At 31.6% G+C, this 138,435-nt stretch overlaps 6 protein-coding genes across 8 annotated transcripts; 2 read left to right on the plus strand and 4 right to left on the minus strand.

Moving 5' to 3' along the window:
* Positions 1-20,865: 20,865 nt before the first annotated feature.
* LOC139492656 (dual specificity tyrosine-phosphorylation-regulated kinase 2-like) lies at positions 20,866-27,214 on the minus strand. The gene has a single exon (XM_071280812.1). The coding sequence runs from the start codon at positions 26,960-26,962 to the stop codon at positions 25,253-25,255; it is 1,710 nt and encodes a 569-aa protein (XP_071136913.1). The 5' UTR covers positions 26,963-27,214; the 3' UTR covers positions 20,866-25,252.
* Positions 27,215-39,071: 11,857 nt separating this feature from the next.
* On the minus strand, positions 39,072-55,490 carry LOC139492678 (nicolin-1-like). 3 transcript variants are annotated; one of them, XM_071280831.1, is made up of 9 exons: positions 55,287-55,490; positions 53,835-53,870; positions 49,847-49,937; positions 48,799-48,899; positions 47,568-47,678; positions 46,813-46,878; positions 46,342-46,404; positions 41,417-41,521; positions 39,072-39,274 (listed from the first exon to the last, which is right to left on the minus strand). In XM_071280831.1, the coding sequence occupies exons 1-9, from the start codon at positions 55,413-55,415 to the stop codon at positions 39,233-39,235; spliced, it is 744 nt and encodes a 247-aa protein (XP_071136932.1). In that variant the 5' UTR covers positions 55,416-55,490; the 3' UTR covers positions 39,072-39,232. The 3 variants fall into 3 exon arrangements, with proteins under 3 accessions (XP_071136932.1, XP_071136939.1, XP_071136946.1); XM_071280838.1 differs by lacking the exon at positions 53,835-53,870 and having other exon boundaries at positions 55,287-55,489; XM_071280845.1 differs by lacking the exon at positions 46,342-46,404 and having other exon boundaries at positions 55,287-55,488.
* Positions 55,491-61,801: 6,311 nt separating this feature from the next.
* Positions 61,802-65,193, minus strand: LOC139487467 (uncharacterized). The gene is made up of 5 exons (XM_071272324.1): positions 65,075-65,193; positions 64,330-64,461; positions 63,216-63,355; positions 62,291-62,417; positions 61,802-61,810 (listed from the first exon to the last, which is right to left on the minus strand). Exons 1-5 carry the CDS (start codon positions 65,159-65,161, stop codon positions 61,802-61,804), a joined length of 495 nt encoding a protein of 164 aa, XP_071128425.1. The 5' UTR covers positions 65,162-65,193.
* A 4,649-nt stretch (positions 65,194-69,842) lies between these two features.
* LOC139492700 (uncharacterized) lies at positions 69,843-80,257 on the plus strand. Its single transcript, XM_071280853.1, has 5 exons — positions 69,843-70,118; positions 72,242-72,355; positions 74,325-74,585; positions 75,354-75,546; positions 78,461-80,257. The coding sequence occupies exons 1-5, from the start codon at positions 69,953-69,955 to the stop codon at positions 79,206-79,208; spliced, it is 1,482 nt and encodes a 493-aa protein (XP_071136954.1). The 5' UTR covers positions 69,843-69,952; the 3' UTR covers positions 79,209-80,257.
* A 2,564-nt stretch (positions 80,258-82,821) lies between these two features.
* On the minus strand, positions 82,822-118,522 carry LOC139492708 (uncharacterized). The gene is made up of 12 exons (XM_071280863.1): positions 118,433-118,522; positions 102,304-102,558; positions 101,312-101,541; positions 100,342-100,434; positions 98,837-98,944; positions 97,879-97,980; positions 96,776-96,856; positions 94,835-94,927; positions 93,995-94,129; positions 92,880-93,029; positions 85,997-86,063; positions 82,822-84,992 (listed from the first exon to the last, which is right to left on the minus strand). Exons 2-12 carry the CDS (start codon positions 102,392-102,394, stop codon positions 83,926-83,928), a joined length of 2,217 nt encoding a protein of 738 aa, XP_071136964.1. The 5' UTR covers positions 102,395-102,558; positions 118,433-118,522; the 3' UTR covers positions 82,822-83,925.
* Positions 118,523-119,339: 817 nt separating this feature from the next.
* Positions 119,340-134,890, plus strand: LOC139492666 (F-actin-capping protein subunit alpha-like). Its single transcript, XM_071280821.1, has 10 exons — positions 119,340-119,598; positions 125,996-126,059; positions 126,490-126,541; positions 128,048-128,111; positions 128,605-128,675; positions 129,323-129,538; positions 130,355-130,439; positions 130,783-130,854; positions 132,496-132,558; positions 133,435-134,890. Exons 1-10 carry the CDS (start codon positions 119,560-119,562, stop codon positions 133,579-133,581), a joined length of 873 nt encoding a protein of 290 aa, XP_071136922.1. The 5' UTR covers positions 119,340-119,559; the 3' UTR covers positions 133,582-134,890.
* The last annotated feature ends 3,545 nt before the right edge of the window (positions 134,891-138,435 follow it).

Genomic DNA, 138,435 nt, shown 5'->3' on the forward strand with positions numbered 1-138,435 from the left:
ATCCTTGAGGTTCTTTGATATGCTGAATTTAAAAATGTACTTAGATTTTTAATTATTGGCCTAGTTTTCAAGTTGGTCCAAATGGGGGTCCAAAATTAAACTTTGTTTGATTTCATCAAAAATTGAATAAATGGGTTCTTTGATATGCCAAATCTAACTGTGTATGTAGATTCTTAATTTTTGGTCCAGTTTTCAAATTGGTCTACATTAAGGTCCAAAGGGTCCAAAATGAAACTAAGTTTGATTTTAACAAAAATTAAATTCTTGGGCTTATTTGATATGCTTTATCTAAATATGTACTTTGATTTTTTATTATGGGCCCAGTTTTCAAGTTGGTCCAAATCAGGATTCCATATCAAGTATTGTGCAATAGCAAGAAATTTTCAATTGCACATTATTGCACAATAGCAAGAAATATCTAATTGCACAATATTGTGCAATAGCAATTAATTTTCGATTGGAGTTATCTTTCTTTGTATAGAAATTAGTTGATAATATATGTTGGAAATTTGCCAGACATGACTATGATGTCATTTTCTATTTTTATTTGCCAATAACTTTATGTAAATAACTTCATTGGAAATTTGCCAATATAAAATGTTGCTGATGAAGCTTTTTTTCCTTATCTTATCTAAAATGTTTTTAGATAATGTATGTTGGACATTTGCCAGACATGACTATGATGTCATTTTCTAGTTTTATTTGCCAATAACTTTATGTAAATAACTTCATTGGAAATTTGCCAATATAAAATGTTGCTGATGAAGTTTTTTTTATTGTTTTATACAATAAACAATGTATATTCACTTTTACTACCAACCAATCTTTACCATTCAGTGATAACAAGCACTTTATTTTACATTTTAATATTTTATGATGTATTTAAAAGAGTAGTTATTGTTGCAAACTCCATTAGAAATTTGAATTGATATCAGTTTTGGAAAAAGGGAAACGGGGATGTGAAAAAAAAGGGGGGGGTAAATTTTTCTCATTTCAGATTTCATAAATAAAAAGAAAATTTCTTCAAACATTTTTTTGAGAGGATTAATATTCAACAGCATAGTGAATTGCTCAAAGGCAAAAAAAAACTTTTAAGTTCATTAGACCACATTCATTCTGTGTCAGAAACCTATGCTGTGTCAACTATTTAATTTTAGATTTAAAAAGTTTGAAGAAATCTTTAATTGATTTGTAAAATCTTGACATTTGTTTTGTGTAAAAAAAATCCATGTAATGTCAATAATTTGATCACAATCCAAATTCAGAGCTGTATCATGCTTGAATGTTTTGTCCATACTTGCCCCAACTGTTCAGGGTTCGACCTCTGCGGTCGTATAAAGCTGCGCCCTGCGGAGCACCTGGTTACATTTTGTTATGGGGGCTTTGACAGCTGACTATACAGTATAGGTTTTGTTCATTATTAAAGGAAGTACTTGGCCTATAGTTGAAATAATCCATATCATATGGACTCAAGTGGACAGTTGTCTCATTGGCAATCATACCACATCTCCTTATTATCAATAAATGTTAGCTGGTCCAATATGTCAGACCAGACATTTTGCTTGTTTTATTAAGAATTATTAAGAAATCAGTACCCTAAGACTTATCACAAATCTATATACATTCTTTTATCTTTTGTTTTTGTTTTTATTTAAAAGGTTTAGATTATATTATATGATCAAACTACCTTAAAGAAGGTTGCATTGTAAATAATTCAGATCATTAGGTTAAGGAATCCTATATGCAAATCATGCATACTTATGTTGCTTCTTGATATATTGTTACTAATGTACACAGCAACTGTTATGTATAGATATATGTATACTATATTGATCAGAGACTGTAGACAGATTGATTTTTGTTTAATTACCTTTTTATAATCATGTTTAAACAACTAAAAGTATATATTAAATATTATTTAAGGGATTTAAATGATTTAGCTTTGTTCATTTTAATAAGAATGTGCTGTATTTATTGAGCTGAATCTCTATAAAGCATTGCACAGTTAAGATATTTTATCTGTGGAAAAAATGTTTTGATTAGACATAAGCAATGCTTTTCTTTGCTTCCTTTTTCCCCAATAAGTTTAAAGCATTTCCATGTTTCTTAAGGTATTACTTTAGTCACAACACAAAACTAGTTCTCATGTCTTTCAATTTTCACTGTTTTATGTATGTCATTTTTATCCCCAGCCCCCAAATTTTCCAAGGAAATGAGGATAGAGCATGCAGTGTTCTGTCAAATTTGGTTTAGTTTTGCATTCTGCGGATGATTAGACTCGGGTTTAATTTTGGAACTCTAACATTTTGGTCTACTTTCTAGATTACCACTTTATTCCTACAACATTGTAAAAAAATATTCTAATTTTAATACAAAAGTTTGTTTTGTTAGTTATTGCATGTAAGTCCTAGTCATAGCTTTTTTACGAATATATCTATCAAGATAGGGCATCTACCCTAAATCTTTTAATGTTGCTGAAAATAATCTTGATGTTGTACGCATTTATAATGAAAAATCATTTGGTTAACCAACAATAGTGCCAATACTTGTTCAGTATTAACTTACTTCCATTTAAAACAATCCAGCATTTTAAACATTATTACAATGATTCTAGATTTTATTTTGTTTTTGAATTTATTTTCAACATATTTTGATTCCAATGGATAAACAATAGTTTTGTTAGGGACACTGAGAATTATAGTTTTTACTCTGTTGCTGGCATTATAGGCAGTGTATATTGCTTATATTTTTTCGTTATCTAAATGAGTAGAATTGAAGGATAGTCCTTATATGTACTTTTCGTAACACTAACTTAGGTGGATGGAATCCATTGTGGAAGTTGTACCCTTAGTAAAGTATACCCACATTCTTGTTTCAAATGGGAATTAATTTTTTGCCCAACTGAAGAAGTACTATATATACTTCATTTAAATTGGCAAATGAAATATTGCATCATGTACAACTATAATTACCATTTTAACCATGCTACCGAAATTCAAAGTAATTACTTTATAAGAATAAGTTAAGTAATGTCCACTCCAATAAAGATACAGTTATATGGGCTAAAGCAGTCTTTCAAATTATTTGCTTTTTTGAAATTTTTTGGAGTCGAGACATTTATTGCTATATAGATTTTGGAAATTTAACTTTTTCACAGTTTTTAGTCTTTACTTTATTAACACACTTCACCCCTTTTCACTTATCATTTCAGCTATTTTCCTGAGTATGTGATAATAATAATTGCAGGACACTGAAGGATAACTTTTTTATCATACCCGGTAACTGTTTTAATATATTTATTGCATAAACCATAGGCGGATCAAGGAGGGGGAGGCTGGGCCCCTCCTTTCGTGGGGACAATTTGGTTGGTCATATAGGGAAGCATGACTGTAGCTGGCCCCCACTTAGGTCATTCAGTGGGCACTCTTTATGAAAAGTTCTGGATCCACGAATGTAAACTTTGGGATGATTTTAACCTCCAACATTAAATGGTCTAAGCATAGTGATAATTCCACAGATTAGTAATTAGGTAATAGTACATTTGTACATGAATTTCCGAATAACTGTACAATTTTGTACATATTTAGCTGTACTGATGTACTGGTTTTATGTTTGCTTTATTTACTGTCTTTCTGAAAGATAAAATGTATTATAAGAAACAAATGTTTATATGCATCTCCAACTAAGTCTTCATCATGACTCAAAGTGCTAAAGTCAATTGTTTTCTATTATTTATACTGGTTTGTTTTAAAATAGAATTGTTATTAGATAAATAAACCATTTGTTCATCGCTGCAGTGTATATTGACTTGTTTTTATTACCCAGAACTGAAGATCAATGTTCTTCAATATAATATAAAAGAGTCTTGATATTAATAGTTGGGGGTTAGTATCAGTAATTATTATTAGAAAGGAGACTTTTAGACTGGTAAATAATGGCCATTCTGATGTACTGATTTGGTATGATAAGCAACAACGGACATGCTGTAATGGATGAAATATCCTATTTTATAGTATTAAGGATGCAAGTTCTATTTATGTTTCGATAATTTTTTTTGTGATCAAATTAACTTTACCTTCTATATGTGTATAGTAAATTTTACATGATAATTTTAATCTCTAATCTCTTGTTTTGATTTGAGGGTAGGCAAGATCGGAACAAATTTAACATTGACTACCAAATATCTAACAACAACACTAAATTATATATTGTATTGAACACTTTAAAAGGGGAAAGGAGGTGTGTTATTACAATTTTTGGAAATAAAATCACTGAATTCCACAATCCAAAAAACTAAAAAGTTTTTCTGTTGATCAATATTCTGAAGTCTTTTAAGTTAAAATCCAGAATTTTGGCCAAAATGAAGGCCTAATTCTATCGTCCATTAAAATATTTTTCTGCCCTTCACTTGAGACAGAATTTGATTGAAATGCCAACTTGTGTCTTCACGTCACTTACTAAGTTCTAACAATGCTTTCTATTTTTCGCTTTGATGAACATTTTGGGGATCTTACGGTTTTCTTTTAAAGTTTGGAGTTTTAAATTTCAATGCTGGACAAAATTGTCTAAACAGAAAGTAAAATAGAGCAATTTCAGGTTTGAGGAAGTGAAGCATGGCTGTAGAATCTGAACTTATAAGTCATTACAATTATGGACGAGGTTCTTGACTAGGACCTGCAATTGTGACAAAGGGCCAAAATTGTGCAGTACATGCCTAGATCATGAAAGTTGGCAGGTATGGGGATAAGGACATTAGTATTTGGCATTGCTGCACTGAATTTAAATCAAATCTGCTCATGTCCTTTGAGTGCTTACATATAGATATGCATAATCCAATTGTGTATATAATTGGAGAATTAATATATGGAGGTGACAGCTTTTCCTGTGCATAATTTAAGTCACGGCTTGGTTGAGTTAAATATATTTTGCTTACAAATACTAAATATTATAAGTGCAGACTTGATTACATGTGATGAAGTAACACACAACAGATAAATCTTGCATGACACATTTATATGATGTAGGTCTTCATCTTTGACACGTTCTGCTACTTTTTAGCTCATATGACCCAAGAAAACGTCAATATTTTCTACACCTGAATGGCAATTTGACTTTGAGTAACTTAGTTGCATAACTGACACAAATAGCAAGGATGATCTATTACATTACTTTGGATCATGATTAGCAGAATTCTACTACCCTGAAATTACAGAGCAGACAGAGCGTAAACAACTGCAATTATGCCATGGTTGTCTTGTTTTATAATTATATTTCTTATTAAGTAATGACCTTCAATTATAGAATGTGTTATATGGATGCATCAAAGGCCTTTAGTAGTATTTCATGAAAATTTAATCATTACCTATATTTTTGTTTCTTTTCTGTATATCAAGCTTAACAGCCAAGGTCAAATTTTGGATACGAAGTGACCTACAATCATGTAAATCGGTGTATGGATACATTTATGGGATTACAGTAGCATCTTAGAAGGGTGTGGAACTCTGATATTTTATTGAAGGCTCAGTCCAGTCTTAAGATATTTTTGAATATACACGTATATAATTTGATGTATAGATGAATCCAGGGAAGAACTACAGCAATAACTATGAAGTGGTTTGCTTTTGACCTACACTTTATGGTTAATTTACTTGTTTCAAGTTAAATAATGGGGTTTAATTTTCATATTCTTTGTGATATACACTTATAACTTAATCTAATGACTTATTAAGAGAAGTAAAGCAGCAATCCACGAAAATGTAGGTCACTGTGACCTTCAGTTTGTACTTTTACTTGGTTGGGTTATATCATGTTTTATGTCCAAGTGATCTTCATTTCATATAATCGTTGTTATACACCCCCAAATGCACATAAAATTATATGGCCGTATCTTCCTCATTAAATAAGGGAGTATAGCAGTCACTATACAATAAAGAGTAAAAAGACACTCTGACCTTTATCTTATGCTTTACTGTCTTGAAATGAGCTGTATAGTTTGAGTTGATTTCTCACTTAATGAGGAACCTACGGTCATATAATTTTATGTGAATGATGACCTAAATATACATTATAATGTGCAACTTCAAGTTTTATTCTTTATAGATCTTTATAGACACAAAGCCTAAGTGATGCATGTTTAATTAAATTCATCATTTTTACATCGGCTGACCGTGTGGGCATTCCGGTGTTTTGTTGTCACAGAGATTTCTTCCCACGTCACTTTCGTTCTTGACTGATAACCGAACGCAAAATAATATTCCTTACGCTTGTTATATTCAATTTCACCAATAAATATTAATGAAAATAATTGTTAAGAACATATATGATATGAGAATGTTTTGTCTTGAGAAATATTTTCATCTATGACAAATCAAGAATACCGAAAATTTGTGTGAAAGCATGAGGAGGAATATCTCAAGAACGTTTTGCGGGAAAAATAAATGCCTACTCATATCAAATCTATTAGAAAAATCGAATTATTTCAGAAGAGTGTCCACCATGCACTTGCACTACACTGTTATTAGAATAGGAGAATAGAATGATATACAAAGGGATGAAAATTTTGTACTTGTACTGTTATATACAAATATTAATATGCACTGTGTTATATGTAATTGGATTTGCACAAATCCTTGGCCTAACATTAAACCAGAGTATACTGATTTGTATCACTACAATATAAAAGTGATTACGGTGAGGTTGAATTCCTTTATTTATTCGTCATCCACGCACGAACTTGTCTCGGAATAAAAAAAATATATTTATGTACCCTAACCTCACTTTCAGTTATAGAGATGTGATTTTTTTCTGAGACAAGTGACCATCCACAAGAACTTGCGGTCATCCGATATTCAGTACTTCAGTACTTTGGTTAAAATTTCAATATAAATTAAAAAACGATTTTAGGTCAAGGAAATGTTTGTAATGATAGATAATCCATATTTAATATAACTGTGTAATAAGTGGTGACATACCTATCATAAGTATAAATATGGCTGACCGGCTTATCACAGGTTTTTGGCATAGGACAAAGGACCCCTTTAATCTCTTTATTTTAATTATATATCAATTTTTTTCAATGCATTTCTAATTATGTATTTAGATATGCAACTAACCCTCATTACACATTAGTTTATCTGACAGAATTATTGGTAGAATACGACCAAACCAAATGTGATGGGTATCTTTGCACAAACATCCTCAACTCAAAAAGCTTTGGTGATTTAGGGTGCTCTGGTTGTTTCAGATAACGTAGTAGTTTCATGCATCATATTTGTTTTTCAATAGTATATTTGAATGAAACTCCCAGTATATTTTTATCAGGCTGACTAAACCTGGATGGCACTTATCGAATGTTTCTTCATAGTACAGTTTTGGGAGTTGCTGTATTGGGGTCCCAAATTGTGAATAGGTTACATCATTTGTTTCTTAATAGTAGTCAGTGGCATAGCTCAAGTTTTTTTGGTTTTTTTTTGTCTCACTTGCGACGAAAGTAGCAGATTGACAGACATGCATGTATATAGAGGACTAATATAAGGGGGGGGGGGTAAATTGTTTGTATACAGCTTTATATTTCAGGGATAGAAGACAAAAAGGATTCATATTTTGTATATACTAGTATACGAAGTTTCCATCTGTTGTTATATGCCTATTGTCCATGATCTCTTTGGGTGTCGTTCACCATCTTGGATTGTAAATAACAGACAACCTATGGTCCAGATTGCCAATCAAGTTAGCAAAATTTTATACAGGAATGCAGATAACTATTGTGAATTTTATTTTAAAAGAACAAATTCATAAGATTTCAAATTATATACATTAAGATGTTTAAAAGCGTAAATAGTTTTTGCTTGATTTTTAATGGTTTTAAATTGGCATTTTAAGGGGAGGTAACTCTGAAATAGTGCATTTCTGAAGTATGAATTTTTGCTATTCTATATTTCAGCCAGAAAAAAACGTACGGTGACCCTATCTTTTCTTTTGTTATTCTCAAAGTTATCTTCTCGTTTTTATTTTATTTAGATGTTTTTTCCTGTATAATCCATATTAAATTTGTCATTTTGTCACAACCTGTAGCTTGAGAAAAATGCTCGGTGACCTATCAATTTTATTATATTTTTGAACATATCACAATATATACTACGTTTTGGCAAAGTATGAACAAATTCATTCATTTTTAATTTATTCATGTTAACTTTATTTTGTAAATGTCTTGGACTACATTTTCATCATACAGGGTTCACCTGACCTCGATCTCTTTCATTGATCAATGGTCAAGGTTAAACAAATATTTTTGGTCTGTTTTTCAAATACTATAAACAATAGGTCAAAAACATATTTGGTGTATGGAATGAATATAAGGTGTACATGGTTGTCTGGCAAGTTTCAACTGTTTTTGACGTCATTTTCATGGTTTATTGGTTACTGTAAGGGTTAAGTTGTTTTTACCTCTTCTTAGATACTATTTAAGCAAAAGATGAACCATATTAGGTGCATGGAATTATTATAAGGTGTAAATGTCTGCCTCACAAAGTTATCCGTCCATGACCTCCGTGTCATGGTTCACTGGTCAATCTTCAGTGTTCATGTTTGGTCTCTGTCTCCTATACTACAAATAAGCAACATGTCAACTATGTTGTGTATGGAATGATTGTAAGATGTATACGTGTATGTGGCTTGGATTATTTGACCTTTAACTCATTGTCAATGATCATTGATATTTGCTGTCAACATAAAAAATCAATAAAACAGCCAGGCGAGACATTTAAGACTGTGCACTCTTTTAAGAGTATATGTTTCTTCAGAGTATTCAGTGGCATAACTTCAAGTTGCTGCTGGTTTTTTTTTATTACTAATCTTGAGTTGAAAGCATGAGCATTTACTTATGTGTGTATCTATTAATTGGCTTCTTCACTGACACTTATTGTTAAAGCCTAAATGATTGTATATATACAATTCGTAGTTCATTACACTGTCAGGTTGGAGAGTACGGATTTGAGTTTCTTCAAAAAACTGTGGACTTTCTTCTTTTTCAGTGGTATAACGGACAAGCTAACAAAACAATACTAGTATAGGCCTACTTTTATGTAGGCAACACGATATTTATCATATGTGACCTTCAACAAGCCACCGAAGTCTATCAATAAATAAAATAAAACTTTAAAGCACTATCCTAACGGTCAGGGCAAGGCTTTCGGTACCTATTATAAACAAATGTTCTGTAAAGATGTGATGTCCCGTTTTTTCTACAGTTACAACCAAACTGCAAAACCTATATGTATGACATTATTTAGTAAGGAATGAAGTAATTTATGGGGACGAAGTCCCTAATTAATAATTTAACAGTAATGCATCGATAACTCTCATTGAAATCTAAATATACAGACACGAGCATAGCAAACGAGTTGGAATTATACTAGAATGGTATCCATTCCTTCTATAACAAGTTAATAATTGTTAATTCCGAAGGCATACCGAAGATTTTACAGAAGGTACAAACCTAAGAAATCACGACACGCACCATTAAAATGACATCATGTCACAATGGTATCATCGTCCAAAAAGGGAAAATAACAATAGAGAACGAAAATTCTTCTCTTTTATCGAGAATTTACCCGTTTGAAAGTGAAATGTCAATTTCTAGCCGGAAAAGGAAATATTACATTAATTAAATTTCCCCTGGGTAAATTTTGCGCAGTATGATTAGAAAATTCTTGATTATCTAGAGCAAAATTATCACCAAGTTAACGATAAGTGTTATTAAATTGATCAATTGAATGGAATTAAGACGAATCTTAACTCAGCTAGGCCAATGAGCGCATTTAGAATATCATAAGCGCACTTAGGGTAGGGCATGCAAGACACATTAATCATACATAGCAAATACATATGGAACACAGAAACGTCAAGCTAAAAGCATTATTTACGATTATTTGTAAGAAGTTATACTGTTGATAATGTTTTCAGAAACTTCTGAAAATAAAGTTACGAACATTTTAAAATATGCAATACAAGTGCAATTTTACCATTCCAAAAAAAAAACAACATTGAACTGATACAGTAGTTTTGATTCCTTCCTAAAGGGAATTCCAGAAAACTTGGACAGTATATTCCAGAGACTGTCTCTGTTCCTTATTGCCTTTAAATTTGAAGTAAATTAGAATATCTACAAATCAAAACAAAAAATATGATAAAACAGATGGTGCTAAAGTCATTCGTTATATATATGTAGTTTCCATATCCATGATTCTGATATCTGATCCGTCAATATCCAATATGTAAGCTTGATAGTTAAGATTATTATATGGTATGTTACATGGAAATTATACTGTACAAATCTTAATGTTATTTCCGGTATTTTTCTATGTTCTTTTTATGGCAATAATTAAGTTAGACGTTGTTAAAGTATGAACAATAGGCGGCGTAGTAGCCTATTTGCCTAAAGCTTTATATTTCAAAAGGTAGAAGACCTAGATACTTCATACTTCATGTGGTTTTTTGTTCAAATGTACTTTAATCATTCTAATCATTTTCTGTGCTTTATTTTGTAATTCATTTGATTGTATAGCTCAAATTTTGGGCACCATGATAGGTTAATAAAATTATCTATCTATCTACTTGTTTGCAGACACATTACATTACGAACTTGTTTTCTTTTGTCATTTGTCCATTATCCTTGACCTCATTTCCATTGTGCAGTAACTGTATGTGTACATGTCCGTCAGACATGGTTCACCTGACCTCGACCTCATTTGATCAGTGATCAAGGTTAAAGTTACGTGAATAGGTATGTTTCTCAAATACTATAAGCAGTAGGTCAACTACGTTGTAAGGGGCACACACTAGTACATGGCAAATTTCATCTGACCTTGAACTTACTTTCATGGCTCACACTGACAGGTATGAACTAACCTTGACATCATTATAGAGGTGCATTGGTAAATGTTATTTTTTTGTGTTTTGCCTCGTTTTTTTCAAATACTATAAGCAGTAGGTCAGCTATATTTCGTGTGTAAAATGTTTATAAGATATATGTCTGTCTGGCAAATATGATCTGACCTTCTACTTATTTTCATGGTTAATTGGTCAATGTTAAGTTTTTTTTTATTGGTTTGTATTTTAAATATATGTACTTTGATATTAGATCAACAATATTCCAGTTGTGTATGGAATGATTGTAAGGTGTGTATGTCTGTCATCCGGTTAAATCTGACCTTGACCTCATGTCAATGGTTCATTGGTCAATTGTAAGCTTTTTGAGTTTTGGTCTATTTTTCGAATACCATAATCTATAGGCCAACTGTAGTGGAATAAATATAAGATACAGGATGTATCTGACCTTGACCTCATTGTCATGATCTGTCATGTATCTTAAAACTTGTTGGATAACATTTACTTTTAAGACTTTCAACATCAACTCAATGATCAGTAAAGCTGTCGAGACATTTCAGCGTGCATGTGCATTTTTAGTACTATGTCTTATCCACCTGATAAATACCGGATTATAGGAGACGGGAAAGAAGCCGCAGAGAATATATATATATATATATATATATGTATACGTAGGTTTCAATTTAGACTCGTTTATATTTTTTCGTTTGGGCTTGTATCATATTTTCCCTCCGGTTTATATGATCCGTTCATCCTATATTGACTCAAGGATTTGTATATTTACTATACAAATCCTTGATTGACTCAAATAAAATTCAAGAGTCTTATCTAAAAATGAGGGTACTTTTTATATGGCCTTCCAAATACCGTTTCGATCCCTAACACAGGCTCGGATCCAGAGGGAGGGTTCCGGTGGTTGGAACCCCCCTTTTTTTGGACGATCAATGCATTTGAATGGGGACATGTAATTGGACCCCCCCCCCTTTTGTCCTGGGTTAGGAACCCCCCTTTTTAAAATGGCTGGATCCGCCCCTGTAACATCACTGAAGAGACATTTATTGTCGAAATCCGGATCTGGTGTACTAAAAAAATATTGACACCGTATGTTTGTGGCATAACATCGTGGCCACAAGTTAAATTTCTTTTCTGTTTAGTATTAAATTTATATTAAGATCCATTTTGTTACATCTTGTGATCAATTTTATTTGGCAATCGCCAATGGCAGTCATCAGGATTAAAGAACATCAGCTGTCAAATGCGTTTTGTTTAAATATACTTTTTCACTTTTTTGGTCTTTTGGAAAATGTTGTTTGTGCTGTTTTTAGACCCTTCTACAACGGAATTTGTTTTACATGCACACGTATAAAATGGCGGTTTTTATGAATATCCAACGCAATCATAGGTTTGAACGTAGTTTTCAATTTAGACTCGTATATATATAGAATAATACATGGCAAAATCCATATCGCATGCTGTATCACCACGAGAAACCAATATCAGTCCCGAGGGCCGAAGGTCCCGAGGGCTGATATTGATGTCTCGGGATGATACGACATATTATTCTATATATAGATATATATTTGGATCTAACATTGTTGGGCTGATATTTAGACGAATTATATATACAGGAAGTATTGTCATCCTTGTATCACCATCACTGCTGGTGATCCGATGGATAATTCTGTTGTAGAGTTGTCACTGGTTTAGACGTACTTATAAATATAATTATTTCTGTGACTGTATCTTGCATTAATTTGTAGAATCCCTTTAGGGTTACAATAGATAATTCAGCTGATCTGTAACAATTTCATCTTTATGCCTTATATATCATGTTCTGTATTACGACGCTAGATTAAAACTGACGAGGAATGATAACACCCGGCCACCGAACGCTTTACTATATGAGAAGCCTACGTGGCCGAGTGGTCTAGCGTATCGGATACAGTGCAAGGCGATTTGGTGTCACGATATATCAGTAGCATGAGTTCGAACCCCGGCAAGGGAAGAACAAAAAATTTGCGAAAGCAAATTTACAGATATTACATTGTTGGGCTGATGTTTCCCAACAATATTAGATCTGTAAATTTTTCTTTGTTGGCGCAACAGGATAACATTATGACATTCCGGCAATTTTACCAGTAGGAAAATTTAACTTGAGTCTTCATAAAGGTGGTTTTAAATTTCTTCCACATGATGTTTTTTTATTTTTTTTTTCATAAAATATTGTAGGTCAACTGATAAGATTTGACAATTCTAATAAAGTCAATAATATCTAGTAATGTTTCCCATTTAGTCGGGCATGACAGATCATAATGTGTACTGATCTCAAATCAACATATAATTGATCCGTTTAAGATATTTCTGATTTGAATTATGAATTTATATCAATCTTAAAGGGGCACTAGCTACGATATATATAAAAAAATAAAGTATGATTTTTTTTAGATCAATCATTAATCAAATTGGAATAATGAAATAATAATTTGCTTTTAGCAATCAATTTCCTTTAATTTTGTTGAAATAAGCGATTACACATAATTTTTGACTGATTCACTTGCAAGTGAAAACGTCATCATCATTCTAACCGGTATTCATGTGAACTTCAAGTTAACCCCTAGCTAGAGATTGACAACGCATGCATTGTACGTGTACTGGTTATTTAAAGAAAAAGAATGTCAACAATGAAAGTGAAACTACGGTAAATCATTTGATTACTAATTCGATGCACATAAATTCATTCTTATATGGTTAAAAACAATGAGAAACATCTATTTTTAATCTATAAAATAAAATCAAACAGACCTATAAAAATGCAATTGCACGTGTTGGTTTAATCTATTCGTATCTTTATTTTTGTTTACATCGCTTATATGGTCATCTGAGGTCAAATCGATAGTTAATTAGATGGCGTCTGGACTAAAATACACACGAAACGAACCTATATATTATCTACCCCATGCTCTGTAAACTGTTTATTTTAGACTTTTGATAGTTTGGATAAATGTTTTACATTGTTATAAACCAAATATGAGAATTTGAGTCAAATCGGTTACAATGAATTTGACAGCTAGTGCCCCTTTAAACATATAGAAATTGACTAAAACGAGATTAATTTACACAACCAAAACGATTCTCCGAACAAAAATAGTAAATAGTTGTATAATTTTTATATTAACCAAGAGCGCCATATCCTGAAAGGGTGCGTAATTCCAGAATACGGTAGATATACAAAAGCAAGGCGATAAATATGTTAGACGAATTTGTGTTTTAACAATCATGCCGTCAACCGCCACTCTCAATCCCCAGGGTCCGTCACTGGTAATTTCAAACCAAATATTATACTCATCATGTTAATGTGACATCATTTTACCACTACTTTAACAAGAGTGCACACCCTGAAATGTCTCGCCTTCTTTATTTATCATTGATATTATGTTGATAGTCCTAAATATAAAGCTTTATTAATTCGTTGTGGGGCCATAGAAAACAGACCAAAACACAAAAACTTAACACTGTGCCATGAACCGTGAAAGTGAGGTCAAGGTCAAATAAAACCTACGCGACTGACATATAGATCATAATATATTTCCATACACCTAATATAGTTGACCTATTGCAAATAGTTTTACATATAGTATTAGAAAAACAGACCAAAACTCAAAAACTTAACTTTGACCACTGAACCATGAAAATGAGGTCAAGGTCAGATGACACCTACTAGCTAGACATGAACACCTTACAATCATTCCATACACCCACCAAATATAATAGACCTATTGCATACTGTATAAGAAAACCAGACCAAAACACACAAACTGAACAATATCCACTGAACCATGAAAATGAGGTCAAGGTCAGATGACACCTGCCAGTTGGATATGTACACATTACAGTCCTTCAATACACCAAATATAATAGACCTATTTGACTACTGAACTCAGAAAATGAGGTCAAGGTCAGATGACACCTTCCAGTTGGACATGTTCACCTTACAATCAATCCATATACCAAATATAATAGACCTATTGCTTATAGTATCTGAGATATGGACTGGACCACCAAAACTTAACCTTGTTCACTGATCCATGAAATGAGGTCGAGGTCATGTGAAAACTGTCTGACGAGCACGACGACCTTGCAAGGTACGCACATACCAAATATAGTCATCCTATTACTTATAATAAGAGAGAATTTAACATTACAAAAAATCAACTTTTTTTCAAGTAGTCACTAAACCATAAAAATGAGGTCAAGGACATTGGACATGTGACTGACGGAAACTTCGCAACATGAGGCATCTATATACAAAGTATGAAGCATCCAGGTCTTCCACCTTCTAAAATATAAAGCTTTTAATTAAATTTAAGAAGTTAGCTAACGCCGCCGCCGCCGGATCACTATCCCTATGTCAAGCATTCTGCAACTAAAGTCGCAGGCTCGACAAAAATGGAAATTCATTTTCAGATACAATTTTGTACACGAAAAATATTTTGTAACCATATGAAAAATCTATAAGGTGAGTCTATAAGTACTATTAGGTCGAAGGAACGAATACCAGGCGTCTCCTCCACTCACCACTACCATTAATTGATCGAGGACAACCCCCACCGAGAGTCTTATTTTGCCCATGTCGACAAGTACATTATCCAATCAAAGTGTTCGTGTTTGTATGTATTTAAATCTTAAATTCGAATTTAAAAAGTAGAATTGTTTTGACAAGAACAATCGGCGTTATTGGTAACAAAGTAAATATAGTTATATATACACAAAAAGTTTAAAAGTCTTTAAAGTACCTGACAATACTTAAAGTATGACGATGACAGTTTGAATATTACTGTATAGACTTTCAATTAATTATTTCTTACCTTTAGATTATTTCATTTACAAATCAATATTGAAATTGAGCAATATAATTACGAAATATATCAAAATTTAAAAGATCATGGTTTTCAGATATGGAAAATGTTAAGGAGCTATGTTTTTTTCACCAATAATTGAACATTTAAACTGGTGTAAAATGTCAAAGATCGAAAATGATTTACCCCAAAAGTTTACCCAATACTAAAGTAAAATGAATAAAGCATGCAATAGCTATGTGTCCAACTTTACTAAAACTGACACACCCTCTATGATTTATGTTTGTTGTTTTGTTGTATAGTGTTGAAACCAAGACAAACATGATAGATGAATTGGTGGATTCAAAAACGGCGGAGCGCCGAAAAAGCAGGGACGGGAGTTCATTTATTGGTGACGAATCATTAATTCTTTATGAATGTTGTTCAACTGTTTTTCCTACAATGGAACATCTAAGAGTGTATCCTCATTTTGTTGTTGTCAGAGTTTGTCAGTTTGCAACGAGCATGAATCTTAACTCAAGAAAACGTAATGAATACTGTCGAGCGAAGCGAGTAGAAACTGTTTTGAGAAAAATGTTTTGCTAAAAAATCATATAAATCATTAGAAACGTGCAAAAAATAGTGATCAAAGGGACCAATGCGTACGTTCTTTGTCTCCTCTCCTTGATCCGCCACAGACAGTGTAAAATATATGATATAGGCACCTACTTCAGTCAAAATTGGTTACACAGCAACACAATGACGTGTTTAGCGTTTTTCTCCAATAGTTCAACAGGGATTGTATAAGGATAGTTGGTAATTACTAAGAAAAAAGCCTTTTAGAAGTTTGAAACGATAGCGTCCGGAATACTAATTGAGTATTACTTAACTCCGGATGAAAATAACCAAGCCGAATGTTTCCCTATACAACGATAGAACTGCAAACATCGGATATTACGCAATAGGTCTTCTTAAAAATAAGAGAATGTTTAACTCCGATGATTTATATTATAGCAGAAATAGAAAAAATATGTTTACAAATAAATGGGGTTGGTCTCTTTTAAAAATAGCCATTGGATTAATCTAATTGCGGACATGAGGGAAATGAATTTTCTGCAACACTAAATGCTTGTACAAAAGTTACACAAAGAAGTTAAAACAGCAAAAAAAAACAGCATTTGTAGCAACATATATAATAGTGTAAGTCCGTAAACAAATATCTGGAATCCTCAAATGATGGTCCCTTAAATAAAATTTCAAAAGATGCTCCAGTTATACCACTTTCAAATATTTCTCATTTAGTACGGCAGGTTTGATCCAAAAGACATAATAATTACTAGCTTAAAAAATACGACGAGCAAAACGTTATACATTAAATGTGTCCGAAGTGCTTTTCTGAATGTGCCTTCATCGAGAACGGCTAAAACCTATATCTAGACAACGATCGACGGCAGCAAACTTTTTAACTGCTGGATTAATGGGAAAATTTGAAAATGAAAAAAAAACTACTTCAAAAGATTATTCTCAATCGCACAGTATAAACCCATGTGCATTGTTTATATAAAATATTTAGTATCGTAGAATTAAATGTTTAAATTCTAATCTTAATTCTACACAATATGCTTGGATAGTGTTTCTAAAACCAAACATTACAAATAAATACTTTCTGAAGGCCACTTCAATTTAAACTATTGTCTTTTGAAAATACTGGCTAGTTGTCAAATCTTTGCCATTGGATTTATTTATGTTTAATTTTTGGACAAATGAAGAAAATAAAATCCATTTACATTTTTTTTTTAAATGTACAAGTTCCGTAGTTCCTTTGAAACCTGTAGAAGAACACGAACATGACCAGAGTAATGAAATTTACATCTTTTTGTGCTGGTTAGTTCGTTCTATGCATACGTGTGATATATACCATGTATACTATAGTATTTGTCAAAAGGTCATTTTTCTAAATTGAATATAAATAACCTGCGCATTGTAAAGTTCAGTGCAGAAACATGCTGTCAATGTTGAGTACTTTCTTCATCAAAGAATGATTTTTTGGGGGTTATAAGACACTAACTGGAGTAAGTATCAATCTCCGCTTCTGACTATACTGAAGGAAATAATATATATATACAGTGGCGGATCCAGAAATTTTCATAAGTGGGGGTCCACTGACTGCACACGAGCACCCGCTTCAGTCATGCTTGAGTGATTTCCTACATAATCAACCAAAGTTATCCCAGAAAAGGAGGGCTCAGGCCTGTGATATACTATATATGCGTGAGTGGTGCTTGTACAATGAAAAGCTCAAATAAAATCACATACTTAATTGTTAGAATTTCTTTTTAGATATTGCCAAATATTAATGTTGACTGCACCTGACGCTAAACCCTTTTAAGTCGCTCATCTTGATCTATGTAAACTGATTAAAGAGGAGGCCACCGAACGATGTTTATTAACTAGAAAACCTCTCATCATATACTACAGTCATAACTTCATAAGCATGATTTATCCTACAACGATAATAATTTTGCGGAAAGCAAACAACCACTGGATCACGGACTCCTGGATTAAACATACAAAGCGAAAAATGCAAAAAGCGAAAAAGCGCTAAGAAACAGCAAACATTTTCATTTAAGGTCAATAACTTGGCCATGAACATTAATCATTTGTTGTAGTTTTCAAGATAAACTATTGTAATTTTTTTTTTACAGCCGATTGCATTGAGTATGTAGGCAAAGGTAATATCTTTGGTTAGTTTGCTTGCTAGGTGAACCGTGAACTTAGGATAACTACCCTCCTTCAAGAATAGACTAGTCCGACAGAAAACCAATCTTTCTGTTTGTAGAACTAGGCTACTTCGAAAGGAGGGTAGTATACGTTAACTAGTAATACATTACTTCACATTTCAGCTAGCAAGTAAGCTAACCAAAGAAAATGACTTTATCTACACACTGAATGCAATCGTCTGTAAAAGGATAACAAGTCAACTCTTTAATGTTCGTTTTTCAGTTTTGATTTTTAAGAACAATAGGTAGATACCAACATTCCGAACATTATTGCTGCTGTTAAATTTTTCTCTAACAGCTTTTTTCACGATGATTGACATGACTTGCATCTTATCACGATGTTCCAATTTACCTATCAGTATGTTGGCATGCAAGCAGGATTATCCAACACATTTTGTAAAATATTCACTCCATGATCATTTCGGTCAAGTTTGATTCCAGTAGTTTCTGATAATGTTTTTTTAAAAGGTCACACAACAGAAACGACAAAGCGCAAAGTGATACTGAAGACGTTTTGGATCAGAGAAGCTCAAAATACGTTTGAAAGGACCCAAATTATCTACATAATAATCATGTACATTCTAATAGGTTCTATAGAGCCTATTTTGCACACTTGGGTTCATGTGATTCTTAAAAATGTCTGCCAAATAATTTCGAAGATACAAGATATCCCAATACTAATAGTAATACAATTGCTTACTATAAAATATCATAAGACTTATCATAGAGGTTTATACTTAAATTGACCTTATAACAATCATGTGTACTTTGCAAAAGTTCCCAAGTAAAATGATCATGATTATATCCATAGAAATGAAATGTGCATACATATGGTTAGAAAACGGCATACGAAATATCACTAGTTTACCATTCCGACATTTCCTCTTAAGATGACCTGATCACAAACTAATAAATTGTTGGCGCCACAGCCGAAAACAACATACCTATAAACACTTGCAAAGTGAGATAAAACAAGATTGTGTCCAAAGTACACGGATGTCCCACTCCCATTATCATTTTCCATGTTCAATGGACCGTGAAATTGGGTAAAAAATCTAATTTGGCCTTAAAAGTAAAAAGATCAACTAATAAGGAACATGTGTACTAAGTTTCAAGTTAATTGGAGTTAAACTTCATCAAAAACTACCTTGACCTAAAACTTTAACCTGAAACTCACACTTTTAATTTCTATGTTCAGTGGACCATGAAAATGGGGTCAAAAGTCTAATTTAGTTTAAAAATATGAAAGTTCATATCATAAGAAACATGTGTACTAAGTTTCAAGTTGATTGGACTTCAGCTTCATCAAAAACTACCTTGACCAAAAACTTTAACCTGAAACTCACACTTTTAATTTCTATGTTCAGTGGACCATGAAAATGGTGTTGAAAGTCTAATTTTATTTTAAAATAAGAAAGATCATATCATAAGGATCATGTGTACTAAGTTTCAAGTTGATTGGACTTCAGCTTCATCAAAAACTACCTTGACCAAAAACTTTTAACCTGAAGTGGGACGAACGGACGGACGCACAGACGAACGGGGGCACAGACCAGAAAACATAATGCCCCTCTACTATCGTAGGTGGGGCATAAAAAAGATTGTCACAAAAAGTATAATCACAAAAATACTGAACTGAATCGAAAATTCAAAACGGAAAGTCCCTAATCAAATGATAAAACACATCAAATGAAGAATGGAGAAATGTCATATTCCTGACTTCACTTGGTACACTTTTACGGCAATAATTCTGCAAGGAGTTACTGGCAATTTATGCATTCATTGTCATTGATTTATGAAGATTCTGTCTCGTTTGTCATTTTGGCTGTTTGTAGTTTTTCTCAATCTTCTGTTTTTTGCCAAGGAAAAACAAGGTAAAAATCACCATTTAATAGCAAAAACTCCCATGGGGAGAGATTGACTGACAATATTTGGGACATGTTGACATTTTTATAGATCTTGTCCTGCTGATCATTTATGCTATTCTAAGTTTCTCTGAAGGGGAGGGCTGAGATCTCACAAAACATGTTTTACCTTACCACATTTTTGTCTGGCCTTTGTTAAACTTGTGTCTTTTAATTTTAGTTCATTCAACATGTTTTGGAGTAAGTGTGTCCGACATCCATTTTCAGGATTTTCTTGCTGTGTTGAAGACCCATTGATGGCCATAACCTTTTTTCTGCTTTGTTTGGGTAGTTGTTTCTTTGACACATTCCCCATTTCCATTAATCTCAATTTAATCTAATAATCATTAGCTCAGTTGTAAACCAATGATTAAGAGTAATTGCTAATATGGTTTCAAAAACTGGATATATTTTTTAAGGCAATGCCATTATTAGTTCGGCTCCTATAAAAAGAAGAAATTAATATGTTGTGTCATTTTAATATACATATTTTTGACTTCATTACACTTCTGTTAATATAAAGATACAGAGTCACTGTTACAAAAATGAGTTTCATCAAGTTAAAAATCTGCAGGATTTTTGTCGTTTTTTAAAAACAAAGATGTGTAAGGATTTGACAGTCTAGTTTCAAACAAGTAAACATCACACTTCAATTGAACAATATAAGAAAGATTGCAACAGAGCTATTTACAATATTTATAAATCCTGATTTTTCTTTTAAACAAAATTTGTATATATACAAATAAAAAATATGTTTAAAAATATTGGTAAAATATAAAATAACGACTTAAAAAAACACAAATAACATATAAAACAATTCACATTCATACATGTATGCACTCACAACCAATACTCTTACACCATGTGCCATTCTCTGCATTACATGTAAGTCACATAATAATAGGAATAGTGTGTTAACCAGCCTTACCAATAAACATGATAAAAGCTCATAAGTTTAACTTTTAATAGAACTACCACAGAACTGAAACTTCTCAGCATTGACTAGATATAAAGTCTCATTGAAGCTTTCATCCAAAACTGAACAGGATAAAATTATACATAGTTAAAAGGTTCTGTGATGAAAAAAAGTTTATCCAGAAACAAAAGAAATGTGAATTGAAAAAAATACATTCTAACAGTTCTAATAAAAATGCAGAGAATGACACTAAAAGAACGAGACAGAAATATTTAAAATTAAAATAACAAGACAATGGCTTAATACACTGTCATTTCTAACCAGATTAAAACTGTTTTGGTTAAAAAGAATTTTGAAATAATTTTAATGTACTGTTTATATATATTTAAAAAAAATATGATAAAAATAAAAATTGTGATATTTCTCTTTTTCTAATACATACATGTAGAGTAATATAACCACCCTTTTCCCCAATCATCATAATTATTTTACAATACATTTTTTTAACAGGTTTTACAGTACAAATCAAAGAAGCCTTACACTACACACATCATCCCTCATGCACATGTATGACAAGAATTTATAGCAATGAATATTATTTATAATACTGATGGACTAGTATATTTTAAGTCTGCTGTTATACTTCCAGGAACCGTTTCACCAAACACATTTATACTTTATGTGTAAAACATCTGGACCCAGTTGTTGAATGTATTGAACCACTAAAGAAATTCCAATGATTTTTATATAAAATAGCAACAGTGTTGAAAAGCAAAGCACAACCCAATGCCATTGCAACAAAATGTCAATTGACTTTGACAGTAATCTTGTGGGGGACAGTTTACCCAGTTAATAAAATTGAGAATGGAAGAATTAAGAATGATATGTTTTAAGGCAGCCCTTTTTTTTATTCATCTTTATTGAAAAAAAGTTTGTTGTAAGAAACGGTGGACGATTATTCTGACAAACTTGCCTGATCTTAATAAAATAACATTATGAATGCTTTTATATCAATACTGATTTATCAAGGACAGTTATTATCACAGACCAAAGACTAAGTATAATTCCACTGTACTTCAATAAAGCAAGTGATTGTTATAAATAATAATTAACCTCCACAAATTAAACTTACCTAACAGTTGCAATATGTTTTTTATTGACCCAGAGTATATTACTTTGCCATTAAGCATTATTTATTGATATAACAGACATGCCCACCCACTAGACATGTAATCAACTATTTGACTGTGAAATATCATAAGGAATTAATTACATCCAAAACTACTTCTCTCATGATAAAGACAGAACCCAGAGAATCTATGTTCAATTAATCTGATACAGGTCAGAAAAATCAATGTCCACAGTTCTACTTCCTCACCATATCAATGGCAAAAAGTTTTAAATCATGTAGCCAGTGTAGCATAATAAAGTAATAGAAATATATTTTGAAATCATGTCCTTTTAACTCTTCTATAGAAATGTCAAGTTTAAATACGGTTGACTCAATACAATTTGTATGACTGTATTCATTGCATCTATATGCTTATTAATAAAAGTAATTAGGATATAATATTATAGATATACTGAATGCTTTGTGATTGTATAATAAAGTATGCAAATGTACACCAGTTACATTTTTTATGTAAAATTATTTGACGTTTTCTCAACTTATTTCATGAAAGAGTTACCAAAACATGAACAAAATTTTTATGAAATTCTAGAGATGTATTATTTACCTCAAATTTGTCATATATTGAAACAGAAAAAAAGCTTCTTTCAAGGACATCTAAAAGTCATTGCTAAAATTCTGAACTGGTATAGTATATATGTAAATGCAATAGCAACTTAAAACACGCGATAGTAACACACTTCTATTTATATCTCAAGATAAAAACATGGCAGTGAGAAGTAGAACAACACAACAACACACAACCTATAAATATATATTATGTCGATAGTAACCAAATTTCAAAAATGATTAAAATTGTACTCAATTGTTTATTTCTTCTAAAGGTCATGTCTTTAAACTATGAGATTAAATCTCAGTTTCAGTGTGTTTATTTAGGAGAAAAAAAAGGGATGTGCATTTATGTAACACTTTACCTGAGTATATTTACACCTCAAAATGTATGTATGAAATGTATCCAAGAAAAAGTACCCTATATTAAAAGCATATCCCTGCTTTCAAAAAGAATAATACATAATATTTGTCAATTTAAAAAAATCTCTTTCTAAAAACAAAACAATTTCTGTGAAAGATAAGACAAATTAATAAATATAAAAGGATCATCATCAATAAAACAGCTGTATTAAGCACAACCCAATCCTAAAATTTACAAGTGAATGTTTCATTTTTAAAATTTAGATATAATTTTTTTTTTTTCCCCTGGCAGCAACCAATCTTTACTGTTTATATGGAATGACTTTGCTCTAAACACTAAGTCACAAATTCATATTGAATAGGAATGAAGGTTACAGTTACTTGCTGGTCAAATGAAAATGTATGGTTAATTAATACTTCCCTGCTTAGTTCAAATATGCACAGATATTGATTTCCAACCTCAGTACCCAGATCAATATGTCTGAATTCTGGTCTTGTTACTCATGACCTGTATTTCTTTGACAGGCAGTTTGTGGATATGATATAGAAAGTAATACCTTTGGGTGATATTGTTAACCTTACTGATGAAAAACAGTTGTGTATTTACAGGCACATATAAACAAGCAGTGGTAGTTTGGCAACAGTGAATCATCATTGGAATTAAAAAATGATATGATTTTAATCTATTCACGATTACCCTTACAGGCTGGCCTCTCATTTCTTTAATTTTCTTATTTTTTTAAGGAATAACCAAAATTAAACATTTCACTTTAGTAAAGTTTTTTTAATTACTGCATACATGTACAGGTATTATAGAAAGGGCAAAAAGATATAATTGAATCAAATGTATACATATCGGGATAACCCATTCAAAAGCTAACAATATAAAAGGTGTTTAACAATGCCAAATATTTCACTGCATTTTATTATTTTGCCTGTCGTCATTTGAGGAAATACCTAGAATAGTATATCTGGGGGAAAATTTAAGCTCATTCTTTTCAAAAAATCACATTTCAAAGTTTCCTGGGTCAGGTTGACAATACTTAGTTATTATGGTTATGATTACACCAACATATTATAAAATAAAAATACAAAATAGGTTCAATTAAGACAGTGGTGTTTAGTTACACAATGACAATACTTGTTTTGTTTGTAATTTAAATTTTCTCTATGCATGTAGTGACAACAACATTTCTTTTATTCAGGAAGTTGAAGAATTATTTGGGTGTTTCTTTTTCACCAAATACATGTTGATCACCTCAATACATTTCATCATAATCCAAAATATTTTTATAAAATGAGATATTAAAAGAAAAATAAGAGCCTTATAACACTCTGAGACAAGACATTCAAAAATAAATTATTAATTATCAAAGTAGCACTCACAGTACACATCACATGGTTTCAAATAAATACAGCCTCCAGTCAAAATGTTAAAATAACAATGCTGATCACAGAAAGGCTTATATTGAATAAAAACTCCTGGATTTTTCTGATGAAGCACATCTCTCGACACTATCCAAAGACTCAACAAGTAAAAGAAACTGTTTCAGTTACTATATATCATTTTCATGCACACACACGATTATATCTACGGACATAAATACTCCAGACTTGTTCAGTTATACTAGTGCATATAATATACTTGAAGACTTTCAACCTTGAACAGAATTTGGCTTTCCAGAATATAAAGTGAATCACACAATCATTTATTACTGAACATCAGGCAATAAATTTAGGGTGCATGATGATCTGTTAAAACACTAGATCAAGAAATTTTGGACGGCAATTCACAAAATTTGCATCACAATACTTGTAAACGATAATCTCTACGTTGTTGATCCTATTTGTGGCAGTTTTGTTCGTGGGGGCATCGGAGCCGACATTTCATCATAAGTTACTGGGTTTCGCCCTTTGCTACTTGAATTTCCACTTTGTGGCCCTTTTGAAATTATTACACTTGCAGTATTAGCTGTTGATGTCTTCCTTCGTGAAGCAGAGTCGGTTCTTACTTCATTTGGTGGTGGTTTTGGCAACCTTCGTCTCAACCACGGATGTCGCAATGCCTGACCTGGGGTCATTCGGGTTGATGGATCCCAATCTAAACATCTCTTCATAAAATCCGAAAACAACGGATCTTCACATCCTTTCAATGCAGTTACCAGATCTTTACTATTTGGTGGACCTCTAGGTTTTCCCCTTCTTGACCGTCCACCATTCAGTACAGTGCTGCCATCAGGTAATGTTGTAACTGTACAGTATCTTGGATAACCTTTTGAACTGATAAAATTACGTGCTCTCTTTGACTGATCCAATAACTTTTGGGGTGGCATGCCATTCAATTCAACAATGCAAGCTAATTGATCACCTTCATCTTCTCCTGGAAACATTGGATATCCAGTTAACAATTCTGCTAAGATACATCCTAAACTCCACATATCTATAGGCATTCCATACTTTGCACCAAGAATCACTTCAGGTGCTCTATAAAACCTAGACTGAATGTATGTGTATATACGTTGATGTTCATAACAACTTGAACCAAAGTCTATTACTTTAATTCCACTACGACCCTGTTGTTTCAAAAGAATGTTCTCTGGTTTAAGGTCACAATGAATGATTCTATTTTTGTACAATGCATCTAAACACTGCAAAATTGAGTGAGCAAACTTTCTAACGAGTTGTAAACTGAATCCCTGGAATTTATTTTTCTTAATGAGTTCATACAAGTTCATACTAAGTAATTCAAATGTAATACAAATGTGATTACGGAATGAAAAATGTTCTAACATATGAACTATGTTCATAGTATTGTCCTTGTCTTGCTTTTTAAGGTGCTCTAAAATTCTAATTTCTTCTTGTGCTTGTCGGTGAAAGCGTTTTTCATTACGAACCATTTTCAATGCAATGTGCTGAGCTACTTTATGATCATAAGCTTTTACTACTTGACCGAAGCTACCTTTTCCTATTACTTTTAATACTTCATACCGATATGCTATATGATCATGTGGCACATGAATATAGGAGCCTTGATCATCATCATAACCATTATTGTTTGCACCTCCTACAACACCTTGCCTTTTCTTTGCATTTTGTCCCACGAAAAAGACAGACGGAAAATTAAAGATTTCATGATGCTCAAAAGATGTCAATTTATGCATAAACTGTTTCATTGCCGATTCTGGACTCCATGCGGTGTTACGTCGCGCTGCGGAACCACCTTTGCTCCCAATACTTCCTGCACTTGAACTAGGACGTGCTACAACGTTGGAATCTTTAGATGAATCTCCTGTATGCTGTCCATGATGTTTTGAATGCGAGTGATGTTTGTGGTCTTCGTATAACTGCTGTACCTTCACGCCACTCGCTATGTGGGCACTATGGGCACCACCCCCTACAGTTTGACTTGTAAGGGGTGGTAAATGTTGGGCTGGATCTATTGTTGTTTGATGAGAATACATGTCGCCAGTGGTCAGCATAGACCTTGTTCTTTGAACCGAGAGTGGTTGAATTGGCAGGGGTTTGACTCGTGTCGACATTTTCCCCCCTCCTGATTGTTTATGACCCTGAGATTTTGCCTGGAGACCAATTTTGTCTTCATTTGTTAATCATTCAATGATCTCACCTCAAATTTGTTGTTTACATGGTCAATGAAATGTAGAATTACTGTCTGGCATCAAATTATATCCCAAAAACACATCTGTTGCTATTTTTTAAGACAGTATGGAGGATCGGTTGCCAAGCACGACCCAGTTGTGCAGTGTCTATGACGTCATGGAAACTGTGGTCACATGTGCACAGAAAAGAAATCAATACATTTTACTTGTAATTTTTACAAAACGAAACACACGAGTATATTGGATAAAACATTTTATATTAAAGGGGCACTAGCTGTCAAATTCATTGTAACCGATTTGACTCAAATTCTCATATTTGGTTTATAACAATGTAAAACATTTATCCAAACTATCAAAAGTCTAAAATAAACAGTTTACAGAGCATGGGGTAGATAATATATAGGTTCGTTTCGTGTGTATTTTAGTCCAGACGCCATCTAATTAACTATCGATTTGACCTCAGATGACCATATAAGCGATGTAAACAAAAATAAAGATACGAATAGATTAAACCAACACGTGCAATTGCATTTTTATAGGTCTGTTTGATTTTATTTTATAGATTAAAAATAGATGTTTCTCATTGTTTTTAACCATATAAGAATGAATTTATGTGCATCGAATTAGTAATCAAATGATTTACCGTAGTTTCACTTTCATTGTTGACATTCTTTTTCTTTAAATAACCAGTACACGTACAATGCATGCGTTGTCAATCTCTAGCTAGGGGTTAACTTGAAGTTCACATGAATACCGGTTAGAATGATGATGACGTTTTCACTTGCAAGTGAATCAGTCAAAAATTATGTGTAATCGCTTATTTCAACAAAATTAAAGGAAATTGATTGCTAAAAGCAAATTATTATTTCATTATTCCAATTTGATTAATGATTGATCTAAAAAAAATCATACTTTATTTTTTTATATATATCGTAGCTAGTGCCCCTTTAATATCAAATGAAATATTAATGAACATATTAGGAACATATATATTAAAAAAACTGTTCACAGAATATATATAAAAAAATATATCATTGGTAGCCACTTCTAAGGCTACTTGAATAATTGTAAAAATCATATATAAATTCTGTACTGTAAAAAAAGTAAAACCCTGACGGATTAAAATGCAAACATAATATACAAAAGAGTCAACAAATATACAATTTAACAAATAAATAAAACTGGCACCGTGATACTATATTGTACATTTGCGAAATATTTTGTATAATCAAATCAATCAAATCAAATATTTGTCGTATAAACTTTACAGTTTGTGACCAACATATAATAACACAATAAACATACATATCAAACATATAATGATATAAGTATTTGTGAAAATCAAAGTGACTATTCCCAGACTGAAATAACTGCATTTGTGATAAAAGCACGTGGATAAAAGTTTCATATCATATTATGCCAAAAAATCGAAATATATAAATTCGCTGAACTAGTAGTCCCAGCTTAATCATTGCATTTTTTTGTAATATTATATAGGCCTAGACATGATGGATATCAAGGGCGGATCAAGCCATTTTAAAAGGGGGTCCTAACAAAGGACAAAAAGGGGGGGGGGGTTTCAACTACATGTCCCCATTCAAATGCATTGATCGTCAAAAAAAGGGCGGTATATTTAAATATACAATTCCTTGGTATAAGGGTAGACCATCCAATGAATGCTTCAGATCAGGAATACGCAACAGACATGATTAATTAAAACAAGACCGTTATAGCTTGTTGTCCAGGGTGAGCCAAGGCTCCGTGTTGAAGGTCGTACATTGACCTATAATGGTTTACTTTTTTAAATCGTTATTTGGATGGAGAGTTGTCTCATTGGCACTCACACCACATCTTCCTAAGTATATCTATATAATTCATCCAAATAACACAAACAAAACGTGGAATTACTAGTATTCAATAGTTGTTCCTACTATCTTTTACTCGAACAGTCAACAACAAAAATCAGCTAATCAAATACCAACACAATTGGTACAATAAAATATAAACATCTGCCACAGTTGCAACACAGAGCAAATCTAGAAGCCACAATTAAGCAACATTAGAAATAAACCAAGCATTAAATTCTACTACAATCACCTAATAGATTAATCAGATTAAATGACAAACGACCTTCTCTAATATATCTTCAGTCGTCAGGAAAGAACACCATAGAAAGCTATATATGTAGTACACAACAACGTGGGACGAGAAATCAACCACAACCATGCAAATTAGGCTTCTACAAAGTGGTAAGACCAAAAACTCAAACCAGGCAATGGAAAACAACTGTCATATTCCTTGGTACAGGCATTTCCTTATATATAGTAAATGTTGGATTCAACCTTGTTTTATGGCTAGCTAAACCTCTCACTTTGTAAAAAAAATCATCAACTCTGATTTGGTTACAATACAAAACATCGGCAGACATCCAATTCTTTATTAGATATAAAGGAGCGAATAACTTCTATTTGAGGTTAATTGACGATTTCATTCGGAGCCGGCAAAATAGCCACTGCCTACATTTAATCGTTTGAATATCATATTTTTTAGGAAGATTTTGTTCTAATTAAGTATTGATGTCCTCGATATTTGCGTCTGCAATCATGACATGTATTTATAAAACAGGTAAATATGGTCTTCAGGGGCAATAACGTCTAGACGGAATCTGTTGACAATTTCGATAATCTTGGCTTATTTGTAGATCTTTATATCGTGCTTAAGATCTTGCTCTATCTGTAATGTTTTTTTTGTAAAAAATGAAAAATGAACAACTTTCAAGGTCAACAACTCCTATAAGCAATCAATTGACGATTCTTCCATGTTGACTAATTTGAAGATCCTATTTTGTTAAAATTCTCTCTCTTAACTATAGTTACCAAAATAATGCAAAATGTTAAAAATCATCATGTATAGGTAATTATTCTTTTAAAGGGTAATTTGAAGATATCTGCTAACTTAAAGTCAAATAACTTGTAGATCTAATTATTCTGGTCACATAGTCATTCGTCCTTTAAAAGTTCTCTATATATACATGTTGTCAATATAAAAACCAATTAAATAGTTGACACAGCATAGGTTTCTGACACAGAATGAATGTGGTCTAATGAACTTAAAATATTTTTTTTGCCTTTGAGCAATTCACTATGCTGTTGAATATTAATCCTCTCAAAAAAATGTTTGAAGAAATTTTCTTTTTATTTATGAAATCTGAAATGAGAAAAATTTAACCCCCCCCTTTTTTTTTCACATCCCCGTTTCCCTTTTTCCAAAACTGATATCAATTCCAATTTCTAATGGAGTTTGCAACAATAACTACTCTTTTAAATACATCATAAAATATTAAAATGTAAAATAAAGTGCTTGTTATCACTGAATGGTAAAGATTGGTTGGTAGTAAAAGTGAATATACATTGTTTATTGTATAAAACAATAAAAAAAACTTCATCAGCAACATTTTATATTGGCAAATTTCCAATGAAGTTATTTACATAAAGTTATTGGCAAATAAAAATAGAAAATGACATCATAGTCATGTCTGGCAAATGTCCAACATACATTATCTAAAAACATTTTAGATAAGATAAGGAAAAAAAGCTTCATCAGCAACATTTTATATTGGCAAATTTCCAATGAAGTTATTTACATAAAGTTATTGGCAAATAAAAATAGAAAATGACATCATAGTCATGTCTGGCAAATTTCCAACATATATTATCAACTTCTATTCTATACAAAGAAAGATAACTCCAATTGAAAATTAATTGCTATTGCACAATATTGTGCAATTAGATATTTCTTGCTATTGTGCAATACTTGATATGGAATCCTGATTTGGACCAACTTGAAAACTGGGCCCATAATCAAAAATCAAAGTACATATTTAGATAAAGCATATCAAATAAGTCCAAGAATTTAATTTTTGTTAAAATCAAACTTAGTTTAATTTGGACCCTTTGGACCTTAATGTAGACCATTTGAAAACTGGACCAAAAATTAAGAATCTACATACACAGTTAGATTTGGCATATCAAAGAACCCATTTATTCAATTTTTGATGAACAAAGTTTAATTTTGGACCCCCATTTGGACCAACTTGAAAACTAGGCCAATAATTAAAAATCTAAGTACATTTCTAAATTCAGCATATCAAACAACCCCCAGGATTCAATTTTTGTTAAAATCAAACTAAGTTTAATTTTGGACCCTTTGGACCTTAATGTAGACCAATTTGAAAACGGGACCAAAAATTAAGAATCTGCATACACAGTTAGATTCGGCATACCAAAGAACCCCAATTATTCAATTTTTGATGAAATCAAACAAAGTTTAATTTGGAACCTTTGGGCCCTTTATTCCTAAACTGTAGGGACCAAAACTCCCAAAATCAATACCAACCTTCCTTTTATGGTCATAAACCTTGTGTTTAAATTTCATAGATTTCTATTTACTTAAACTAAAGTTATTGTGCGAAAACCAAGAATAATGCTTATTTGGGCCCTTTTTTTGCCCCTAATTCCTAAACTGTTGGAACCAAAACTCCCAAAATCAATCCCAACCTATCTTTTGTGGTCATAAACCTTGTGTCAAAATTTCATAGATTTCTATTAACTTAAACTAAAGTTATAGTGCGAAAACCAAGAAAATGCTTATTTGGGTCCTTTTTGGCCCCTTATTCCTAAAATGTTGGGACCAAAACTCCCAAAATCAATCCCAACCTTCCTTTTGTGGTCATAAACCTTATGTTAAAATTTCATAGATTTCTATTCACTTTTACTAAAGTTAGAGTGCGAAAACTAAAAGTATTCGGACGACGACGACGACGACGACGACGCCGACGCCAACGTGATAGCAATATACGACGAAAAAATTTTCAAATTTTGCGGTCGTATAAAAAATACATTGTTTTTGGGACAATAACTCCAAATAGGAAACATTGGTAAGAGATTGACCTTGTCTTGCTGATAATTTTAACCCTATTCCAGATTTTCTCTTACTGCTTTAATTTTAAGTATAACCAACAACCATTGAAATTTACTAAAAATTGACATTTCAAGGGCAATAACTTAAAAATTGTTGTCAAACTGTTCAAAATTCCGTAGGAAATTGTCCTTGTAAAACAGAAGAAATAACCATCAACTACAACAACCAAATACCTTTTATCACCAACAGTACACCAATTTAGTATTGTGAATATGTTATCTACCTTGGAGTCAGACTTGCAAAAGCATGAGACCCTTTAGCATGACTTCAACCAATAAGTTCAGCAGATACAGTCTTTAGACCAAACTCAAAATATATACCAGCAATACTAAGTCTGTTTATTTACAATTCCGATTGCTAGAGGATAGCTGTTACCGATCTACAAAAAGTAGGTAATTTCCACAACTGCTGTCTGGGAAATAAGATATTTTGGCCAAAAAAAAGACTGTAAGAGCTACTCAAAATCACCAAAACAACAAATTCAAGGCCGTAGCTAGGCATCTTATTTTAGTGAGGCAAAATAATTGAGCCGAGCGAAGCGAGGCGAAGCGAGGCGAAAATTTTTTTTGGAGGGTATGAAATGAATGGTGCAAAATCCTGCATTCTAGGCATTTTTAGAGAGTTTGATAATGTTTTGAATTTGGACGCTTTTTATATAAATTTTTCATATTTTAAGACTTTTACTAACACTAAATTTTTAAAAACTTTATTTAAATTTATATGTACGATAATCATCAAAATATCACTGATTTGAGTCTGCTGCCAGAACATAGAACAAACATCGATTCAGTAGAGTTTGCTAAATTTTTCTATGGCCGGTTCAGTCAAATCGTTTCAGAATATTAATTTGGTCTGCTGATATCTTTATCGAGATGAACATGGAGCATGTCAAGACCGCACAATCTTTCGCCACTCATGCATGCCCTTTTCCAAGTTTTCAGTTCATTTCAGGGCAGTCAATGTTTCTAAAGGTAGCACATTATCATCAACACAATGATCAATGTCTTCTTCCAATTCCTTCTCCATCAGCAATTCGGTAGCAGCATCGTAAGTAACAGTTTTGTTTGCAAAGGGAATTAAGCTTTCCTGTAAGAACCATCATACATACAGTCGCAGTTACAAAATATTAAACTCGCTTTTATGCTTACAAAGAGTAGACAAACTAGGGATAGAATGAGATTAGATACATGTATATGATTCTATCTATAGAGTAAGTATATATGATATGGGTACAGGGGAATTGGAATGGAGTTTTTGACGTTTATATGTAGTTTCAAAATTATTTCTGGAAATAGTTGGTGTTATTTTAGTTCCAGAATCTATAAATTTAGGGATTAGGGGTTGGGGTGTCCGATTCCGGAACCCCGAAAGAAACGAAATTCCGTAGTCCCGAATAAGTAAAGACAAAATCCCGTGTTAAAGGTAGATACCATTCCTCAATAATATCAAATTGGAATATGGGATATTCTTTCAATTTTTAGGTTAAAGAAACATGGATAAAACTAATCCATGCATTCATGTTTCATATTATTTATATTTTATTTATCTGTAAAGAGAAAGATTAAAGTTCGTGAAATGAATACACGGACAGGACTCCCCCTTGCGATGCCCAGTACTTGATTTGTCGAAAGTTGGTGAAACGGAGAAATGAAAACGCAGACATGACTGTCCCCTTCGGAAGACCAGTACTTGATTTGTCAGTCTACTTATCGTTTTTGGATTGTTCTAATGAAGTTATATGCAATACTCAGACTATGTTCACAAAAAAAAAACTAGGTTACTAGAGTTATTCCTTCTTTACCTTCAGTGTCGCTTTTTCTTTTTCTACAAGAGCCTGTTTTAACTATAAAGATCCATGGTGATTATCGTTACTAGGTTAATGTAATCGAGAAACATCACTCGTTGAGATGCTGAGTTATATCCAGGAAAAATAGTTTAAAAGGAATGATGACAAGTTATAAAAATTAAGGTTGAGAGAGAACAACAAATGACTATTATATTGAAATATATGTATTAAAAAAAAATAATCAGTGTCGAAGTTTTAGTGAGGCAATTGCCTCACTTGCCTCAAGGGTAGCTACGGCCTTGAAATTTCCAACAGAGATCAAATAAAGATGATACAAATGGCTAGGACATGTATTGTAAATGCCACATTCCACATTATAAGACAGCTTTGCATTGGACTCCTAACTGCAAAGAGAAATCCAGAGTGACCATGTAAAACCTTGCAAAGAACAGTTGCATCAGAGCTCCAAGAGATGGTTTGGTTTTGGTTTATGCCAAAGGACAGACAGAAATACAAGCAGTTTGTTATGGACCTATGTTCCATTGGGAATGAAGAGGATAAGAGAGGTAGGGTTATCAAATATTTCTGAAAATTCAACAGGAGATAGACCTGCTTACAATGTAACTTTTTGTTAGCCCTATGCTCACTGCTTTAGTTTTTTGAGATTTAGGTCAAATATTGCAATTAACCCCTTTGTTCTATTTTTAGCAACAGCTGCCATGTTTATTGATAAATTCATCTTCAAACCAGATAACCCAAGGATCATTCAGATAATTAAAAGATAAGTAGCATTTGGCCCAATAGTTTTAGAGGAGATGATTTTTTTACAACAGATAATGACTTCCAGTGGTCTCACAATCTTACCTGCAAACCTGCAGATGTAATGATACAGGGGTCACCACTCACCAGGATCATTCTTTTTTTTTATACCTCAAATGGTGTGATGTGTGTGATTGCAAAGAACTTTGTAGTGAGAAACTTTTTTATGTAAAATTGGGTAAAAAGTTAAAAAAAAAAAAGAGCAGAAAATGAATCAGATGCAAAACTTAGAGAATGCAGCTAAACCCCTGGTTCCCTTTTAATATTATACAATATTGATTTTCCTCATCATGACATGGCTGAAGCCTGATTTTTGTTTTACACAAGGTCAACTTGATGTGCAATTTTGAAAAATAATCATGGCATGCTTTCTGAGATTTTTTTTTGCAATATGCAATATGCATGTTTCATTAGCTCACCTGGCCCAAAGGGCCAAGTGAGCTTTTCTCATCACTTTGCGTCCGGCGTCCGTCGTCCGTCGTCGTCCGGCGTTAGCTTTTACAAAAATCTTCTCCTCTGAAACTACTGGGCCAAATCAAACCAAACTTGGCCACAATCATCATTGGGGTATCTAGTTTATAAAAAAGGGTGGCGTGACCCGGTCAACCAACCAAGATGGCCGCCACGGCTAAAAATAGAACATAGGGGTAAAATGCAGTTTTTGGCCTGTAACTCAAAAACCAAAGCATTTAGAGCAAATCTGACATGGGATAAAAATGTTTATCAGGTCAAGATCTATCTGCCCTGAAATTTTCAGATGAATCGGTCAATCGGTTGTTGGGTTGCTGCCCCTGAATTGGTAATTTTGAGGAAATTTTGCTGTTTTTGGTTATTATCTTGAATATTATTATAGATAGAGATAAACTGTAAACAGCAATAATGTTCAGCAAAGTAAGATCTACAAATAAGTCAACATGACCAAAATGGTCAGTTGACCCGTTTAGGAGTTATTGCCCTTTATAGTCAATTTTTAACCATTTTTCGTAAATTAAAGTAATCTTTTACAAAAATCTTCTCCTCTGAAACTACTGGGCCAAATTAATCCAAACTTGGCCACAATCATCTTTGGGATATCTAGTTTAAAAAATGTGTGGCGTGACCTGGTCAACCAACCAAGATGGCCGCCACGGTACCGCTAAAAATAGAACATAGGGGTAAAATGCAGTTTTTGGCTTATAACTCAAAAACCAAAGCATTTTGAGGAAATCTGACATGGGATAAAAATGTTTATCAGGTCAAGATCTATCTGCCCTGAAATTTTCAGATGAATCGGTCAATCGGTTGTTGGGTTGCTGCCCCTGAATTGGTAATTTTGAGGAAATTTTGCTGTTTTTGGTTATTATCTTGAATATTATTATAGGTAGAAATAAATTGTAAAGAGCAATAATGTTCAGCAAAGTAAGATCTACAAATAAGTCAAATGACCTAAATGGTCAATTGACCCCTTAAGGAGTTATTGCCCTTTATAGTCAATTTTTAACAATTTTCATTAATTTGGTAAATTTATGTAAATTTTTACCAAATATAGTTCTCTGTTACTAATGGGCAAAGTTCATTATAGATATAATTGTAAGAAGCAAAATCGTTCAGTAAAGTAAGAACTTCAAACACATCACCATCACCAAAATACAATTTTGTCATAAATCCATTTGTGTCCTTTGTTTAATATGCACATAGACCAAGGTGAGCGACACAGGCTCTTTAGAGCCTCTAGTTTTTATTTTCTCATCACTTTGCGTCCGTCGTCCGGCGTCGTCTGTTAACTTTTACAAAAATCTTCTCCTCTGAAACTACTGGGCCAAATTAAACCAAACTTGGCCACAATCATTATTGGGGTTTCTAGTTTAAAAAATGTGTCCGGTGACCCAGCCAACCAACCAAGATGGCCACCATGGCTTAAAATAGAACATAGGGGTAAAGTGCAGTTTTTGGCTTATAACTCAAAAACCAAAGCATTTAGAGCAAATCTGACAGGAGGGGATATTGTTTATCAGGTCAAGATCTGTCTGCCCTAGAATTTTCAGATAAATCGGACAACCTGTTGTTGGGTTGCTGCCCCTGAATTGGTAATTTTAAGGAAATTTTGCTGTTTTTGGTTATTATCTTGAATATTATTATAGATAGAGATAAACTGTAGACTTCAATAATGTTCAGCAAAGTAAGATTTACAAACAAGTCAACATGACCGAAATGGTCAGTTGACCCCTTTAGGAGTTATTGCCCTTTATAGTCAATTTTTAACCATTTTTTGTAAATCTTAGTAATCTTTTACAAAAATCTTCTCCTCTGAAACTACTGGGCCAAATTAATCTAAACTTGGCGACAATCATCTTTGGGGTATGTAGTTTAAAAAATGTGTCCGGTGACCCAGCCAACCAACCAAGATGGGCGCCATGGCTAAAATTAGAAAATAGGGGTAAAATGTAGTTTTTGGCTTATAACTCAAAAACCAAAGCATTTAGAGCAAATTTGACAGGAGGGAAAATTGTTTATCAGGTGAAGATCTGTCTGCCCTAGAATTTTCAGATGAATCGGATAACCGATTGTTAGGTTGCTGCCCCTGAATTGGTAATTTTAAGAAAATTTTTCAGTTTTTATGTTACTATTTTGAATAGTATTATAGTTAGAGATAAACTGTAACCAGCAATAATGTACAGCAAAGTAGGACCTAAAAATAAGTTAACGTGACCAAAATGGTCAATTGACCCCCTAAGGAGTTATTGCCCTTTAAAGTCAATTTTTAACAATTTTCATAAAATTTGTAAATTTTCACTAACATTTTCCACTAAAACTACTGGCCCATGTTCATTATTTATAGAGATAATTGTAAGCAGCAAAAATGTTTAGTAAAGTAAGATGTACAAACACATCACCATCACCAAAACACAATTTTGTCATGAATCCATCTGCTTCCTTTGTTTAATATTCACATAGACCAAGGTGAGCGACACAGGCTCTTTAGAGCCTGTAGTTTGTTTTTACAATTTTTCCATGTTTCATTAAATCATTTGTTCAATATTTATCTCTGATAAAATAACTCAATGTTCAAACGGAAATAAAAAGGGTCAATTCTACATGACAATCTCATTAAACAAGAAAGCTTTTAGTCATATGGTCTTTAATGAGTAACTCCAGCAAATTTAAGTTTAGTAATCATTTTACAAATGATAATCCATTGCCAGATAAATAGAAAAAATTTAGAAAAATAACACATTTCCAAATATTGGTATAGAATGTAAATTACCTGTACCAAAAAAAAATAACCATTTAACAAAAATAACTTTTGCTTTTGTTTGAGTTCTATAATATAAGACATTGAAGGTTTATAACATTAACATTCAACCTTTTTTACTATCAATGTTGAACCTCGTCAAGGTTCAATATTGATAGTAAAATAAAATATCAGATAAAAAAAGTTGAATGCAAATGATATGAACCTTCAAAATCTTTTATTATATGGAGAAAAAATGTGACAAAAATTTGTAAAGGATGGATGCAAGGACGGGCTCTTTTAAAGTAGTTATAAATAACTTGTCATTCTGATAAGAGTATGAAAAACTTTAACCACAACTCAACATCAAAGTTGAAAACAATGATGACACAAAGATGTCATGTTGGATCAATGATGACACAAAGATGTCATGTTGGATCAATGTCTCACTGTAGGTTTTTCCCCCTCTTTATATGAACATGAATTTTTTTTCCAAAGTGTAATTGATTTTCAAATTTGTTTGAAATACCTTCTATTTGAGATATTTTGGCCTTTTTACAAAAGAGGTGGTGATTTAATTTCATTGTGTCAAATATTTACACTTTTTGCCAATACTAGTATATACATCTTGATTTTAAGAGGGATGCACCGTTCTTTATTGACTGTCTGTAACAAGTTAAGACAAAACACATGCGTGATAAAAAGAGAAAAATACTAATCTAATGACATCAAATCACATTATAATTTGAATTTTATATTTTATTAATTACCACTGCAAGTTTTGATTATATTGACCTTGTAATCAAGAAAGAGTGGACATTAATTACATTGTTTTACCATTTTTAAGTTCATTTAACTAATTAGATAATTAGTCTGATTGTTGCTTTTGAGACTCATCAAATTAAATTAAATTTTACATATAATCTTTAGTTCATATTTTAGACTTATGTTTTTTCCATGTATTTAACTTTTCTACTTTCATTTTGGCACCAATTAAATCAATTATGACTACAGCAAAAATATCTGAATTTCAGATGCAAAGTGAAAATTTGACTCCAAAATGATATCCATATTACTGTTTATTAAATTGATAATAATTTAGTTAAAAACTTCTATTGGAAAACATTTTTGACATTCCACGACTTTATTTCTGTGATGTCTTGTTATAGTTGGCCCTTTTGGTTTACAGATATAATGAAAAAGAGAAAAGATATGAACAATTGACACATAATAATAAAACACTAATTTATTATGAGATGCACAAAATCATTGTACAATGTTTGCAAAACATGTATGAAAATGTATAAGAAACATGCAAAAGTGTTATTGTGTTATCTGTGTTGTTTCCTTATAATTGACTTTTGAATAGGCTTCAAGGTTTATCCATGGTACTATATCATGTGTAGGACAGTAAATTAATCTCATAACATCCATCAACCTGAAAAAAAAAGAAACATCAATTTATTTTAATATTTCAAAGGGTTAAAAACATCATCAAAAGCATAATAATCCATTTCAGAGAGAATAATACCAAATTTGACACAAATTTTAATATACTTAAAGCCCCAGTCCCACTAGAGCACGTTCGCACAACGCTCACCGCGATCTAAATTAAATTCAGATCGTGGTGAGGACACGGTATGAGCAGCATGAAAATGTAAATTTTCGTTGCTTTCACGATGCTACTACGTCCTCATTACGCTTCTACAACGATCCCGCTACGATTATAACACGTTCTCACCGCGCTTATTCTGCGACCTGACTACGCTTATGAAGATCTTTCTACGCTCGTCATGTTCTCACTACGACCATACCACGAGTTATCCGATTGCAACACGATCTTACCACGCTTCTACTGCGATTATAGCACGTTCTTACCACGATTACATTACGTTCAAACCGCGATCTTACTACGCTCTCAGCAATAACGTCAACATCGTGTTCCATATCAATACAGTATCATTCCTTCAGTTCTATTTCTTATTAATACGTTACAAAAATACAACCAAGCCACCAAAATCTACTAGAACATGTAGTCGTGGTGTTAGGGTTGATGTAGAGGCAGATGGAGCTCTGAAAGTAACGAATCTTGATCAAGTAGAGATGTCGGACCGACCAATCATACCTAAATTACAACCTATTGCTGGTCCATAAAGCTGAAATGACGATATTTTAGTGAACGATAGCAGATATGAAACAAATGTGATATAGGAAGATGTGGTATGAGTGCCAATGAGACAACTCTCAATCCAAGTAACCATTTTTAAAAGTAATAATTATAGGCCAAGATACGGCCTTCAACACAGAGCCTTGGCTAACACCGAACAGCAAGATATAAAAGGCCCCAAAAATTACTAGTGTAAATCCATTCAAACGGGAAAACCAACGTCCTAATCTGTATGAAAATAAGAAGCATGGTTGAGCCGTTAGATAAAATGGACAAGAAGTCATAATTACATACAGACAAACAAAACCTGGAGAGAATTAATATATTTTATGGGAAAATGACAATGAGAATAATGGTCGTAGTATGAACGTAGTCAGGTCGTAAGAAGAGCGCGCTAGAATCGTACTATGGTCGTAAACAGCGTGATATAGTCGTAGTGGAAGCGTAGTTTGGTCGCAGTGAGAACGTGATGATCGTAGTGAGGTCGTAATAACGTCGCAATGAGATCGTAGGGCAGTTTCTCCGAATAGAATCACGCTTTCGCTACGCTCTCACTACGATGGTACAGCGATCTTAGTGCGCTCTCACTACGCTTCTACTACGACCTGATTTGGCCACGACCGCACCACGATTGTTTTGAACATGTTCAAAGTTGGCCACGCTCATCACGATCTTGAAGACCTCACCACAACTGTGATACGACCTTACTGCGATCTACACGATCGTACTACGATCATCAAAATTTTCATTTTTTTCACAGATTGTAGTGCGATCGTGGCCTAGTGGGACTGGGGTATAATGGAATATCTGTTGAGGAATAATCTTTTTAAAACAGACAAAAGCTTACCAGATATATTTAGCACCACAAATAAGAAAAATTAACAAATAAAGGATAAAGCATGTAAAAAAAAATACTATAATCTAACTGACAGCAGAACAGTTTATTTTGACTGGCTTAGATTTAACATTTTAAAATCAGAAAATTGGAAAAATTAAGACCTTTTATCTATTAATTTTGTGGAATTTTTTTGGGACATTTTATCTAATTTATGACATTTTATCTAATTTTGTGGAAAAAAAATATGTCATTTTATCTAATTTTGGGGAAATTTTTTTTTTACATTTTATCTAATTTTGTGGAAACAAAATTATGACATTTTATCTAATTTTGTAGAAAAGTTTGACATTAATTTAACCTTCTCTTATTCTTGACATTTAAGCATTCTATAAAGGTCATATGGACTTTTAAAGGTTAACATCTCATTCAGAAACATTTTAATACTTCTGCAACAGACTTAAATAACAAACTTTAAAGAATAAATGTAGCCAGGAGCTGGTACACCAGCCTCATTGATATAGATGAATAACATATTGTTTCTGCTTGTGATTATAAAGAAAATACATTAATGATACCTCATATCTTCCTAGGGCTCTTTCTGTCTGCTTGGCACCTACTTCTTCTGCCAATGCCCAGAGATGCTGTAGGCTTGATGATATTGCTTCTAAGTTAGGTACACTCTATAAACATAAAACAATGTGTGAGAAGAAAAGTAACTTTACAGGGAATCTATGTCTATAAATAGGAATCAACTGTTATATATGTTTTGCTTTTAGTATACTGTAAATTCAGAAATTATTGTGAGGTTTTTATTGATGCGAAAAAATGCGACAGAGATTTAAACTCGCATCTTGAAATATTTCATATGAATTAAACAGGATTTTTCTCAAAATCATAAAAATCAAAATCGCATTTAAGTCTAAAATGACAAAATCGCAATAATAAATGCATGCAATAATTCACAGTACATGTTACCTGTCAGCAGGTGACATATTTTATTTGTTGTTTATAAAAGTATATTGGTTCCATAATTTTTTACTTCAAATTTTGAAATTCAAAAAGATAAAGAGGACAATATTCACTGGATTTAAATTGATGTGGTTGAATTTAAAATGAAACTGCTTCATAATTGTAATACTTAATTTGGTTTTGCAGCTGTTTTGATTCAAACAACACTGGTGAGTATTATTCAGAGATAGTGAACCATGAACTATGGGTCATATAACTTTGTTCTTGTACAAAGATGTTAAGAGTCTGCTTAGTTTTATATGCATACTTCAACCATTAGAGCTGCAGCTCAATTATTTGCACAGAACTATTTGTATGTGGATGCTAATGGTACTTAAAAAGTTCACATTTATTGCTCAATAGAAGACTGAAAATGTAAGAATTTTAAAATAACCTTTACACATTATGTTTGAAAAAGCAGGTGTTTGAATGTGAAACATAAATGATGTTTCTAAAAGTAAAAATTTCCTTTTTAGCATGATAAATAAAAAACTGTTCTGGTAAAGTTACAGAGTTTTTAACAAAATAATTTCAATTTATACAATATTTGCAGCTTAACTCACTAAAGTTAATGAAGGAATATTCATAACACCAAAACAAAATAAAATAGGAATGTGACCCTAACGAAAGTTTATATGACCTTAGTATATTCTCTCTATTCTTGAAATAGATGCAGAACATGATATAATTAAAGAACCTTTGTGAACACCCTCACATACCCAGTGCCCTAAAACAAAATCTCACCAGATATGTAAGTTGAAAGACTCATAAATTCTTAAAAAGTAAACAAAGTTTTATTATAATATTTGTTGTTTGATAGGAGTTGAATGACAAACTGTTCCAGTAGTATATTTAGGCCAAAATTCTAGGTCCAAAAGGGGCATAACTTCAAGAAACAGGAATGTGTCCTAAGTATACGAATGCCCCATCCGCACTATCATTTTCTATTTTCAGTGGACCGTGCAAATGGGGTAAAATCTCTAATTTGGCATTAAAATTAGAAAGATCATATCATAAGGATTATGTATACATACTAAGTTTCAAGTTGATTGGACTTCAACTTTAACGAAAACTACCTTGACCAAAAACTTTAACCTGAAGCGGGACAGACGGACGGACGAACGAAAGAACAAATGAACGAATGAACGAACGGAAAGACCAATGAACAGACGCACAGACCAGAAAACATAATGCCCATAAAAGGGGCATAATAAAAATAATGAATCATAATTTCCTGTTGATGTGTATATCTACATTGAATGTCTTTATTATCTACAAAGTTTCATGCTTAATGTTGTGTGTTTTCAGGAAAGTTGAGATGACAAACTTTTGCAGTAGAATATTTAGGTCAACATTCGAAGTCCAAAAGGCGTATAACTCCTAGAAAAATAACTGAATCAAAATTTCCTGTTGATGTGCATATTTGCATAGTATATATATGTTCTTACTATAGAACTATAAAGTTTCATGAAATTCTATTGTGAGGATTCAGAGGAGTTTAGATTACAAAAACAAGACTGACAATGTTTGGATGAACAGACATACAAACAGGTCATTTGGATTGACAGACAGATGGACGGGTCAAAAACATTATACCCTACAGAACTTCGTTGCCTGGGGTATGACAGCATATGGTTTTGGTATGATATCAGTTTGTTAAATGTGTATAAAACCTAGCAATTTAAAATTTAATTTTATAAAAGGAGTGAGTGTACTCATAATGTGTGAAGGTTATTTTGAATTTTGGCACAAAAAAATAATAATTTGAAATTACCATATATCTGATTATCACATTATTATATGTGGATTATTCAAGCTGGGAAACATTGACCTAATTGAAGTTAACAATTATTTTTGAGCAGATTGTAAATGTTTAGTATATTTCTGAGTAATGGGGCAATTTTGAATTATTAATCAGCACACAATGTACATGAAACAAGAATTAACAGAGATACAATCAGTGAAATGTTTACAAATTTTACAATAAAGTTTATATGTAAAACAGTTTTTATTTCACAGAGATAATCATCTTCATTTCTTATTATCACCAAAACTGCAATTTTGCAGATCTCATCCTTATCACAAAACCATGTCATGTGGACAAGCACTTTTGTAAAATATAGTCCAAATAATTATGACGTCTTGAAAGGCTATTTATTTTTTTTGCTTTGACACTTAACTGCAACATTGCAGAAAGACGTCAATGCAAAAAAAAAGTCCCAGATCAGAATCAGGGTCAAAATCATTGGTGGAATCCAACATTGAATATTCATTGTGATTCCTATCATATTAGATCTAATTTGATCTTTTGATTCTTGGAACTATCAATAACAGAAACAACCTATATATACATATTATACAAAAAAGGGTGCAAAAAGACAACAATGCACCATTAAAAGTACTCATAAAACAACAGTAAACAACTTTAAAACTATAAAAACTTGAGAAATTGCATAAATGTGAATATCATCAAGCAATATATATGTGACTTCAAACAAATTAAGAGTGATTGTACTAAAAGTAACAAATAATTTGGTGCACAAAAAGCATGCAAAACAGAAAATGATAACAAGTTATTGCACAAACTGTAAATGTAAATTTCAGACAATTTAAAAAGTTTTATACACAAATTATACAAAATATATCCACACAAATGCGAAAAGCAGAGCTCACAAATTCCTAATGCCTTCTCTCTATTTTTAAGTCCATGTTTTTGGTATATGAAACCCAGCAATCATTGAGATAAAAAAAAATAAGTTGGAAATGCACAATACCATTTGTGATTGAGATTATAAGATAATTTCACTGACAAAGAATACATTGTTAATACAAAATGCAATGGATAAACAAACACATCAATCAATTTTTGTACCTCTGTTTCATTCAAGCCATGATATATTATAATGGAAAAACTACTGACCTGTTCTTAAAAGTTAATAAATGCATGCATTTGATGCGATATATACTTGAGTCTCTTCTTAAAAAAATTAGCGGTTCTTTTTGATTTAAAACATATTGAATGGTCTTATACCATAGATTTATTAAACCAAGTAAACCAAAATTACTTGTAAATAAAAAACCACATTCAAAATATATAAGATATGAAAGCTAAAAAGCTTGGAATATGCAGGAAAAGGGATCATACTAGTCCTATAAATGATTAATCATGATGCAAGGTGAAACAAATTCTCATATTCACATACTGAGATTCCAGTTGTAACTTCAAAAATTCAAAGTGTCAAATGTTAGGCAAGATAACCTCAACAAGTGGTCTGTGAAAGTAAATTAATTGTATTCATGATGTCAGCATCTTTATCATATGCAAACTGAAATGGCTTTTCTATTTGTATAAACAATACTTATATTACATAAAAGTAAAATATATATAACAAATGCATAATAAAAAAATTCTAAAACAATTTAGGCTTATATTATAATTACTACAAGAGTGCACACACTGAAATGTCTCGCCTTCTTTACTAATCATTGATATTATGTTGATAGTCCTAAGTATAAAGCGTTATTACAACTGTCACATAAACTTAACATTAAACAAGATAGTTAAACAAAGACCAATGAACCATGAAAATGAGGTCAAGGTCAGATGAACCATGCCAGGCAGACATGTACAGCTAACAATGCTTCCATACAACAAATATAGTTGACCTATTACTTATAGTTTAAGAAAAATAGACCAAAACACAAAAACTTAACACTGTCCAATGAACCGTGCAATTGAGGTCATGGTCAAATAAAACCTGCGGGACTGACATATAGATCATAATATATTTCCATACACCAAATATAGTTGACCTTTGGCATATAATATTAGATAAAAAGATCAAAACTTAAAAACTTAACTTTGACCACTGAACCATGAAAATGAGGTCAAGGTCAGATGACATCTGCCCGCTAGACATGTACACCTTCCAGTCCTTCCATACACCAAATATACTAGCCCTATTGTTTATAGTATCTGAGATATGGACTTGACCACCAAAACTTAACCTTGTTCACTGATCCATGAAATGAGGTCGAGGTCAAGTGAAAACTGTCTGACGGGCATGAGGACCTTGCAAGGTACGCACATACCAAATATAGTTATCCTATTACTTATAATAAGAGAGAATTCAACGTTACAAAAATTCTGAACTTTTTTTTCAAGTGGTCACTGAACCATGAAAATGAGGTCAAGGACATTAGACATGTGACTGACGGAAACTTCGTAACATGAGGCATCTATATATAAAATATGAAGCATCCAGGTCTTCCACCTTCTAAAATATATAGCTTTAAAGAAGTGAGCTAATACCGCCGCCGCCGTAGCCGCCGGATCACTATCCCTATGTCGAGCTTTCTGCAACAAAAGTTGCAGGCTCGACAAAAATGAACACTTCTATAAGGATACAGGGAAGCAATCAAAATGATAATAAAGCCTTGTTTTGATTGGTCAATTAGTGCAGCCTCTACCTTTACATACTATACATCTTACCGCCAAACAAGGAGAGCGCTCAGATCTTAATTTTTCACAAAAAGAGTCATTATCTAGGTCATGCTGTAAATTTAAAATTGTAATTTGAAAATTACTCAATTTCAAGCTGTTGATTAAACTTCTTATATATCATATGAAAACAAATAATTTTCATAATTGATTATGATAACATATATTCATGACAAAAAATGTTCTGTGTGTTGAAATTTATACTCAAGATATTCCATTTTTTTTTTTAAAGAAAGGCAATGATCTGTTTATATAGACAGAAGTTATCATTATACATTACAATGCTTTCTAAAATCTCAGACTTCATGCAGCATTATAATAATTTTGTTTCCAAAGAACCAGCAGTCATGCCAGACTGCATATGAAAACACATTGAAAAAGTGTAATGCACAGACAGAGAGGAGTTCCAGATTGAAATTTGAACATGCAAAGAAACATTGAGGCGTCAAACTGAAAACTTACATCAGATTTTTTGGATTTCCCTGAATCTTCTATCAGCCAGGATGGTAGTGCTGGTGTTTTATTCATCTAAAACAGAGGAAAATATATTTCTCAAACCTGATAGTACAGAGAATTTCCTAAGATATTGACATAGCATTGTAATGTAATTTGTACTTGATTGATTGGGTGATTAATGTCTCTTTCAGCACAACAGGTAATTATGCGGCAGTCAGTTTTTATCGGTGGAGGAAGCTGAAGTTCCAAAGTAGAACCATGACCACCAGTAGGAAAACTGACAATACTAGTCAATTAAGATTGGAATCAAGTCTTTCTCTTTGCAGAAGATTTATGGTAGACTACTAGAGTAATATTTATAATAGAATAAAATTAATATTTGTTAATCTATGTCATAAATAATTTTTGAACAAAGGTAGAAAAATAATTTCCATGTGTCAATAAACCAAAGATATAAAAAACAAAATTTTCAGACAAATTATTTTTGTTAATTCAAAGGGAGATAACTCAAATTGAGTATGAAAATTTAACAATTTCACATAAGTTCAGTGTATAACCTTTTGATAATTCTTAACTCAAATAAAAGTCTCAGTCATAAAACTTTGATGGTACTTGAAGTACAAAATTTGTGCTTGAACAACCAAATCTATTGTTTTGATTGGTTGAATTCCAAGTCTGAATACCATTATTGTACTCAAAAGTTTTATGAACACAAGGCCAGTACATTATCCAACAAGCTTGTTTTAAGTATAAAACATTACCTCTGCTGATCTGTATAACTTCAATTCTTCAATTCTAAAATCTTTCCAAACAGGTGATGGCTGCTGTAATATTACACGTATTTGTGTTATATTGCTCAGTTCATTCATAAACTGCAGATGAAAATCAAAGTATGATTAACCAGAGAAACAAACATATTACAAGCATTCTCAAATAGCAAACACATATTTAAAGTATTTCTATATAATGTGCATGGCTCTCTCTTTTAAGTGTCCTGACCATTTTTTTGAAGTATTTTTTTTTAAATTTTGTAACAAAAGTTATAAAACCTATTTTTTTTCCTAAATTATAGATCATTTTTCCTAAAAATATGCACATCTACATGTTATGCATCACTGTGCAAAATTTAAAAAAGTATTCTACCTATGTATGTACAAAAGAAATGGATTTCTCAAAATTTGTGATTCACAAACTATTATTGACCAATTTTCATAAAAAATTAATATATACAACTAACAATGAACATCAACTGTACAAAATTTAAGTTGTGTCCTACTTATACTTTTGAAATTTTGGCATTTATAATATTTGTTCACAGACAAAGAGAAAAACAAGAGGCTCATGAATCTTTGATAAACGGCCTTATTATTAATACATTTTTCTTTTTATCTAAACTTCTATACTGCATATTTCAGGAAGAAATAGCTCAACAAAGATCCCATCTAATTCCAGTTTAACTGGATTGTTGCAGTCTGGATTGATGGTTTTAGTTATCAAATAAACTCATTATTTTATTGATTTTGTATTTACATTGTGTAATAGATCAAATTTATTGTTTAGTGTATGCTCATCTGTGTTAATGTGTCTTTTAATTGAGTTAAGCCATTTCAACTGATAGTTTATAGTGTGTCCTTTTTTATGTTGTGATGTTACACTATTATTCCAAATTAGTTTTAATAGGTACCAACCTTTGACTTAATTTGGAATAATAACATAACATCACAACACAACACAATCTGATGTTTAGAAGTTGTTGTTTGTTGATGTGGTTCAAAAGAGCTTGCTGTTCAGTGAAAGCCAAGGCTCCATATTGAAGACTGTACTTTGACCTATAATGGTTTACTTTTACAAATTGTAACTTAGATAGAAAGTTGTCTCATTGGCACTCATACCACATCATCTTATATCTAATCAATTAGCAAAATTAAGGAAGATAAATGTGGCAGGCAGACTAATATTTATGTTTCTTGCCATTAGGACAGAAGTAATTACATGTTTTTTGCCAAGACAGAAGTAATCTTGAGAACCTTCTTCCATATGTGGATTTGGCATCAGCCTAAATCTTCTGACACAAGTTTTCCATTTAGCATCACCTAAAACATAAAATAAAAAATATATGATATCATTAAACTTTCTGTTTGAATATTTTTTGATGATTAGAATACTTTTTAAAGTTAAAAGAAATTATTTCGTTGCCTGATAGTCAATGAAGCTGTTGTTTATATAAAGCACTCATCTATCAATCAATATTATGTTAATGTGAGAAGTACCAGTAGATAGAGTTTAGTGTAAATGTTGTGTGCATTCTCAAAGCTCTTAATGAAAGTAGTAATTGCTATGTATTCTGAAATGAAAACTTAACCATTGATTTCTGCTTTGGAAAATAATCTGTGAGATATGTACATACCACACACTTAAAAATACCCCTTATAAGAATAATGTAAAAATAAAGTTTAATAGTGATATTTGTAAAATTGCATCATAGGACATAGCATGATCACAAGTTAAGCTTGAATTTGTGTAGCAATTATCCCAGCCTTTTCTAATCAAGAAATTCCTGAAAATTTGGTACCAGTTGCTTGATTCCTAATTTTAGGAATCTCTTCATAAGTTAATCCTGGGATAATTGCAACAAAAATGTCTTCCATGGCTAATAAATAAAAGTATTCAGAAACAGGCAGTTGATTAGCGATGTATCCCAAATTTCAGAAGCTGTCATTTGTAGAAAATGCAACAAGAGTTTCATGGGAGAGATGAACACATAGAAACTCAGAAAAACAAACTGATATTCCCTCCCTTCTATCAAAGGGTATAAAAATACCATTTTAAATTCTTTAATTAAAACTTTTTCTTAGGTCTATAAAAAAAGTTCAGATAATATTTTGAGATTATTTCTATGTTGGTCAAGTTACAATTTGACAGGGCAGTTTAATGAGAAGACTGAGGATGTTTTATAAAATTTCAGAAATGTCTTTTGACTTTTTGCAGTTAGCTAAATTTCTGAATAAAGGTTGGGGGATTATAGAAAAGTGACTCTTACCTCCAGCATCACCATTTTCTGCCTGAGCTTTAAACTTGGCTTTTACAGTTATAAAAGCTGTATAACTGTTCTTAAAGTGAATTTCTCCAACCTTAAAAGAGAGTAAAGCATATTGTTTCATATTGGAGTAAAGTTTTTGTAACTCTTGTAAGAGTTTCTTTTGGTAAACAATATTTTTAATATAAAGCAACATTTAGACCTAATATTTCTGTGTCCCACAATTTTTTTTTGCAAACATTCTACATAAAATATGAGAACACATGATACTGACCTTTTATGTTGACATTGTGAGTTTTTAAGTAATGAGGTAAGATGAAAAAAGGAGTATATGGTATATCAATACACAAAACATGATCATTAATCTCACAGAAAAAAAGTAAAAGATCAGCTCTCTCTTTCTTAGTGCTGTTTTATATCTCAAAGTCATCATTACCATTGGATATGTTGCATTAAAAATTTTATACCAAAAAATAAGTAAAGCTTTGTAATATAAATCTACTTTTCATTACAATTATCACATGTAATTAATTTATAAGACACATAGTAATACATACAAAGCATTGGAACCTCTTTAGAAGTATTAATCAATAATAATAATAATAATAAATTCTTTATTTAAAGAGATAGTTACAAAACACTAATCTTCCCTGAGGCCCTCAAATGAAATATTATAAAGTAGACTTTCTGAAACTTATCTGAAATATCAGAAGAAAAGAAAAATATGAATATATCTAGTTTTTTTTCTCCTTTTTTTTATATTATTGGATTGTTTAAGGCTAATGCCTAGAATCTCTTAACTCTATAAACAGATAACAGCTCTGAAATGGGAGGAGCCTGTTTGGAATGTATTCTCTTATACAAACAGGAAATGAATAGTAGGAACATAGGGAAAACCTGAAATTTGGTAACCTGTTAACCCAACTCCACTAAATAACAAATTCATCATGCAATAAACATATCGATTAGTAATATGGAACATAAAACTTTAATAGCGGTTCTAAACTCTTAGATTAGATATGTTTTTCCCAATATTAGTCAATGCATTATGAATACCCTCTACCAATAATAACACTTCAAACATCAAGTATAACACCTCTTTCAACATTTATAGGAAATTGCAATATCATGCTAAATAATGTCTTTAACTGCTCACATGTCATAAAAAATATGAAAGATAATAGTCTACCAGCTAAGTTTTTCTTCAAAAATGTTTTATTCTTAAGCCAATATGAAAGTGGAATCACACAAATATAGATACTGGATTATTTATGTCTCTATCATAAACCATGCATGTCATTGAAAGCTGAGTTTAAGTTGTATTTTAGAATTTCTTCAACAATAAATAATATTTCTGTAAATGAAATTTGAAGGTAATAGTAACAATGGTATGCCTAATGGTAGAAATCAAAATAATATAAAATATAGTTCTAAAATAAGATTTTTTTTTTATTGAAAAATGAATCCAAAAGAATAAATTAATTATTTACCAATTAAAAGTTTCACTCTCAAGTGGGTCACAGTGGCCAATCCAGAAATTTTGATAAGGAGGGGTTGCTCTGACTTGCATAAGAGGGGGCAGCTGCAGTCACGCTTTAGTGATTCCCTAAATAATCAATCGCCAAAAGAAGTCCCCCCACTAAATATGCCTCGCTTCCAAATTATTTTCAAATTATAATTGATCTGTGCTTTGTAGTAATAAGCATTGGTACATAAGTTTCATAACATTTGGTTGTCACAAACTTAAGTTAGAGAATGGAAAGTATAACTGGGATGTACCAACAATTGGACATGCTTTGATACTATATATGCCCTTGAATTTTTACTAGATAACATTTTTGTTCGCTTTGGGGATTCCGTATATCAGCAGATTATCAGAATTCCAATGGGGACTAACTGTGCACCACTTATTGCGGACCTGTTTTTGTATTGCTATGAGTTACAATTTATGACAAAAATAAGCAAAGACCCATCGAAACAATATCTGATAAACAAATTTAATAATACTTTTAGATATTTGGATGATATTTTGGCTCTCAATAATGACGACTTCAGTATGTTTATTAAAGAAATTTATCCTGTTGAACTTACTTTAAATAAAGCTAATACTAACAATAACCACTGCCCTTTCCTCGATTTTGATATCTATATCACTAACGGAAAGCTGAATACTAAAATTTATGATAAAAGAGATGATTTTTCATTTCCTATCGTTAATTACCCATTTTTAGATGGTGACGTTCCTTTGTCACCATCTTACGGTGTTTATATATCTCAACTTGTACGATTCGCTCGTGTATGTAACAATGTTTTAGATTTTAACGAGAGAAATTTATGTATTACTGAAAAATTATTACACCAGGGTTTTCGATATCACAAACTAGTCAAAATAATTTTAGTTTCTTGTGTACAATTTGGAAATTAGTATGGCCTTCATTATCACTGAACTAGTATATATTTGTTTAGGGGCCAGCTGAAGGACGCCTACGGGTGCAGGAATTTCTCGCTACATTGAAGACCTGTTGGTGACCTTCTGCTGTTGTTTTTTTTCTATGGTCGGGTGGTTGTCTCTTTGGCACATTCCCCATTTCCATTCTCAATTTTACATATGTATGCACTACACACCATTGCAAGGGTGACACAAAAGGCAATTTTACCATGGCAGGGGCATGAAAAATAACAATTTTCTCATTCAAAAAAGACATAGCATTAGCTAGAGTATATGTTGAAATTAATGAATATAAATTAAAGCTCAATTGAGTCATGCAAAAAGTAAGGAAAATAATAAGCTTGCGATGAAATTACACTTAAAATCCTGTTCTCTCAGTGGTTATTATCGAAATTATATTTAAATCAAAGCACATATTATGTATGTTATATAAATAAGAAGCATTTGTATAAACCTTTCAATGCAAATTGCATGCATAAAAAAGTACATATGTATATAAAATGTTAGAATAAAAATATATAGAAAAATCCCTGTTTACTCTTACTATTGGAACTTATATTCACACAATGTTCCTTGAAGTTTTTCTTTATGGCTTAATTGACTTACTGTTAAAAGTTACAAGTTTACTGTTTGTAATATTGAGCCTGAATTGCTCAACTGATAAAAATATATGTTTTATTGGTAATCATTTTGGTTGTTGACAATTTCTATCTACCTCTCAATTATATTTTTTTGAGAAAATAGGTAACAACTACTAAAATCAGTAAAAATTGTCATTTAAGGGTAATAACTCTCAAAAGGAGTCATCAAATATTTTTGGTAATACTGACATTTAAAGCTCTTGTATTACTGATCAGTTGTGCAGTTTGTAATGTCTACATGTACATGTACATGTATAATTTATATTTTATAATTTTTCAGATAATCAGCAAAGGTATGAAATTGTCAATTAAGGCCAATAAGGAAAGGAACATCAAATGGTTTGGCTTATATATTATCATTTTTGTCAATCTTGTGTTTTTGATAAGTTTTGCAAAAACTATATACTGTTATTATTTATAGTTTTCAAAATTGTAGGACAAAATTTGAAAATTAGTCAAAAATCATGTTAAGTCGATTTCACTCACATAAAGAGTCATCTAAAGGTTTTGGTTACATCAACATTTATTTTTATCTTCTATTGTTGATCACGTATGCTGTTAAGAGTATCAACACATAAAAACTTGATAAGTCATCCTCACACATTGTTCCAAGCCTCAGGTTTAATATACCAGAAGACAGTATAAAATAAAACTCCAATTGTTTTGTTTAGTCAACAAAAAGACATATTTCAAACTTCCAAATCTCCAATACATTAAACTGGCAAATTAAATAACAATTGAGCCACACATATTAATGATATTATGCTTAACCACCAATAGCAATCATTGAAAGAGGTGACATAAGGCTTGGTTGCAAATTTGTGAGAAAAATTACATCAATATACAAAATAATGGTTATCTGTAAAAAAAATCCACATATAACGTGAGTTGCTCAATTTACCCTTTCACATATTGAAACAGAAATTGGATTGCTACTCTGAAATACAAAACAACATATAAATCATTTAACAATCATATTTAAAATATTAAAATTATTTGTAAAAAGATTCTTATATTCAATTATTTTTCTTCACAAGTAACAATTTCTAAGTGTTACTTATTGCAGCCAGGTAATTGTAGCTTGCTTACTTTATAGGCACTGGCTACGGTTACATGGAAATGTAACAATAATAAAAATATTATTGTTACATTGGAGACTAAATGCCGGAATGCATGGTTGGGTAAGGACCTGTTTAATTACGAATGTAACAATAATTATTGAGGCTACGGTTACATTGCGTTATTGTTACATAAAAAAAAGCAATGTACGATGGGACAAGTAATATGTACTAAATAATAAAAGTTGAGGACATTTATTACATACATTTATAACATACAATTTATTTACTGTTACACAGTATTTTTTTTTATTTACAATGACAATTTCTACAAATCCAGTAAGTTGTTTTTAAAGTCCGACACATTTTTGATGAACGAAATTACGTCCTTCACGGATACGTGTACATACAGAATTTCTTAGTATTTAAGTTACAGTTAGCAAACTTTGCTTTTGATTATCAATTTGCGTCAAGTTATAAAGCTGTATGAAATGTATGTCTTGATATTGTTTCAGTTTCGTTTAAAACGCATCCCAAGTTTTACTTTTTTCACCATGAACAAAATTGGTCCAAAGTATAATGACAGTAATAAGAGTAGGTGTGCAGTTAAAAACTTTAAAAAAGTGAAACCATTGAACTATATTTTTCGAATTTGAAAGTCACACTCCTAATCTTGAGTAGTATCTTTAAGAACATCAAAACCATTAATACGTAGTAAAACTATTCAAAGTGACACCATTTGTTGAATAATAATATTTTATTATTTATCAGTATTAAATTACAAGTATTGTTTAGTACATATGAAAGAATGAAGCAATACAACTATAGAAGATTTAAGTTTAATCAATCTAGCGTACATTGCTGTTTTTCATGTAACAATAACGTAATGTAATCGTAGCCTCAGTAATTATTGTTACATTTGTAATTAATCGGTTCCTCACCCAACTTTGCATTCTGGCAATTAGTCTCCAATGTAACAATAATATTTTTATTATTGTTACATTTCCATGTAACCGTAGCCAGTGCCTACTTTATATTCTTATTTATAACATCATAAATGTACATGTATGGTCTATCTGTATGTGTAATTTTAACCTAGGGTTCAGACAAAAAAGGGAAATTAATGTCTTTTCCGTGCAAGATTGATTGAATAATCTTAATCCGATCCTTCTAAAAATCAATTATGGATTGAATAATTTTATACTACTATAGTATAAGGGGAGATATAATTGCAGTCATCTGTACACAAATTCACTATGAGTATTTGACATGTCATTTGATCAATGATCCCATACCTCTGGATTTGAAATATTTGGAAAGTTTATATCGATAACTCGGCATCCTGAATGAAACTCAGTCTTTCCATCACTTATTGTTAAGATAACTGGATTCTTTATATGCGAGTGGAGAGGCCTATCTGTCATTTTTCCCCAAACTATAACATTGTCGTTCTGTAGTGTTGTTAATGAAGCTTTTAGAGAAAATATCCAATGACCGTAAAACCAAAATGCCACGTCCAATTGAATAAAACTCAAATCAGCATGATTTATTTTCAACAATCTCGATTTTGTTATACTTTGAAAAAATATATAACGTATTACATACACTGATTCAATATCCCCGCATATACACTAAACAGGTGGTAAACTAAAATTGTACTTATATAGAACATTATAATTTGATAACGATATCTTTTTGGTTTTAAGTTGCTAGGGTGCTTACAACCGCTGCTGGATAACTCGGACTAAAACAAAATCGGACTATAACAAAATCGGACTATAACAAACTCGGACTATAACAAACTCGGCCTACCATTATTTATATGAAGAAATATATTGAACAAACTCGGACTACGATTAGTAGATGGGTTATTTTTTTTACTTTAATAAAAAAAACCACTGTACATATTAAAATTATATACGAATTTATGAGATTATAATGAATATTTTTGAAAAAAGACCATATATAGAATGTATTAAATATTTGTTATATGAGTTGAATTTGATATGTTTAAATGAGGATAATTAACTTTTATTTGAAATATCATTGTGATTTATTGTGTGTATTGACAAAAGATATTTTAATGATTGGCGTGTGTTCGTGTTTTTATTGTGTTTAATCCTTGGTGTTTATGATTAGTATAAACACGTTCTCATCTAAAATTAGAAATTCTCATATGCCACTTTACTCATTTTTGTGTGTAAAAGCTACATCGTTTGACATGATTGATATATTTTGCGTTAAAAAGTCAATGTATAGCATTATTTATATTTGTCTGTCATTTTTTTGCAAGACTGTTGTTCTTTTTGTGTAACTGCAAAATGCAAACTGCATTATTTTAGCATTACCTGTTTTTATAGGATGCTAGAATGATCTATTTTAAAACTCGGGAAATAGTTGAGGCGATCAAACCTTCATAAACCTTCATAAATTACCCAATCTGCATTTTTGTTATACTTTTATGCCATTTCCCTAACATATATATTACATAGCATTTACCAATCTTTAGTTGAAATGCGTCAGTGAATAGAATGCTAACATCAGTCTTTTTTCTCATACTTCTATTTGTCAGGTCTCTTTTTCTGCATACCGACATAGAGTATTTTGAATTGTCATTTTATCGATTAATTTCCATACGTCAGGTCTGCTAACTTCTGGTGTATGCTGAACTGTCACTCTATCTATGTAATGATATATCTCAGGTCAGTATGCTAGCATACCAACCTGGTATATGCAGAACCTCCAATTTTTTTGGATTATTTTTTTTTCAGGTCTGTATGCTAGCATACCAACCTGATGTATGCTGAACATCCATTTTTTATAAAATAAAAATTTCAGGTCTGTATGCTAGCATACCAACCTGGCGTATGCTGAACCCCACATTTTTTTCAGGTATGTATGCTAGCATACCAACCTGGTGTATGCTGAACCTCCATTTTTAAAAAAAAAATTCAGGTCTGTATCATCCTGTATGGTAGCATACCAACCTGGTGTTGCTGAACCTCACATGTCATTCCTTTTTTTTTCAGGTCTGTATGCTAACATACCAAGCTTGTTTTTATTACTGTTTCTTTTAATTGCAGCACTCTTCGGCACAACGACTTTGTTTGAGACCAACTTCCATAATTTTATATACGATGACATTTTGCCCATCTTTGATGCATACGTACACATTTTCTCACAGTAAGTATGCTTGTGATGCGTGTGTTCTTATAACCTTTATGTAAGTTAAACTGAAAATACTATTTATTGTAATTTATTGCCATGCCAATCTTGGTTGAATTAAATTAAATTAATCATAATAATAATTTGAAATTGAATGCAACACGTGTTATATGATTGCGTGTAATTTGATATTATATCACATTAAACACATCATTTTGTCATCTGACCTTGGCAGCATTTCCGTTTTTAATGAATTCCTCCTTGATTACTGAATTTAGGTATAAATTATAAGAAATGACTGTATGATTTCTTATGTCTATTGTAATAACACCAAAAATGTGGTGCACACTTGAAATTTATGTGGACTCGAGTTATTTAGTGAACATATGGCATGTTTTTATATCTTTATCATTTTCCTTTTTTTCAGTTTTAATGCTTTGAATTAAAACCAGGATGAAGATGCAGTTTTCACATGAATTACATATATACCTGAAATATGACAACATTAAACTCTAAATTTTGCACCTGGACTTCACTTTATGACGTATCTCAATTGTAGTTAAATGTATATTTAGGATTCAGTATTTGCATTCAGAAAATTATAACTCATTGCATTGAAATTAATCATTTTTTTAATCAACATGACATATATGCAGTACAAAATCAGCCATCCTATGTAAAATTCATATACCCAGTATATTAAATCAAAAAATAAATTGTTTATCACAGTGGACAAATTTCAATCACAGATACATTGTATGTAGATCTAAGACAAATCAAGATACATGAAACTTTACATTTTCATGAACATTTAAAACTATTACCAGATAATGAAAAAAATAAATAAGTAATGAAAAAATGTTGCTGCTATAGTTACCAAAACCTGCAACAATATTTATTAAGAAAAAAAGGAATTAAATCACTTGATCTTAAAAAGAAACAAATGTATTACTCTCACTTAGTATAAATGTATATTGTGAATTTTAAATAAAAATGTGTAAAAATATGTTTATATGTATATAATAAATCTTATTAGTATCTCATAAATCTTTTTATATTTGTTTCATGCAATTCAAATTTTTTAATGGTCTAAATATATGTCTGTGGATTTCTTTTCATGTGGTTAATCTGAATCTATACATTACTATTAGTAAAGTTTGAAAATTAATTATAAACATCACATCTGGCAGCCTTTGGTTAATTCATGTAACTAAACCTGTAATATCAAGTGTTAAAACCCTTTTATATACTAAGTATAACAGCAGATTCCAACGAGTATGAAGCTACAGGTAGATTCTTTGGTTGGCTTCCTTGTTAGCTCAACCATGAAGTGATTATTACTTTAAAATTGGGAGGAGCACAGTACCAATTCATCATCCAATGAAAACACTCATATAAATGGCCTGTTTATAATATGTATGTTTCATACAAACAGGTTGACCTAAACGACTGTTCAAATTTAATTTCATTTCTTATAGTTTTTGATTGAATAAAAAAATTCTGTGTATTACAATAAAGTAAAAAGCGGAGTTACGGTTTATGTTTTGTTCAAGATGATTTATCCTTGTGCTGATTCAATGCTATTAAAACAAAATTGAAATGTTATAGAAAATCCACAGCATTTCCCCTTGTGCTGTTATAGTTGGCAATTTGGTGCTTGCTAAATGGTGGATTATTGCAAGCAGTGCTAGCAATGATTTCCTAAAATCAAGTTTATAAATTTAGATATTGGTTTAAACAAATATGAATATTGATCAATTTAATTACACCTCCCAATGCTCGACTTTTGAGACTAAGCACGATTTAAAAAAAAATAAAGATAAGATTGTTTAGGACTTTTTGTAAACAATAAACGCTAGCACATCATATAGAAAAGTGAGTAATCTATGCTTAAAATTTTATAACAAAAATATCTTTGGATTTTCTACAAAAATCTTGGTTTATTTGCCACAAAATCCCGTCTAACTTTGAAATGCAATGACACAATAAGTAATAATTCTTTCTCAAAGTTTCCCCTTTGTATATGTACAAAATGGCCCATCTCTATTATTCATTATCTTTGTTGTTTTTATTCTATTGCAGTTTGAGAAATTTGTAATTCAAAGGCTACAGAAGGGGGTCATAAACCTTATATTTACGCCGTGATTGTGCCATAGTAAAGTACATACACATACTTGGATTTATAACTGAGTAATTGATTGAAATAAAATTGGCAAATCAAACACACCTACAGCATGCTTGTGAATAAAATTATAAATTATCAATAAATTATAAATTAAGATGGAAAACTTAGTTTTAAACTGACTAGTAAAAGTAGTTTTACAATGTTTATATTCTGACACTAGTTCTGATTAGTTCTCTATTAAACTATTGACTCCACCCATAGGCTTGTTTACCTTACCTAATAATGATTTCATGGTTGAGCTAGCAAGGAAGCTCACCAAAGAATCTACATGTAGCTTCATACTCGTTGGAATTTGCTGTAGTACTAATCTGAACATATACTTATTAATAACTTATTCTTCTATAAAATGAAATTTTCTTTTCAGTGATTTTTTTTCTGATTCAGATTTGACATACACAAAACATTCAGTATTCATTAAATTAAAGTTAGATAACAGGTTCTTTTTTTCTGAAGCCATCACAAACATTACTCCTCCATCACTGATAAACATTTTAAAAAGAGAGTCCATTGAGGAACAATCCTTCAACTGAAACAATTCACATGGCTTATTTCCGGCTGTTACTCGGACCTTCTTGGTACCGAATTGGGCCACATACATAATATTAACATCTCTAAGTTCTTGATCTGAAAAGAGAATTTAAAAAAAAATAATATTATATTCTGCTTTAATTATGGCTTAACTCGGCTTTTACATTGACTTTGTCTTTACTACTTTTGGGACAAATTATAGACAACTTCATTGGCTCTAACTGAAAATATGGAAAACCCTATGTTAAGGGGGAAAGCTTCCGAAGTTCAATTTCTTAACCTTTTTCCAGCAGGACAAAATTACTACTCTTCTTTAAAATTCATGACCCGTTTTTTAATAAGTGTAATTTCACACAATTTTTTGCTATTTAAGACATAAAACATGAAGAAAAACATTTAAAAATTGGCAAGCAACACACTGTCCACATTACAGACTATATTCGCAATCAAAGGACGATAACTGGTTACTTTGACCATAAATGTTCTTGTGCACATCGCCTCAGAAATCCTTAAATGATATTGACATTTTTGGGGTTTTTTTTTCAAAACTTGTTCGTAATATGAACTGGTATCCTAATGAAGTTTCAATTGATTGTAAGAATACAGAAACAAATAAATGTTATCTATACTTATATCAATTAAATTTGCTAGTATGTTTTTGTTACTCGTCAGCTGGCATCTGCATAGAGATACTAAGATGTTTTTATAGTATGTTCTTTATCCTCAACAAGCAAAATGCGCTCAAGGTTAAATGTGATGTTCATGTAAACTGTTCTCAAGTTGTTTTTTTGTTTTTTTTTTAAACTTTGTTTTGTTATATATTTGAAAAAAATGTTGGAAAATGTTGGATTCATTGCAGATTCCATTTCGTCTTGTTGTACGTTTAGACCCAAATGATGAATAATAAAAATATACCTGCTGATTGTTTTCCTAAGGTGTAGGCTATTTTGCCATATGCAAAATAGCCAACCTTTTCTGCCTGTTCTTTTACTTCTGATGTTGACAGAATGGTGTACATTTTTACATTCTTTTCAATATTTTTCGAATGTATCTTTCTAATTACATCTTCTGATACCTGAAAAGTTGTAATGATTGGTTACAAAAAAAATTAAATGTTTATTTAATTTTATCATAATAACGTAACGTATAACTTTTACTTACAAAAATATAATTTCTTGCAATTGCTTCAATATAAGACAAGTCATTGTGTGATGATTTATAAACATACATATAGTAAATCTTTAGGAATATACATAGTTTACTGCTATAAACAATTAATTAGTGTAATGTTATCAGAATTTGTAATTTGTAATGTTTTGTTTATATTTTGAGCAATGAGATTTTTTATGGGTGTGGGTAAATACACCCCTAACTTAGCCTTATATGGAGATATGGGTTGGATGCCCAGTATTATATCTCAGTGGACATGTATTTTTAGATTATGGTCGAGACTTACTAAAATGTCTCATTGTAGAATTAATAAAAAGGTTTTCTTATGGGGCAATAAATGCTGTAAATAAAGGCAACAGTAGTATACCGCTGTTCAAAACTCATAAATCCATGGACAAAAAACAAAATCGGGGTAACAAACTAAAACCGAGGGAAACGCATTAAATATAAGAGGAGAACAACGACATAACACCGAAACGTAACACACACAGAAACGGACCAAGCATCAGACAAAACACCACGAGAATAGTATATTTAAAAATTGGATTTATAGAGTCAATGTGAAATTTAAAGAAATGGATATGGAGTTTTTATGAAATACTGATTTTTCTATTGATAAAAATACAATTAAACAAATTGAACATGAAAATTTTTGTAGATATAAAGAGAAGTGGTACTCTGACTTAATGTACAATGAAAGAAGTAAATTGCGAACGTATAGAATGTTTAAGCAATGTTTTAATAGAGAAAAATATTTATGTATTAATATGCCTGGAAAATATAAGAGTGCATATGCTAAATTCAGATGTGGTGTTGCACCTCTGAGAATAGAAACTGGTCGATATGAAGGCATTATGGTTGACAATAGATTATGTTTTAATGAGCAATGTAAGGAAAATAACATTATTGAAGATGAGAAACATGTGTTAATTAAATGCCCAGTATATGCAGATTTACGAGCTATTTTATTTAGACATGCTAGCTCTTATAATTGTGATTTTGTTAATTTGTCTGATGATGATAAATTCAAATTTTTATTCGTGATACATGGACTTCCCGTAGGACAGTGGTATTCGGCTCAGTCATTATCACTATCTTAGTCAATACCACTGTCCCGTGGGCAGTACGTATATCACGATAACGACCAGTTTTCAAGAACTATTATATAAGTATATGACCAAAAAATAGTCATTATCATTACAGATAAAAGGTCAAATATGAGGAGTACCATTTCAATCTATTAATTATTACCTCATTTTCTGCTAAAAAAACCAAGTCGGCTTTGTTGAAACCTGTAGTGGTTTTCATTTTCTTCAGATTGTTTGATTCTGATTTTAACTTCTTTATATAATTGTCAAATTCAGAAGAATCTGTTAACCTGAAATGAAGGTGGGGAATAAAACCAATAAATAAACATTTTTAACCAGTAGAAGTAATTCAATTGTTGATGCAACACGACCAAGTTTTTGTAAATTAATTTCTTCATATACAGCCAAAAAAATTACTGTACAGTAGTATCTTTAATACACAAACTACATTTAACATTGAAACATAGAGAAGCCATGGCTCCGAATTAAAAACCAGACTTTGACCTATAAAGGTCAAGTTACTGCTACATATTGTGATTTTGATGAGAGAATGGTTTTAATGGCACTCATACCACACCTTTTTATATGAATTTACGTGGTAGCAAGTTACTAAATGAGTGGCTATTACTTGTTTGGAATTTATTGAACCATAAAATATATTTTTGGCTCTTTACCTTGATTAATCAGCAAAGCCTATTATATAAAATGTCAAGTCAAAAAATAATTTTATTGGTCAATAAATTCAAAATAAATAATAGCCACTCATTCATTATAGATAAATTTCTATGAAAAATAAGGCTCAAAGAAGTGTTTATATTATTTATATTACCAATAACAACGTACACACATTTTGGCGTATGAATACACAACGTCAGAGTGGGCGTGTCGCCATAAAAGATGACAACATTGAAAATAAAACTAATACTTTTAACCAATCAGAAGACAGTAAATACACCAAATTAATTTATATACAAATATTGGCATACACAGGGATTAGATTGAAAACTTAAACTGGAAACGATTGACGCTTATACCAGTATACGCATTCAGTTATGCAATTAAAAGAATGAATAACATGCATTAAATACCTTAAATAGGGATGTAGGGCTGCCTCAGCTTCTGTATCATCACCTCCATAGTATTGTGATTTGATGGATGTCCACTCTTGATCAAGATGGTCGATCATCTTCTTCTGCAATTTCTTGTAATCTTTAATCTCCTCACATTTCTGAAATATGACACACACACACACACACATATGTATATATATTAAGATCCATTTTGTTACATCTTGTAATCAACTTTATTTGGCAATCGCCAATGGCAGTCAGCAGGGTTAAAGAACAGTATGTGTTATTCAGGTCGCAGACAGAGTATATACTGTGACATTCCCAGTTTAGAGTTTACATCCCCTGAGCCTAAGTTATAATGATTACCAATTAGCAGATAACTGTATTGTATTTTAAGCTCCGACGGCATCAATTGGGGATTTGATGGTCGCAAATTAAGTTTACTGGCGACGCGTTAGCGGAGACAGTAAACGGGTATTTGCGACCATCAAATCCCAAATTGATGCCGTCGGAGCTTAAAATACAATATTGTTATCTCCATTCTAATGAAACTGACAGAAAACAACGTTAAAACATGTATTTAGAATCTGTCATATGGCGTCTGCGCTTGCGCGTACCTCCCATAGCATCAATTGTCAATTGATGCCATGTAAGAAAGTGACGTTATCCAATCAAAATGAACGTTACAAACGTTGTTGCATTAGAATCTTGAATATAACTTTATAAGGCACTTACACTAATCTGTCAATACATTTTTTTATCTTTAGAAATTAACACAATTTCTTAGTAAAATTTAATACTGATTATACAATTTCAAGGAAAATAAATTACAGATTAAAATGACAACATTTTAAAATGTTTCAATACACTAACTAATAAAAAAAGGATTCTTCTTTTTTAATTTTACAACTCTGAAGTTCTCGCAGAAGGATGGAGAATTGATTACCCATACTAGCAACACCTTTGATTACGAACAAAACGTCCATACAACAATGCTTGACATGGCAAACAGAAACCAACCATTTTACTAACACTGCAGTATTTTGTTATTGTTAATCTAATTGAGACAGGGAATGAAGTGTGCGCGTTAACAAATGTGATTTTATTCAATAGCTGTAATACTTTTATTTACCCTTTGAAATTGATCAATAGACCATTCTTTTTCTATTATGCGGTCCAGAAATTGGATTATATCACATTCAGCTAGTGTCATCACTGCCCTCCAAGGCCTTATTGCTGTCAGGGTGATTTTTCCTTGTCCTTTCTAAAACATATATTGCATCATAACAACCATGTTATGTCGTCCATAACTATAGATATTTAGATAATGGTTTATATAAATAAGGTGAGCATTATTAAAGCAGGTAGATTTTCGCTTAAATGGGCTATCGAAAATACAGGTGAGCGGATTAATCCGGCGCTTAAATGGGCTCTAATGTTGGCGCTCAAAAGTCCCCTATTAGTTTTAATTTTTTCGCTCAAATGTCCTGCGCCCATTTTGATCAATTATTGAATCTACATAATATATATAAGAAATTTATAAAGTTGGAAACCGACCGTGTATGGGCTGTATAGCCAGTAAAATTGTTCATTTGTTGTAAATTTGGATGGGTTAAACGGCCATTACATACATTTGATAAAATTAATTATATTTATTTATATGGCTATCGTATAAAAACTTTGAATTAATGTATTATAAATGCCTCATAAATTTATTTATGGACAGTATATACCGGCCGGTCATCGGTGTGATCTTACACTGACACAACCGCTACCTCGTGGGATAACTATTAAATATCAGCCACTAAAAAGGAGAATAAATGGGCCGACCAGTTAAGATCGTTATAAATTTTCCATCGTCGTATCAATTTATTTACCTTAATTGGTTTCTGATCTTTTAATTTACCATGTTCGTACATGTGGAACACCTGAACTACTTTACTATAAGCCCTGCTTCCCATCATAGCCAGATTAATTAATGGCTGATAACTTCTTAAATCCTACAGAAATCACAATGATACAAATAAAAATATGCTACATATTTCCTCATATAGAATTTGATTCTGCTTCTCCAACTCCATTGATAGATTTTTCATTTTAATAAACGTTGGCTATAACAGTTTCAAATAATTGAATTGCATCGTTATTCGTAATTCTTTGAAAAATGCTAATGCTAAATAAAAATTAAGAAATAAAATTGAAGAGTATGCATACACCAGGTTGGTACGCAGACACATAGACCTGAGAAATGTAAGTTAATTGAGTTTCACATACACCAGATTTGCAATATGCCTGATTCACATTTTTCAAGTGTTGTATAAAAAGAAAAGAATGTTTTCCTCTTGTTTTCTCCTTTTTTTGCATACGTTTGTCTTATGAGTAATAGTTAGGCCTATTTAAGTAGGATTTATGACAAATGACCGTTAATGAGAATTTCTAATTTTAGATGAGAACGTGTTTATATAAACAAAGAGAAATGTGATTGACAGTGAATGGCTTCTTAACAATTTCACTTATCTGTAGTTCTTTATTAATGGCTTCAGCAATTGAAAAGTAATTATATTCAAATGGTCACATCAAACGGATACAATGTTTTTAGAAAGGCAAGCCGAGGCAAACATTTATTATACATGTATCTAAAAATAGATTTGGAGTAAAATTGAAAAAACAACAGAGATTTCTTTGATCTTACCAAATACTTCTATAAAATAACATGAAAAAAAAATCCCTCATCATTTTCAACATGGGTACCGACCACTGCGTCGAGTATTCTAGAAAAGTTACAACAAAGCAACATGCCTTACAGTGTGATTCGTGTAGTTTATGGCAGCACAGAGTTTGTAATACTGGTAAGTGCTTCTATATATTATTCTTGTTCATAACTGTTACTCGTAAACATTTTACTTTCTATGGATAAAAAAGTCTTGCTTGATTGTTCTTTTACTTTAGGGAAATTAAAGTTGTATTCAGTAAGATACTTCTTCTTTGTATTAGCTTCCTATAAACTGAATTTTAATTATTTTTTATAATGCAAAACTTATCGTATTTGTACATGTGTGTATTATATATTACAATGACTATACTTGAAGTATTATAAAAATAATAGATGCTTATAAGATGCTTTCTCAATTTTATTATAAGGGTTTAATAAATATATGATTTTTTTTATTATTTTTTTTATGTATGTATTTTTTAAAAATTTTAAAAAAGAGGCTTTGGTTGACATTATATATAATTTTTAGTTGTATAAGTGACTTCTGTTATTAAAATTATGTATAACTTTTCAGGTATTACAATGAAGGAGTATCGTTCGATGATGCAAAGTGAAGAGACTGTAAATTTCATCTGTACCAAGTGCAATGATAAAGAACAAGAAACAACCAGGTAGGCACTCTTTATGTATGATAAATCTTATTGTAATAGTGTGTTTATGTTGAAATTTTAAAGTTGATACATTTGTTTTATAACAAACTTGGCGTTACATTTATATATGTATATATAAAATTTCGAAACATGAAGATGTTATATGATTGCCAATGACCCCATATTCAACCAGAGTGGATACCTAAAAATTTCATTAGTATATATTAGATATTATTGAAAGACGAAATCATTGTTATGTTAATTGGTTTGTTGACATCTACTGAAATAAAATTTGTAAACCCTCTGTTTTCTTTATTAAATAGTATTGCAATGTACAGATAAATCACACCAAGACTCCACCATACATAGTATGATCAGAAACCAGAAAAACTACAACTCACTAAATTGTCTTATAATAACACAAGATTTGTAATAAAAAAAAAACAAAAAAACAAAAAAAAACTGAAGTTCAGTTACAGCCAATACAAGACAAGACACATTTAATTGGATATTTAGTTCCCAATTTCGTGTAATAACAGGTAGTTGTGTCCTGACTTGGGTGATTAGATAGGTGTCAACAGTACATGTGCCAGTTGTTTGTTTAACTTATGGTAATTAAAAAGGTGTCAACGATACACATGGCATGATGTCATAATCAATTAAGATATGCATATAATAAAAATTTATTCTGAGAGGGACATCATTACAAATAATAATACTGGAATGACAAATCAGCGGTAAATTTTCAATGTATCAACTTCAAATAGAAGTTTTTTTGTACTTTTCTTTATATATATATACCGTATATATATAAACTAGTGTTGTCAAATCGGACACTTTTGCCTAACCGGTTACTCGGATAATCGTTCGATCGATTAACCGGTTAACTGGTAGTTTTTTAAGTTGGTGTTTTAAAGCCTAGTTATCTATTACAGTACCCTACTAATAGATATAAGATGAGGCATGAGTTTCAATATGACAATCTTCCATCCAAGTCATAAATTTACACTTTTAGAACTGAAGTTTGTCCTTTGTTGGCATTATAAAGCTTGTCTGTGAGGATTCCTGGCGAAGGTTGACTTTTAATAATCAAATACACCGTATCAACTATTTCGTTTTTACCAACTTCAGATTGAAAAATTAAAAAAAACTTCTTGATGATGATCTCGTAGAATTAAATATGTCTGAAACCGTTTGTTTTAAACATCGCAGACTCTAATGTAACTACACTACAGTTGTCAAATCTGAAATATTTAGAAATTTAGACCGTTCAGTGCTGTTTATTTGGAATTCTTATTGACGCAATCTTTCTTATAACATCATAATATCGACACCGTTAAAGCTTTAAAGTTGTGCTAGTTCACATCGCACATTATTATTTTTATTTAAAGCATATATGTGAACTCTCTGATGTAATTAGTCATATAACCTATGTCATATTCAACAAATTTTTAGAATGGTGCAAGCGTCTTAACTGATGTTCGGTTTGCCTTTTTTATTGTATAAATTTCAAGATTTAGTAAAAGTTTAATCTAAGAAGACTTAAAGATGATTCATTTAACATCAGAATCTGATTTCAGACGTTTGATATATATATATATATATATGGCACGCGGGAACCACATTAATGAGATAATCACAGATTATCGGCGACAATGATAGATTATCGGTCGACCATTATAGATGTACGGCGTAAAGTATACTTAACGGTTGTAAATGCATTTACGAAATTATCGTCGACAATCTATCATTATCTTATTATCATGGATTTTGCTAAAGCTTTCGACAAGGTACCACACAAAAGATTACTATACAAAATGAAATACTTTGGCATATCAGATCAAATCATTAACTGGGTAGACTCCTTTCTTTCAAACAGAACACAAACAGTACTTTTAGAAAACATGTCATCTTCAAAAATACCAGTCTCATCAGGAGTCCCACAGGGTACAGTGCTAGGACCGATACTATTCTTAATTTACATAAATGACCTCCCAGATTACATCCAACATAGCAAAATCAGACTCTTTGCAGATGACAGTATAATCTACCGACAAATTAAAACTCAAAACGACTGCCTCAAGCTTCAAGAAGACCTAGAAGCTGCCATACAATGGGAAAAAGATTGGCTTATGTCTTTCCATCCAGACAAGTGTAACATCATGAATATAACAACAAAAAGAAATCCCATCCACTTTTATTATAACATGTATGGACACATTTTAGAATCTATAAAACATGCAAAATACTTAGGCATCACCATCTCAGCAGACCTAAAATGGAACACCCACATCCAACAAACTGCTGCAAAAGCAAATAAATCCTTAGGTTTCATCAGAAGAAACCTTAAAGTCCAATCGCAAACAATTAAAGAAAGAGCGTACCAAACACTCATAAGACCAAAGTTGGAATACTGTTGTACTGTATGGGACCCATTTACAAACGAAAATATAAAATCACTGGAAAAAGTACAAAGACGGGCAGCAAGGTATGTGTGCAATAGACATCACAACACCAGCAGTGTGTCTGAGATGCTAGATACCATGAAATGGCAAACATTACAAGAACGCCGACTACGAACAAGGCTTATAATGTTCCACAAAATTGTAAATGAAAAGATAGCCATTCCATCGCAAAATGTATTACAACAGAGTCAGTCTACTACAAGATCCACCAATAAAGAATCCTACAGACAAATTCATTGCAATAAAGACAGCTATAAATTTTCTTTCTTCTGTCAAACCATCAAAGACTGGAACAAACTAACCCCTGAAATTACCAAAAACAGTACTACAGAAAACTTCAAGGATGCACTCACACACGACGTGCTCCTTGATACTTACCCTCATCTGAAATAAACAGATACTCTTGTTTTTATCTTATACCAAAAAACTAAAAATAAAAAATGTAATATTTAAAAACTAAATAAAAAATTGTATAAATTAAAAACAAAGAAAAATTGTAAAAATTGAAAATACGAAAATATATGACCAAAAACAACTTTGAATAAGAAATATTTTGTTAATTTATATTTTGACAAAAATTATCAACATAAATTTATCAAAAAACATTTACCAGGCATGCGCCGGAAAGTAAACATCAGTACGTTGATGGTTTTCTGTAACAAAAGAAGAAAGATCTATCATAAATGCATTAACGATCGACAATCTATGATAGATGAAAGCGAGAACCACATTATTGGATAAGAACAGTTTAACGGCGATTCGTAAATACAAAATACGCCTTGTTTTCAGTAGCAATTCATATGTACCCAATCACAATGCGTTATCGTCCATGCTAATTAATTCCGACCAATCATATCCATCGATACAAATGACAACACAATTCGGCCGCCATTTACAAACAAACTGCGGGTACCCACAAACTGCAAAATGGATCGTCTAGCTCGTTCTCATCAACCATCAATTGACAGTGTGTTAGAGCGCGTCTCAACAGTCCTTCTTCAAACACAAAGAAAAGCTCAATGTGGGACACTAGATGCTGCCAGCACAGATAAAGAGCTTTCAGAATTAATAACAAATCTATCACGAATAGAAGGTAGGCCACGTACATTTGCTTATCTGTACAGTCTTTATTAACAATGTAATACAGTTTTTTGAAAATTAATAGATCTACAAAATAAAACTACAAAATACAGCATCCAGGTTTAAATGTACAGTATCTGGCCAAAAGTATTGAATAAAGTATTCATCACCTACATTTTTTGGCTATATAATTCATATAAAAACACAATTTCCTCAAAAAATATTTTGGGAGCATTTATGGTTGGATTCTTATCAACAAGGTCTCAAAAGACGTAGAATTGTTTACAGTATATTTATAGGTAATAGTTTTGTGTTCAGGTGTTTGTGTTTTTCTCTTGATATGAATACATACAATACATTTTTATGAGTTAATTTGGTTGAATATATATAACGGATTTCTGAACAGCAATGAACAGAAAATAATAAATTTAATTATGTCATTATGTTTAAATTGAGAAAAAAGAAAATGATCCACAAAAATAATATATAAACAAAATAAACCTGTGACAATTCTGCTTCTAATGGTACCAAGGAATTCCGTACGAATATTTTTTTGAAAAAAATGTAAATTTATATACAATCAAGGATTTGTATAGTACAAATACAAATCCTTGATACAATTTATATCGAAAAATCTCAAGTGACGAATACTTATGACCACACTCTATACATTTTTGAGTTTTACATCTACATCGTTGAAATGAAAAGGGTCTAAGACCCATCTGACACACAAGTTCTTATTTGGTCATTCAATATGGTGCAAATTAAAAAACATATATATTTAAATGTGAAAATAAAATCAAATGTTTGTTGCATGTCTACTCTGAGTTGGATCATATACATTTGTAATGATTTCACATTCTGGTGACATTTAATCATGTTAAGAAATGCCTGAAACAGGTCAGAACTCTAAGATTTCCTGAAGTCAGAATATATTTCAAAGTACATTATGTAATTTCTAAAACACAAGGACTAGGCCTTGATAACCTAACCAATTGACTCAATGAACTACAATGCAAACTACGAGTTTACTACACTGGAAAACTGTCAACATAATTGTCTGGGACTCTCAAATTAAATGTTTTTGGTCTGCACATATGATAATGTGACATAATCTTCAATTTGCATGCGAAGATTAATAATGTATATTGCTATACTGGCTGCACGGGTCAACTTTCTTTTTTTGCCTTGTATAAGAAGTTAACAAGTTTTTTTCCAAATGTAATACTCTTTAGTCAATTAAATTCTCTAGATCATAGTGTTAACATTGTCAGACAAAAATTAAAAAGGCCTTGTCATGGGTTGTGCAGTTTTGATGAAATGCTATGGATGATAGACAATTTTAGCAATGAGAAAAACTGATACTGTATAATCAGCTATAAATGGCCTCGATTGGTGATAATACATTGTTTTGAAGAAACAAATTAGTAAATGTGATACTTTTCCTTCACTAGCTGTCAAATTCTCATGTAAAACATTTATCCAAACTAAACTCTGCATTTTTATCAGGCTGCACTCAGCAAAGCATTTCATTTAGCTTATTGTGACAAAATTGAACCATATTGGCTGCATAATTTAAACAAATTTATTTAAAGTGGATTGGGAAACAAGTTTTGCAACTTATATTAATCCCTTTCCACTTTGTGGGTGCGAGTGCTGCCTTGTAGCAGCATTAGCCTACTCTTTTTCGAAATCTACAAGGGTGTCTTTAACGTGCAAGAGATATGGCTCTCTTAACACAGGTCAGCCCTTTATCATCCCCTTCCGACGAACTATCATCCTTTCCTAAAGACCATACTGGCTGCTGCTTAAAGTGAATTATTATTGAACCAGTTGCTTTTCATTAGTTAGGGTGGTAATGGGGTAACCTAGGTAAAACTAAATTGCTTCATAATCATACCTAAATAATCAGAGGACATAAGTATGCTAATTTAAGCATATCCTTACAAGGAAGTGTTCCCGACCTGTGAAACTTCTGTTTGTTATTAGGAATTGTTGGCTAAACATGCTAAACCTATTGATATTTTCAAATATATATCTTGCATACATGTATTTTTGATTTCCAAAAAATATATCTACAAATCACATTTTTTTCCTTTATCATTTATATTACATGTTTTCTTTTTTAACTTTCAGGCAGTGGGACCAACATTCCAGAAGATTTGATAAAAAAGTCAATACAGTCAATAAATGATCTAAAGCAGAATCTTCCAAATCTGATACCAGAACAAGACCTTATTAACAGATATGGTAAGTAAATTATGAGTATAGTGTTGATATTTTTAATCAAACATTGCATAAAATAATTTGTTTTAAGCTTACCTGACCTGAAAGGTCAAGTGAGCTTTTCTAATCACTCATCCGTCATTGTCGTCTGTTTACTTTTACAAAAATCTTCTCCTCTGAAACTACCAGACTACTGGGCCAAAAGTAAACCAAACTTGGCCAAAATCATCACTAGGGTATTTAATCTAAAAAATGTGTACAATGACCCAGTCTGCCAACCAAGATGGCCACCATGGCTAATAATAAAACATATCCATGGGTAAAATGCAGTTTTTGGCTTAAATCTCTGAAACTAAATTTAAAGCATTTAGAGCAAATCTGAGAGTGGCAAAAATGTTCATCAGGTTAAATACTATCATATGACCCCATATAGAGTTAATGCCCTTTACAGTCATTATTTTTTTCACAATTTTTGTAAACTACGGAGACAAATTTATCCCAACTTGTCCATAATCACCATAAGCATGATTAGGTATCTAGTTTTAAAAAAAAAGTCAGATGACCCTACCTTACTTCCAACATGGCAGACAAGAACATACAGTGTAGATAAAAGACAAAACAATTATGGTCTATATATATATACTATCAGACTTAAAAATGAAACAATCTGACAGTTAACAAATGGTTAAATTGTTATAAATGTGTGCAAGAATAACAGACATGACTGGGACATGATTGGCTGATATAGTTCTGCAAATACTTAGATTTAAAATATAAAAAAAGACACATTTTTATCTTAAAATGTTTGACCAATCATCATGATTATGATGATTATAGTCATATGTGGTCATTTCTGGTTCATCTAAGAACCCGTTTTTTTTCAATCTTGTAATTAGGGAGATGCCTAGTGGTGATAACCATAAAGTCATGTCTGTCCATCCGTAACAAATATTGTCCACCCTATGAAGCGAACTGTTATTTATGATTTCAAAGTGTACATGTACATGTGTACTTGACATGTAGAGTGGGGTGCTCATTTTCGCCATATCTTTCCATGTTTTCTACAGTTCATGTTCTGGTCTATATGTTTTTTAAGTATACTGATATTTCAAATGCAAAACATTCCTATGCTTGAAAACATGTTTGTTTGAAAATAATCATCCGTAAAGTTAGATGAAAGGGGATATGAAATTCCCTGATGTTTTGTCAATGGGGGACACATATTTGCCGTTTTTACACATCTATTTAAAACCAAATAACTGCAGCTTTATAGAATATTTATCAAATAAATTTTATTATAGATGAACAGCAAACATTTCAAAGGTGTAAAAAAACAGAACTTTAGGCCAATCAGTCAAAAAATTACTAAGAAAAAAATCCTGTTTTCATTCAGGAAATTGACCGAAAATCATTGTCCGTTTTTCGATCTTTTGCAGTAATTGCCGTAATTTTGTTTAAGTTTAAAAAATAATCATATTTGTTATAAAATTATAATTTAGTGGCATATTTCTTCCATTTCAGTCATCCTTTGAAGTGTTTACACCTCAAAATCATAAAACGGCAAAATTGTGTCCCCGGCGAATATGGGCCCCCACTCTATACTTACCCACATCATAAACTGCTTCATAATGTACAACTTCCTCAGTCGAATGTCAAAATCAAAAACGTTTGTTGTAGTTGACAACCCCCATGTTCTATAGTAAAGATTGAGTCAGCTCTTCATCTTCAGAACATATTAATTTCAACTTTTATATGCGACATGTATACTTATAAAATATAACCAATACCTGAGGACGGACAAGAAATGCTGGAAAAGTTCCAAAGTGAAAGGTCAAGGTCAAAAACTTTGAAGGACATGGTGTATGTCTGCACACTTATATATATATATATGTATATATATTCTTTCATTACCCTATATATATTTGGTTTTCAATTTAAGTATCGCTTACATAATATAAATGTACATGTACAAATAAAATTTTATTTTCTTCAGACCAGACAAATCCAAACCCTCATGGAAAAGGAAGACACCAGTTAGATATTGATGTAAATAAGCTTCAGCAATTGATGTCTTTGGGATTTACAGTGAAGAAGATTGCAGAAGATGGTTTGCTTGGCGGAAAAATTCATCCAAACACACTGTACAAGCTATTGAAGGAGCATGATCTTCAAGTAAGGTCATCATATAGTACCATTACTGATGATCAACTGGAAGAGAAAGTGGCAGAATACAACAGAGAACATCCAAATGCAGGTTTGTTTTAAAGGTTATTATTTTCTTCTTGCCAAAAAGCATATATTTTCAGTATTTTTAAAATATATCCAACTCTGTCATGTGCCATGTGTCTGTGACTGTTTTTAATATTTTTTAAAACACTTCTAAAAGTTTGAAGCCTGACAATAAGTTAAACATGCGTTTCACATACTTTCCAAAAGGTTAATTAATATATTTGTCACAAAAATTCTATATATCATGTATATATTTTGTTTGAAAGGATGTACTTTGGTGAAATATGAAAAATCTAAAACTGAGCTACATGACATCAAAAATTATAAACTATGATTGTGCTTTATTTGATTAAAATATATATAATCATGATAGTCATAAATGAAGGACATGAAGATGTTATCATATATACATGATATATGGTAATAAGATTTCAATTTTTACAGCCAATTTGGTTCAGTATTGTCAAAATAGCTAAGAAATATAGCTGATGAATTATCCACTTACCAGTGAAGAATTCAACCTTATTTAACCCCTAAGCTTGAGATGTGTAACAAGTGCATGCATTGGGAATTTTGATTATTAAAAGGAAATAGAGGTCAAAATATTGATTGAAATTGAAACAAATGTTAAACCATTTGATTGATGGAATGGATCCTTAAAAGCTCATTTTTATATAGATAAAAATGATGATTAACATTTATTTAACCTATAATATGAGATATGAAAAACTCTATTGCACAAGCTTGCTATTTTTCCATGGAAAATAAAATTTGTTTTCTTTTGTATTCATAGGTGCCATGGAGGTCCATTCTTATCTGAAAACCCAAGGCATTTCCATACAACGTGACAGGTGCCGAGCAGTGTTAACTAGAGTAGATTCAGCAGGTGCGGCAAAAAGGTGGTCATGTACTATTCAGCGTAGACAGTATAAAGTTCCCACAGCAAATTCTATTTGGCATCTTGATACCCATCATTCTTTGGGCAGGTAAGATTACTTAAAAGATAGTCAACATGATACATGTGTTTTAATTGTTCTGGAGGTATATGTTTTAGACTCAAATTGATATCTTTCTCTTATCATGCTTATCCAGTTATGTTTCTCAAATGGTGTACTAATCCAACATTATTATTGAATAAATGACAAAGAAAGTAACAATTATAGGTTTCCTCACAACCTTCAACAATGTGCATTGCCCTAACTGCATAGTCAGCTATACCAGTCCTCAAAATGATGAATGTCATGAATGTAAAACAATTTAAACGAGAAAAATGACAGATTAATTACTGAACAAAAAAATGAATAGAAAAAAATAGGTAATACACCAACAAAAGACGACCACTGAATATCTAGAGTCATTTCACACAAAAAGTATGACTTGTTCATGACTTAAGACCAATCTTAGTCCTAAGTTTTTTTGTGGGATCGAACTCTAGGCTCCTATTTGGGGGAGTCACATACATACAGGCAGAACATTTTTTAGAGATCCCACTCCTCCCCCTAACCTGATGAATAAATATTCAGACAGATATTTGAGTCCCTGAGTACGAATACATTTTAAAAATGTACATATATATTGTTTTTATCCAGAAATTTACTCCTAACATTTGAAGCTTTAGTGATTAAAATCAAAATCATGCTCTCTAATTCTTTAAATAAATCAACATAGTGTAAACCTGGACTGCAAAGAGGGATCCAAAATGAACCTGTACAGAAATAGAAATATCCACATTAGGCCATTCCAGTTAATTTCTGACAGGTGGGGATAGGTTGGGAGATTTTGTTTTATACGTATCAGAAAAAAACATCATGAAAAACTACCTACATGTATCAGATCTATAAATTATGACCTATCAGAAGAAGAGTTTATGTTCATATTGGGTGGATGGGCTTTCATGGGGAAAAAGACCTATCAGAATTGATTACTGCAAGGATTGTACCAAACAGGACATCTCTAGATAATGCATGATACATGTAAATGTATGCAACTGCCCACATTCCAAATTTAACGCACTCATAAGATCTGACATAGGCATTTTTGTAACCCCCAAGATTTAATTATTTACTGCTACAAGACCCTCGGAAGTTTTTATAAGTGTATGTGTCAGATGAAAAACCCCAAAATTTCACTCCCTAAGATGTATAATTTCACACCCCTCAGAAAGGACCATCAATCCCCCTTAAACAGACATTTACTGGAACGGCCCATTACCACTTGCTCAACATGGAAGCAGGGTAACAGGAGACTTTATTTGTACCAGTAGCAAAAATTAATTTGGGTGCCTGTTATTTGTACAATACAAGGCTAGCGCTGATTGCATGAAATTTGATTTTTAAAGGAAATTAATAAAAAAATCACGAAAATAAATTAGATCTTAGTTTCGTAAGATTAGAATACGAAGTTTATAAGAAATTCTTCAATATTACAATGGAATCATGAGTATTAAATCAGTACAATGTTATAATCATAAGTAATCTAAAGTTATCATGATTATTCTAAAGAAAAGTAATCTTATGTAATCATGATTTCTCTGGTCATAAGCAAGCTATTTCTCACAGCTCAACTTGGATTTCCTCTTCCACCACTTTTAAAATGAACTCTTCCACTGTGGATCTCCGAAAAGGCTTGTCAGATTTTCTTAGGATTATATAATATGTTAGACTAACATGTCTAGGGGAGTCATCAATCTTTTGTTTGTGCATTGGGGTCTGTTAAGGGGTATTTTGAGGGGCAAAAAGAGGGGAGGGTTTTATTATAGAACCCTATAGATGGGATTTTATTTAAAACAAAATTTCAAATGACTATCTTAAAAACTGTAAGTGGTAAACACATACAGTCTTCAGAAAAGATCACAGGACAATAAAACAAATCAAATGAAATAGAGGGTGAGTCCCTGGGGGTCACCCCCACTCCCTTCAATTTGAGAATGTGCTAATATCTTGTAAACTATACATATCCCCACCCCTAAACCATTTATATATTCTTATACATAGGACAATAAAACAAATCAAATTAAATAAAAGGTAAGTCCCTGGGGGTCACCCCCACCCCTCTTGTTTGAAAACTTGTAAACGATCAATATCCTCGCTCCTAAACCATATATATTCTTGCACAGGACAATACAACAAATCAAATGAAAGAAATGGGAAGTCCCTAGGGGTCAACCCCACCCACTCTTATTTGAGAACTTGTAAACAGTCAAGATCCCCACCCCTCAACCATATATATTCTTGCAATGGAAATTTAAACAAATCAAAGGAAAACAAAGGAAAGTCTCTGGGGTTCACCCCAACCCTCTTGTTTAAAAACTTGTAAACTGTCCAGATCCCCACCCCTAAACCATATATATATTATTGTATGGGACAAATAAACAAATCAAATGAAATAAAAGGGAAGTCCCTTGGGGGTCATCCCCACCCCCTCTTGTTTGAGAACTTGTAAATGATTGAGATCGCCACCCCTAAACCATACATATTCTTGCATGGGACAATAAAACAAATCAAATTAAAAAAAAGGAAAGTCCCTTGTGTTCACCCCACCCCCTCTTGTTTGAAAACTTGTAAATGGTCGAGATCCCCACCCCTAAACCATATGTATTCTTGTATGGGACAATAAGACAAATCAAACCAAATATAGGGGGAGTCTATGGAGTCACCCCACACTCTTCTGTTAGAGAACTTGTAAATCGAAGAGATCTCTACCTCTATACCTTATATATTCTTGTATGTATGAGATAATAAAACAAATCTAATAAAATATGGGACCATGGGAATGGCTAATTATGGGTGCTTTGTTTGACTTAGTAACAGCATCCTGTTACAATTACTTCTTGTTTATTTAATTTTAGTTTATCATGGTTTATAATAAAGACTATAAAATCTTTTCTTTTCATCATTGTAGATGGGGAATTGTAGTTCATGGTGGAATTGATGGTCATTCCAGACTGATGCCTTTTCTACGAGCTTCGACATTCAACACAGCCAAGGCTGCAGCATGTTTTTTTGTACAAGGTGTGAACCAGTTTGGTTTACCAAGCAGAGTAAGAGCAGACCATGGAACAGAATATGTTGACATTGGCCGATTTATGATTGCTGTGAATGGAGAAGAAAGGGGTAGTTTCATCACTGGTCCATCTGTCCATAACCAGCGGATCGAGAGACAATGGAGGGATGTGTTTTGCAAAGTCCTTGACACATACTACAAACTGTTCTGTTTGATGGAGGAGCACAAACTGTTAAATATAACTAACAATGTACATAGATGGATCCTTCATTATGTTTTCCTGCCACGAATTGATTTGGCACTGAGAGAATGGACAGAAACTCATAACAATCATAAAGTGAGGACTGAACACAACCAGTCACCTAACATGATGTGGTTTCAATCTTTACTACTAAGTGATCCAGAAAAACACACAGGGGTCCGTAACATTGAACAACCTCCACAAGAAAGAATCCAGCAAACCATGCAGAACCTAAACATTGACTTTCAGGACGAACAATATTTACATCCAAGAGATCCATGTCCATTCTCTGTAGAAAGTTTAGCAAATCTTCACCAAAGTATAGATCTCAAACGCCATTCCCTATCACATGGTATGGATATATATGGGGAAGTTTTGCAGCTTGTCAGTAATCAAACCAATTGAATATCATTTAATGTACATTGAAATATTGCATGACATGTTATATACCCTTTTACCCTTTGGGCATGTTCAATAAGAGATGAAATTTTTTGTCATGACTGCCTTCATGGCCTTGTGTTATTACTTTTAGGATTTCATAATACACTGTAGAAAATTTCATTTTATTTTTGTTAAGTAGAGTGGTATTAACATGATAAAATAGAAACATTAAGCATTAAACATGTAATAGAAAATGCTATTTGAGTGAAATATTTGGATTTGTATGAAAATGTTTAAACAAGGCATTACATTTTCAGGTATTAAGTTGTCTCTATTATCTTTTGACTCTTGCCAGTTTTATGTAAATACTTTTCTAAGATGTATCAATTATCATATTTCAATCGATTTATTTATACTGCCCTTCATTTACTGCATGTTTCCCTATGAACAAAAAGATGCTACATGTATCTTGATTTAAAATAATGGAGGAGTGAAAACATGTGTATTTTAGTTTAATAAAAGTTGTAAAAAAGTTTTGATGTAAGAGCATGAAAGCATCTATTTTTGAGGCGAATATTTTCATGTCTTAAATTTATATAATTATATTTTATTTTTCTCAGAACATTTAGGAAAATTTATCACATTTATATCTTAATTACCATTTTTCATTTATTTAAAAAAAATTAAATCAATATGTTTTTTAAATTACTCTTTTTCAAGTACAATACAAACCTTGTGCTATAGATCTTTCAGCAAGGTATTTATTATTATACATGTTTTTATCTCTCACATAGTTGTACATGTAATTTAAAATAAATCTTCCTCAATTTGTTTCTTCAGTATATTTATGTTTTTAGTTGCTAGTTTCATTAACAAAAATTAAATATTGACTCCATTATCATCTTGTGATTTATATTTAGTGATGTTCAATGTCCAATTTTAGTAATATCAAAATGTACTTTTGCAATTGTGATTTGGGTGTATATTTCTAGTGTCAATAACCTCATTTATGATTCGGCAAAGGATGATAATGCCAAATTGTTTGATCCTTTAATAAAAATTATGATTTATTATATTGAGTGTCTTCTTATTTGTACATTACAATTATTGCATACACCAATATATTCAGTTCATGTTTGTATCTACATTTTGTAATTATATAAGAGACCTAATAAGGAAGACATGATGTTAACTAATGAAACATAGAAAGTATGTCAATGTCAGAATTATCAACCTTGCCAGCAAACAAGTCCATCATACAAACATTGATACAACTAATTACAAATATAAACATACAGCATCTGTGAATAAGACTTGACCAACCACAACGCATACATGCCACTCGTGACTGGCTAAAAACCAAATGCTTCAATACATGAAATAACAGAAGAACAAGAAAACACATGTCATATTGCTGTCGTGGTACTGGTACAGACATGTTTTTTTTTTCTTCAGTAAAAAGTAGGTTAAAACTGGCAATTGTTGAGCCTACAACTGTTGTCACAGAAAGCTCGACATAGGGATACTGGTCCAGCAGCACCTTTGTTAGCTTGATTCTTAAAGCTTTATAATTTAGAAGGTGGAAGACCTGGATGCTTCATACTAAGTATAATGATGCCTTATGTTATATAGTTTCTATTTGTCACATGTCAATTGTCCTTGACCTCATATTCATGGTTGAGTGACTACTTGAAATAAAGGGTTGATTTTTTGGGGGAATGTTAATTTCTCTCTCATCATGAATAATAGTATTTGGCATGTGTGTACCTTGCAAGGTCCTCTTACCTATCACATAGTTTTAATTTGAACTTGACTAGTACCTCTCAGTGAACAAGGTTAAGTTTTGGTGGTAAAGTCCGTATTTAAGATACTATAAGCATATAGTAATAGGTCTAGTATATTCAGTGTATAGAAGGACCCTCAGGTGTTGATGTCCAACTGACAATTGTCATCTGAGCTTGACCTCATATTTATGGTACAGTGGTTAAAGTTAAGTTTTTGTGTTTTGGACTGTTTTTCTTATTCTGTAGAAAGTACACCACTAATTTATGGCTTTCTAATGTCAAATCCTTAATTTCAAGCAGACACAGATGTTTCATTTTAAATTCCAATAAAGTGACATTCACTGCATGTCAAAGCTACACTTTATGGTGTCTTGCACTGAAAATATCTACATACTGTTAATGGCATATAAGAGAAAACTTGGTTAGTTAACAGAACTTCAGATGTACCAAAACAGGTACTTCAGATCCAACAAACAGGCAAAATGTACCCTCTATTTAAATTTGGTGCATTTTTTCAATTATCCAAAATTATAGGTCATCAACTGTTCTACACTGATCACCAGTCATTCAGCTTTCATTTGATACCAAAAATACATATACATATATATATATTCTACATATTTAGATAGCTACATTCATGTGTAGTCACTATTTTGTGTTAAATGTGTACTACTTCCTTGGTATGTGCTTTTGAGTAGGGCTTGAGCTAGTGGTGTTACACAGTGGTGTATGCAATGTCTACTATATTTGGTGTATGGAATGTTTTTTTATCAAATACTATATATATGCCAAAGGTCAACTTTATTTGGTGTTTGAAAATTGTTATGGTGAACATGTCACTCATGCAGGTTTTATTTGACCTTGACCTCATTGCTAAGTGGTAAGTTTTTTGTGCTTTTGGTCTCATTTTTATTTTAAACTAGAAGCAATAGGTCAACTACATTTGTTGTGTGGAGGAATTTTAAGGTGTACATCTCTGTCAGGCGTGGTTCATCAGACCTTGAATTTATGTGATTTTGTCAATTATGAAATTGTTGCGTGATTTTCTAATTGTGATTTTTTTTATTTGAGACTTCAATGCGATGTTTTTTTTTTATATGATTTGGAGAAAAATCCTGTTTAATTCATATAAAATATTTGAAAATGCGTGTTTAAATTCTTGTGTCATTTTCATTTTCTGCAATAATAAAAACCTCACAATAATTTCTTAATTTGCGTTAGTCGTAGTATAAAAGCTTGATATTTAGGTCTATCAACATAATTCCAATGATAAGTAAAGAAGGCGAGACATTTCAGCGTGTGCACTCTTGTATAATTAAGATGTATAATACTGTAAGCTATCCCGAAAGTTTCATGTCCTATACTGGGCAGTTTACACGAGAACACTCATAAAATGCATTTTCTGCTTACACGAGAACACTCATAAAATGCATTTTCTGCTTACACGAGAACACTCATAAAATGCGTTTTCTGCCTTCATGAGAACACTCATAAAATGCATTTTCTGCCTTCATGAGAACACTCATAAAATGCATTTTCTGCTAACACGAGAACACTCATAAAAAGCATTTTTTGCTTCCCTGGGCATGCATATGTGTAAAACTATGTCAGTCATGGTGTTTAATATATAGTTTCTCTGTTTGATTAGTTTATGTCAATTCTGTGATTTTTTGATTAGTTTATGTGTACTAAATGGCTTTCCTTGTATTTGTTTGTTGCTCAACTAACTGTCCTATATGTGTTACTAATGGCTTTCCATACTTTTTAATTTTGAACGAGCCTTCTCTTGTTCAGGTACCAGTGTAAACGCCTATTACTTGTTGTATTCAAAATAAATAAAAAAAAGAATTTCATTTCAATGTTAAAAGTTTTATTTGCTGAACTGTTTGAATATATTTGATATAATAAATACTGACAATTCTAATACTTGCATACAGTACAAAATATCATAGTGCATAAGAAATATACACTCAGTTTAAATTTTATTTGTGGTGTCCAATGTGTTGGGAGATGGCTCTCACTGTACAGAAAGACTGCTACTAATATTCAATTATTTATCCTTATGCTCACCTTAAGCTTATTTTACTGCTTTGTTTATAATTTTATGGATAGTGAACGTTGGGCTATCTGCCATCAATTTATGCTTGCAAGTTTATAAATAAAAATCATAAGTGTCAGGTGACACATTAATCCAATAGTTACTTTTCATTTCTGGAAAGCCAAAATTACACACAATTACAAAATTGAGAAACATATAATTGAAATCATCTTGAAAATCAATAAAAATAATTTGAAATATGCAATCATACATTGGACACCACTCAGTGTTTGCAAGTACATAGAAAAAAAACTACATAAAACATAGATCATCACAACCATCTTAATATTTACAAACAATGGTGTCCAGCAGAATATAACCATTAAATATATTAAAAATATTTGGTATAAAAAGCAATAAAAGATTAGTTTTCCAGGAGAAAAATTGATATGAAGAGATATAAAAAAAACTACACCCATTCCCTGCCGTGAGACATATGTCATGCCTGTACAACAAATGTAAAAAAAAAATTAACTCTTTTTTACTTCAAGTGCTTTACATATTAATAAATAAATTTACTGGATAATTATCATCATTTCAAACCTTGGTACCAAAATGACCTAGAAATTTATGTATTAGTTAATGCTCTCCCCTTATACTTGGTAAAAACTTAAATTTGACTGATAATAATTGAAAAGTGGATTACTGCCATATTTGTAAAAATCAGTATAAAATATTTGTCAAACTTCTATGAATAAATTTTGTATTTAATAAAAATACCCTGCACAATTTAATTCTTATTTCTTTCTATATATATATACATTCCCCAACCTTACAGTACTGTTTATAACTAATACCTTTTTCACAATACAATAATGCATGAAAATACAGATATTTTCAATGAAATCAAACGTTAATTTTACACTGAATCGAAAACCTTAGAGGATGAATCACTCAGATAAATGTCAAATTCTTGAGATAAGTCTTCATTTGAGAAGTAAAGTCTACTTATTTGTAAGGTTGCTGCACAGGTGTTTGCTATTGGTCTTCTTTGCAGTCCTTCTGTTGAATTAAAGGAAACCTCCAACTGCTCAATACATAGGATATCAGCTGAGGTCCAGAATCTCAAAAGTGCATTAATCTGCGATTTATTTAATTGCATTATATAATGTTCAAAATAATTTTTGGAACGTTCCTCGAGTAGGTTTAGTGTCGGTTCTTCTGAATGGTTGTAATGTATTTTGTTAATGATTTTATCTGCAGTTGGATGGTATTGCTCTAATAAATTCACAACTACTGTTTCTGATGCACCCTGCCACAGTAATGGATAGCAGTCCATACCTTTCTTTATGCAAGAAATTGGATAAAGTGGAGCAGCAATCAGTGTTGTTCTTGCAATGTCTGTTATGACCCTTTTAAAGTTGGCTGTTGTTGGCAGCTCCCGCCCACCATGAGATGACACTAGGTTGAAAAGTTTCTCTTGCATATTAACAAAGTTATTTGCTGACATTAAATGTTTAATCAAGTTTTTTTCTGCTTCATTTACATGTTGCATGAAGGATGTTAATAAAAGTGCATCAGAAACACAACCTGTACCTGCCAAGATATAGACAACAGGGGATAAAGTTGTAGGAATATAGTTGCATAAGATGAAGGCATGGCTGATGATCTTACCAATTACCTCATAAGTCCCATTAAATAAATGACGATGATCCATTGTTGGAATTTTGTGGCAGTGTCCAAAAAAGAATTTGACAATCATGGCATAGAAGAAGCACGAGAACATCTCCCTTGTAACACCTTGCACATCTAAGGCAGCCTCCTCTCCTTCAAAAACAACCTCCAGGCGGTGGTGGACTGTGTCGGGATGTAATCTGTATTGGTCCATTAGATCTTCAACTATGTTTTCTCGCTTTACGGTAACTTTCTTTGAAGGTAGTAGAGCGGACTGCACTCTTTTTCTTCTCTCCTCTAAGTCAGCAATATCTGAAAGGTTAAGAAAATATATTATTTAAAGTGAAAAGGTTTTATTTATTTTTTAAACTAATAAATCATCCAGACACAAAAAGATCTTTTGCTTGGCTCCATTTCTTTTTACAGATTAAAATGTCTCATTGACAATCATATCACATCTACTTACTTATCTTTGAAAAAGTAAATGTTAATGTAAATTTCACACAAAATAAGTTCTTTTTTAGAATGACATGAAATCCAAACACAGTTAGAAGTAGAATTCTTTTATTCTCATTAAGTTTGAACCACATATCAATTTTTATTTCATATCGATTAAGAATAAGCTTCTCTTAATGGATAAAAAGGAACCACCCGAAATTGATTACTCTTCAGTAATAAATTCCATTGGTCATTGTAGATTTCGAAAACAAGTAGGCTAATGCCACTACAAGGCAGAACTCGCACCCGCAAAGTGGAAAGTGATTAATATTAGTTGCAAAACTTGTTTTCCTAATCCACTATAGATAAATATGTTTAAACTAAGCTAACAGTGGCGGATCCAGAACTTTTTCTAAATGGGGGCTCCAGTCACGCTTCAATGATTCCCTATATAGGGAGCTGGGCCAATGAACACAAAACTTCCTGTTTGATTCCCATACTGCAGAGAAAATTTCAGGGGCTCTCTTAACACCATTTGCAAGTATGGTCTTGCGAAACAATGATAGTCTGTAAAAAGGGGACAATAATTAACAGGCCAATTAAGAGAGAGAGCAATATCTCTTTTACATAAATGAAACCTTTGTAGATTTAGAAAAAGAGCAGGGTAATGCCACTACAAGGCAGCACTCATACCCACAAAGTGGATAGAGATAAAAGATGCAATAACTTGTTTCCCAACCCACTCTAAATACATGTTTAACTAATAAACATTTTGAATTGGAGTAGCTTTGTCCTTTTCTACAAGAGGCAAGATTTTTGAAATTGGAAAAAAAACACACAAGTAGAAGAATTTCTTAACAATATAAATAAAATCTCACCAGAAATGTGCAAAGTTTTCACTGGCTCAGCTTCTAGTACCTCATCAAAGTCACTTTCATCTGATTCCTGAAAGAAAGCAATTAAAAAGTTACAACCAGGAAAATATATATTTCAGTTTTATGATATAGTGGTCTATTGATTTATTATGGTTCAATGCTTTTTTTTGTACTTTAACATCCACCAACAGGAAGTGACTGTATTATAAACTTACAAATTTAAAATGTATATAATATAGCTTGCTTATCAAAATATGAAATCATTCCTACAAGTCAGGTTTTACAAATACATTTGTGTATGTACAGTGAATAAAATTTTGATGATAGTTAGTCTCTTAGGCTTGTTTTTATCTTTAGTACTGCAACCAGAGTTCATTTTTTTAAACTTTAATGGTCCGGAAGAACACACACCTAAATTATATATCGATGGAAAGAGGAAAACGTGTACAATAAGAAAAGTCGGGTCGTAAAAATCCAGAGTGGTCACAATTTTGTGAAATTGAGGTCAAAGGTCAGACCTAAAAATATCAATATTTCAACCACAAGGACAAAAAGGAGAAATATTTTGATATTTATTCAATAGAATGCTACAAAAACGTTTCAATCATAAGCATATGCTATAAACGATGTTAAAACGACAAATTTGACTACTTATATGAAGAGCTGCCATTACAAAATGGCGTTGATTTGGAACCTTCTGATTTTTTTCCATTTAAGACATAGCAAAAGAAGAAGTGGCCTTGACCTTTTCACATCCATAAACTTTCATATTGTGTATAAAGTATTTCACTATAGTATATTACAGAATTATTTTCTAAAGTATAAAACACCAGTTTATCAAATTATTTCAATATTTTGTCTATCTTTGAAAAAAACAAAATTCAAGCGCTGAAACAGTGTTTTTAATTTTGCATCTTAAAGGTTGTGTATTTTGTGAAAATTAGTATCTGTTATAGATAAATACATATTGTGTATTTGCAAAATCTGGACATAGCAGTTATAACACAAAATATACTATAGTCACCCGAGGCGAATGCGAGGTTTTAAAAAAATGAGTGTAAAACAAAGTCAGTTTGGTGCATAAACATTTTTTTAGTGGGATAATCCTGGTAAAAAGTTAACTCATTATATTTTTAAGGGAAGGATGAAAAATTATACAATGCAATGCCAATTTTCTAATGTTGTAATTCAAAATCAGTCATGATCCTTTTATAACTTTTAAAAGCGACAGACAATAGCTCAAGTATTCATAAAATAGCGACATGAATCAATCTCGTAGTCATCATATGCGGATTCAGTACGCGTATTAGCATTACAAGACACTTCCCTTTTTTATAAGAACAATAAAATTGAGAATGGAAATTGGGAATGTGTCAAAGAGACAACAACCCGCCCAAATAAAAAACAATAGCAGAGGGTCACCAACAGGTCTTCAATGTAGCGAGAAATTCCCGCACCCGGAGGCGTCCTTCAGCTGGCCCCTAAACAAATATATACTAGTCCAGTGATAATGAACGCCATACTAATTTCCAAATTGTACACAAGAAACTAAAATTAAAATAATACAAGACTAACAAAGGCCAGAGGCTCCTGACTTGGGACAGGCGCAAAAATGCGGCGGGGTTAAACATGTTTGTGAGATCTCAACCCTCCCCCTATACCTCTAACCAATGTAGTAAAGTAAACGCATAACAATACGCACATTAAAATTCAGTTCAAGAGAAATCCGAGTCTGATGTCAGAAGTTGTAACCAAAGAAAATAAACAAAATGACAATAATACATAAATAACAACAGACTACTAGCAGTTAACTGACATGCCAGCTCCAGACTTCAACTAAACTGACTGAAAGATTATGATTTCATCATATGAACATCAGGCACAATCCTTCCCGTTAGGGGTTTAGTATCATACCATCATAACATATATGAGAAGAACATAACGCGTGTCATGCCAACAACTGTTTTTAGAATAAATGTGTTTAGTTCCGATGCAAAGACCTTATCAATGACTCAATATTAACGCCAAAATATGCAATCTTTAATGACTTGACAACAGTATCGTAATTATATCCCTTCTTAATAAGTCTATTCAAAGGTTTTGTAAGTTTCTGAGGTGAATACTGACACCTTTGTGCTTTATAAAGAATATTACCATAAAAAATTGGATGTGAAATACCTGAACGTATTAAAAGTCTGCATGTTGAGCTATATTTACGAATAATGTCTTTATACCGATGATAGAATTTAGTAAATGTTTTGACTAGTTTGTGATATCGAAAACCCTGGTGTAATAATTTTTCAGTAATACATAAATTTCTCTCGTTAAAATCTAAAACATTGTTACATACACGAGCGAATCGTACAAGTTGAGATATATAAACACCGTAAGATGGTGACAAGGGAACGTCACCACCTAAAAACGGATAATTAACGATAGGAAATGAAAAATCATCCCTTTTATCATAAATTTTAGTATTCAGCTTTCCATTAGTGATATAGATATAGTTCGGCGCAGGACAGAGTTTGTTCAAAGCAAACACAGTTTTTGAGTACAAATGCTATCTGGAGCGTAAATACCGTCATGATTCGGTCAAACTCGTCAGATATAGTCTTACCTTTGCATAGGAAACACAAAAGATATGTGAGTACAAAGTTTTGATCAATGTTCGTGACCCATATTCTCATATGCATATGCATGATGTATCTGCGCTGCCAACTCCAAATGTAATGGGGCGAATGTTGCTACAGAAACGATTGATTTAGTAATAACCATACATTTACGAATTTTTGTTATCTTTAGGGACAATATACGGTTCAGAAACGCCTTTGTGTTATTTTTCATCAATTTTATTAAAACTAACAAATGAACTTTTGAACCTAGGCTCCGTGTTGAAGACCGGACCGTGACCTATAATGGTTTACTTTTATAAATTGTGACTTGGATGGTGTGTTGTATCATTGGCACTCATACCACATCTTCCTATATCTATTAACAAGCTATGCGGGCATCATTTCCATAGAAATACCAAAACGAGGACATAGCTCATAAGAGCACTGGTGGCAGGGTGAAGTAATTGTTCTTCTTTTTATGTATCCTTGATATTTTCAGACACACCTTGGTGTAATTCTGAAAGTCTTAACATACAAAATGTAGACTTCAATTTTCCTTCAGCAGATATGGCATCCCCTAAATTGAGTTCAGAGCTAAACTCTATATTTAATATCCCTTGGCCCCACTGTGTCTGAATTGTAAGGTGTCACAATATCTAGTTAGTTCTGGAGTTTGGCAGTTGTTTGGTAAGCATCAGAGACAATCTTGGGTAAAATTGATCGGTATATATAGAGAATGTGCTACATGAGAAAGGCTTTTTCTTACGGAAGAACAAATCACATCACTAACAATCGTTATTAATGAACTGACAACAAGTTCAAATTTTAATTTTTCAGTAACTGTTTTACTTAATTGCACAGGTGTTGACTTCAATAAGTACTTGGTTATGCATGGATAAATGATTACTTACATTAATAAGCACAACTTAAAAGACTGTCAACACGTTTAGAGGACTCAGTTTTGTGTAGTTTTCATTTTTTTTTAAAGGCTTTTCTTTTACACAAAAACCCTGTTTTCATATCCAAACTACAAGAAGAAACTGAGCGCGAGATCGTATAAAAGTGTCAGGTTGTGAGGATACATGTCGATCAGTTTGATCACATATATGGATTTCTGATGTTTTCTAATTTTAAGTTCCCCAAGGGTGACTAGGGAAACGAAATATGGTCACTTGGTCTTCTCCCGACCGGCAGTAAAACGAAGTGGGGCCGGTCCGTTTGGCTGTGCGTGATGTATCAAGTTCGCAGTCACGTCCGGTCAAAATGGGGACGTTAAATCCGATGCCTCGTAAAAAGGGAGTGTCACGTTCTTTGCACGTTAAAGACCCTTGCATCAACTCTTTGATGGGTCCGTAGGTGGCATGATGCAATGGAAAATTTCTGTCCCAATCCAATATACCATCCTTTTCCAGTGGCAGTCTAAATTTTCCCGATCATCACCCCGAATGGCCTCTATTATGACAAAACCTATCTATTGTTTTTGTTGTTAACTTGTTCTCGTCCTGAACATGCATGAAATATTTGCCACTGGACGTTAAGCAACCAACAATCAATCAATCAATCTAATTTAAAGACGCACCAATTTTGCCTTCTGGTGCAAGTCTCATAACATCACTGATGATTCGCCCACGGAAAGCAGAATATCAAGAGAAGTTGGTTTTAGCATCACCTTGTCACACACCAAATCTCTGCGAAACTTCAATGGTACTTTTCCCCCGACCACTTGCATGCATATTTTAAATTGGTCTGAGGGTAAACATTGACATACAATGTTTTTTCACACAATGTCAACTATAGTCATTATCCGGAAAAACGTCTTATCCGAAGGATTTGGTTAACTTTTATATAAAGTCAAAATTTTATTAACAAAAATATAACTTATTTACAAAAAATACACGAAAGAACTACTATACATATTCAAATCACTCAAAAATAAACTAACTTCTCCTACAGAATCTACATAATCACATCGAAACTATCAAATTGATTGTGAAGGAAAAAATAAATGGTGGAGCTGATTGACGGATAGGAAATTTCCGTAATTAAAAAAGGTACAAATGATGTTTTTATTTTTGAGTTTTTGACAAAATTGTTTGGAATTTGCCCAACAAAATTTGCATGCAGTATCGCAATAATATGTTTTGTCCTCTCAAATGTCAAATACTGATTTTAAATCATATGTTTTCTCGTTTTCAAAGAAAAACTCGTTAAATTTCTATCTAAAAAAACAGTCAACTTTAAGTTTGAAAGTTTTACTTGGAGATGGTATTATATTTATGTCTTCATCATTCCGATGATCCTTGATGATATGTGCATAGAAAATAGTTACGAAAATAGCGGGAAATTTAACCAAAAAATATATTTTTGGATTTTAAGGTAACTACCCAAAACCGTAAATTGAGGGGTACCCCCATTAAAGGGATAAAAGACAAAAATGTGACCATAGAAACTTTTTACGACCCGATGGAAATTAAAATATAGATATTATTCTATCATTTAAAACAATTTGCAGCCGTGTGTTATTCCGGACCATTAAACTCGTTAACTAAGCGTCTTTTTCGATGTCAGTTGCAGTACTACTTTAACCATGCAGGCAAAAACAAGCATTAATTTCTCAACATTGCAATGATAAAACTCAGTTTTGTATAACCTGAAGAGTTGTTGTCCAAACAATCAAAATTAAGGTTTCTGAAAGTATAATTACTAAAATATGTTTTTTTCTGGTTTTGGTCTGTTGTATAAATATACTACTGCACAAATGTGGTAAAATTCAAGGACTTTTAGAGCCAATTCATACAGTATGGTAGTGTTTTTCTCATTGTCGAAGGCCATAGTGTCGCAAAGAATTGCTTACATTCACTTCAATTGAAATTTGGTGGATAGCTGGTTTAAAGGCAATTATACCACATCTCCCTATTTTTATGTGTCAATTTCTTGGTTAACTATTCTAAATTATTGCACCGCTGGTAAATTATCACGTTTTGATTGGTTTAAAGCAGTCACTTGATGACCTTTATAGATTCATAGGGGTTTCATGACATCACGTCTACTGTTAATAGGGACATCATCTATTAATGTTGCTGTGTTGTTCAGTAGAACGAGTCCAGTGTGCAATAAATTTGTTATAAGGTTAGCTAGCTACTGACCCCCTACGGTTCATAGAGGGTGAATAATCAAAGTGCTGGATAGCACCTGTGGAAAGTTTGCAACGGTAGATTGTAATATTTCAAATATATAGTGTGCTGCTACGAAGTCTCCCAAATAAAGCTCTCAAAATTAGTCATTCCCACGGGTCGCCTGACATTAAGCAAAGTCCAATACAAATTGGTCTGGTCTAGTAAAGTGATATTCATGATTTGGGGGTGGGGATCTAGACAGTTTACAAGTTCTCAAATAGACAGGAGGTAAGGTAAGAGTGGCCCTAGGGGACTAGCCTTTTATTTCATCTGATTTTTTTTATTATGCCGTACAAGAATATATGTTGTTTCAGTGTGGGGATTTCAACAGTTTTCAAGTTTTCGAAAAGGGGGTGGATCTTGACTGTTTACAAGTTCTCAAAACAGGATGGGGTGGGGTTACACAGAGGGACTTAATTATATTTTACTTTATTCGTTTCATTGTCCAATACAAGAATATTTATGATTAAGGGTTTGAGATCTCAAAACATGAGGGGTTGGGGATGACTCAGAGGTACTCCCACTATATTTCATTGGTTTTGTTTTGTTGCCCTATACAAAAATATATATGGATTAGGGGTGGGGATCTCGACCGTTTACAAGTTCTTAGACATGAGGGGGTTGGGCTGACCCAAAGGGACACCCACTTTATTTCATTTGATTTGTTTTGTTGCCCTATACAAAAATAAATATGGTTTAGGGGTGGGGATCTCGACCGTTTACAAGTTCTCATACATGAGGGGGTGGGGCTGACCCAAAGGGACTCCCACTTTATTTCATTGAATTTGTTTTGTTGCCCTATACAAAAATAGGTTGATGCCTTAAGAAAGTTTATTGCTATAGCAAGCTATAGCAAACTTTCCAAAAACCAATGGGGTTTCAGCCTCTGGCTTCACCCCAACGCATTTTACTAGCACTCTTTGGATCCATAGGGGGTCAATAGCGAATCATATAACTTTTAATAGTTTCCCTCATTTTTATTTTAGAGACATAATTTTTTAACATGAAAATTTGGGGAAAATCCAGGAAAAAGTGAATGTAAATATTGTCAGATCACAGTTGCCCGACCTCAGTCTTCATAAGTAACATATCAATTACCTCTAAAACTGCTTCTTCTACATTCATACGACAGCTACCAGTGATGCCAAAACTAGCAAGTGGTTGTTGTTGTCTTCCTAGCACCTGACCACAATAAATCAATTTTGCTGACACTATCTCTGTTGTTGCTTCAACATAAAGATGTAGAGTCTGAAAATAAAATAATACCTTAGTATAATTTTGAATCCTACATATTGAAAAATTAACTTTATGCCAAAAAATCTAGTTAAAGACCAACTGAATGAAGAAAACACCTGTTATATGTGTTTAGGGGAGCTGAATTCTTAACATCTAGAAAATAAATGGGGAGTGTGTTCATGGGAGGCAGAAGATACCCAGGCTTGCATAATATAGGAACACAACTCAAGAACTGTAAAAGGGACTTTATCAAATTAGTAATTGATGTTAATAAGCATTGTTTATAAGTTTCATAACATTGAGTAGGGGCAAACTTATGTAAGAGAACAGAAACGAAAAATTAACAAATTATTCCATTTGTAAAAGGGCATAACTCTAAAGCTGTAAAAAGACAAGGGTAACAAACACTTAAATTCTCTTTGATATGGCAGGTGTATACAAATCTATAATTAGCAAAGAGGAAACAGCATGTCTAAAGATGCTACTGCAACTGTTGGTCGTTTGTAAAAGAATTCATCCTGTGCTAGCATTAAGATAAGTTAGTTCAATAATCTTCCTTGCCATTTTTTACCATTTATATATATGTTATCATGTAACAAAACCAAAAGCTATTCATGATTCTTATTGTATATTTTTTGGGGATTAATTATAAAGAATAATTATTTAGATTTTGTTTGTATTATTGTTATAGAAGATGTATTTAATATTATACAATAATTTTGCATTCTAAGTACACCTATACTAAAACCAGACATCTGCATTCGATTTTGTTCTTCAATGATGATCATTTTATAGAATTACTACACAGTAGTGTTATGTTTATTACCTATATTTGCCTAAATTTCAACATTTTGTTTTTGTAATTGTTTCACTAGCAATCAAGATCACCCAACCTATTAACTTTTTGAGACATGGCTACACATAGCCAAAAATTTAATATTTATAAAAGGCTACCATTATATATTTAGAAATAGTACCTCAGATTTTGTCTGCTTTGAAACTGTTTTTCTGATTTCTTTCTGATCTGGGAGAACTAGCACAATAGTAACAAGGTCATCAACTGTTGACTGTTGTCTCAACTGGGAAATTTCCTCTATAACCTCAAGATGAATCTACAAATAATATTATTTACATTTAAATCACTTTCATGAAAATGAAATATTATTTGGTATCCAAAATTCGGTTCAACAAGCTTTGATGCTGTTGTCTAAGTGAGTGACAGAAAGTGAAATAGAACATTATTTTTTAAAACACTGACAATGACATCTAGAATAGGACAAAAACAACATTTTTTGTAAAAAAATCACCAAATCATCTTAATTAAAATCTTAATGTAAGCATAGAATTGATAAAGTGTTGGCTCTAAGAAATTTGATATTAATGTCAGATGTGCATTCAGCTACACTAAACGAAAAGGCAGATTTACAACAATTTGGGCAGTCATGTAATGTTTGATAAATGAAACTACTTTTCTGCCAGATATATATTTGTGAACCTACTAATGTATATGTAAATGTATTATTTCTTTGACATTATTAAGAACATCTTAAAAGATATGACAAGGATAATAATTCTATTTCCATAGCTTACATAGATTTTCGAAAAGGGAATGACAAGATTTCCATGATCAAAGTGACATTCTTGTCCCAAATCATACTTAGTCTAGTATATGGTTATCTAACGGTACATATTAGCAAATAACCTCCTACCAATACTTGTAAAGCTTTTCAGAAAGGAAAAGAAACCATTACATTGAAATATTTTGACTACATAACCAGTTATTAAACATTTGGTATTTAAGAAAAGGAGGAACATACCTTCTCCAGTTCTTCCTTCCTTGTATCCCTCAGACGCTGTCTTTCTGTCCTTTGTAAAATTCTGCGTACTCTTGCTTGTTGTCTGGAGTCTTCCTATAGAGAAAATACAAAAAAATTATGAAAATATTCTGGACATAAATACATAGGGTTGTAACCATCTTCAAATGACTGGTAATTTTAAGGTAAGAAAGCTAAAAATCAATGAGAACTTTAAAATTGTGAAGAAATTAGTAAAAAAGGTCAATAAGTTCATTTTGTATCATGTACCTATTTAATGGTTTTTATATGTATTTCTGAGTTCAATTTTCGAGATATCATATAAGTTTGTTATCATTCAATAATATGTATAACATAACTTAACAATACTGCGTACAATGTTGTGCTAAGCTAAATCTAAGCCAAGATAACTGTTAGATAACTGGTGACCTAACAGACAAATAGACCAGGAGTTTGAAATTTAAGTGTGAGTAACTGACATTCGTTTAACAACAGTCCCTCCCCAAAAAAGATTTACCAAACAAGGCAACTACATGAACTACTAAAGCTCCTAAAATTCTTTAAAAGCATCAAAGTCACAAACTACTCTTAAGATACCCATATCCTTTTAACTATCCTAATGATAAATTCAGGGATCTCCATGGATGAAAATTGAACCATGGAGGAACTTTCACCATTACAAACCTTGTCTACGCTGTACAGTGTAGCGCGATCGGAAGTATTTTATCCCTCCATACAAGGAATGGTGAACATGCTAATTCATTGCTTATTTAAATTATATTTATTTGAATTTTCATTATAGAATTAGAAGTATCAGTATTTTCATTTATTGCCGTTTTTAACCATTCAAATGCCAAGTCTTCATGGTCCCCCCTTAGTTCGAGAATGACCAAAAGCTGTCATGAAGGTCCCCATGCAGATTTCTTTTATTTTTGGTAATTGTTATGGGGGTTAAAAATCATCTGATGTGGAGCTTATTTTTCGTGGACACTGTCAAATTCAGAGCCCATTACCGGTATGGCTGATTTGCAGCTACAACAAAACAATTCGTACGAGTTATGTAAAAGGTTAAAGAGATTTGTAAAGCAAACGTTGACAAATGAAAAGGTTTTTAATGACTTTATCTGGAAAAATTGATGCTGTGCAACATGCATCTTTCGAGTCTGAATAGAAGCCGGAAACGCGGATGTATCAATTTGATTGTAATATACGAAATGAATTCGGAATTTAGATACGATATTTCTTTACAGGAAATATTTAAGTTTTTACTTTTAAACTTTTAAAGTAATTCTAAATTATCGTTACAGCAGTACTCGAGTTATTTGCGATGAAATAATATTTACTGTTTTGCGTCTTGTTTTGTACTTCTTAAAAAAGGGGGATGCTGATTGCATAAGTCAAAATAAAGCATGTGTTCGACTTGTTAAACTGTTTTCTTTGTAACTGGATTAATTTATTAATTTATTTATTTAATCTAAATGATCATAATCATTTGCTGAAACTTAGTTGATTACTTCGACAAATGGATCGTCTATCCTCAGATAGTATTCTCCTGTCTGGTTTGTTGATCTACCTGTACAAGCTCAGGTACAAGTAATTAGCGATCTTAATCCGGATATCCCTCAGGCGTTAGAACTGTATTGGATTATAACATAAAAAGCCTAAGGGTTATGCAATTACATGCATTTGATTATAATTGATAAAAAAATGGCGTCGGGCTACAAAAAACGATGAAGTTTTGAACGATGGCGGAAGACAATTTAACGATGGCGCAAGACAATTTAACGATGGCGCGAGTCATTTGACGATGGCGCAAGTCATTTGAACGATGGCGGGGCTCCATCGTTAAACAGGCCATGGAGATCCCTGAAATTACTGATGTGATGGCAGATATAACTTTAAAAATCAGATTTTTTACATACATTGGCAATATAGATAACTTACCTTTTCTCTGTCTATAGCAAGGGAAGCGGCAAAATCTATATCCTGCTCCATGATAAGTCTTGACCGGGGATTTGCTGAGATCTGAAAATGAGTTTCTAACATGTATAAGGAATTTAATACTTTTAATTAAGTTTTAGTGAACTTAAAGGAACATGCCAAATTCAAATCAACACAGATCTTTAATGTCAAATAAATCATCTTGCACTATTTAGCATTGGAAAGTAAGATTTTGGGTATGATGCAAACCCTTTTTCACCCCAACAATAAGTAACACTAAAGATGATAAGTGAAGGCAATGAAATCACTTTACACAGTAAAGCAAAGCTGGATAAAGCTTTGAGCCAAATATAAAGAGTGTGCTATATTTTATTGTTGAGAAAATGACAACTCAGATCCCTATATGTCCATTCATATGACATGAAATGCAGTTTCCAAATGAACAATTTTAAGGTCAAAATTCATCAATTTCTCAATTGGATTGTTTCCATATTTCAACATAGATTTGATATTCAGAATATATATGCCAACATCATATAATGAAAGAATATCATGGACTTTGTATTATTCAAAGTAATATATAAAAATAAAACTAATCAAAGCTTATAATTATCTGAAACAGCAGAAACAATTTTCAAATTGCTGTTTTAAAGCAAATGGAGAATGTGTCCAAATAATGGCACATATGAGGCCTTTATTGTTTGTATATTAGGGTCATAACTCAAGACAAATACAGAGAAACCAATCAAATTTAAATTTGGTCTGTGTTTTGTGGTAATTAGCATTCTTCATATCATTTGAATAATGCAATTAACATTTAGAAATAGGAAACGATGAATTCATCAATTTGTCTTAACAAATGGGCATAACTCATGAACAAGAAAAGACATTATCAAAATTTGAACCTAATCTATGTTTTCTGGAAATAAGGATTTTGCATAAAATTCCTAATATTTGGTTGAGGCTAACTAAAGTAAAGGAACAGAAACAATTTTTGGATGTACAGCTGTACAGACAGAAGGACATGGGTAAACCTTAACAACCAGTTCCTGTGGGAGAGGGGGGAGGGATTTGCATCTAAACATATTGTAAAAAAAAATAATTACCAATGGTGTGCCAGATGAAATCCATTCATCTGGTAACACTGATGAAGCTGAAGGAGTAGAAGTTAAACTTTGTGGAGTTCTTGGTCTATTCTGTACTGTGTTCTGCAAAAAAAAATTATGATAAAAACCATGTCCATAACACTTGAATAATACAAAATCAATATATTTCCTATGTCATATCAAATAAGCATTGTTATAAAAAATTTCTTGGAAAATAGATAATTGTTAAATTACATTATTTATTTATTTCTGATATTAACAACTCAAGAAAACCAATATATTCAAACATGTTGAGTTAAGTGATACTAAATGAATAGACAACTTTCAGAAAGAGGGGATCGCCAGTATCCGTGCACTATTATATTACCATTCACCAAGCAACTTAGTGATCGTCATTGTGCAGGATAAAATCGAAATAAAGTTTGTTTTGGTATTAAGTACTTAATCACAATCCCTAATTGACAGCAGTGCTGATTGTCAATTATGAGAATTTATTTTGACAATAAATTTGTGCAATATAGCAATTTTTTGTTTAATTATTTTTCTTACAACATTGGAACAGAAGTGACAATGCCCCATAACACACAAATGATGTTCACTAAGACCCATTATATTTTTCAAGCCAGTCTTTTACATGACATATATATAAAGTTAAAAAATAAATAAAAACAGGTGTTGTGCATAGGGCCTTGTCAGGCAAATAAAATGATTTGTGTTAATAACAAGATCAACTTGTTTTCACATATTCAAACTAATAAAAATGTCTCTTTTTTCTGTCACATCCCAAACGCATTAACAATGTGAAGTTGATAATTTTCCATTCTAGGAAAAAGAAAAAGAAAATGTCCAAAAAAATGTTTGACATATATAGTCTTTAAATATTGCACTTTCTGCTCAAAGGGAACTGTTAACCTCTGTTTTTTCATACATTATATATCCAGTTAAATTTGCTAATTACCAAATTGATTCCAGATTGTGTCTGGTTAGCAGTTGTCACTGTGGCTGCTGGTGTTGTTGCAGTTGCTTGTGTGGAGGCACGTGGAGTTCTTGGGTTTGGGTTGTTTCTCTGTAAAATAAAATTTCAAATCATATAAAACATACATAATATACAATAAGGTAATCATTAAATTTTCAAACTTTTCTTTGTGAAGACCACTTTTATTGCTCATTACAAATAATTTTGAAATCATTTAACCAGATGAATTTAGATTACAGCAAATCTTGATTTGAGCAAGACATTAAAGAACCAGATGCCCCGCAGGGCGTAGCTTTATACGACCGCAGAGGTTGAACCCTGATCGGTTGGGACAAGTATGGACACAACATTCAAGCTGGATTCAGCTCTAAATTTGGATTGTGATTAAATAGTTGACACAGCATAGGTTTCTGACACAGAATGAATGTGTTCTAATGAACTTTAATTTTTTGTTTTCTCTTAGAGCAATTCACTATGCTGTTGAATATAAATCCTCTCAAAAAAATGTTTGAAGAAATTTTCTTTTTATTTATGGGCCCCTTATTCCTAAACTGTTGGGACCAAAACTCCCAAAATCAATACAAACCTTCCTTTTATGGTCATAAACCTTGTGTTTAAATTTCATAGGTTTCTATTTACTTATACTAACGTTATGGTGCAAAAACCAAGAAAAATGCTTATTTGGGTCCCTTTTTGGCCCCTTATTCCTAAACTGTTGGGACCTAAACTCCCAAAATCAATCCCAACCTTACTTTTGTGTTCATAAACATCGTGTTCAAATTTTGCGGTCGTATAAAAATTGTAGAGCTATTTTCCCAAGGCTAGTAGTATAAAGTTTTGATTGCCGATTGGATTGCTGTCTTTGTTTGTATAAATGCTTGCTCAAGCATCATAATCAAAATTGACAAGGAAGACCTTTTTTGCAATTTTAAATGAAAAAAAATGTTTTAAAATAATTTTACTTTTTCACACATGATAAATCTAATATTTTAAATAATGTGTGAAGTAGTCTTGCATATTTTTAGACTCTGATGACTAATGTTAGAGGGTGGTAAAAGTTGGCCCTAAATATGGAAAATGCGGGACAAGCACGGGAAATTAAGATTATCTGAACGAGAAACACTTGTCTTTTGTTTATGTAATTTATACATGTTTCTAGCCTTTTTATATAGGTTAGACCTTTGGTTTTCCGGTTGAATGGTTTTACACTTGTAATTTTTGGGACCCTTTATAGCTTGTTGTTCAAACTCTGTGTTGAAGGCTGTACCATGACCATTAATGGTTTACTTTTTTAAATTTTTATTTGGATAGAGAGTTGTCTCTTTGGCACTCATACAACATCTTCCTATGTCTATAAAGGAGAACATGAGAAATAAACGGCAAAACACAAACATGTGAAATAAAAAGGCCAAAAAGGTTGAGGGAAAATAACCCTTTACCACCCTCATGAAACAATATTTGAAACAGAAGTCAGCTTAATTACATACTTGAATAGGAGGTAAGTCTGGTAGAGAATTCATGCTGTCTGCTGTCATGTCTGTTTCTGTATCAATAGGGACTTGAGGTTGAACAACTACATCCTGTAAGAATTAAAGATTTTCAATATTTTGTTATTTATAATAAGAGGTATATATTAAGAAAAATGACAGGATCATACCAAACATGACAATCAATGTGGTTATTACATGAACTTATAAACTAATTAAGTGTTTGATAAAGTGGTAAAATGGAAACAGCAGATTAATATTGGCAAAAGACTATTTTTGTCAGCTTAAGTTTTCTACTTGTCCAAATAAAAATGAAAATAGATATCATTGTGATGTGAGTTCATTTGCAGACAAGATTTATGAAAAAGGTCATTTGTTCAGAATATCATAATTTAACATTTAAGGAATAACAGAACTGTAGTTGGAGAGTTGCCACTGTCAATTGTAGATTTGATGGTCACAAAGGCAGTTTTACTTGTGAAGTGTAGAAATTGAACATTTGTTGATTCAAACAATTCAAAATGGTGGTTCCCTCCGTAGTTAAATAAAAGTTATATTGAACAAGGGTTGAATAATGTTGAAATAAGATGTTGAATTCCAATTTTCATTACAGCTGTGTTAGAGTTTATAATTTTAAAAGTTTGATTGTTATAATATTTCTGTATCTAAAATGATGTATTTACACCATACCTTTAAAATAGCAAATAATTTATGATTTTTTTTTTTAATTTATAATTAAAACCACAGCAGTTCATTTTTATGCTAATTATAAGTCAGGTTAAATCCAACTAACAGAAAAAAATTAAAGGAATGATTTTGAAGATAAACAAAAGCAGACAGATTCTAGAAAAATATGTCAATCAAGGGCACTTAAACCAGATTAATTTATCTCATTCTTCTGAAAAATTCTGCCTTTATAATATGGGTACCCAGTATTGAGAAAAATAATTAATATTGAAAAAATACAAACCAGAATCTTAATAATGACGGTTCCTTGGTACTTCTGTTCTTTATAAAATGGTGGGTTGAAGGGAGCTGCTGCTAACTCTCTTTGCTGACTAACAGTGAAGATTTCAAAGTCTTTGTTGGCTAGTCTTGTGTACAGGCTGCGGATCTTCTCTTTGAAGTCCCCTTGGCTTAAATCTAGTTGAATTGGCATGCTCTTTCCTTTGAAGTCTTCATAATGGGTTAAGGGGTACCCTATAAAACATAATCTTAAGTTACAATCAATTATAATATGACGAGCTATTATTGTCAACCAGTATAATCACAACATATCTACTTTTAGAAAAATTACAGTAATGCACAAAATTGACTGTTCTTGTTACAACCAACTTATTTATTAACTGCCAGATATTCTCAATTTTCGACATAAAAACCCCCAGTTTATGTAGACCAAGATTCAGATACAAGATAATTAACGAATGTAAATAAGGAGCATTTTAAAGCTTCTTATGCTTCAGAACGAATTAAATAACATTTGAAGAAAATATATAAGCGAAAAAGGATTAAAAAATAATAATCATTGAATGATATAAATATTACTTATAATATCAAAATTGGGTAAAATTGAACAGCAAAACAGTATTGTATGTATTGAGCTTTCACAGATAACAAAATTACTGAATTTGTCCTATTGGAAACAAAATAATTCATCATGGCAGCTGTAGATTTGTTTTCATTTAATACTTGTTGGGCCTTTATATTTGTATTTTACCACTCCTTTCCGCATTGGGTAAAATAAACAAATTAAATCTTCAATTAAGGTGAAAGTTGAAGATTATCTTTGGTTAAGTTGTGCAGTTTAGTCCTTAATTTAATCTGCTTTTTTAGTTCCTTTATTTATAAAATATAAATTTATATAGCTTATTATTTTGTAACAAATTCTAGTAATTTAGTATAAAACAATTTCTGACATATTTTTTATTCTTGTCAAATGGTAACAAATGTCAGTATACGTACCATAACCAATACTCTGGTGTCTTTGGATCACTGGGTCTTTTCTTGATAGTTTAGGTAGGTCACAACCATCTGGTAGCATGTAGAACTTCATCCTTACAATCTTGGCTTTAGGTCCTGGTTTCTGTTTTGTCTTTTGTCTTTTGTGTGGTCTTGTATAATCTCTAAGTGTGTGCACACTAGCAAGAGCTGCCTGCAGTCTGTCTTGAATGACTATTTGTGGTATTGTATCTTGGAAGTCATCATCTGAGTATTGAACTAAAAAAAAGAAAGACATCATTTAATTTACTATTACAAGTACTTAGTATATATTGAATACAATTGATATACTGCCTCAGCACAAAATGACTATATCGCTTGAGAACTAATTAAAATATTTGTTACAATTCTGCATGTGCTATGGCATAAATGCTATATAATAACTATATATATATATATGATCAAGATGTCTACACATTTTGTTGACACTTCAAAAAAGAAAGATGTTAAATGCAAAGTACGTCGAGTTGGAGATTAAAACAAACTAGCAGCTCTAAAGAGCCTGCATGTGTCGCTAAGTTTGGTCTATGTGCATATTAAACAAAGGATGGATTCATGACAATTTTTAATTAATCAGTTGGTAGTAAAAGTGAATATACATTGTATATTGTATATAACAAAGATTTAAGTTGATTTTGGACAAAGAAAGATAACTCCAATTAAAAAAAAAAATTGCTATTTCACAATATTGTGCAATTAGATATTTCTTGCCATTGCGCAATACTGTGCAATTGAAAAGACTTGCTATTGCACAATACTTAATATAATAATTTTAGATCCTGATTTGGACCAACTTGAAAACTGGGCCCATAATAAAAAATCTAAGTACATTTTTGGATTCAGCATATCAAAGAACCCCAAGATTTCAATTTTTGTTAAAATCAGACTAAGTTTAATTTTGGACCCTTTGGACTTTAGTGTAGACCAATTTGAAAACAGGACCAAAAATGAAGAATCTACATACACAGTTAGATTTGGTATATCAAAGAACCCCATTTATTCAATTTTTGATGAAATCAAACAAAGTTTAATTTTGGACCCTCATTTGGACCAACTTGAAAACTAGGCCAATAATTAAAAATCTAAGTACATTTTTAAATTCAGCATATCAAAGAACCCCAAAGATTCAATTTTTGTTAAAATCAAACTAAGTTTAATTTTGGACCCTTTGGACCTTAATGTAGACCAATTTGAAAACGGGACCAAAAATTAAGAATATACATACATAGTTAGAATCGGCATATCAAAGAACCCCAATTATTCAATTTTTGATGAAATCACACAAAGTTCAATTTTGGACCCTTTGGGCCCCTTATTCCTAAACTGTTGGGACCAAAACTACCAAAATCAAACCCAACCTTCCTTTTATGGTCATAAACCTTGTGTTTAAATTTCATAGATTTCTATTTACTTATACTAACGTTATGGTGCGAAAACCAAGAAAAATGCTTATTTGGGTCCCTTTTTGGCCCCTAATTCCTAAACTGTTGGGACCTAAACTCCCAAAATCAATCCCAACCGTTCTTTTGTGGTCATTAACCTTGTGTTAAAATTTCATAGATTTCCATTCACTTTTACTAAAGTTAGAGTGCGAAAACTAAATGTATTCGGACGACGACGACAAAGATGACGACGACGACGACGCCAAAGTGATAGCAATATACGACGAAATTTTTTTCAAATTTTGCGGTCGTATAAAAATCTAAGTACATGTTTAGATCAGCATAAGAATTTAATTTTTGTTAAAATCAAACTTAGTTTAATTTTGGACCCTTTGGACCTTAATGTAGACCAATTATGAACGAGACCAAAAATTAAGAATCTACATACACAGTTAGATTTGGCATATCAAAGAACCCTAATTATTCAATTTTTGATGAAATCATACAAAGTTTAATTTTGGACTGTGATTTGGACCAACTTAAAAACTTGGTCAATAATAAAAAAATCTAAGTTCATTTTTAGATTCAGCATATCAAAGAACCCCAAGGATTCAATTTTTGTTAAAATCAAACTAAGTTTAATTTTAGAGCCTTTGGACCTTAATGTAGACCAATTTGAAAACAGGACCAAAAATTAAGAATCTACATACACAGTTAGATTTGGCATATCAAAGAACCCCAATTATGATGAAATCAAACAAAGTTTAGTTTTTGACCCTTTGGGCCTCTTATTCCCAAACTGTTGGGACCAAAACTCCCAAAATCAATCCCAACCTTCCTTTTATGGTCATAAACCTGGTGACTAAATTTCAAAGATTTCTATTTACTTATACTAAATTAAGTTATGGTGCGAAAACCAAGAAAAATGCTTACTTGGGCCCCTTTTTGGCCCCTAAATCCTAAAATGTTTGGATCTCAACTCCCAAAATCAATCCCAACCTTCCTTTTGTGTTCATAAACATCGTGTTTAAATTTCATTGATTTCTATTCTCTTATACTAAAGAAATTGTGCAAAACCCAAGAATAATGCTTATTTGGGCCCTTTTTTGGCCCCTAATTCCTAAACAGTTAAAACCAAAACTCCCAAAATCAATCCCAACCTGCTTTTTGTGGTCATAAACATTGTGTCAAAATTTCATAGATTTCTATTTACTTTAACTAAAGTTATAGTGCGAAAACCAAGAAAATGCTTATTTGGGCCCTTTTGGGCCCCTAATTCCTAAACTGTTGGGACCAAAACTTACAAAATCAATCCCAACCTTCCTTTTATGGTCAAAAACCTTGCTTCAAAATTTCATAGATTTCTATTTACTTAAACTAAAGTTATAGTGCGAAAACCAAAAGTATTCGGACGACGATGACGACGACGACGCCAACGTAATACATGTACCAATATACGACCAAAAAATTAAAATTTTTGCGTTCATATAAAAAGGACATTTAGTAAAATGAATGCTTCTTTCGAAGGCAGATTGTGAGCATAAATGAACGGTGACCCCATTTTTTTATTTCATTTTTCTATTAAGTATAAGATAAAGTTGCGAAATCCTATATTGAATAAAAAAATGATTTATACCAGCAACCCTCATGACAGGCAATATTCCTCTTGGTCATGTTAATTTATTTGTAGATCTTACTTTTCTGAACATTATTGCTGTTTACAGTTTATCTCTATCTATAATAATATTCAAGATTATAACCAAAATCTGCAAAATTTCCTTAAAATTAAAAATCAGGGGCAGTAACCCAACAACCGGTAGTCTGTTTCATTTGAGATGTTCAGGGCAGATAGAAATTGACCTGATAAACAAATTGACTTTGTCAGATTTGCCATAAATGATTTGGTTTCAAAGATAAAAACAAAAATCTATATTTTACCAACTATGTTCTATTTTTAGCTATTGCAGCCATCTTGGATGGTTGGCCAGGGCAATGAACACATATTTTATTATACTAGATTTTTTAATGTGCATATTGTTATGCGTTTAATGACTTTTCTACACTGGCTAGAGGTATAAGGGACGGTTGAGATCTCACAAACATGTTTACCTCGCCTCATTATGCACCTGTCCCAAGTCAGGAGCCTCTGGCCTTTGATACAGGGTTGGCAAAGTATTACCCGCCTGGGAATTCACGGGTGGGAAAACACGGGTTTTCCCGGGCTGGGCAATACTCTCAGAAATGGGAATACTGGGCATTACTGGGCAATATGATTTTTTTAGCTTATTTTATCACAAAATAGTAAAATCTTGGTGTAGTTTCATAGTATTACAGCTAAATATATACTTTTATACAGATAACCATTGACAGTCATTTCTAAAATAAAGAAAAATTCAATTTCATTCCTTTCTATGTAGACAGAATACAAGATTTGCACATTTAAGGAAACCTTGTTAATTCACCAAGCATTGTTTCAATATTAATCCATACTTTGAAAGGAAAAAAACATTGCAATATATTAGTGCATTGTAAATTTCAAATGTTTTACATTCATATTGCTAAATAAACAACCTATGGGGTCATGCCATTAACACTTATAGAATTGTAAGGCCTGATTATTGTTACATAAACAAATCAGCATTCTAATCTGAATAATTACTTGCTTAGGGACATTACATATAGACATTATTTAAATATAATTTTTCTTACATGTAAGTGTTAATCCTTAAAAGGAGTTATATTTATTTAAAAAAAACAATTTTTGCTTTATATTTACAGTTTTACCAATCCAGACAAACAAATAAGGTTATTTATATATCTTGATTGTATAACATTTGTGTTTGATCACTGAATTCTCTATAAAATTCTGACCAGTATTTCATATTACCCTGTATTGCCCAGTATTACCCACTAAAACCCAGTAAAACCCGGGTGTTCCCAGTATTTCCCACTGGGCTGGGCAATACTCATAAAACCCGGGTTTTTGCCAACCCTGCTTTGATAGTCTTGTATTATTTTAATTTAAGTTTCTTGTGTACAATTTGGAAATTTGTATGGCATTCATTACCACTGAACTAGTATATATTTGTTTAGGGGCCAGCTGAAGGATGCCTCTGGGTGTGGGAATTTATTGCTACATTGAAGATCTGTTGGTGACCTTCTGCTGTTGTTTTTTCTATGGTCGGGGATGTTGTCTCTTTGACACATTCCCCATTTCCATTCTCAATTTTAGATACAACAATGATGATTATGGCCAAGTTTGGTTAAATTTGGGCCATTAGTTTCATGCGAAGATTGTGCAAGTTGAAGACAACAGACGTTGGGCCAATAAGTGCGATAATAAAAAGGAATGACGATTTGAAACACACAAGACATATATTTTCATGACTATATTTTTACTGCAATGAAATATAGGATTAATTTAATTTCATATTGAAAGGAATATTTTTTTAACCCATTTACATATTTTCAACCACATGTGTCACCTACTATGTTCTGTGAGGTATATACTATTTTGTCATGGGTATTGAACTGTAATTCTGTAAATATAGAGAGCGTAATTTTCCAAAGAAACTCCATATGTGGCAAAATGTTTAACACTTTTACCATGAAGTTAGTTATAAATGAGAAAATATATATATCCCAGAAACCAAAGTTAATATGCACTACTATTTTATTCAAAGGTGAAAATATAGGAATTTGCAAAATATTTTCAACGTTTATTTGCCCTGTCATAACTTCTAAGACTTTTAACTTATTCTAAAATTCTATAGTACCCCTACGTAAACTTTTGGAACTCCTGTATAAGAAAAAAAACTTTAGGCACTACCAAGTTTTTGTGTACTGATAACATTCTCAAGATATGTCTTTATGAGAAGAAATACAAGGATCATATCTGGGAACCAGTACATTAACAAATTTACATATCTACGAATATCATATACCTCCAAAAGCAGCTGAACTTACAAAGTGCAACCTCAAAGATTAATATTGGAACTAAAAATCTGTGAAGTTTCTTTCTTTAAGTTAGAATTTAAAGAAATAATGCAACTAATATTCTCCCAAATTAAAAGTCAACAAGTAAGCCTTTGAAATATTAAATTCAGTAAAGAACTGTACAAGAGAATACAATATACCGGTACTCTGCCTTTTTCAACATTTTCAATAAGGTCAATATTTACTTAAATTTCCGAATATTCCTAACACCTCTGAATTCAGTTTGTGAATTTGTCACAGCATAGGATTAATTCTGACACAGAATGAATGTGTTTTAAGAACCTATTTTTTTTAATTGGACATTAACCTTTTAAGTTCAAAGACATATGGTTAGATTCAGCATATCAAAGAACCCCATGCAAGAATTTAATTGTTGATGAAATCAAATAAAGTTCAATGAGTAAAGTATAATTTTTGGCACTTTTGACCTCAATGTGATAACGAATCACAAAAATTAAAAATCTACACACATGGTTTGATTCAGCATGTCATTGAAATCCATATATTTTTGTTGAAATCAAACAAAGTTAAATATATTTTGGACCCATATATGGACCAACTTAAAAGCTTGGCCTATAACGAAAAATCTTAATACATGTTTAGAATCAGCATATGAAAGAACCTGCAAAAGTTCCAGAAAAAAACCCACTGAAATTGGTCAAGAAATAAGCAATTTATACAAAGTATTAGAAAAGAATTGATTTGACACCTTATTCCTCAACTGTTGGGGCCATAATCCCCAAAATCAAACGAAAACCTCCCTTTTTAGGTATCATAAAGATCCATACACTTACACACAAGTGATGGTCTGGAAACTAGAAAAATGCTTATTTATACCTTTTTAAGCCCTAAATTCTTCAACTGTTTAGTTAAGTTTAAACAATATTTATTAATAAACAATTTCAAGACAAATATTACAATGTTACATAATGTTGTTGTCAATCTAGTGGCTATAATGTTACATAAAGTACAAAGTCTTCAACTGTTTGGAACATAAGCCCCAATATCAAACTTTCTTCGTAGTTTCAAACCTTGTATTTTAAAAAATTTCATAGAGATCCACATCTTAAACTAAAGTTATTGTACTAAAAGTAAGTGTCTTCGGACAACACGGACATTGATGGCAATGTGATACCAATATATGACCGTAATAAATATAAAATTTAGATTATTTGATCTGTCTGATTTACTGCAGATTATAACCAGATGCTCTGCAGGGTGCAGCTTTATATGACTGCAGAGGTAAAACCCGGAACAGTTAGGGCAAGTATGGACACAACATTTATCAGCTTGATGCAGCTTGATGCAGCTCTGAATTTGGAATGTGATTAAATAGTTGACACAACATAATTTCTGACACAGAATGAACGTGGTCTAAGAACTTAAGCTTAACTTAAAAAAATTAAATTAGACATTTACCTATTATGGGTCCAATATCCAAAATCTAAATACATAATTAGATTCAGCATATCATAGAACCCCAAAATTCAATTTTTGATGAAATCAGATAATGTTCAAATTTAGACCCTTTAGACCTCAATGTTGACCAATTTGATAAGGGGGCCAAAATATTAAAAATCTAAATACATGATTAGATTCAGCATATTAAAGAACCCCATATATACCATTTTTGTTAAAATCAAACAAGTTTTATTTTGGACCCTTTGGGCCCTTTATTCCTAAACTGTTGGGACCAAAACTCCCAAAATCAAAACAACCTTCCTTTTATAGTCATTAACCTTTTGTTTGTGATTATAAAAACTTAAATCTTTTTCTGATTTTGTTTTAACCATCAAAGCGTGTATTGTTTTGCATGATTTCAGGTGCTCATATTTGGTATGTCAACATACCCTGTTCAGGTATACCATTATTTGTGTAATAATTAGCACCCAAAGAGTTTAAAAAGTCCATTACTCTGGAAGGGACAATAAAAGTGACACAACTCAAATTTGTACTTGATCTGTGATTTATGTTAAACAGTATTGTATTTAAGTTTCATAACATTTGGTGGAGACAAACTGAAGATAGAAAATGCAAATGAAAATTTACCAATTTTTTCATTTATAATGGGACATTACTAGAAAAGTAACAACACAAAATTTCAAATTTGATCTGTTGTTTGTGGAAATAAGCACTGCATATAAGTATCATACCATGTGGTATGGGCAAATTAAAGTTAGAGAAAAGAAAAAAAGACATTCACCAATTTTTCATAACTCTAGAACCTTTAAGGTGGTATGGGTGTCTTCCTTCATCTTGGATTGTTAAAAACAGAGAACCAAAGGTCCAGCTTTTCTATCAAGTTAGCAAAATTTGATGCAGAAATGCAGATATTTTATGTGAATTTTCATTTAAAAGAACCAATTTATAAGAATATAACTTATTAATATTGATATATTTGCAAATAATAAATATTTTTGGTTGTTTGAAAGAAAGAAAAAATGGGCATTTTAAGGGGAGGTAACTCTAAAACAGTGCATTTTCTGAAGGATTCTACATGGAATTTTCCTATTTTGTATTTTAGCCGGAAAAAACGTACGGTGACCCTATCTTTTCTTTTGATATTCTCAAAGCATTGTATGAAAGCTATCTTTTCCTTAAGTATTTAACAATTCTATCATTTTGTTTAGTTTCTAATCACAAAATTGTGTTTTTTCCTGTATAATCCATACAAAATGTTTCATTTTGTCACGCCCTGTAGCTTGAGAAAATGCACGGTGACCTATCATTTTTATTACATTTTTCAACATATATCAATAGATACTACATTTTGGTAAAGTATGAACAAATTCTATCATTTTTATTTTAGACTCCCATACCACCTTAAAGTCATAATAAACGAGTGACCGGTGAAAAATAATGTTATTCCAATTCTTGAACAAATGCATAGAACTATCTAAAACCTAGTCTTCTATGCACAATTTTCTTAGAATCAATGGGCTTTTTTTTGGGGGGGGGGGGGGTGGGGGGTAGGTACTTTTTTCATTAAAGAAATGGCAATTTTATTGCTTTCGTTGGGACCAATTTTGAAAAAATAATGTGAATATTTGGTATTGTTCATATCTGTTAACTATATTTGTTCAGCATCTACCTTGTTTAAAAAAATTCAAACCACAAAAAAGAAAAATATTTGCTAATTTAGCATGTTAAGTCTTATTAAATTTGAAATATTCTTTACCTTGATATGCTGAAAAATCGAATAAATGGTCCATTTTAAATGAATTATGAAATCTAGATTGTAGCATGATAAAAGATATTAAAACACTTTTAGAGCTGTTTGTTAAAATATCAAGAATCAATACATTCTGTTGAGTTATAATTTTGTATCAATTTTTATTGATATTTCTGCCATTTTCTGAGTTATCTCCCATTGCAATGCAAATCTCTATTGGAATTTAAAAAAAAAGATTTTTTAGTCTGCCTCAAGTTCAATTAGGTTGAACCTGGGAACAGTATATCTGTTAATATATATGTTCCTGGTTGAACTAATATTTTCTATATTATATATGATATAATGCTAAAGATTGAAACTTAAATATCTTCTGTTGCAATTTCTACATGGTTAGGGTAAAATTTATGCTATATATATTGCCTGGACTATCTTTGTACATACATAAGTACATGGGTACACTTAATGTTCCCTCTGATACAATGGGGCCTTTAAAAAGATTGATGATGTAAATAATAAATGGTGAATGTGTCCCTGGGACACAGATAATGCCCCCAATGGCACTTAATATAAAGTTATATAGGGACATAATTAAAGAACGTGAAATAGAAGCTATCCAGTTTGTGCTTGATCTGAGTTTTGTGGAAATAATAATTATCTAAGTCTCATTTAACAGTTGGTTGAGGCAACTGAAGTAAGAGAACAGACACAAGTTATTGTTCTGTACATTATGGTTATATACATAGTGTAAAAGTTGCATAGCATTTGGTTGAGGCCAACTAAGTAAGGAAGAGAATTGGAACTTTAGGATGTATATACAGACAGAAGTGCAGACAGACAAGGATAAACCTTTAATTAATGCCCCTCTGCAATGAAGACCCTACAAATACATTCTATAATGACAGATGCACAATTAAAGGGTGGGGAGGGGGCAGGTTCCAACCAGACCCAGACCCCCTGGTCCCCCTGGATCAGTCTATGTGATGACTATTTTTTTTTTTAAATTAAGTTTTATTTTTGTTAATAAATATGAATATTTTGAAAAAATAATGCTGTATATGCAGTTCTGGGGCGGATTCAGCAATCCCAACCCAGGACAAAAGGAGGGGGGCAGGGTCCAACTATATGTCCCCAGCAAATATATTGATTATCCTTAATAAAGGGGGGTTTCCAACCCTGGAACCCTCCCCCTGGATTTGCCACTGCAATTTCAATTTAATGACTAATAAATAAAAAATTGTGTTTGTGAGAAAGGCCTATTTTGATGGGGTTGTAAAATATTTTGTATTACTGAATCGAAGATTTTCTTTTATAAATACTAACATTTATGATTAAAGCCATAAACCAACAAAGATTTTTATTCAAGATAAGTAATATTTTATTCATACTTTGGGAAGCTAACCTAGATCATTACTTAAGCTTTAAAAATCATGTCAAAATAGTTAAAATTCATATCTGAAAACCCAATAATGAGTATAGTCAAATTTGGTTAAAAATGGCTCATAAGTTGAACTAATTTAAAAAAAACGTATTCATGATGGATAACAGACAAGCTCATACAGCAAATGAAAGCAAAAGCTGACATATATTTAAGTAGGTACCACATGATTGGTTGCTCAATTGATGACTTTAATTAATGCAATGCATATATCTATATGATAACTGCTATTATTGCATAGCAATATAATATTTCCCAAAGAAAGTATAACCATCATCTAGTGAGTGCAATAAATTTCAAAATTCATGACGTCATCAACACCAAAATCTTGGTTTAAACCAATTTTTACTTTTAAATATTATACTGCTATATATATATACAATAAAAGGGTTATTGCATGAATATTGGAGAATATTATTCCTCGTAGAACATATTTTGCAATTGCAAGTTCGAGCAATATAAAATTCTACTTGGCACAATATTCCCCAATATTCATGCAATAACCCTATAATACTGTTTTAATAAATATTAATAATCTATTTATCAAATTTTTAATACACAGTATGGCCTTTTATTTCAAATAAATTTGGAATAAGATATGAAATTGTAAGATAACTCTTATGGGCTTTGTTTTCAAGCTGACCTTATTTGTAAGGGAATATAAAACAAAATTTCATATATTTTAACAAGTTTTCAATAAAATTTGTACATTTTTATATTTTTAATGTAATTAATTTTTACCATATTAAAATTGAGGAAAAACATATATTCAAACATAGTTAACTATTTTAATTAAAGCCAAATTCAAAGTATCAATTTCAATCAGTAAGAATCAAATACCTTAGAAATGGTAAAAAAAAAAAGTACATAATATGTCACTATTGCTATTGTGAAGGATGTTACAGTACTGAAAAGCTAAAAATTTCAAGAATTTTTTTTTAGAACTTTTTTCTTAATATGATTTGGGTTTATATGACTGTCATGAATGTTATACTATATTACATGAAGAAGGGAAAATATTGATGGAAAACTTTATTATTTCTCCATTCAGTTGAAATTAACCAATGTTGGATGATTTTCCATTATCTTAAGTCTTAACCCCTTTTTTTGGCCTATTATCACGAGAGAAAAAAACCTGGGTATACCATGAAACTTTTGTTCTGATTCTTTCAGTGACATGTCAAGAGCTGGATCTTGAAGTTAAATATTAAGCTTCAATATATATAGGTCACTGTTAATATAAGAAAGTTTTATACCTTTTTTGGTCCATGCAAATTAAACATCCAGTCAATTTTGTAAATTTGATGTATTTCTTCTTTTTTTAAGAAAACAAGAACATAAAGTTACAACTTCACTGCTGTAAGATTAAAAAAACACACTTATTTAAGTCTTAAAAAAAAAAATATGCCATTTTTCATTATAACATGCATCATGTGTATAATACCTTGGCTTTGACTTGAAATGTTGAAAAAAAGTATTGATTTACTTACTGTTTTGCATCTTGAATCTTTGTTGATAATAATAATAATGACTAATATTAAAACATTGTCCTTTTATATTAAGGTGAAGCCATACTTGTGCCTTCCTGTGTATTGTTGACTATGACATTCTTGTATTGGGGGTGGGTTGAGGGATTATTTTTCAGGTATCTAAGACAATACAATTTTGATTAGAACAAAAGACTTGTCAATTTGTATATTGATATATCCAAAAGAGAGGAAAGGTTCAAGTGTCACAATTTGTCATGTGAAATCCATAGACAATTAGGTAAATAAATCTTGAAAAATGTTTACATAAACTATTTACCATTATTCATATAAAATGCATAAGAAATCAACAAAAATCATAAAAGGCTCAAATTTAAAGAAATATCAATATAGATCATGTACATGTTCTAAATTAACTATCTAATGAAAAAAAAACATAATTAAATAATCAAGGCTTATATCCACTTCTTTTCAACTTTTGTGTATAGTTGTCTCACTAGCACATGTAGCAATCATACTATACTTATACTAATTTTTATAAGGTACAAGTGTTTCAGAAAAAAGAAGTCAATATCATAAGAAAGAGTCTTTAAAATGTTCTATTCAATTAGTCAAAATATAGAAATGATATATAACGAGCAAAATAAAATATTTATATATATATATATATATATATTTATTTATATCTAAATTTGATTCCTTAATATAGTTTAGACAGAAAGTCACAAGACTAAAAGTCACGAACAATAAGTCATTGGACAAAAAGCCATAATTCAGTTATGAGATTATTTTTTCATTGAACAAAAACCCCCACTTTTTTCTTTAACTATGTATGAAGCAACTTTGTAATTAAAATGTATTCAATAAATATCTATAATAATCAAATATTTGTAAAGAAAACAAAATGTCAAAGTGGCTTGGTACTTAAATGTCTGTAATGTGCCAAGAAATATATATCCTTTGCATGATTGGAATATGAACAATTTCCTAACTTTAAAAATGACTATTTAAAAGTAATATAAAGAAAATATCACTTGGTGAAAAATTGGAAATTATATAAAAATAGCCTTAAATCCTTTAGTTTAATTCAACTTGTGAATTTAATTTATATGAGCATTTTGAAATGTAATGTTAACATGGTTAAGCTATTTCACATTTAAGTAGACATTAGTAACACAGCCTTTTTATATTCATTTTTTTAACAATTTTCATCCAATTTTGTAATCTTCAACAAGAAATCTGAAATAGAGAAAAATACAAATCTTTTATGAACCAATTCAATGGCTTGATTTAAATGCTTTAATTTTTTTAATTTTTTTTTTTGGGGGGGGGGGGCATCTTGTATTAATCTATTCAGATATTGGATCATAATTTTAGATTCATCTTCACTGACATGATCGAAGTCCAAAAGGTGCGAAATAAAAGTTTGTTTAATTTCATCAAAAACTGAATTATTGCATATTTCTTCAAATTAGGCCATATTAAGATAGGTTCAAAATTGAACATTGCTTTTGTGTTTTAAATTATAAAATGCATCATTTAAAATGTTTTACCACATTTATTTTGTGTCAGAAAGAAACCTATATTATGTCAAAAATTTAATAACAATGTAAATTCAGACAGTATCAAGCTAAATAAAATGTGTCAGAATTTGGCCAATTGGTTCAGGGTTAACCCACTGGGTTGTATCACCCTGTGCAAAGTTCAGCATTTTTTTGGTTAATCATTTTGGATATCATGTATTTATTTTCATTGTATTTGAACGACCTTCAACAGTTTATTGAAGAAAAAAATGTATGTGGTTTAAATTGTATTACTGATGAAATAGAGAATGAGTTTGATATCTACTTAAAACTGTTTGTGTTATTATACGCAGATGATACAGTGTTATTTTCGGATAATGCATCGGATCTACAGTTGCAATTAGATATATTCTTTGAATATTGCAGTACCTGGAAATTAAAAGTTAACACAAGTAGAACTAAGATTATAATTTTTTCTGGTGGTAGATTACCCCAAAATATTAACTTTATATATGACGGAAATGCATTGGAGATAGTCAATGAATTGACATATCTTGGGTTGAATTTTTCAAGAACAGGTAGCTTTATGAGTGCTAAGAAGATTTTAGTTAGAAAAGCAAATAAGGCAATGTATGAACTATTGAAAAAGGGGAGGTTGCACAACTTGTCAGTGAAATCACAATATGATCTTTTTGATTAAATTGTGAAGCCAATTCTCCTGTATGGGTGTGAGATTTGGGGTTTCAGTAATACTGATATTATAAAAAAAGTGCACCTAAAATTTTGTAAATTATTATTAAACCTTAAGAAGTCGACACCCAATTTTATGATTTATGGTGAACTTGGTATTTATCCCATGTCTTTATATATACAGCTGCGTATGGTCAATTTTTGGTCAAAAATGGTTAATGGGGATGATAACAGGATTGCTAAAATACTATACAAATACGTGTTCTTAAAAAATTCGGACAACCAATTTAGGTCAGATTGGTTGAAATGCATTAAAGATATATTAGATAAATGTGGATACAGCAATATATGGTTGTCACACGGAAATTTTAATTCTAAGTGGTTGGGTATAAGTTTAAAACAAAAGTTATTTGATCAGTTTCAACAGAAATGGAGAGCTGATATTGACTGTTCGCCAAAAGGTTTGGCCTACAAATTGTATAAACAAAATTTTGAATTTGAGGAATATCTGAAAGATAGAATAACATATTGTAGATTTCGTACGGGTAACCATAAGTTACCCATCAAAACTGGTAGATGGAATAAGATTGAGCGAAACCTTAGATATTGTAACTTATGTCATTGTAACGAGATTGGTGATGAATTTCATTACACTTTGCAGTGTAGTTCTTTGGCAAATTTTCGAGCACAATATTTGGATACTTTTTTCTTGCACAGATGTAACATACTAAAATTTGAAAAACTATTTCAGTTAAAAATTAAAAATAAGTTGAAAAAGCTGTGCAAATTTAACTTTTCAAGTGAGTCTTCCTGGTTAATCACCACTTTTTTTTACTATACTGTTTATCATGTATTATTTGATATTTTCATCTCATCTTGTCATGTGTGTTTGTGTTATGTTATATGACATTGTATCTTTATGGTGTTTAAGAAATAAAGAATCTTGAATCTTGAATCTTGTAAGATGAAGATATGCTGTAAAGAGCAATAATAAAGAGCAAAGCAAGATATGCAGATAAGTCAAAATAACCTTATTAATCAATCAAAATCTGATTGGTATAATTGTCCTTAACAGCCATTTTTTGCAATTTGTTGATAATTTTTGTAAACTACTTGAAAAGTCATCTACTCTTAATTCAACAACTGGACCTCAATAAACCAAACTTTGCCACAATCATCATGATCATAATTAGTGTAACTGATATTATTTGTTAAGATTTTAACCTTATTTTACATGATCATGATGATACCCAAAAAGAAATAACAAATTAGAGGTTTGATCCACTGAACATAGAAGATGCAAGTGCAGGTGGTGCATGTTTTTCGACAATAAAATATGTTTAAACTAAATTAAGTGGTACATCAGTGAACTATGGACACATTCTAGATTATTCCTGTGATGCCCATTTTTTCTTGTGATATTTTTTTAGAGCAATCTGTAACCCATTTTATTTTACACAGAATATTTTAATTTCTATTTGATATTGATATATATTTTTTTAGTAAATATTGCTACAATATTTCATACATCAAGGTACATAATGTTATTATTTCCAATATATATATCTGTCTAAAACACAATTTAATTCAATATATCATCAGTGGCAGATCCAGAAATTTTTATAAGTGGAAGCCCACTGATTGTATAAGAGGGCCCGTACCAGTCATGCTTCAGTGATTCCCTATATAAGCAACAAACTTTTTTCTCAGAAAGACCCCCCCCCCCCCCTAAATTCGCCTCTGTTCATTAAAGTCTCACCACATACAAAATAATTAAAACACTTAAATATCTTTATGCCATTCTTATTTAAAAGAATTATGAGAAACTTTTAAAATACATATATCTATACTAATTCATGTTACAAAATACTAACAAATAGTTAAAAATATGAATTACTGTATCTATCTACATGAACTATAACATGTATATAAGGCGAACAGACCTGGATTTGCATGGTCTAGAAAAACGACTATGTTCTCCTGCATTTTATTTATTTACAAAACTGTTTCATGCCTAACATGTCTAGTATGCTGATCAGTTTGTCCGTTTACTTAATTTTGGAAATCACTAGTATAAATTGCCAACATCGATTATTGAACTTCAAAACCCACTTCCCCAACACACAAACTCAATTTTATTATTTTAAGGCACATGCCATGCCTATGGATGATGGGTTCAAAAGGTAAATGCTGGTTATAGTTATTTCAGGAATACTGCTAGAGCCGGTCCCAGCTTGTCTGGCAAAACAGTCGTTGGACGTGAATCCGGGTTCGTAATCTCGGACTTAGAAATTATATCGCTTGATTCAGACCTATATATCTATAAAACTTACAAGATATAAGTATTACAAATAACAGTAAATATGTCCTTAAATAACATAAGGTTAGTAATAACAACTGTCACTCACCTTTAAAGTCATTGTATCATTTTTCAAAACCGTTTCTTCATCATCATGATCCTAAGTTTAAAAACGAAAGTAGAAAAAAGTTGACCGCCAATCAAAATTGATTTAACATTCGACAAGTATTTCCGGTTTTATTTATAATTTACGGATTTACGACTCGTATTTTAATTCACTTGGTCGACGTTAACTATCATTGTCGAAACAATTCACCTTGTCGACTGTAAATGCATTATCAAAGAAGTAACTATCATTGTCTGCGCGCGAGTCACATTAATTCGACCATCTATGATGGTCGACCGTAAAGTATACTTTACGCCGTACATCTATAATGGTCGACCGATAATCTATCATTGTCGCCGATAAACTGTGATTATCTATTAATGTGCTTTATGCGTTCCATATATATATATAATATCTTGTTAACGTATTTTTTTTTTTTATCCCCTTCAAAAATGTTCAAAAATAAATTATTTAATTAATTGTAGATAAAAATTCATTTTAAATTAAGAATTGAAAATTAATTTCCAATGACAGCAACAATCAACATTATACTTATATTCTTATAGTAGTCCGAGTTTGGTATAGTCCGAGTTTGTTATAGTCCGATTTTGGGAGGCCGAGTTTGTTATAGTCCGAGTTTGTTATAGTCCGATTTTGTTATAGGCCGAGATATCATGGATTCCTTACAACTCGGCCCTCGGCCCGCCATTCAAGTCAACTCGGACCGTTTATAGAGTCACATCAGATACAATGACTTAACGAAACACACTGTTTGACGAAAAGTCAAAACGTCTCCAATAAAGTTCCGATGCCCCTTTTGACAGTAAAAATGGTCTGAATTGACTTTATAGACGGTTCGAGTTGACTTATAGACGCTCCGATTTGACTCGGACCGAGTTGTCATCGGGCCGAGTTTACCCGCATTTAACCTTGACCTCGGCAAGTGCCCTTTGACTCTGTTCAAAGTTGTTTATTTTTCTCGCTTCAAACCAAATAGTTTACAACTTCTGTATATTATTAAAGAAGATCAGATCATTGATAGCTGATTTTGTTGAGAAAAAGACAAATATACGAGACTGTTACTAATTTACCCACAGTTCCGTGTACCAGAAGGCGTGACAAAAGGCAAGATGGCTGATTACGGTGAACCCATCTCCGACCAGGATAAGGTAATATACCCTAGTTTTATTTAACTAGAATGTATGCTTTACTTTTTTTGTGATTTTTATAAAGAGATGGGCTTTATGAAGTCGAACTATGGACACAAGGGTATAACTGCATTGTGACACAAGGAAGCAGCGTTATTTATGGTGTTTCCGTTGACTTCCGCTTTCTCATGTTGACTTGTCATTTTCAATAAATCGTTTATTTGGTATTAGGAAATGTTTAAATTATTTTCTAGAGCTTCCCTAGAAGTTTAATAATGGATTTTAATTAAAACTGCTTGATTCTCTTATAGTTGAACAATGCATTATTTACCATATATAAAAACAATTGACAAGGAAATAAACAAAAACAAACAGTTTCATATTTACTAATGCTAATTTCTTGAAACTCACATAGAAAAGTGTTTTTAGTTAATTACATTGAATTGATATGTGGCTGACTGGATCATTTTGATACTAAGTGCAAATAATTTTATTTGATGACAAATGAGTCATTGCTGAAATCCATTTAAAGAAATGCCCATATTTGGAAATACCATTGAATATTGTAAATTCAGAAACTATTGCCATGTTTTTATTAATGCAAAAAAGAGCAATTGTATCAGGTTTGCTAAAAAAGAAGTGGCATTCAGTAGGGATTTTTCTTTTTAACATTTTTAATTGCATTATTTGATTTGACAGTTTAGTCCATTAGTCTGATGCCACAAGCTAATAAGATTTTTTTCGGACAAGTAAGGTTTTGAAAACTTAGTTTACACACCTAACAAAATTGTAAAAAATAATGGTCCTCAGAGTGTGTAGCTAGTAGTTGGAATTTTTATTGGTTCAATAATGTCAATGATTCACAATAATAAATGCAGGCATTAATTTCAGAATTGAGATTAGTTTGCATATACATTTACCTGCCTCCGTTTTGGAGTTACTAAGTATAGTAGGATATACCAGCTCAACTTAGTTGGGAATTATTTGTGACAACCTTTTTACAATCAACGTTTTGGTAGAAGATACATTGTATGAAATACTTCAATATTTTAGCACAGACTTATGATATTTGATTATATATACACAAATTTAAATGTATATTCCTGAAGACCTAGGATATCTGTTAACTCTCTTAATAAGCAGTGTTTGAGGTGTAAATTGTAAACAGAAAATATTATCAAAACAGCTAAAGTGATGATAAGGGGTGTTTAAAAAGAATGGTTTAATTCTAATGGAAGTTCTTGAAATCCCTTGCATGCGACAGGTTTGGTCTTACTAATTAGACATTAACAAGATGACTTTAAAAGTAATACAAAAAGAAAAAATATTAGTCATTAGAACACTAATTTGGAGACATGATGTGAACTTCAGCATTAAAAAAGTTTAGAACAAATAATTTTATAGAAAAAGTCAATATGCATATGTATGACAGTTAGTTACATGTATAAATTAAAGAATGTAGGTAAAAGCTCTAAAAACCCATTCTATACGATGTACATGTATGAACCTATAAATGTTCGTTTAATAAAGACATACATGTATTATGTGATGTACACAGTGTTCTCCCCAGGATTTTTGGATAGCGCTATGGTAAGCGCGTGATTTTCGACAATTCTCTTTAACTTTGTCGCGGCGCACGGTTGGTTTGTAATTGATTTGTTATGTGTTTTTTTTATATTATGCTATTGATGTTTTCTCTTGTAATGATGTCCTCATCATGCTCGTGGAAGTTACCCTTTTGTTTGCTAATGTTATTGTCTGGATATAGACATGATAGAAGAAAAGTCTTTTTTTTGTCCATTGTAAATTCATATAATCCTCATATTATGTGTGTATAAAACCCAAGGAGAAGTCTTCTTTTTTTTTAGTTACAGAAAACCATCAACATTTTGAAGATTACATTCTGGCGCATGCCTGATTGAGGTTGCTTTTTAAAATTAATTTCAATTTTTCTCTATTTTTTATAAACTTTACAATTTTTATTGGACTTTTAATTTTTACATTTTTTATTTTATTTTATTTTTATATTGAGATAAAAACAATAGGTACATTTAGTTTAAGTGAGAAAAGGTTTACTTCATGGGTAAGTCTAGAAGTGTTGTTTGAAATTTTAGTCTTTTCCATGATTGGTATACAGGGATCTCCATGGCCTGTTTAACGATGGCGCCCCGCCATCGTTCAAATGTCATGCGCCATCGTCAAATGACTCGCGCCATAGTTAAATTGTCGTGCGCCATCGTTAAATGTCTTCCGCCATCATTTAAAACTTCATCGTTTTTTTGTAGCCCAACACCATTTTTTTTTATCAATTATACAGTTATAACGCCTGAGGAATATACGGATTAAGATCGCTAATCACTTGTACCTGAGCTTGTACAGGTAAATCAACAAACCAGACACGAGAATACTATCTGAGGATAGACGATTCATTTGTCGAAATAATCAACTAAGTTTTAGCAAATGATTATGATAATTTAGATTAAATAAATTAATAATCCAGTTACAAAGAAAACAGTTTAACAAGTCGAACACATGCTTTGTTTTGACTTACGCAATCAGCATCCTCCTTTTTTAAGAAGTACAAAATAAGAGGCAAAACAGTAAATATTATTTCATCGCAAATAACTCGAGTACTGCTGTAACGATAATTTAGAATTACTTTAAAAGTTTAAAAGTAAAAACTTTAAATATTTCCTGTAAAGAAATATCGTATCGTAATTCCGAATTCATTTCGTATATTACAATCAAATTGATACATCCGCGTTTCCGGTTTCTATTCAGACTCGAAAGATACATGTTTCACAGCATCAATTTGCCAGATAAAGTAATTAAAAACCTTTTCATTTGTCAACGTTTGCTTTACAAATCTCTTTAACCTTTTACATAACCCGTACGAATCGTTTTGTTGTTGCTGCAAATCAGCCATACCGGTAATGGGTTCTGAATTTGACAGTGTCCATGAAAAATAAGCTCCACATCATATGATTTTTAACCCCCATAACAATTATCAAAAATACAAGAAATCTACATGGGGACCTTCATGACAGCTTTTGGTCATTCTCGACTAAGGGGGGACCATGAAGACTTGGCATTTGAATGGTTAAAAACGGCAATAAATGAAAATATTGATACTTCTAATTCTATAATGAAAATTCAAATAAATATAATTTAAATAAGCAATGAATTAGCATGTTCACCATTCCTTGTATGGAGAGGTAAAATACTTCCGATCGCACTACACTGTACAACGTATACACGGTTTGTAATGGTGAAAGTTCCTCCATCGTTCAATTTTCATCCATGGAGATCCCTGGCGTATATACCAGACTGCCTATGGGAAGATTTCTTATTGCTAACAGGTGATCATGATGTTGCAAAACATGTAGGACCAACAATAAAGGCATTCATTGTCAGCTTCTGTATTTGGTTTTGTAACCCACTGTAGCAGTGTACAGTTAACCTTACGACGTTTGACAGGAATTGACATTTTTTAGCATAATGATTTGTAATTTTTCTGACCTTAATGTTACATAATATTCAAATGGCTTCATCCAAGCTGGACATCAAGAAAGTGAATTTCTCAAGTCGTATCAGCTTGGGGTTTGTTTTTCAAATCATATATCCTCTCAATTGTTTTCAAATGGTAAAAATCATTACTGTAGAATTGCTGCCTTACCTATAATTAGTTTGAAAAGGTTATAATTAATAAACCCCTGTGTTTGATCGTTTTTAAAATCATCGTTTGTTCTCAAAGTTCGTTCAACAAAATTTTGAGTGTCGTTGGCAAATGCGGTCAATTTATTTCATCTCATTTTATTCATATATGTCTCTATATATATATATGCTATCAATTAAAACAATAGATGTCAATGTTGAAATCTTTGTTTATTTTCATCTTTCAAAGTCACCATTTTGTAAAATGTATTAGACAGGTCCCATGGAGTTACTTAATACAACGGAAATAATTCATTCAGAAATAGAAAACCAGTCAATCATGTGATCTGAAGTGAAAATAAGCGGAAAATTTGAAAAATTACGAAAATTACAAAAAAAATATAGTGACGTGCTTGCGATGGATAGCGCTACGGTCAGTGCAATAGAACAGCGGAAAATTGTAATAGCGCGGAAAATCGTGGCGCTAAAACGGCCTGGGGAGAACACTGGTACATTATTTTGTACATTCATGTACAAATGTACATTGAGTTTGAATAAAATTAGCATGAAATGCAATCAAAACCTAATGGGACTGACTTGATATCTCAATATTCCAAGGCTAATCACAACCATTTTTGATACACAACATATAGTACATTGATCATAACATTCTATACATACTATCCATTAACATTTCCAGAAATTTATCAATGTAATATACATGTATGCTTAGATATTGAGGGCACACAATGATTGTTTTACTAGTATTTCCCTTGTCTGGTGTCCGACCATGAATATAACATTTTAAATTGATAAATAGTAGTGTTATGAGGATTTTGTCCTTTAATGAAGAACTGTGTTGGACAATGTGCTGTTATATTTTAAAATTGTTAAAGAATGTAAGATAATAAACTATTAACATTTTAATGCCTTATTCCCCCGCCTTAGCAGAAGGGCTATTAAGTTTTACCCTTGTCCGTCTGTACGTCCCAAAATTGGCTCCGTTCTCTAACTTTAGTTTGCCTCAACTAAATGTTATGAAACTTAAATACAATGCTTATTACCACAAAACACAGATCAAGTTCGAAATTGGTTGTTGTCACTTTAACGTTCTAGAGTAATGCCCCTTAATAAATGGAAAAATTGCTGGATTTTTTGTTTCTCTAACTTAAGTTTGCCTTAACCAATTGTTATGAAACATATGCACAATGCTAATTGCCACAAAACACAGATCGAGTTAAAATTTTGGTGGCATCACATTTACAGTTCTAGAGTAATGCCTCTTTACAAATGGTTCAATTGCTGGTTTTTTTTTCGTTTTTTTTTCTGTTCTCCAAATAAAGTTTGCCTCATCTAAAAGTTATGAAAATTTTACACAATGCTTATTATCATTAAACTCAGTTCAAGTACAAATTTGGGTAGTGCCACTTTTACATTTCATGAGTTATGTCCCTTTATAACATTACAGTGGTCTCGCTAGCCCAAAATAGAAGGGCGCCGCGCCCTGGGTGCCTTCATCCGCGCCCTGTGTGCCTTCATCCGCGCCCTTCTGCCCTGACGTCTTTTTCCAAAATTCTCTTGTGCCGTTTTGGTAAAATTGCCTTTTGTTTCATCGATTTCTGATCTCCAAGTTAATTACATATCTGACACCTGTGTGATTGCCCCCAGGTTAATCATGTCATTATAATCAATTACAATGACAAAGACTTCAAAGGTGTTAATATCTAGGTAATTTAATTAGGACAATGTATCTTTTTGTCATACATTTGATGAATGTGTCAGCGAGTGTGTTTAGCTTGGGTCGGCATTTTCGATTTCCAAGTCACAATGGAAGAGTGTATAAATGAAGACTTTCATGACTTTAGAATTGAATTTAAGTCATCAAAATAAAACTAAGCCTTCACAGAAATGCCTTCCATCTCAACTTGTTAGCGACAAGCACAGTTTTTAATTAACGCAAACGTGTTGGAAATTAATTTTGGAGTTACTTCCCGTGTTTTAGCTTATTACAAATTTGTGCTCTAAAAATATTATCTAGTATCAAAAAAAGGAATAAAGAACCAATTGAATATATAATAACATAATAATGTTACCTTAAGGATATTAACTGTCTATGAACATATTAAAAAAAAAATATTGCAATTTCTGTTTGATAATTATACTTTTAGCAATCCATGTTCTAAACATTGATAAATTAGTAATACACAATAAGTTAGAGATAATACGTTTAAAAAGCTGAAATTCTTATAAAGATAGAAAAAAAATTCTTCGACAATGGGTAGAGTGAAGCTAAAATATAAACACATAATATGTTGATGAAGATGTACTATATAATTCATAACTACACAAACAATGAAATAAAAACTATATTTAAAATGCATCTTTATTTAAAAAAAACAACATATACAGTAAAAAAAAAGAGATTCGTTAACTCGTGATACACACAGAAACGTAGACAAAAAAAATAGCAGTGCCTTTTCTTATCATAAAAAGTGCCCTGCCCTCCACTGGCACCCTGCCCCTTTTGATTTCTAGCTAGAGCACTGCATTATATGCAAGTGTGGGGATCATCTTTGTCTAATCCATGACACATTCCCCATTATATTTTGTTATTGAGATTTTTGTGGATTCAGTTTGTAGTAGAACTGTTAGATTGGAAGTGCAAAAGGAAGGAAACGTTCTTTCAGGCTATTCCTGGAATTTACCGGTTTAATTTTAAATTAAATGATTATGAATATAATTTGATATTTTGTTTTCCTTTTAGGTCAATATAGCCTCTGATTTCATCTTGCATGCACCTCCTGGTGAATTTAATGAAGTTTTTAATGGTAAGTTTTTAAATAGTAAGATAATGAAGATATTAATTATGAAAAAAATGCATTATTCAAAGACTTTTTTCGATGATTACCTATTGATTTTATGTTATAACTAAAATGCATCAATATAGAATTTAATTGACATTTTGTGATCTATACAGCTTCTTCTTCACGGAAACAAGCTTAAGATTCTGCATAAAATGTTAAAATATGTCTTTTTACCAATAGACCTTCAATTTGTTCTGCAGTAGACTGCAATGCTTACATCATATTGCAACACATAAATGCAATGTTTACATGTAATTAAAAAGACATATTTATATAACTACCGTATATAATTATATAATTCATAACTTGATATATTCCTATTCTTAATTGTGTGTACTTCTTAAATACTGGAGTTAAAGCAAATTTATTAGAAATATCAATGGATTTATTTCAGATGTTAGAATTTTACTAAATGATGACAACTTGCTGAAAGAGGGAGCTTCAGGGTAGGTGTCATATTTTACACTTTTAACATGTTGATATCTCCATTATATGTACTATCAGTGATACATTTACATTTATTCATGTATACTATATTCAATTTTCATACTCCAATTTATAGTAGCAGTATTGAATGTTCAGTCATTTTTTTTTAAATTATGATGTAGAATGACTATACACATTTAACTGCAATTTCTGGGTTTTATTTAGGTAATAAATATGAGTTTGAAGAAATGAATATTTAGTTATTATTTTTAATTATGATAAAGCTTGACTATGCACATTTAACTGCAATTTCAGGTTTTTTTTAGTAGGAAAAAAAAAAGGTTTGAAAAGAATAACCTTTTAAACCTGTCAATCTGTCTATTAAACAGGTTATTGCACTAAATGAAGTTTTTACTAACCATGGATGAAAGACTTGTAATATAGATGAATTTTACTCTTTATGATGAGATTGAAACTGGCATCCTGAACTATTACAAATTTAAAATGAAGTGTTACTCAAAATAAGATAATATTTATAAGCCTAAAAGACAACTAATCAAGTTATTTTTTTTAAATGGTTGAGAAATCCAACCTGTCCGAAAGAAAGATGAATTGTTTGATGATAGAACAGTATATATTGATAAACTAACCAAATCATCCCATAAGATTACAATGTAGTATTCTATAGTTTATATGTATGCTCTTTATATAAGATTACAATGTAGTATTCTATAGTGTATATGTATGCTCTTTATATAAGATTACAATGTATTCTATAGTGTATATGTATGCTCTTTATATAAGATTACAATGTACTCTATAGTGTATATGTATGCTCTTTATATAAGATTACAATGTATTCTATAGTGTATATGTATGCTCTTTATATAAGATTACAATGTATTCTATAGTGTATATATGTATGCTCTTTATGTAAGATTACAATGTATTCTATAGTGTATATATGTATGCTCTTTATATAAGATTACAATGTATTCTATAGTGTATATGTATGCTCTTTATATAAGATTACAATGTATTCTATAGTGTATATATGTATGCTCTTTATATAAGATTACAATGTATTCTACAGTGTATATGTATGATCTTTATATAAGATTACAATGTATTCTATAGTGTATATATGTATGCTCTTTATATAAGATTACAATGTATTCTATAGTGTATATGTATGCTCTTTATATAAGATTACAATGTACTCTATAGTGTATATATGTATGCTCTTTATATAAGATTACAATGTATTCTATAGTGTATATGTATGCTCTTTATATAAGATTACAATGTATTCTATAGTGTATATGTATGCTCTTTATATAAGATTACAATGTATTCTATAGTGTATATATGTATGCTCTTTATATAAAATTACAATGTACTCTATAGTGTATATGTATGCTCTTTATATAAGATTACAATGTATTCTATAGTGTATATATGTATGCTCTTTATATAAGATTACAATGTATTCTATAGTGTACATGTATGCTCTTTATTTTTTACAGAGCTTTTGCACAGTATAACAAAGATCAATTTACACCATGCAAAGTTGAAAGCACTCCAGAGAATGTAAGTATCAAAAGCTATTGAAAATGATGCACATTATTTATTGTTTATATAAAAATCTAAAACATAAAAATATAGTGTCAGAAGTGTAAAATGGATGTGGTCAAACTATGAAACTCCACAAAAATTGTAGATTACTGAGAAAAATTTAGACATGACACCATAAATTCCACTAAAAACCAAGACTTAACTGGGAATATCATATGGGTTTAAAAGTACCCAGGTACAGATCTTTTCTTGCATTTACATTTCTACAGCATTTATTACTGACAAAACTGTGCATTCAAAAGAAAGTCCCATTCTTGCTCATTAGCTGCAATATCATAAATGCAACACATATTCTAGTGCAATGGCCAAACAAAAATTGTGCAGGAAAATTCTTATTCGTATATATTAAAATCATACTTCCACAATTTATTCCAATACATTTGTATATGCAATATGTAGCTATAAGGTGTATTCCATTAAAGCTTTACCATGTTGTTCAACATTTCAGGTACTTATAACAGAACATGGAGATTTAGGAGGAAGTAGATTTTTGGATCCAAGAACTAAAAAGTCTTTCAGGTAGTTTCTTCACATAAATCTCATTCTTGGGTTTTCTTTTAACCAGATTTTTGAACAAAAAAATCTGCTATTGAATTGGGGATGTATAAGGGCCAGCAGCTGCCAAACAGTGTCCTTTTATTAACATTGAAAACGCTATAACGAAATCTAAAAACTTTTATTTATTGACGTATTGGAAAGACGTTGGTTATGCATAATTTGGGCATCAACTCATGGTGCAAATAGATGAAAAAGTTGAGAGGTAAAAACACACCATGCCCCCTTAAAAACAAACAGATGTAAAATGCTATAGGCTTCACAATTGTTAGTGGATAATTTGAAGTTACTGAAATCGTGTTCTGAGTAAGAATTATGCATTAACTAACATAACATGCTGATATTATATTTTTACTTGTGATTATAAAGTAGTGGATAAAATTTGTTCTAACCTGATACATAATGCCTATTTTCTGTCATTCTAAAATGCAACTTTTTTTACATTTGAACAGTGCATAAAATACTGTTACAACAAACCAGACCCTTGCTTAGCTTGGAAAGATGCATTGGAGCTTTGAATTTAAATAATCACAAACTCCATATGATACTTTATACTGTAATATTATTCATTCAGATAGTAAAAGTAAAATTTGTAATTTTTATTTTCAAAGATATGACCATCTAAGAAAAGAAGCCAGTGATTATCAGCCAGGAGATGTTGATAAAAGTGCAGAGAAATGGAGGGCAGCAATAGAAACCGCATTTACTGAATATCGTTCTAAACATTATAAAAATGGTGTAGTGACAATTTATGGTAGTAGTTCTGGAGGAAATATAACAATCATAGCTTGCCTAGAAAGTCACCAGTTCCAACCTAGAAATTTCTGGTAATTTCACATTGAATTTTCAATCATTTACAATGTAATACTTAATTTAATTTATAAGTGTTGAGTTTAAAACATTATTGCACAGTGCACCAGATAGAACCTTTCTATTAGTATTGGGTGCAGTGCTCCCTCTTTTTTTTTATCATGACTCATGGTGCTCTGTTTCAACTTAATCTAACCCCCTACCTTTTTCATTGTGCTCCCTTGAATTGTTACTGAGCTGTTCACTTACCCATAGGTATTACCTTTTGAAACTCAACACAGTGTGAATTCCTCCTGAAATTTGGGTATTGTATGTAACAATTAGATAACAACCAAAAACCTGTGCTAATTTGTAAGACCAGAGATGATAAAGAAGTATAACTCAATTAAGTAGACAATTGTATTTTTCTAATGTTTAGGAATATTAATAGAGTTTTCAACAAATTTATTGGTTTGGACATTACCTCAATCTCGTTGTTATGCCTATTACAAAAATCATACATAAAAACCTCTGAGACATGAGCAAAGATTTAAATTTTAAAAAGTCAATATATTGAACTCAGGTATATTTATGATGCCACTTAGCAGAACACTTTTTGAAGACGACTCATTTGTTATATATCTGTCATTGCAGTTATCTTTGTGATATATCTGTGATTATAAAGAAAAAGCATGCAACACAAAGTCTATTATCATTTAAAATCTCTTTCATTTCATACTGGAGGTTCTATTTTAAACTATAATGAGTATGAAATGTGAACAAATTTTGAATACAGAAGAAATGTGCTCATGTTCTGTTTATGAAGTATGATAAATTTTTCCTTTATTTACTAGGAATGGTCGATGGCGATCACAATGGTCAGCTACATTTCCTGAATCAGGTGGTAAATGTGAACTGACTGGTGTCCTTAAAGTTCAGGTTAGTAAGTCTATGTTATACATATGCAGTAACAAACATAAAAATTATACTATTAAATAACTATGTAAATGAGAGATTAAAGTATTTGAGATTTTAAAGTCCACAAACAGCAATATCACAACATCTGCAGGTCACCGAAAATTTTACAATACTAAGCGCTGTGAGAGAATATTTAGACTGTAAAGTTGAAATACAATGCAATTGAAAATTACAAAGGGAAATTCAGAAGTTACCCTTTATATTTTATTTTTCATTTAAGGAATATTTTGTAGAATAGTTTATTCTCAATTGAAAAGATAATAATGTTAAAAAAATATATAGAAGCATTGTCTGTTTATTTCAGGTTCATTATTATGAAGATGGTAATGTACAGTTAGTTAGTTCTAAAGAAGTTAAACAGTCTCTAAATGTTACGGTAAGTCAGCGAATTACAAGGACATTCTTAATCTATTTTACAGATGAATCAACTTATGGGGTAAAAATAGATGTAATTTTGAACATGAATACCGTCTTTTGGTATGTATAGTGCACATTTGTGTATAGTGCGCACCCCCGTTATGGCCCAAGAAACGAGAAAAAGTTTTTTGGTCGTATAATACTAGACATTTTCGGAAAAGTTACTGCTCCAAAATTTGCAAACAGGAAGTTTATTGGTCAACAGGAAGTTTTTTAAATGGACACCAATGTCAGAGAATTCTGTACGGAATACGTTATTAATATGAAATTGCAAATATTGTAACAAATGAATAAGAATTTAATTAGATTGAGATAAATATTCATTAAAGTTTTTTTTTTTAAACCAGATTTAATAAATTGTTTGAGTGATCAAGGACAAGATTAATGTTCTGATTCAAACAATAAATAATTACGAATCAGTCTAATAATTATAATTAATGTCATTAGTGCTGCAATAAACTGTTAAAGTCTCATTACTTATATTTTTTTTGTTTGATGATTCTAGCTGTTAATCCGGATTATCATACCTCAATCAACAGGTCTAATCGATGTTAAAACAATTCAGTGACAGGTTACCTGGTTCCTGATTAAATTCTTTCAGGTTACAATTATGAGATGATCATGTTTTCAATCATAATTTCTTGAACTGTTTTAACAGTTATTTAAAAGTTTAAAAGTTACAAAGTAAAAATGTATTTATAAAAATAAACTTCTCATACAAGCATGTACAGTAAATCATCACTTTACAATATTAAGTCAAATGACTGACCCACATGACTTGCGATCACCGATACATTAGAAAAAAATGGTGATTACTCTTTTCAAAACGAGCGTGGTTCATTTAATTTTCATACACTTCTTCAAATCTCTATAATTAACACATACAAAAACAGTAAGTTATGACAACAAGGAACACAGAGTCTTATTTAACCAACAACCCAAGTTTTATTGTGTCTTTAATAAGACATGACAAATTTCCGGTTGCAAAACTGATGGACAACTCTACACGATAAACATAACAATAAAGATATAAAATGTATTTTATTTGAATAAAACATGACAAATCAAGAACAATACGATACATATTACAAATATAACATGTAAAACATAAAAAACAATTGAGGTTTTTAGCCAAAATATTTCATACTCTTCACTTCACTTGGAAATTTCTTTGTCGGAGTTTGTACCTGAAAAAAAGACTATTAAGAAAATGTTTGTAGTCATGTATAACACGCACCCCTCTTACAAGATACATGACCCAGGGTATAAATGTGCGCGTTATACATACCAAAAGACGGTATATATCCTAATAGAAATTGTGGTCATAAGAGAAAACCAACAGGCTTATTTATGCTAGCTTTAATCACAAAAAAATGACAACCACGGAATTAAAGCATTTAGAAAGCATCAAATTAAGAGTGTTGTTTTCATTTTAAAGATTCCTTACGACAGTCTGATAATTTTGGCAATAGTCTTAATTTTCAAACCTGCAGTGTTCAGAATTTAATAGTATTTCTATTTAAATGTATGTAATTGCCAGATAAAGGCATTTGACAAATATAAAAATGCTAAATGCATCAAGATTTCTGTATATTTTCAGTCAGAACAACAAACAGCAAAAGAATTTGTAAATGTTATATCAGAAGCTGAAAAAGAATATCTGGTTAGTAAAATGTTATTATATTTGATATCATGTTTTCACTTAAAGATTGCTCAGTCATTACACATAGTGCATAGGTCAGTCTCTATTTATAGTTTAAAGAATTTTTAATTGACATATAAATTTTGAATTAAAATCAGCTTTTTGAAGAGACAACTTAGTTTTATGCCACAGTCTTATAGGTGATGTTTTTAAAACATTTTTAGTATGTATTGGTGTAAAAAAAAAATTGCTCTGTGAAAATTGAATTTTGATCATGATCTATCAGATATCACTTCAATGTACCAAACAGTTGTTATTGAAGGCAACAAAGTTGTGACACTACACTCCACTTTAGAAACCTGGAGACAAAACTGGTCATTTGTTGTTTGTGAATTGATATATATCAAAAGTGTGACACTCCAACATGGAATCCTGAAAACACAATGCTTCCTCATTTGTTGATGTGAATAGACGTATTTACATTTCAATGCAAATTTTTCCGCCATTGCGTAAAACAACGCAAGCTCCCGTAAACTTTGACGTCATAATTAAAAAGTGATTGTTGCTTGATATTAAAAGGTTATTTGGAGCAGACCTAAGGTCATTAAGTGACAAAATTCAGCTAAATATCAAAAGTGTTAATAACTTTATTGAAAATTGAATGGAAAAAAAAGAAAGGAACAAAATTTTCAAATAATTCATAAAACTTAATGTCCAGTACAACGTATTATGCTGAGTCTTTTAAACAAGCTGAAAAAGATTTATATTCATGAATTGCTTTTGACATTTTCGAGTATGAATTGCATTTAATTCATATAAAAAAAGCAATGTTGTTTTGATAGTATAAATTTCTAATATAATTTCATATTTGTAAAGATTTGATGTTTTTATTTATAGATGGCAATAAATGAAAATTACCAGACTATGTCAGACACAACATTCAAAGCTCTTAGACGTCAACTGCCTGTGACAAGAACAAAAGTGGACTGGAACAAAATTATGAGTTATTCTGTAGGACAACAGCTAAGCCAAGGGAAAAAATAGTGAACAATTTTATATTTATTTGTATATGGCTTTAGAATGGACAAGAATGATAAACTTTTGTATTGCAAGTACAAGTTCTTGAAAGTTATTGGTGCGGTGTTCATGACTTACAAGTTGTGTTACATAATAATAGCAAAAACATTGATTCACAAATAATAATAATACATTAAATCAGCAAAATATACTTATTAATAAAACAAAGCGTTTTTTGTGAGATATAAGTATAATTTATGTTTCGTATTGGGTACCAGTTTACTGAGCTGTGTTAGTAATACATATATACTCCCACTTAATATCTTTATTCAACACAAGGATTCACTAAGTTTATATAGTGACCAATGATCAATAAGTGATATCTAAAATTTGTATTAGAGGGGTTACAACTTTATTTAAATATCTTTAGCTGCATATTATCTAAGTCGTATGCCTGATAGTTTAATCCATATAAATGAAATGGTAAACTGTTGGGAGGATGGTATGATATAATGTTGCTAGTCTTCTACATTAATGTCTCATCTTTGGCATTATCCAGTATTGTCTACAAATTGTGTGTTATCCCCCTTTTTTTTTACATATTTCTTAAAAACATTGATTGAAAAATCAGAGGCAGTTCCAACCATTGTTTTAAAGGGGTGGTTCCTTACCCAGGATAAAGAGGGATTCCAACACCCTGGATTTGCAACTGATAAAAACCAAACATAATTTTTTGTTACAATATGATATATCTGAGAAAGGTGAGATTGCTCATTGACCAACAGATGAAACTCCTGATTGAGTAGAATATTCTGACACATTAATGAGTTGAAGAATTGTCCTGTCTCAAATAGTATTAAACATCCATTAAAGAATACAAATATTTTTATATGAAGAAAAACATGTTACATTGTCAAAGATTATATGTTAATGAAAAGCTGTGATGTTTTGCAAATTTTGTATTGCTACCTTCGTCTCTTAAGTGAAAATGAATAAACTATAATTTGATACATAACTACATACTTTTCTACACTATTCAATAGGTGCTATCTTGATTGGGATGACTATATATACTTACAAAACCTATAACTTTTCACATTCCTCAGAAAGAAAACATTTTACTGATGAATGCTTATTCAATGTACAAATAAAATTATTTATTTTCTTTGTACTTCTTATTATTCATTGATTTATATACTGCACAATATAAAACAGTATTTATTATTTGTTAGTGCATGAAATAATGTAACTGATATGATGTGGAGACGTTTTGATTATTTCATTGTATTATTGTCTGAGAGACCAGCAATTGATTTTATATAAATATCTACTCATACATTTGTTTTAGTGTCAATCATTTTTATCAAAGTTTATTAGTGCTATTACTTGCTTGATGAACAGAAAAAGGAGAAGTGAATATTTTCTTGTTCATTAGCATGTCTATCGTGCCATGTGTATTTTGGGATAGCATCATTGAGACAGAAATTTAACACCACAAGTTAACCAAAACTAACATCTACATATTGTGGAAATTAATGAACATGTGCTCACATAAAGTGTATTGCCTAGACTTGAGAATAAAATCAAGAGACAACAATATATGTGATACCAAATATTCAACAGGCATACAAATGTGTTCAAGATTAAGTTCTTGTTTACAATAAACAGTTTCTTCATGTGACATATATTTTATCTGTGGATGATTGGTTAAGTCTTTGTATAATTTGCAATTTTGTCAATGGAGAAATGTTCAGAAGAAAAAAATAGTTTGGTTCACCTTGACCTACATTTTACAGGAATTTAATTATTATTATTTGATAACCCTGCATGACCATTGATATCTTCTAAAGGGAACTCTACCAACATTAGGAGGCATTGGTTGAGACTTCTTAAACTTCACAGAAATATTCAAATCAGGATAATTTTAATGCCCTATTGTCAGTCTGTTCGTTCCTCTGTTCTGCTTCAGGTTAAATTTTTTGGTCAAGGTAGTTTTTGATGAAGTTGAAGTCAAAAATCAACTTGAAACTTATTATACATGTTCCCTATGATATGATATGATCTTTCCAATTTTAATGCCATAACTGGAGTTTTTATACAAATTTCACGGTCCACAGAAATGATATGCGAGTGGGTCATCCGTGTACTATAGACACATTCTTTTTATACGCCCGTCAAAATATTGACAGGACGTATTGTGGTATACAAATGTCCGGCTGTCCGTCCATCTGTCCGTTTGTCCAGCGTAAACATGTAGCACCGTAATTTGAGAACAACTTGTCCAAATTTTGTGAAACTTCATACAGTTGTTTTTTATGATGGTCAAACGATCTGTATATTTTTTGGTGAAAATGATATTAAAACTTTTTGAGTTGAGGGACTTTGTAACTAAAACAGGGGGGTGTTTTTTTCACATGTTGCACTGGATCTCAAAAACTATGCATGATTGTTGCTTAACACTTTACACACTTCTTAGTTATATTAATCTTAAGATCTGTATACTTTTTGGTGATGATTAAAAAATAATTTTCGAGTTGTTGAATATTTTGTAAAAAAAGGGGGGAGTTGGGTTTTCACATGTTGCGGCGTATCTCAAAAACAATTTATGATAATTGCTTAAAACTTTACACACTTCTCAGTTATATTAATCTAAAGATCTGTATATTTTTTGGTGATGTATCAAAGTTTTATTTTAGAGTTATTGAGTTTCTTGGTATAAAAGGTTTTTTTTCACATGTCACGCTGTATCTCAGAAAATATTGATGATTATTGCATAAAACTAACAAGACGACGAGCGTAGGGCATATCATGCACTCATGGTGCAGCTGTTTATTTATATTGTAATACGATTATGTGGTATGGTTGCTTATAATTGAACTATCCACCGGATCCAAATGGTTTAGATCTAAGCAACTACAGCTCACTGTTCAGCCTTTAACAATGAGAAAAATTAATACCATCGATATAGTAAGCTATTAAAGGCCGTGACATGAGAAAATGTAAAGTAATTCAGAAGTTAAAACTAAAGACCACATTTGTGTGTACCACAAATTTGAGACAGCAACCAGCAATAACCACTGAACTACTGACTCTTTACTTGGGACAGGCATATACATATTGAGCATGTTTGCAAGTGCTCAACCCTCCCCTGGGAGTGGTGTAACAGTACAGGTTAATAACAAACAGTAAAAATCAGATTGGGAAAAAGGCTCAACTCATCAGATAAAGACAAAGCATGAAAAACAAGAATGTGTCCTCAGTACACGAATGCCCCACTCGCACTATCATTTTCCATGTTCAGTGGACCGTGAAATTGGGGTAAATACTCTAATTTGGCATTAAAATTAGAAAAATCATATCATAGGGAACATGTGTACTAAGTTTGAAGTCGATTGGACTTCAACTTCATCAAAAACTACCTTGACCAAAAACTTTAACCTGGAGCAGGACAGACAGACAGACGGATGGATGAACGGACAGACGGACGGACGAACGGACGCACAGACCAGAAAACATAATGCCCCTCTACTATCGTAGGTGGGGCATAAAAATAATAGCAAAATGACTAAAGACAAAAAATACTGATCAATGAGTACCCATAGTTACTGAAAGTTAATTAAAAGCCTATAAGATATAAATAGGAGCTAGAGTACCCTCTCCATCCTTATCTGCATGCCTGACCTTATCTTTTTGTCAGGAACTAATTGACAAACTAAAGTTGTATGGAATTATGTATGAAGATGTGCCTCCAAGAAAATAGTATTGTGACATCAACATTTTTTTCCAAGCTAAAGGTGGTTAAGAATTAACAACATCTGGGAGGATGCATAATTATGTGATAGAAAGAAATCTAGATGACATATTATTGAAATAAATTATGATAAGTTACCTTTCATAAGATTCAATAAAAAGTTACAAGATACAAGCGGTCACAGACTCGAAGTACCATTTTTCTTATGACCATATAAATACAAAAGAAAAGAAAAAAAGTGTTAAATTATTTGAGTTATCTCCCCTTATAGGGCCATGTTTAAAAAATCACCAATCACAAATGAGGGTGAATTTCTAGGAAAGTATGTCAGCCAATCACCGAAATCTGGTTACTGGGAATTAGTGGCAAGAGTTTCCTTCCTTCCTCAGAATATAAAGTGACTTGGGATTGCATCATTTGATTAAGGATGTATCTCATAGTGTAAAATAACTTCCCTCTAATAATTGATCAATAACTTACAATTTAAGCTTCATTATTTTGTAGATTTTACTAGTCGTCCAGTTCTAAGATATATACTGAACAATTGGGAGGGGGGAATCATTTTTATAGTGATGATAAGTGATGCAATCATAAAGTTTGTATTATTATTCTTTAACAGGAACTCAATTTTAAAATAAAATGTCACCTTTATAATTTATAAATAAATGGGGAATGTGTCCATGGGACTCAGATGATGCCCCCCTGCATTTAGCCTTCATCTGTGTTTTGTGGTATTAGCATTGTGTATAAATTTCACATTTGGATTAGACAAACTTAAGTTAGAGAACGGAAATGAAAAATTCAGCAATTTTTATGTTTACAAAGGGGAATAACTTTAGAACGGTTATAGTGACACCACCAAAATTTCATTTGTGTTTTGTGGTAATAAGCATTGTGTATAAGTTTCATAACTTTTGGTGGAAGCAAACTGAAGTTAGAGAACGGAAACCAACTTTGGGACGTACATACAGACTGACAAGGGTAAAACTTAATGCCCCCTTCACTACGGCAGATTAACAAAAGCTGTTTTATTATGACAGTTTGTTAACCCTAATTGTGGGCTGCAATCTTCCGCTATTTGTAACAATATGTAGTTCTGAATACAAAAGGAAAATATTTTCTAATAAAAA

Source organism: Mytilus edulis, chromosome 1, assembly GCF_963676685.1.
Source record: "Mytilus edulis chromosome 1, xbMytEdul2.2, whole genome shotgun sequence".
Lineage (NCBI taxonomy): Eukaryota > Metazoa > Mollusca > Bivalvia > Mytilida > Mytilidae > Mytilus > Mytilus edulis.

What these genes read in the sequence shown, in the direction of transcription:
- LOC139492656 (XM_071280812.1), bottom strand. Translation starts at nt 26,962, where the DNA reads ATGTCGACACGAGTCAAACCCCTGCCAATTCAACCACTCTCGGTTCAA.
- LOC139492678 (XM_071280831.1), bottom strand. Translation starts at nt 55,415, where the DNA reads ATGACAGATAGGCCTCTCCACTCGCATATAAAGAATCCAGTTATCTTA. An exon ending in AGTTATACAGATCAGCAGAG is followed by an intron (nt 46,879 to 47,567) that starts GTAATGTTTTAT and finishes CCTCTGTTTTAG; the next exon opens with ATGAATAAAACACCAGCACT. An exon ending in GAGCCCTAGGAAGATATGAG is followed by an intron (nt 39,275 to 41,416) that starts GTATCATTAATG and finishes TTTTTTTTTCAG; the next exon opens with GTTGATGGATGTTATGAGAT.
- LOC139487467 (XM_071272324.1), bottom strand. Translation starts at nt 65,161, where the DNA reads ATGATGGGAAGCAGGGCTTATAGTAAAGTAGTTCAGGTGTTCCACATG. An exon ending in CTATTGATCAATTTCAAAGG is followed by an intron (nt 63,356 to 64,329) that starts GTAAATAAAAGT and finishes GTCATATTTCAG; the next exon opens with AAATGTGAGGAGATTAAAGA. An exon ending in GCCCTACATCCCTATTTAAG is followed by an intron (nt 62,418 to 63,215) that starts GTATTTAATGCA and finishes CCTTCATTTCAG; the next exon opens with GTTAACAGATTCTTCTGAAT.
- LOC139492700 (XM_071280853.1), top strand. Translation starts at nt 69,953, where the DNA reads ATGGATCGTCTAGCTCGTTCTCATCAACCATCAATTGACAGTGTGTTA. An exon ending in AAATCTATCACGAATAGAAG is followed by an intron (nt 70,119 to 72,241) that starts GTAGGCCACGTA and finishes TTTAACTTTCAG; the next exon opens with GCAGTGGGACCAACATTCCA. An exon ending in ACCCATCATTCTTTGGGCAG is followed by an intron (nt 75,547 to 78,460) that starts GTAAGATTACTT and finishes TCATCATTGTAG; the next exon opens with ATGGGGAATTGTAGTTCATG.
- LOC139492708 (XM_071280863.1), bottom strand. Translation starts at nt 102,394, where the DNA reads ATGAAGTTCTACATGCTACCAGATGGTTGTGACCTACCTAAACTATCA. An exon ending in TTTCATCTGGCACACCATTG is followed by an intron (nt 96,857 to 97,878) that starts GTAATTATTTTT and finishes ACTCATTTTCAG; the next exon opens with ATCTCAGCAAATCCCCGGTC. An exon ending in TTGCTATAGACAGAGAAAAG is followed by an intron (nt 94,928 to 96,775) that starts GTAAGTTATCTA and finishes TTTTCTCTATAG; the next exon opens with GAAGACTCCAGACAACAAGC.
- LOC139492666 (XM_071280821.1), top strand. Translation starts at nt 119,560, where the DNA reads ATGGCTGATTACGGTGAACCCATCTCCGACCAGGATAAG. An exon ending in ATTTAATGAAGTTTTTAATG is followed by an intron (nt 126,060 to 126,489) that starts GTAAGTTTTTAA and finishes GATTTATTTCAG; the next exon opens with ATGTTAGAATTTTACTAAAT. An exon ending in TTGAAAGCACTCCAGAGAAT is followed by an intron (nt 128,112 to 128,604) that starts GTAAGTATCAAA and finishes TCAACATTTCAG; the next exon opens with GTACTTATAACAGAACATGG.